The sequence below is a fragment of the Aquarana catesbeiana genome, linkage group LG01, assembly GCF_042186555.1.
Source record: "Aquarana catesbeiana isolate 2022-GZ linkage group LG01, ASM4218655v1, whole genome shotgun sequence".
NCBI classification, from domain to species: Eukaryota; Metazoa; Chordata; class Amphibia; order Anura; family Ranidae; genus Aquarana; species Aquarana catesbeiana.
The window spans coordinates 348,304,879-348,449,057 of NC_133324.1; the positions used below are offsets into that span (position 1 = coordinate 348,304,879).

At 44.4% G+C, this 144,179-nt stretch overlaps 2 protein-coding genes across 2 annotated transcripts; one reads left to right on the forward strand and one right to left on the reverse strand.

Annotated features, from left to right (window-relative positions):
• The first annotated feature begins 4,187 nt into the window (after positions 1-4,187).
• Positions 4,188-48,463, forward strand: CIROP (ciliated left-right organizer metallopeptidase). Its single transcript, XM_073632339.1, has 15 exons — positions 4,188-5,322; positions 8,785-8,878; positions 11,591-11,642; positions 11,731-11,877; positions 13,760-13,885; positions 27,034-27,118; positions 31,216-31,352; positions 33,873-34,047; positions 34,155-34,224; positions 34,699-34,798; positions 34,872-34,967; positions 37,055-37,177; positions 43,694-43,938; positions 46,997-47,170; positions 47,608-48,463. Exons 1-15 carry the CDS (start codon positions 4,983-4,985, stop codon positions 47,810-47,812), a joined length of 2,169 nt encoding a protein of 722 aa, XP_073488440.1. The 5' UTR covers positions 4,188-4,982; the 3' UTR covers positions 47,813-48,463.
• Positions 48,464-48,991: 528 nt separating this feature from the next.
• Positions 48,992-78,397, reverse strand: LG01H14orf119 (linkage group 01 C14orf119 homolog). Its single transcript, XM_073632324.1, has 2 exons — positions 77,862-78,397; positions 48,992-50,917 (listed from the first exon to the last, which is right to left on the reverse strand). Exon 2 carries the CDS (start codon positions 50,912-50,914, stop codon positions 50,567-50,569), a length of 348 nt encoding a protein of 115 aa, XP_073488425.1. The 5' UTR covers positions 50,915-50,917; positions 77,862-78,397; the 3' UTR covers positions 48,992-50,566.
• Positions 78,398-144,179: the final 65,782 nt, after the last annotated feature.

Below are 144,179 nucleotides of genomic sequence, written 5' to 3' on the forward strand. Positions count from 1 at the left end.
AAGATTTACAATGACCACCAATGTAAAGGGGATTTACACTGACCACTAATGTAATAGGAGCATTCACAGTAACCACCAATGTTAGGGGGCATTTGCACTGACCACTAATGTAAGGGGGACCTTCACACTGGCCACTAGTGTGAATGAAAGAATTCTACACCAAGCCCAAATGTAATGAGAAGATTTACACTGACCACCAATGTAACAGAGACATTTAGCCTGCATTCACATTTTGTGTGTGTCGGGAACGCATGCAAAATCGCTTTCCTGACACCACAGAAATGTGCTGCCCTTTAGCAGATACACATCAGTTGCTCTTAATTGTTAATGACACCCTCATGCATTTGCTGACATGTGACGTGGGATTTTGATAAAGGGTTAGGGACTTTCTTCCGAATTTCTAGGGCATAGAGCAACCCATTGAAATAATTGAGCTGCCCTACACGCGACCTACATCTTTATCCACCCTGTCAGTACACCTTTGCATCCTAAAACCCATGCTAACCTCTGCACCCCAAACCTCCCCCATCCTCTCCACTCCAACCCTCCACCCCTTTAACGCTACCTACCTCCTCTGCTCATCTTTGCACCCACCTTCCTTACCTCCATACATCCTGATCCCCTCCTTGCTCACCTGTGCACCCAAACTATAATTCCTTCTCTGCCTACCTCTGCACACCCCCCACTACCCCCCCCCCCCCACACCAATTTGCTTGCCTTTGCAGAACAGGCTGATGTTAGACTGAATGACCACAGTTGGAGGCAGGACTTTCAAGCATGCCCCTTTAAGTTAAGCTTCACCGAGTGGGCTCACTGTTTCTAACAGCATGTCAAACAACAAGTCCTGCACTCTTAACCCCCGTGGCGCTGCACACTGATAATGCTCCTCCCACTGATCATACCGACAAGCCGCTCCTTAACGCGGTGTGCTGACAGCTTTCCTCCATAGGTAGAGCACAGTTCTTGGCTTTGCCTTGCTAACACTGCCCTGTCCTGATCCTGTCTGACATACTAAGGCAGGCTGCATGATGGGCACTGGTAGGCTGCTGGGCACTGGTGAGGCACAGACAGGCTGCAAATGATGGGCACTGGTAGGCTGCTGGGCACTGGCAGGCTGCATTTGATGGACACTGGTGAGGCTGCATTGATCTCCTGTACCACGTCTGCAGTCTCTGACCATCTCCTGTACCACGTCTGCAGTCTCTGACCATCTCCTGTACCACGTCTGCAGTCTCTGACCATCTCCTGTACCACATCTGCAGTCTCTGACTATCTCCTGTACCACGTCTGCAGTCTCTGATCATCTCCTGTACCATGTCTGCAGTCTCTGACCATCTCCTGTACCATGTCTGCAGTCTTTGACCATCTCCTGTATCATGTCTGCAGTCTTTGACCATCTCCTGTATCATGTCTGCAGTCTCTGATCATATCCTGTACCATGTCTGCAGTCTTTGACCATCTCCTGTTGTATGTCTGCAGTCCCTGACCATCCCCTGTACTATGTCTGCAGTCTCTGACCATCTCCTATATCATATCTGCTAGAGGTGCACCGCATGGAAATTTTGCTAATACTATTAGCAATGTGTTATATAAAAATGTATACGTTTTATTTAAAATATAAAAATAAATTTTTATATAAAAATATGTTTTAAAAACAGTCATTTTCGGTTTCGGTCATTTTCGGTATTGGTTTTCGGCCTAGGGTATTTTTCATTTTCGGTATCGGTTTCTGCACCAAAAAACCCATTCAGTGCACCCCTAAAAATAATGGTGGCCACACAAAAAATTTACACTTTGGGCCCAATTCGGACATTTTCACTTAGGGGTGTACTCACTTTTGTTGCCAGCGGTTTAGACATTAATGGTTGAGTGTTGAGTTATTTTGAGGGGACAGCAAACTTACACTGTTATACAAGCTTTACACTCACTACTTTACATTGTAGCAAAGTGTCATTTCTTCAGTGTTGTCGCATGAAAAGATATAATAAAATATTTACAAAAATTTGAGGAATGTACTCACTTTTGTGAGATACTGTATATACTTACCTAATCTAAGGGCGCTCCTGTCTGGTCACATGATTGGCTCCCAGGCTTCAGAGAAGAGGAGGAACAGTGGACATCGGATGCTGCATAGTAAGTCTATGGGTGATGTCACCATCACCCATACCAGAAAGCCCGGTTCCCGATCACCTGAACGCTATGATAGCCTCTGATTTGCTATTACTGTGATTACTCACTGTAAAGCCCAGCCCTGTGTATGTTTTCTCCTCTGAATGGAAAGAAAAATACAATGAGGGAGAGTTACTAAAACTGCAGCACACAGAACCTGGTGCAGCTGTGCATAGTATTCAATCAACTTCTAGGTTTAGGCTACTTTTACACTAGTGCAACTTGGCATGCGACTTGGGACTGCAAAGTCACATGACAAGTCGTACCCCATGATTTACAATGAGTAGCGTTCATATCTGTTAATAAAAAAGAAATAACCGCGCTAAATATAAGTGAAACACGTGAAGCAATCTCAAAGACTTCCGTGAGGAAGTACATATATAAATACAAAAATGTTGAAAAATATTAAAAATTAAATTATGAAAAGTACATGGGTCAACACATGTATGTATAAATCAAACATGAGTGTCCATATGTAATATTTGCGAATAAAAATAAGTGTCCATATATAGTACCAGAAAATAAAAATGTGAAGTAATGATCTGAAAACAGTCCAAGAAAGACCCCTTGGATGAATCCAACCAGAGTCAATGGTGTAAAAAATATGAGTGACAACCCATACAGTATCCGCAAATACCCAATAATTGCGCTTACCGCAAGGCAAGCGAATACCAGCCTGTATCACGTCTTGGTGTGGAGAATCCAGATGGTGCTCTTAGACTGTATACATCGTAGCTGAAAGAATGTAATGAGGACACCAAACTTCCATCTCATGGACATGTAAATAAAAGGAAACTGGCCATAGTGTAATACTGCCAAACTAATTAAAGTTTAGAAAAGGTAGAAAATTTACACTAGTGCATAAAGATACAGCAGGAAAAAAGGGAACTTAGAGTGAACACTAGCAAACTCAGTAGTGAAGATGAGACCCCACACTCCGTGCAAATATTGCGCTTATCACGAGGCAAGCCAACAACAGCTTGTATTCAGTATTGGTTAACCACACTACGTGATCCACCACCAGGCAAATAATGCGCTTACCGCAAGGCAAGCCAACCACAGCTTATGTTCAATAGCAGTATGAGAGATCCATTGGCGTTCTGGACTGCTTGAGGCAGGAACCGGGGGATACAGCAGAGACTCCAAAATGACATCTCACAAGCATGTAAATAAAAAGGAACTGGCCATAGTGTAATACTGATAAAAACGATTTAATAGATAAAGGTAGAAAACTCATATGAGTATTTAAAAATACAGCAAACAGCCGGCCGGCATAGCGAGCACCCGTCCACACTGAAAATGGCGATGACGTCAGAGCGTCAACCTCCATATCTGTGCGACTTCAAAATAGTCCCTGCACTAATTTGGTCCCACTTTGATGCGACTTGAGGTCCATAGACCTCAAGAATACACAGACATTGCTTCAAGTCGCATCAAAATCACGTCAAAATACATGCGCTTTCCATGTCACAATAGGTGAAACCTAGTTTTTAGCCTGGGTTCAAACTTCAAAGCGGACATCCCTGCACAACTTCATTGCGGCTTGTATATGACTTCTTTACTAGACATGTGCATTCGTTTTCGTCCGAATTTCAGGTATTTCGTTATCATTTCAACAATGGAGATTTCATAATTTGCCACGTCACGAATGTTAATTCTCCATTACGAACGCTAGTTTACAAGACCGACTGCTTCTGGCTCGTCCTTGCTTCCGAGCATGCGTGTTTGTACTTTGGACTTTTGTCCGACGGACTTGTGTACACACGCTCGGAAAATCCGACAACAGACATTTGTCCGCGGAAAATTTTAAAACCTGCCATCCAACAATGGTCTGCGGAAAATCCGACAACAATTGTCAGATGGAGCATACAAACGGTCAGATTTTCCACCAACAGCCTGTCATCACACATTTCCCGTCGGAAAATCTGATCGTTTGTAAAAGGCTTTAATGAAAGCCCAATTTGTTCTGAAGAAGAAAACAAGATATAATCCACCTGGATACACAAACTAGTTGCGGTAATAAGTACAATTTTAAAAACACAGGTCAAAGTTGAAAAATTGTGTTCAGGTGTTGGCATTTGTTTTACCCTGAAGAGGTTATTTATGGTATGAAAACAGAACATTATACACTGTAACTGCCAAGAAGGTTCATTGTGTCCTGGATACTTTGGCATTACTGTAGTTGCCTTGTTGTATTGTTCTATGTGGATGAAACCTGCTGCTTTGAAAAAAAAAAATTAAAAAAGAAAAAAAAAACACAACAGAATATTGTAAAAACAACATTACAAATCTGATATGCATATATTTATAATTATTAATACATTTTCTTAGAATGTATTTAACCTAGGACCTTCACAACTGCCCCAGGGTTAAAAAAAACGAACAGGACAAATAAAGACAAGGAATACACAAATCTTTCTAAGTGAAGCCGGTTGTGTATTCCAGATACTCATCCCCCCCTCCATTGGTGTCTTTCAGTTTCATGCTCCATGTCCCTTCCATGGTGTCATCCTAGCTCCCCTCCTCTTTCACGCTCCCTGATCCGCTCTCATGCTCTTTAGATTATTAACTTCCTGAGCAACACAAACCAGTTCTACAACTTTCTGTCTGCCAGTCTCATCCAAAGCTCACAGATGATAGAGAGACAACAAGCAGGAAGGACAAGCTCATCACTAGATTTGAATCAGTGTACTTGGATGAAAGGATGGTGAGCCAGTATCTGCCTGAATGAAAGCATCTAGCAAAAAAAAAAAAAAATTGTCATAGCAATTGCAGTAAACAACATGAATCTCCATTAATGGTTTTTCAGACATATGTCTGTGTTAAGATCTTTATTACCATTTTTATCAGTATTTTTCCTGCCAATGTTCATTTTTGCATGTTTCCTGTGGTTTACTGTAATTTCAAGGCTGTGTTTTTCCCTGTGCATCCATGATGATGTACAAAGAGACACCCAAGTGGTGTCCCCCCAAGATGCCTCTACCAACGTTCGAAGGCTAGTTAGCCGTGCTGCAACATGGGCACCTCATTTGCCACTTAGGGTGACTCCCTGGTATTTACCAGGAGAAAGTGCCCTTCTTACCCCACTACAGATATCCCAACTGCAGACAGCCATAAAAGAAGTCACCAAGTCCATCGGCAGTATGTTATCAGGTGAGACACAGACTATGGTACAATGCTAAAATAGTTTTGGGACAATGTTTCCCAGCTTGTGGTTGCTTTCCCAATCTATTACCAAAACCAAAGATTAAAAAATGAGTCTGCTTCTTTTAAGCTGTTCTAATTACCAATTTAATAATTTTATTCAGCTTTTAACTAGAATTTTGGAAAACATGCCTCGCTGGCAAGCACTGAAGACTAAAGCCGCGTACACACGAGCGGAATGTCCGACAGAAAAAGTCAGACGGAAGCTTTTCATCGTCTATTCCGATCGTGTGTATGCCTCATCGGACTTTTTTTTTTTCGAAAACTCTGACGGACCTAGAAATGGAACATGTTCTAAATGTTTCCAACGGAACCAATTCCTATCGGGAAAACCGCTCGTCTGTATGCTGTTCCAACGGACCAAAAACGACGCATGCTCTGAAGCAAGTACGAGACGGAAGCTATTGGCTACTGGCTATTGAAATTCCTTTTTCTAGTCCCGTCGTACGTGTTGTACATCACTGCATTCTGGACAGTCGGACTTTGGTGTGACCGTGTGTAGGCAAGACAGTCCGTCGGAGTTCCGTCGGAGAAACCTTCAGAGTTTATTCCGACGGCAAAACCGGTCGTGTGTACGCCACATTTGGCTGGCCATACACTGGTAGATTGTCAAATAAGCATTTGTGCAAACATTCATACGAAAATTCTCAGTACATTTGACAGCTTGATGAATGCCATTTAAAAGTAGATCAAAATGTTGTTTGCTTTGAACTTTTTTGAGTGAATGGACTTTACTGAATGAAAACGACAATCAGCCCAGGTTCACACTGAGCTGCGGGAATGAAGCCGTTACGATTTCAGCTGAACTTGCACGATTTCACTCCCGCATATCAGTCCCGATTTTGGCTGCGATTTCACAGACATCTTTGCGGGTTTCTGCACAGATGTCACCCCGAAATCGCAAAAAGTAGTACAGAAACTACTTTTTGAAATCAGTGCGGCGCCGCAAATGCAGCGTCACACAGATAAGGACGGTGTTATTACCGGCAATTGCCGCCGATTTGACATGTCAAATCGCACCAATGTCAACCAGGGCTCACTGTTATGCCCCGTACACACGGTCGGACTTTATTTGGACATTCCGACGACAAAATCCTAGGATTTTTTCCGACGGATGTTGGCTCAAACTTGTCTTGCATACACGCGGTTGTTGTCGGAAAATCCGATCGTTCTGAACGTGCTGACGTAAAACACGTACGTCGGGACTATAAACGGGGCAGTAGCCAATAGCTTTCATCTCTTTATTTATTCTGAGCATGCGTGGCACTTTGTCCGTCAGATTTGTGTACACACGATCGGAATTTCCGACAACGGATTTTGTTGTTGGAAAATTTTATAGCCTGCTCTCCAACTTTGTGTGTCGGAAAATCCGATGGAAAATGTGTGATGGAGCCCATACACGGTCGGAATTTCTGACAACAAGGTCCTATCACACATTTTCCGTCGGAAAATCCGACCGTGTGTACGGGGCATTAGAAATCTGTTCTTTTAAGAGAAATTTTCCATTCTGCTCTTCTGGAATTTTTTGTCACCGCAGTCAAAAATGTACATGGATTTGACACCAGTAACGATTAGAAAATCAAACAAATGTTCTTAAAATTAGAACATTTTGAAAAAAAATCTACTAGTGCATGGCCAACTTTGAGCTGAGCTGTATGAAGTTCTTTATTCATTTGTAAATAGAATACGCAGCCTTGTTTAATAATATGAAGACAGGTTCACTCTTTTGGGCTCGGTTCACATTTGTGCGATGCGGGAACCAGTGCGATTCCTGTGCGGGTTCCCACATCGCACCTGAATTGCCGACGGTTCACACTGACATTTGCTGCGGGTGTCAATGTAAAGTTAATGACACCTCCAGATCGGTTCGCAGATCGCAGTGCAAACTGCGAAATGGTGCAGGAATCGGATCGCATGGGTGTGAACACCCATGCGATCCGATTCCAGTGTGGACCAAAAAAAGGGTCCTGCACCACTTTGGTGCAAATGCAATGCGATTTTAGCCATATAGTTTGTATGGCTGAATCTGCATTGCACAGACATCACATGTGATCTGCACAGCAATGCAGTGCGAATCACACGCGATGTCTGTGATCACACAAGTGTTAACCCAGCCTTAAACAGGATAAATTACGTTATCCTTTCCTACAGTAAATATGTATATCAGCAGCCCTATATAATTTGTTCTCCAACTGGTTCAAGGTCATTCTCCTGTGTGCAGTTTCTCAGAAATATATAAAACTGTAAAACATACTTACATATGCATATTTTAAGACAATGTAGCAAAATCTAAAGCAATGCACATTTTACAAATGGATTCATTTTCTAAGGTCCTATTGTGTGGTAAACCTGTGTCTGATAACATAAAAGAAATAGCTTTAGGAAAAAAAAAATGCAAATTTTGGGCATTTTTTGTACTAGGGTTTAGGCACGTTTAGCGTTCTTTTCTGCCAGAAAACTGCCATTAAAAACGCAAGACAGAAGGTTTTTTTTACTGCCTCTAAACGCTGAGCTTAAAATATGTCTCTAATGCCGTGTACACATGACCAGACTTTTCGTCGGACTGAACTCCGAAGACTTTTTGACGGAGTTCCAACGAAACGGACTTGCCTACACACGATCACACCAAAGTCCGATCGTTTGAACGTGATGACTTACGACCGGACTAGAATAAGGAAGTTCATAGTCAGTAGCCAATAGCTGCCCTTGCGTCCTTTTTTGTCTGTCGGACTAGCATACAGACAAACAGATTTTTTGATGGGACTGGAGTCTGTCGGAAACATTTGAAACATGTTCTATTTCTAAAGTCTGACAGATTTTTCGACAGAAAAGGTCCGATGAAGCCCTCACACGATCGAATTGTCCGACGGATTCGCTCCGTCGGACCAGTTCGGTCGAATAGTCCGGTCGCGTGTACACGGCATAAAAGTCCTATTTTGCATGAACACATAGGATGACATTAGCTGCTTCTACGGGCATAACGCTAAACTCCTCTAGAAGCAGTGTTTTTATTTTAAGCTACTGTGCATGGACCCCAAATATACAAATTGTAATATAAAATGAAAGCTTTAACCCTGGTTCACACCAAATGCAACATTGAAATCCTGCTACTTCAGCGCGATTTCAAAGCCGTCAGTCAGTGCGATGTCATGTGCGGCTTTCCTATATCTGTGCAAATGCATGCACAGATGTCTATGCAAGTCACACATGAAATCGCCAAAAATAGTGCAGGAACCTTTTTAAAATCGCTGCAAGTCGAATCGCACCGATTTGAAAGGTTCCATAGGCAGGGTACGTCTTGTCATGTGATTTTAAACTGTCAGATCACATGATAAGTTGCAGCGATGTGAACGGGGGCTTATTCTATAAACGGCAGGTAGCACATGTGAAGAATGTGTTTGTATCTTGCAGTTCGTAGACGGGAAGGACCATTACTCCTGAATCGTGATATGAATAGATATTGTCGCTCTGTCTGGGGTGATCCCTCGCTTTCCAATTATAAAAGGTGAGCCAAAGTTTCTGCTATTTTATTCTGCCTTTTTTGTCAAAGCAATGAATTACCATCCCTTTTAGCAACAAAAAAATAAATAAACATAAACAGGGCCCAGTTTATCATTGGGCACAGTACGTCTGTGCCCATAGGGGGCAGAAGCAAACAGTCATATTGTCCCTGTATCAATATTGACAAGACATTTTATTTAAATAGTCATCTCATGTAAGTTCACATACACATTATTATAATATTTTAAGCCAGGTTAGGACCAGAAAAACAGGTAACTGTTTTGCATGATGCGAGCAGAGGGAATGCCAAAATTTGTTTGTGCCTACAGGCTCTAGTAATGGAAATTTGGCCCTGACTGTACACATAAATTTTACACTTCAAATACAACATGTGTATACAAGGAAATTATTTTCAACTGCCGTTTTACTGCACCTAAAATGTTAATAATTATTCACATAATCCAATAATGCAGTGCCTTGAAAAAGTATTCATACCCCTTGACATTTTCCACATTTTCTCATGTTACAACCAAAAACGCAAATGTATATTATTGGGATTTTATGTGATAGACCAACACAAAGTGGCATATAATTGTGAAGTGGAAGGAAAATGATAAATGGTTTTCAAAATATTTTACAAATAAATATCTGAAAAGTGTGGCGTGCATTTGTATTCAGCCCCCTTTACTCTGATACCCCTAACTAAAATCTAGTGGAATAATTGTTTTCAGACATCACCTAATTAGTAAAAAGAGTTCACATGCGTGTAATTTAATCTCAGTATAAATACAACTGTTCTGTGAGGCCCTCAGAGGTTTGTTAGAAAACCTTAGTGAACAAACAGCATCACGAAGGCCAAATAACACACCAGACAGGTCAGGGATAAAGTTGTGGAGAAGTATAAAGCAGGATTAGGTTATAAAAAATTATCCCAAGCTTTGAACATCTCACGGAGCACTGTTCAATCCATCATCTGAAAATGGAAAGAGTATGTCACAACTGCAAACCTACCAAGACTTGGCCGTCCACCTAAACTGACAGGCTGGGCAAGGCATTAATCAGAGAAGCATCCAAGAGGCCCATGGTAACTCTGGAGGAGCTGCTCAGGTGGGAGAATCTGTCCACAGGACAACTATTAGTCGTGCACTCCACAAATCTGGCCCTTATGGAAGAGTGGCAAGAAGAAAGCCACTGTTGAAAGAAAGCCATAAAAAGTCCCATTTGCATTTTGCGAGAAGCCATGTGGGGGACACAGCAAAAATTGTGGAAGAAGGTGCTCTGGTCAGATGAGTCCAAAATTGAACTTTTTGGCCTAAAAGAAAAACGCTATGTGTGGCGGAAAACAAACACTGCACATTACCCTGAACACACCATCCCCACCGTGAAACATGGTGGTGGCAGCATGATGTTGTGTGGATGCTTTTCTTCAGCAGGGACAGGGAAGCTGGTCAGGGTTGATGGGAAGATGGATGGAGCCAAATACAGGGCAATCGTAGTAGAAAATCTGTTATGCCGCGTACACACGGTCGGACTTTTCGTCTACAAAAGTCCGACAGCCTGTCCGACAGACTTCCTGCGGACTTTCGGCGGACTTGCAGCAGACTTTCTAACGAACGGACTTGCCTACACACGACCACACAAAAGTCCGACGGATTCGTACGTGATGACGTACACCGGACTAAAATAAGGAAGTTCATAGCCAGTAGCCAATAGCTGCCCTAGCATGGGTTTTTGTCCGTCGGACTAGCACACAGACGAGCGGATTTCGGGGTCCGTCGTAGTTACGACGTAAAGATTTGAAGCATGTTTCAAATCTAAAGTCCGTCGGATTTGAGGCTGAAAAAGTCTGCTGAAAGTCCGGAGAAGCCCACACACGATCGGATTACCAGCCAGCTTTAGTCCGTCGGCGTCCGTTGGACTTTTGTAGACGAAAAGTCCGACCGTGTGTACGCGGCATTAGAGTCTGCAGAATACTTGAGACGGGGCGGAGGTTCACCTTCCAGAAGGATAACGACCCTAAACATACAGCCAGAGCTACAATGAAATGGTTTAGGTCAAAGCATATTCATGTGTTGGAATGGCTCAGTCAAAGTCCAGACCTAAATCCAATCAAGAATCTGTGGGAAGACTTGAAAATTGCTTTTCACAGATGATCTCCATCCAATCTGACAGAGCTTGTGCTATTTTGCGAAGAAGAATGGGCAAACATTTTACTCTCTAGATGTGCTTAAAGCTGTAATTGCAGAAAAAGGTGGTTCTACAAAGTATTGACTCGGGGGGGCTGAATACAAATGCACGCCACACTTTTCACATATTAGTTTGTAAAAAATCTTGAAAACCATTTATCATTTTCCTTCCACTTCACAATTATGTGCCACTTTGTGTTGGCCTATCACATAAAATCCCAATAAAAAACATTTACATTTTTGGTAGTAGCATGATAAAATGTGGAAAATTTCAAGGGATATGAATACTTTTTCAAGGTACTGTAAGTAAAGCTACATGCTGGATATGCAGCAAATATGTTCTATTTCTTGTATAAAGCTAGTACTTGCTCTTGTTTTGTACTATGGTCTAGACTAGACTGACAGTTGACATATAATCTGTTTCTACGGGCAACAAGCATTTCAATGTAATTTTTATATAAATAATAAACCTGATAACTAGAATGTCTCATTTAATGTGCTACTTCTGATTGTGTATGTTTCTTTCTCAGGTGTGGATCTCGAGACAGCTCTTACCATGGAGAAAGATGTCTAGATGTCTTGGTATGGGTGTTTGAGTGTTAATACTATAGCACTGATACTATCAGCTGGAATGTTAATATCACATGCCTTAATATATCTATGTTTTTAGATACCAGAATCCCATCTCTATGGATATGAAGTGTGGCCAATGAATGGGACAGAACCAATTTATAAAATACCAGATGGGTCTGGTGTTTCCGATACAGATTTCTTGCTGTATGTGAAGGTGGCCCAGACAGAAAAATGTGCGTTAAAGGTAAGAAATGCCGGGGTCAGGAGTGCATAATGCACATAGTGCAGGGGTCAGGAGTGCCTAACGCACAGATCGCCAGAGTTAGGAGTGTGTAATGCACAGAGTGCAAGGTTCAGGAGTACAAAACCAGTACATATCAAAACTCACCCCCTTCCCCAGTACACAGCTTTGCCCCCCAAGTATGGATCTCCTCATTACAGATTCCCCCTACCCCTTAGTACAGCTCCCTGCAATACTGATGCCCCCCCTCACCCAATACAGTCTCTCCCCTCCATGAAACACACTCACCAAGTTAAAGTGAGACGAAGTCCTCCCTCAGAGGTGTAATGTGACTGGAGCCAGAGGAGGAACTAAGGAAAGCTTCATTCTCTCTGAACTGCAGCTGCCTCTGTTTAGACCTGACCGGCAAAAGGTCCAGCAGTTGCAGTGCTTTGGTTGCACACAAACTTTCAGCACTAGATCCTGTACTACAGATGCTCTGGGGGGGAATGGACCCCCTTATCTACGCCCTTGTGAGTGTCAAATTCCTGGTGGAGAAATGCAGTTGCTACATCCCTTGCATGGATTTTCAGAAAGCCAGCCTTATCTCTGTTTTAACAAGACCTAGCAGGTATGGGGTCTTGTGTAGTCACCAGAAACACGGAGGGCCCATTCTCACACCACGTTCAAAACACACAGGGTGTGCAATCTGCTGCGGGTGTCAATGTGTTCCTAACGACACCCCAAATGCAGATCGCAAACATAGTACGTTTGCCTGCACAGGATCGCACGGTACCACAGTATCATGCAATCCTGTTGCAGAGCTTTTTAAAAGTAGTGCGTGCATCCAGTGCAATTTCATCCCATTCAAATGAATGGGTTGAAAATCGCACCGCACTGAATTACACAGAAACATGGTCTGCGTTCCTGTGCGATTCAAGTGTGAACTGACCCTGAGAGATGTAAAAATATAAACTTTTTTGTTGTTTCATTCTTCAGCATCTGTAAATATATATATATATATATATATATATATATATATATATATATATATATATATTAGTTTTGGGTGGACTGACCTTTAAAAAAATTTACAGCTTAATTACTATAATGGCATTGTTTAACAAGAAGGTCTTGTAATTACAAATTAAACTTGCATTTTTTTCAGACTTGTCACTTATAATGTACTGAATAAACTACAACAAATATATTTAAGGACATAACTGAAAAATCTTATTTGCTATAAGAGATCATACAAAATCCAACAACTTGCACTAAGTCACTGCTTGTCATAAAAACTCTGCACTAATAAGATGACAAATAATTATAGTTGCTTGGGGACTCCCAGACCTTCAAGTGCAGTAACACAAACCAACCAATTCCCCCAGCTATTTAAATTATGTGATAGAAAAAAGCAAATGCATCCTTGCTGATCACAAAACATCTTATATAGCTCCCTCTAGAGTGCATCTGTATTTACTGCCTCGGCACAGGTCTGATCTGTTTGGCTTGTGTACAACCTAATTCTGTTCTGTTGCCAATTTTAAAATGTGACAATGCAAAAACGTATTTTAACCCTGCTTTGTAAATGGGGTACATTAATAGAGCTCTTACTTATTTACTTAATACAGGTACTTATACAGCGCTGTCAATTTTTATGCAGTGCTTTACATATATATATTGTACATTCACATCAGTCTCTGCCCTCCCTCAAGGAGCTTACAATCTAAGGTCCCTAACTCACATTTATACATATACATACTAGGGCCAATTTAGACAGGAGCCAATTAACCTACCAGTATATCTTTGGAGTGTGGGAGGAAACCGGAGTACCCAGAGGAAACTACTTGATATAACTACTTCTACTTTGTTGTGAGCCATGTCATTTTTGTGTTCTATTTTCCAGCCCATAGTTATTGCTTATGCGTCGTACTGTCAGCTGGACCACATAGGTCGTCCTATTGCTGGAATCATTGTGTTCTGCCCAAAGCGCCTTCGAGAGGGAGTATTCCAGCATCATCACATTGTACAGGTATGGCAGCCACAGCCGACCACTTTCAAAAAGTTCTCAGTAAATTTCCACAGTTTGTATCTTAAAGCCTAAATTTACATACAAAAAAAAATCAGTAGAAATCATCCTCCTCTGGTGCGGCATCAAGTGTCCACCAGTTCCTACTTTCAGAGAAGTCATACTACAGCTTCTGTGAATGAAAGAGGATCTATGAATAGAGGAGACAGCTCTTTCAATCATCCACCCATCCTCTATTTAGATCTGGTTTCATTCACAGAAACTGCATCAAACACTTCTATGAATGGAGAAGCTGTGTGGACATAGTTGGGCACTCTTGATAAGTGCAAGTGACAGTTCCTCAGTTCCATTAACCATACGATGGAAGATTATGGTGGCTGGAGTATGGAAGGCATTATAGGGCGGAAGATTTCTACTGAACTAACACAAGGAAAACATCACACTGTATTATTGTCCCTTGTGCTTGTTTTGTATTTTTTCTTGTAGGTACACTAATGCCGCGTACACACAATCAGATTTTCCGACAACAAATGGTGGATGTGAGCTTGTTGGCGGAAAGTCCGACCATGTGTATGCTCCATCAAACATTTGTTTCCGCCAATGAATGTTGGCTAACAGGTTCTCAAATTTTCCACCAACAAATGTTTGTTGTCAGACCTTCCGATCGTGTGTACACAAGTCCGTCGGACAAAAGTCCACGCATGCTCGGAATGAAGTACGAGCTGGAAGCGCTCGATCTTGTAAAACTAGCGTTTGTAATGGAGATATCACATACATCTTGTACGTCACTACGTTCGTAATTGTTGGCCAACATTTGTGTGACCGTGCGTATGCAAGACAAGTTGAAGCCAACATCCTTCGAACAAAAATCCACGGTTTTGGTGTCGGAAAGTCCGATCGTGTGTACGGGGCATTAGGCTTTAAATGGCCACATAGCCCCAACCACAGCTACTTTATGTCTCTAACAGCCAAGCACAGATACTTAAATGATAAGCTCACCTTTTAAAAACATAAAAATAAATGCAAATTTTTTTGCTGGTAAAAAAAAAAATGTGCATTTACTACTTTTTTTTTTAGGAGCCTGGAAAGAATTGCACCCAGGATCAGAAGATTTCTGGTGCCATGCAGGTCTCCTACAGACTGTCAGTGTAAGCTGTGTGCTCGTACATCGTACGGGCAGGCAGTTTCACACTGACAGGAAGAATCAATGAACTACCACAACGCTCAACAGTGCCCCCGTAGTTTATTGAGAACTACAAACCGACAGCCGCAAAGGCTGTCAGTAGTTGTAGTCCATTTATTTACAGAACACTGTGAAGGAATGACGCAGCCTTGTGGGCGGAGCCCCGCACAGGCACTCTCTTTTCAGAAAGTGACAGCTAGTACGGGGAACTTCTCCCCATACTGCTGTCACAGCGAGAGCTCGGATTGCCAAGCCGCTTTGGGAACATGTTACAGGTTCCACCCTAAAAATGGGTGGAACCTGTAACATGTTCCCTAAGCTAAACTTATCCTTTAAAGTGGAACTGTACTCCCCTTCTATCCAGAGCTGCAGTCTCCCACATCTCTCCGCCAGCCACTGTTATCTCTGGTCAGATTGTCTTCCGGGCAGGGCTTTTTTTCAGTGGGAACGCGGGGGAACGCAGTTCCGGCACCTCCAGCACTGAATGTATGTAATAGCATGGGGTGTGCCAGAGGTTCTATTGACGTTGGCTGCTGGGCGATCTATTGTCACTGGTGGGGATCTGATTTTGTGTGAGGGTCTATTGTTGCTAATGGGAAATCTATTGTTGCTGGGGGGTCTTATGTTGCTGGAAGGGATCTACTGTTGAGGGAGAGGTCTATTTTTACTGGCTGCTGGATGATCTATTGATGCTGGCTGCTGGGAGATCTGTTGTTGCTGCTGGGGGCGCGTCTAATGTTGCTTGGGTGGATATTTTGTTACTGGGTGTGATATTTTGTTGTTGCTAGTTCAGTGTTGCTGCAGGGAATCTATTGTTGTTGGGGTGGAGTCCATTGTTATTGGGGTGGTCTTTTGTTGTGTGGGGATCTATTGCTGGGATTCTATTGTTGCTGGCTGCAGGGGATCTATATTACTGCTTTTCTTTTTATCCTTAACATGTTCCATACAAATGATTTAGCACCACAAAATGATACTTGGTTCTGTATTCTCTAAATGGGGCAGTACTGGTAAGTGGGTAGGGGGTGGAATCAAGGGACGTTGGTCAGAGGTGGGTAGGGGCAGAGACAAGTGCTGACTCAGACGGGGGGGAGTTCCTGCACCTATTCTCCGAGAAAAAAAGCCCTGCTTCCGGGTACCGATCTTCAGCCATTTCCATTGGCCTGGCTGGGATTATGTCATTCCGTGCATGCACTGGAGTTCATTCATCTTGGCACTGTTGAAATTTGTACCCTGAGCTGCGAGTGCATGGAACTTTAATGCATGGAGAGACATCATGTCTCTTCTGCATTAAAATCCTGCCTGTTTTTAATAAAGTTTCACTTTAAGTTTAACCACCTGCTGACCGTAGGACGTCCATGGATGTCCTGGGTTTGTGGGTGTATATCTGAATGATGCCTGCAGCTAGAGACATCATTCAGATGTCAGCCGCTTGATCGTTCTTACGGGCAGCGAGAGGGGATGTCCCCCCCTCCTGCCGCCCTCTGGTGCTTCCTCCGACTCACCTCTGCGATCGGTGAATCGGAGAGCGGATCTGCCGACCCCGGATGTTGATCATAGAGATTTCTCACACTTTTTTTTTTTCACACTTTATCCTATGGAGGAAAAAAAATCAGGTGGGAATGCCAGCAATTGACGCTGCTATATCCTCTGTGAATAAAAGTTTGACTTGTCCGGCAGACAATGCTCAAATGCTTAGGGATCCAATGGATAAAAAGTTGGAATTACTATTAAAAAACATTTTTTTCTCTGGTAGGTTGAGTGTTTCAGCCTGCGCTGACAGTAATTGGTCAATCCTTGAGAGACCAGTTTAAATGAACAATATCCAGTTCAGTACATCTCTGCATACATTTTTCCATGTTTAATTCCGTTAATAATGGTTCAATTACAGAAAAATACTTTTTGATCTCCCAAAAATCCATTAAAGTGGATGTAATCCCTCACATATACCCAGTGAAATGAACAGCCTCAGATGATACACAGAGATGAAACAAATCTCCCTACATAAGTTTTATATGTATATCTGTTGTCTTCGGCTTTATATACTGTTTAAAAAGTGCACATCCTGTTAGAATTTTCACTTCCTCATTCAGCAGTAGCAGTGTAGTGTTGGATTACACTGGGAGGCAGCTGATTGAAGGAAAGGCTTCTCCCCCCCCCCTCCACATAGGCAGAGACTTTCAGAGCTGTGCTGTGAGTAGAGCAGCTTTCTGCTAATCTATTTATAGCACCCACCCTGGCACAAAATTCAGGCTGGTTTTATCACGTGTCGGAGAACTTGTCAGAAGTTATCATGCTGATAATAGAAGAACAGAGCAGGAGACAGCTACGAGACATAGTGCTTTGAAGAGAGATAAGAAAACACTGCAGATATATGTGCCCAGCTCAAATTTCATGAATCAGGTTTACATCCACTTTAAGCTCCTTACTTCTTGTTTGAGCTGACAATAGGATGCTGATGCGACACTGAAATGCCATGAAGTGTTGTCAGCCTTACCTGAGTTCTCCCCTGTTGAACTACAGAGCACCTTCCCCTACCCTTATTTCCACAACATAAGGGGGAGGTGTCCTGTAGTTCAGCTGAGAAGAATTCAAGCAGGGCTGACTTTAGTGCAGCGGGGGCAACTTTTTGAGATGGGAAAGAGGGACATCTTTTAGCAAAGGTATGTGGGCATAGGACACACCCCTGCCATGCCCCTTAAAGGAAAATTGTACAAAAAAAAAGATTAATTAAACCCATGTGCATTTTTTTCCCACTACAATTCCTTTTGCTGGCTTTTGACATTTACAAATGCAGCAATTTAGAAATGGGATGAAAGGTTTAGCCCTGGGGAACAGTTTTTGAAAGTTAAATAGTGCATTTTATGCAGTGGTGTATTTAGGTTTTGTGCTGCCCTAGGCCTGACTAAATGCGGGCGCCCCCTAATTTAAATCACACACCTCTTCCTGTCAAGGCCACACCCCTTACTGTTTAAGACCCGCCCTGTCATCTGTAAACCATACCCCTTCAGTGCCTTTTATCAGTGCAGCTTAAGAATGTGGCCTCATTAGTGGCTGTCAGTGCCCATCAGTGCAGCACTGCCTCATCGGTGCCCAGCCCAATGGTGCAGCTTCTCAGTGGCCATCAGTGCAGCCTATCAGTGCCCATCAGTGTAGCATATATCATAAAGCGGAGTTCCACCCAAACATGGAAGCTCTGCTTATCTGCTTCCTCCCCCCTCCGGTGCCACATTTGGCACCTTTCAGGGGGGAGGGGGGGACCGGGTACCTGTTTTTGACAGGTACCCTTTCCCACTTCCAGGAGACCGTGCCATCCCTTGGAAGTTCGGCCCTCCTCCTCCTTCCTCTGCCGCCAGGCCATTCAGAAAGCGCAGCTTTCTTTGCACATGTGCAGTATGGAATCAACTATGTAGTTTCACTGCCGGTTTCCCTTAACATGTACGGTGGCGGCAGCACCCGAGAGCTGATCCAAAAATCAGCTGGGGTGCTGACATCACAGTCTCCCTGGACCAATAAGTGTCCTAATATTAAAAGTCAGCAACTACAGTATTTGTAGCTGCTGACTTTTAATTTTTTCATGGGGTTGGACCTCCTCTTTAATGAGTATGCATTGATTTCAGCATGCATTGAGAACTTTGCAAATGCTGAAATGAATGCAAACTCAGTAAACAGTCCTCATTCAGTGAAAGTTCATGTACTACAAAGTTTGCATTGATTTCAGCATGTGCAAAGTGCTCCATGCATGCTATAATCAATGCAAACTTTGCAATACATGAACTTTCACTGAATGAGGACTGTTTACTGAGTTTTCAGCACCAATCACTTTATTGCAACAAGATCTGTATATTAATTTCCATATTAAGCACTTATATGTGATTGGCTGCTTCGCACACATTACAAAAGTTTTGCAGTCAGGAGCTGTGTGGGGGATTTGTGACCACAAGGAGTGAGGGGAATCAGAGAGCAATGTATGACTGCATGGAGGGGGGTGGGGGTAATGTATGACTGCATGGAGGGGGTGGGGGTAATGTATGACTGCATGGAGGGGGGTGGGGGTAGTGTATGACTGCATGTAGGGGGTGGGGGTAATGTATGACTGCATGGAGGGGGGTGGTAATGTATGACTGCATGGAGGGGGGTGGGGGTAGTGTATGACTGCATGGAGGGGGGTGGGGGTAATGTATGACTGCATGGAGGGGGTGGTAATGTATGACTGCATGGAGGGGGGTGGGGGTAATGTATGACTGCATGGAGGGGGGTGGGGGTAATGTATGACTGCATGGAGGGGGGTGGGGGTAATGTATGACTGCATGGAGGGGGTGGGGGTAGTGTATGACTGCATGTAGGGGGGTAGGGGTAATGTATGACTGCATGGAGGGGGGTGGTAATGTATGACTGCATGGAGGGGGGTGGGGGTAGTGTATGACTGCATGGAGGGGGGTGGGGGTAATGTATGACTGCATAGAGGGGGTGGTAATGTATGACTGCATGGAGGGGGGTGGGGGTAATGTATGACTGCATGGAGGGGGGGTGGTAATGTATGACTGCATGGAGGGGGGTGGTGGTAATGTATGACTGCATGGAGGGGGGTGGTAATGTATGACTGCATGGAGGGGGTGGTAATGTATGACTGCATGGAGGGGGGTGGTAATGTATGACTGCATGAAGGGGGGTGGGGTTTAATGTATGACTGCATGAAGGTGGGTGGGGTTTAATGTATGACTGCATGAAGGTGGGTGGGGTTTAATGTATGACTGCATGGAGGGGGGTGGGGGTAATGTATGACTGCATGGAGGGGGGTGGGGGTAATGTATGACTGCATGGAGGGGGTGGGGATAATGTATGACTGCATGGAGGGGGGTGGGGGTAATGTATGACTGCATGGAGGGGGTGGGGGTAATGTATGACTGCATGGAGGGGGGTGGGGGTAATGTATGACTGCATGGAGGGGGTGGGGGTAATGTATGACTGCATGGAGGGGGTGGGGATAATGTATGACTGCATGGAGGGGGGTGGGGGTAATGTATGACTGCATGGAGGGGGTGGGGGTAATGTATGACTGCATGGAGGGGGGTGGGGGTAATGTATGACTGCATGGAGGGGGGTGGGGGTAATGTATGACTGCATGGAGGGGGTGGGGGTAATGTATGACTGCATGGAGGGGGTGGGGTAATGTATGACTGCATGAAGGGGGGTGGAGTTTAATGTATGACTGCATGGAGGGGGAACACTGACTACTTGGAGAGCATTCTATGTATGGGGGAGGATGGATATACATTTACCTGATCAGAGGAGTATCCTGAGAGCTCAGCATTGTCCTACCTGCAGTGGGATGAGCCATCTCTGGATCTCTTCCTCGATTCTGGGCCATCCCGATCCTTCCAGTGATAATTAGGGAGGTGAGGATATTCTCCGCCTCCTCTTCGATAGACCCCGCCTCGGACCCGGGAGACGATGCAGAGTAGAACGCTGCACGGAGGAGGGTGGGCGGAGCATAAGGTTCCGCCTCCGCCAGTCAGGTTGCGCCCCCCCCGCCCCCTCTCGGCCAAGCACGGCATATACTTACTGCCCATACTAGTTACACGTGCCCCACTATAGCAAGCCGGCCGCTGTATTTGTGCGGGACGCGGCCGCGGGAGCCGAGGCTCGGAAAGACGGGTCGGGGGGGGGGGGGGGGCGGTTTTTGCCGCCCCCCTCAAAGTGCCGCCCTAGGCCTGGGCCTTGTCGGCCTAGGCCAAGAAACAGCACTGATTTTATGTACAACTATATAGATCAGACCAAAATGAGGGACAAATGAGGAGGAAAAAAGGACAGAGGGACTTTGTTCCAAATCAGGGACAGTCCCTTGAAATCAGGCACAGTTGGGACCCAGGAGCAATTAAGGGCACACGGGCGCTGCCCCCTTTATCCACGCCACCCGCGTATATGGGTAATTGATAGATTAATGCATGAATCTATCCACGGCCACTGTGGCCACCCCCTATTCATGCATCCGGCCCCTTTCAAGACACCAGGCGCTTGAATTACAGTGGTGGAGGTGTATTTTTGAAGCACCTGATTAGAGCCATAGGCTCTAATAGGCTTCAAAATAGGGTGGACTCGGAGCCAGTGGTGTATTTAAGTTTTGTGCTGCCCTAGGCCTGACTAAACCCATGCACCCCTAATTTAAATATGACCCGCCCCTTCTTGTCAAGGCCACACCCCTTTGAGTTTAAGTCCCGCCCTGTCATCCGTAAACCACATACCTTTCCATTTTAGGCTCCATCTTTTCATCTTAGAGCTCCACCTCTTCCTCTCTCTACATTAAAAGTGGGTACCAAGTGTAGCCTCATCACTGCCCTTCAATGCAGCCTCATCAGTGCCCATCAATGCAGCCTCACCGGTCCCCATCAATGCAGCCTCACCAGTGCCCATCAATGCAGCTTTACCGGTGCCCATCAATGCAGTCTTACTGGTGCCCATCAATGCAGCCTCACCGGTGCCCATCAATGCAGTCTTACTGGTGCCCATCAATGCAGCCTCACCAGTGCCCATCAATGCAGCCTCGCCGATGCCCACCAATGCAGTTTCACTGGTGCCCATCAGCGCAGCCTCACCGGTGCCCATCAATGCAGCCTCACTGGTGCCCATCAATGCAGCCTTACCAGTGCCCATCAGGGCAGTCTCGCCAGTACACATCAGCACAGCCTCACCAGTGCCCATCAGCGCAGCTTCAACAGTACCCGTCAATGCAGCCTCATCAGTGCCTGTCAATGCAGCCTCATCAGTGCCTATCAATGCAGCCTCATCAGTGCAGGTTATCAGTGGCCATCAGTGCGGCCTCATCAGTGCCCATCACTGTAGCAAACCAGTGCAGCTTAAGAGTGCCGCCTAATCAGTGGGAATCAGTGCAGCCTTAACCTCTTTAGAGCCCTTTAACACTGAAAGCGCCCGGGCATCATCGGTAAAGTGGCGCTATTTTTAGCACAGCTTTACCGTCGTTTTAGCGGTGCTATTCAGCCAATAGCGGGACAGTTTTAACCCTCGCTAGCGGCTGAAAAGGGGTTAAATCCGCCAGCAAAGCGGCACTGTGAGTCGTTTTAACCCTTTTTTCGGCCGCTAGTGGGAGTTAAATGCGCCCTGCTAACGGCCAAAATCCCCTGCAAAAATGACGGTAGATCGCTGATAAAAATATCGGCGTTTTAACAGCGATGGCGCCAACACCCCAGTGTGAAAGGGATCTTAGTGAAAGTTCATGTACTGCAAAGTTTGCAGTACATGAACTTTCACTGAAGGTGGACTGTTTAATGAGTTTGTAGCAAAGGCAAAGGCAGGGGCGGACTGACCATCGGGCAGTTCGGACGCTGACCGAGGGCCCGTGGCCAGTAGGGGGCCCCATGGCAGCTTCCACTTCGGGACCCGATCTACCCGTCAGCTAGCTGTGATTGACGGGCTGATCGGGTCTCTGCTCACTGCTAAGAGACTGCAGTGTATACACACACCTCGTGATGCGCTCCTCCTCCTCCCCGCCGGCCCCTCCTTCCCTCCCGTCCACCCCAGGTGCTTGTATCTGTCATCACCTCGGACGGACAGAAAAGAGGAGGGGCCGGCGAGGAGGAGGAGGAGCGCATCACGAGAGGTCTGTATACAGCCGCTTCCCGCGCTACTCTGCATGTAGGAAGGAAAGTGCAGCAGCTTGTACCACGTGCTGCTATTAGAAAGTTGCTGCACAGCTTCCCACCCACAGTGTCCCCCTGTGCCCCCCACCTCCCCACAGTGTCCCACAGTGTCCCCCTGTGCCCCCCACCTCCCCACAGTGTCCTCCTGTGCCCCCCACCTCCCCACAGTGTCCCCCTGTGCCCCCCACCTCCCCACAGTGTCCCCCTGTGCCTCCCCACAGTGTCCTCCTGTGCCCCCCACCTCCCCACAGTGTCCTCCTGTGCCCCCCACCTCCCCACAGTGCCCCCCTGTGTGCCCTCCACCCCCACAGTGACCCCCTGTGCCCCCCACCTCCCCACAGTGACCCCCACCTCCCCACAGTGTCTCCCTGTGCCCCCCACCTCCCCACAGTGACCCCCACCTCCCCACAGTGTCCCCCTGTGCCCCCACAGTGTCCCCCTGTGCCCCCCACCTCCCCACAGTGTCCTCCTGTGCCCCCCACCTCCCCACAGTGCCCCCTGTGCCCTCCACCCCCCACAGTGACCCCCTGTGCCCCCCACCTCCCCACAGTGACCCCCACCTCCCCACAGTGTCCCCCTGTGCCCCACAGTGCCCCCCACCTCCCCACAGTGCCCCCCTGTGTGCCCTCCACCCCCACAGTGACCCCCTGTGCCCCCCACCTCCCCACAGTGACCCCCACCTCCCCACAGTGTCCCCCTGTGCCCCCCCACCTCCCCACAGTGACCCCCACCTCCCCACAGTGTCCCCCTGTGCCCCCACAGTGTCCCCCTGTGCCCCCCACCTCCCCACAGTGACCCCCTGTGCCCCCACCTCCCCACAGTTCCCCCCTGTGCTCCCCACAGTGCCCTCCACCTCCCCACAGTGTCCCCCTGTACCCCCCACCTCCCCACAGTGTCCTCCTGTGCCCCCCACCTCCCCACAGTGCCCCCCTGTGTGCCCTCCACCCCCACAGTGACCCCCTGTGCCCCCCACCTCCCCACAGTGTCCCCCTGTGTCCCCCACCTCCCCAGAGTGACCCCCACCTCCCCACAGTGTCCCCCTGTGCCCCCCACCTCCCCACAGTGATCCCCTGTGCCCCCCCACCTCCCCACAGTGTCCCCATGTGCCCCCCACCTCCCCACAGTGCCCCCTTGTGCCCCCCACCTCCCCCCTCTCCACAGTGCCCCCCTGTGCCCCCCACCTCCCCACAGTGTCCCCCTGTGCCCCCCCACCTCCCCACAGTGCCCCCCTGTGCCCTCACCTCCCCACAGTGCCCCCCTGTGCCCCCCCACCTCCCCACAGTGTCCCCATGTGCCCCCCACAGTGCCCCCTTGTGCCCCCCACCTCCCCCCTCTCCACAGTGCCCCCCTGTGCCCTCCACCTCCCCACAGTGTCCCCCTGTGCCCCCCCACCTTCCCACAGTGTCCCCCTGTGCCCTCCACCTCCCCACAGTGTCCCCCTGTGCACTCCACCTCCCCACAGTGCCCCCCTGTGCCCTCCACACCCCCACAGTGTCCCCCTGTGCCCTCCACCTCCCCACAGTGTCCCCCTGTGCCCCCACCTCCCCACAGTGCCCCCCTGTGCCCCCCACAGTGCCCCCCTGTGCCCTCCACCTCCCCCCTCCCCCACAGTGCCCCCCCTGTGCCCTCCACCCCCCCCCACAGTGCCCCCCTGTGCCCTCACCTCCCCACAGTGCCCCCTTGTGCCCTCCACCCCCCCAGTGTCCCCCTGTGCCCTCCACCTCCCCACAGTGTCCCCCTGTGCCCCCACCTCCCCACAGTGTCCCCCTGTGCCCCCCACCTCCCCACAGTGCCCCCCTGTGCCCTCCACCTCCCCCCCACAGTGCCCTCCACCCCCCCACAGTGTCCCCCTGTGCCCCCCACCTCCCCACAGTGTCCCCCTGTGCCCTCCACCTCCCCACAGTATCTCCCTGTGCCCTTCACCCCCCACAGTGTCCCCCTGTGTTTTCCATCCCCCCCCCCATGGTGTCTCCCTGTGCCACTCACACACAGTGTCCCCCTGTGCCCTCCACCCACCTACAGTGTCCCCCTGTGCCCTCCAACCCCCCCCCATGGTGTCTCCCTGTGTCCTCCACCCCCACTGTGTCGCCTTCCCCCCTGATGGCTACCCTGAAAGACACTGTGTTAAGTCTGGAGGATCCCAGTGCTCTACTGTGTGCCCTGTGTTTTGGTTTGTGCCCTGCTATTTGCCCTACTGCGTGCCCCATGGCCTGTGATGTGCCCTGCTAGTGTACCCCCTTATGTGCCCTACTCTGTGCCCCTTGCCCTGTGATGTGCCTTGTGATGTGCCCTGCTGTGTACCGCCTGTTGTGCTCTACTGTGTGCCCTGTAATGTGCTCTGTGTGCCCCATGCCCTGGGATGTGTGCCCTGATGTGTACCGCCTGTGTCCTGTTCCCAAGGATGTGCCCTACTGTGTGCCCTGCTGTGTGCCCTACTATTTGCCACATGCCCTGTGATGTGCAGCACGCTCCCTGCTGTGTATCTCCTGATGTGCTCTGTGATGTGCCCCGCTGTGTACCCACTGATGTGCCCTGTACCCTCTGTGATGCACCATGCTGTGCTCAATAATGTGCCCTGATGTGTACAGCATAATAAACCCTGCTGGGTGCCCCATTATGTGTCCTGTGATGTGCCCTACTGTGTGCCCCATGCCCTGTGCCCCATGATGTGCCCCGTGCTCTGCAGTGTGCCATGTGATGTGCCTTACTGTGTGCCCCATGTAAGTGGGGCTTTGTGTAGGTGCGGCTTGCATGTGGGCGGAGACACAGGGGGCCCCATGATCTTCTATTGCCCGGGGGCCCCATGAGTTGTCAGTCCGCCCCTGGGCAAAGGATCACTTTATTGCAGCATCATGATCTGTAAATTCATTTCCATATTGAGCACAGATTAGCTGCAATAAAGTGATCCCATGCATGTGCTAAATAGAAGAGTAATAGAAATGTACTTTACTTTACCTGCTGTCCTGGCTAGAGGGTAGGGGGTTCCCCTCCGTGCTTCTCTCTCTCTCCTCCTCCTCCTCCTGGTCCTGTCATCAGACAGACCCCGCCCCTGGCTGGGGAGACGAGCGGAGCAAAAGAGGGCCGAACAGAGGAGGGTAGAGGGCGGAGCTTTAGGCTCCACCCCCGCCCGTCCGAATGACATGCAGCCAGACACCGGCCGCTTATGGGGACACGAGCAGCTTCCCCCACGGCCAAGCACGCCATCACACCACAGCAAACCCTGCATTTGTGCGGGAGAAGGCCGCGGGATACGGGAGGCGGGTGGGGGGGCGGCTGTTTCGCCGCCCCCCCGCAAAGTGCCACCCTAGGCCTGGGCCTTGTTGGCCTAGGCCTAAATACAGCACTGCTCGGAGCACAGAGCATTGCGTTTGGAGCCCACCCAGGTGTGTTAAAAAAGCAAATGAATATTCCCTTTTCCAACAATAAATGGCCTCTCCCCCAATCAGGAAGCGCAGGTCTGTTACACGTTTCCCGATTGGCTGAAAGGTCAGGTGATCCTAATGGACGCCTAGGAGGAGTGGAGGAGACGCAAGAGAAGAGGACACAGGAGACGCTGCCAGATGATCCCCTCCGATCCCCGATGTGCCCGCCAATCCCCAATGTGCCCGCCGATTCCAGCCGCTGATGGGGTAAGTGCTGGTGAACCGGCAGACAACGGGGGGGGTGTGGTTGTTTGCCGCCCCTTCCCAAACAAAAAACCACCAGCCGCCACTGTTGGGAGCTATGGTACTGTAAGTGGGCACTACAACTTTAATTTGACGAACCCAGTCAACGGTTATTTTCCACTACTTGAATCGTTTTCACGCAACAAAACCCAGGGAAATGCGTGTGTATTGCAGAGATGTACTGAATGTGTTTTTTTTCGCCCGGATCTGCTCTTTAAAAATTTAGTTCCAGGTGAATGACTTCCTTTCTTCAGCAACAAGTCAGTGCTAAGCAGGACTAAACCAGGTAAAAAAAAAAAGTTAAGCTTCCATGATCCTACATGAGCTGTGCCTTCAATCAGCATGATGCATAGACGATGGGGGATGGGAGGGTTGTACTTGTACTGTAGCAGTTTTCCAATTACAAGGAAAGTAGGTAACATATTAACTGATTGTATTAAGTGATTTGCTCACTTCAAAACACTATCCTGCTCTTTAATTAGTCTGGCGCTCCTCCACTTAAGGGACTGCACAGCAAAATGTAATACGTTTATCATGTAAAATAAGCAGGATAATTACTGGTGTATGTGATAGCTTTTGTGGGTTTTATGCATTTTGTCTTCCATGTGGTATCCTTGCAGCTAAATCTTACTGTGTATCCCACATCAGGTGTCTCTGCATGAGATCCTTCATGCTCTGGGATTCTCCAGCAGCCTCTTCGAGAAATGGATAGACTGCAGTTTTTCACAATATGGTAATGTTGATCCTCTGTCATTTCTATTCCATACATGTCCTGCAAACAGATACATTGTATAATGAAAGCATAACTCCACTTTTATGTTCACTGGGTTTGTCATTCTGTACAGCCAATGTTGTGAAGTACACCATTCAGCCAGGCAGGGAACACAGGTAGGCTAGGTTTAGAAGGTTGTCTGCAGTCGGATTACTTTTTACAAGCGTTTGACAGAAAAAATTTGTACCGCCCTTCAACTGGAAATCTAAAAGAGCTCATATTTCCTGAATAAACAATTCATCTTATATATTCAGATTCCTGCGTTGCTTATAAACTCTTCATTGAACAATGAATCATCATTATCCCTATCCAGCAAGCAGGTAGTTGACCTGTGAAGTAGTAATGCTAAACTAGCAGAGTGATCTCAAACATGGATGGACAAATGACCGATCCTTTGGTAGATAAGCTAAGTGGTTAGCACTAGGGCTGTTGGTTCAAATCCCAACCATAGCACTACCTACCTGGAGTTTACATGTTCTCCCTGTGCCTGCGTGGGTTTCCTCTGGATACTCCTCCCCCCACCCCCAAGACATACTGGTAGGTTAATTGAATCCTGTCTAAATTGGCCCTAGTATGTGTATGTATAAATGTGAGTTAGGGACCTTACATTGTAAGCTCCTTGAGAGCAGGGACTGATGTGAATGTACAATATACACTCACCAGCCATTTTATTAGGTGCACCTTGCTAGTACTAGGTTGGATCCCCTTTTGCCTTCAGAACTGCCTTAATTCTTCGTGGCATAGATTCAACAAGGTATTGAAAAAATAGAATTTGGTCAATATTGACATGGCATCACCCTGTTGCTGCAGATTTGTCGACTGCACATCCATGATGCGAGTCTCCCATTCCATCACATCCCAAAGGTGCTCTATTGAACTGAGATCTGGTGACTGTGGAGGCCATTGGAGTACAGTGAACTCAATGTCATGTTCGAGAAACCAATTTGAGATGATTTTTGAGCTTTGTGACATTGTGCATGGAAGTAGCCTTTAGAAGATTGGTAAACTGTAGTCATAGGGTTGGGCGCATCAGCAACAATACTCAGGCAGGCCGCAGCATTTAAACAATGCTCAATTGGTACTCAGGGGCCCAAAGTGTGGCAAGAAAATATCCCCCACACCATTATACCAGTAGTGTATTTAGGTTTTGTGCTGCCCTAGGCCTGGCTAAACGCGTGCACCCCTAATTTAAATATGACCCACCCCTTCCTGTCAAGGCCACACTCCTTGCTGTTTAAGACCCGCCCTGAAATTTTTGAATGGAGACACTAGTTCAGAGGGCCTCGGGGGGGGGCAATGGATTCCCTTAATTTGCATAGATTTCCTCTCACTTCCTGTTTGGCTATGGGGCAGGAAGTGAACAGAAATCTCTGCAAAGGGACAGGGATGGTAAAAAATAAACTGACAGCGGCTATAACACTCCCTTACTCTATCCAAAATGAAGTGTTGCCTATAGTTCTATTCTAAGCACAAATTTCTGATAATTTTATGGAGAAGACTAAGAAGATATAACCATGGCAATGGTGCAGCAGAAAACATATAGCACAGTGAGCAAGGTTTGTGGTCCAGGATGATAGGACAGTCAAAATTAGAAGCGGTGCCCCCCCAGTTGCGGAATCCTGGCCGCCCGCATACCGGTAGCAGCGCGGCCGCTTTATGGGGCGCTAGACTAAATTTGCCTCTCAGCCCAGTCCACCCCATAAGACTGGCGCTACACTAACAGCGTAGCTCAAGCTGGCAGGGACTCTTTCCGTGCTGCCCCCCTGCAAAGTGCTGCCCTAGGCCTGGGCCTTGTCGGCCTATGCCAGGATACAGCGTTGCCACCAGCCCAAACAGTTGATACAAGGCAAGATGGATCTATGCTTTCATGTTGTTTACACCAAGTTCTGACCCTACCATCTGAATGTCTCAGCTAAATCCAAGACTCATTAGAGCAGGCAACGTTTTTCCAATCTTCTTTCCAATTTTGGTGAGCCTGTGCGAATTGTAGTTTCCTGTTCTTAGCTGAAAGGAGTGGCACCCAGTGTGGTCTTCTGCTGCTGTAGCCCAATTGCTTCAAGGTTCGATGTATTGTGCTTTCAGAGATGGTATTCTGCATACCTTGGTTGTAACGAGTGGTTATTTGAGTTACTGTTGCCTTTCTATATCTCAAACTCTGCCTATTCTCCTCTAACCTCTGACATCAACAAGGCATTTTCGTCCAAACAACTGCCGCTCACTGGATACTTTCTCTTTTTCAAACCATTCTCTGTAAACCCTAGAGATGGTTGTGCATGAAAATTCCAGTAGATCAGCAGTTTTTGAAATACTCAGGCCAGCTTGTCTGGCACCAACAACCATGCCATGTTCAAAGTCACTTAAATCCCCTTTCTTCCCCATTCTGATGCTTGGTTTGAACTTCAGCAAGTCATTTTCACCACGTCTAGATGCCTAAATGCATTGAGGTGCTGCCATGTGATCGGCTGATTAGCAATTTGGTTGTGCCTGAAAATTCCAGTAGATCAGCAGTTTTTAAAATACTCAGACCAGCTTGTCTGGCACCAACAACCATGCCACATTCAAAGTCAATTAAATCCCCTTTTTTCCTCATTCTCATGCTTGGTTTGAACTTCAGCAAGTCATCTTCACCACATCTAGATGCCTAAATGCCTAAAAGTGGCCGGTAAGTCTATATGTAAAGTGCTGGGTAAATTGACAGCTCTATATAAGTACCTGTAATAATAGAAATTTAGCAGTTTGCCTGGAGTTCCATTATTGGTTATTTGTGTACACATAATTGCTAGTAAAACATATGCAATCATAGACTTTTATTTTGGTAATGTGAAGGAAGCACAAGGCATTTGATAAGAACCAGTCAGTAGTAAATTATCTAACCAAAAAAAAACCCATGTGTATACCAAACGTATAAGCAATCTATGGGGCATATTTGTTTCCATGAGGGGAACAGGCTATCTGTTTAATGACTTTGGGTTATGCACTGAATGTCTCCAGCCTAACCAGTGGATTTTTTATCTGGCTTCTTTGTTGTACTGAATTTCTCTGTAGCAACTACAACATATGCACAGCCGAGTTCGGATAACAAACTGAAGTTGGCACTTTGGACAACTGCCTCTAAATGTTTACAGGTCTTAATATTTGTAGACTTCAGATTTAATTTCCCAGTATTAACTGCTTAAAAAACACTGTTGAACTTCCACCACACTCATAGTTGGGGGCTCTCTGTATTTGGGCCGGAGACTCCTGCTAATCGGTTTGGTTACTAGGCCAAGCTGGAATTCACTCAAGCTCAGCAGCCAATTGGCTGATTGAAGTAGTGCTTCACAACGGCCAGATTGCTAAGTCAATGCTGGAGAGGAGGAGAGAGGTGGGGGAGGCGTAGGTTGTAGCTAGAAGCCTTGAATAAGGGTAAGTGGAGGTGGGTGTTGGGATGAGTAGGCAGATGGGGTGCTGTAATGTCACCCTGCCTGTTTCGTTGTCACAGTTTAGTACTATGGTGCTGTGTAGGTGACAAAGTTGAGTAGACTATAATTTAATCCCCTGTATGCCTGTCATCATGCCCCTAAATCTCCTAGATTTTGGCAAACCCCCAAATTTATCCAATTTATGGTCTACTGTTAATCTCTACAATGGGCTTTGCAATACTAAGCACACTGCTATAGATGCCTCCCAACCCAACAGAATCTCAGGCTCTAGTTGTTTCTAAAAAAACACAGTTACAACCCTACTATTCAGTGGACTGGACAGCACAGAAAATTGCAAAAGATTTCAGGTATTTTAACCAAAAGGACTTTTGCTCTTCTGTAATAACATATTCTAAGAACTGAAGCTACTCCCCCCCACTAAATAGATTGAAAATGTCAAGGCTGGTCTGATGCTGATTGGTGGCTGAAGAAAACAAACTCAAATTCTTGGTACAAATTTACTAATTCATAAGGCCATTTGCTGTTTGATCGAATACAATAGCTGAAGATTACAAACATTGCCTAGGAGACTTGTTTGCTAAATGTAACTGGTTGTTCTGCCATTTAGCCTTTAAGTTCTCTTTTTTTTATTTTCAGGAGATGTGTGCTCGTCGCGATCCCGTGTGACAAATACAGATGAAAATGGTCAACTCCGCATTTATACTCCAACTGTAATGCAGAGAATGGGGGAACACCTAGGTGTAGGCAGCACTGGGGCACCCCTTGAGAATCAGGTAACAGCCTGGCATATAAAAATCATAATAGTATACATATAATGCCGCGTACACACGACCGGACTTTCCGGCAGAAAAGGTCAGACGGAATCATTCCATCGGACATTCCGATCGTGTGTAGGCTTCATCAGACTTTCCCTTTCGAAAATTCTGACGGACCTAGAAATAGAACATGTTTTAAATCTTTCCGACGGAATCAATTCCTATCGGGAAAACCGTTCGTCTGTATGCTATTCCGACGGACCAAAAACGACGCAAAGGCAGCTATTGGCAACTGGCTATTGAATTTCCTTTTTCTAGTCCCGTCGTACATCATACGTCATCGCGTTCTAAACAATCAGACTTTGGTGTAGGCAAGTCCGTTTCAGCAGGACTCCATCGGAACTCCATTGAAAAAAACGCCAGAGTTCATTCCGACGGAAAAAACGGTCGTGTGTACGCGGCCTTAGATGTTATTGTAGCATCTACATGCAGCAAATTATGGGCTTGGTAAACTATTTTCTACAGATTTGTAGGTTTATAAGGTATTACAACCCTAATACCATAGGAATAAAAGTAAATGAATTTACAAGAAAAAAAATATGGGAAATGTCCTATATCATTTTTAGGTCTCTTTGTTCAGCTTACAGTACCTCATACTGTGAAACCTGAAAAACATTTAAACATGCTGCATCAAGGGTGCTAAGCAGGGCTTTTTTTCAGCAGGAACGTGGGGGAACGCAGTTCCGGCACCTCCTGGACTGACCGTATGTAATAGTAGGGTGTGCTGGGGTGTTCTGCATGGTATTGATGCACACTGCTGGGGGATATATTCTAGCTGGAGGGGATATATTGTTGCAGGGGGGGTCTATTGTTGCTAAGGAGGTCTATTGTTGCTGGGGGGTCAGTTGTTGCTGAAAGAGATCTACTGTTGGGGGGAGGGGTCTATTGTTGATGGCTGCCAGAGAGTCTATTGATGCTGGCTGTGCAGGGACTTGTTGATGCTGCTGGGAGTCTATTGTTGCTGGGGGGGGGGATTTTGTTGTGAGTTGCTCCATTGCTTTTAGGGGGATCTATTGTTGCTGGCTGCAGGGGATCTTTTTTTACTGTTTTTCTTGATATCATTACCAAATTCCATACAAATTACTTAGCAACACAAAATTATACTTGGTTCTGTATTGTCTAAAAGGGGCAGTACTGGGAGGTGGGTAGGGGATGGAAAGAAGGGATGGTGCTCGGAGGTGGGTAGGGGATGGAAAGAAGGGATGGTGCTCGGAGGTGGGTAGGGGATGGAAAGAAGGAATGGTGCTCGGAGGTGGGTAGGGGCGGAGAAAAGGGGAGACTAAGAAAGGGGGAGTTCCTGCACCTATTGTCTGAGAAAAAAAGCCCTGGTGCTAAGTAAAAGCAGAAATATGTACAGGCTACACAAATAAATAAAAGTATTTAGTAGTAAAGTAAAGCCACCCAAAGTATCCAATCAAATCTTAAAAAAAAAAAAAACCTAGAAAGAGTAAATATGTATTCTGAAAATTCTGGTTCCCTGGATACCATACACGACTTCAGTACTTTCTGGGTCACTGACCTGGCCCAACAAGATCAAGAATTACAGACTTCACTCTGGCTGTGCTTGCTGCATTAGAACCCAATTGAACCCTCAGGCTGTATATACAATGATGGATATGCCACTTTTTTTCCTACTAAATGATACAACAAGGGTTAAAACTTTCAGTTGGCAGCATTATTAAAGTTAGACTGTAATAAACAAGCAGTAATCTAAGGCCCCTTGCATAGGGGGAGTTTATTTCCTGTGCCTCCCCCTCACCCTCAGCATTTTAGTGCATTATGGACATTTGTTCTTGAACCGATAGGGATACTGAAAATAAATACTATGTGGACTTTTTAGGCACTGATATGCACAAAAGAAGTTGTATTAACAATTACACATCTTTATTACAAAAAAGCTACTAAAAACATATACACATTGATAAACTCTCACAATATACATATTGCCTGTAAACGTTTATCACACCACTAAATAACATCATGTCACTCCTGAATAATCGCAGGAACGCCTGGTGTGGCGACTATTAGTATCCCATCAGGCTTGGTGTAGATAGATGTGGTGTGATGCAGCTCTACATGTTACTTGCATAAGCACTTCCTCAGGAACTAGGCAATTAGTTCCTGAGGTAAGGGCACCAATGTTCAACGTACCATCCACTTAGATAAAACTAAGTCAAGACTAACAATTGGGTAGTAAATTGCGCAGGTCCAAAAATAAAGGTCCTTTAAGGTGTCCAATCCCCCACATCATTATCTAATATGTATCCACAGTACCACCCTGGTAAGAAAAAGAAAAACAAGGTATATTCATTATTGTATATGCAGTCTGACTCAATTAGAGTATTAAATTATTATTAATTATTAAATTAATTGGGCTACAATTAGAACAATGACAGACAAGTACTGTCTGTACCCATATGTTTATTTTTTCATCCAGGTGAATAAAATAATTTACCACAAACCTCTTTATTTCTACAGGAAAAATCAACTTCCTCCCATTGGGAGTCAAGAATCATGCAGGGATCAATTTTGACAGCCTCTATCAACCCTCCTCACCTTACGTTCTTGGACCCCATCACACTGGCAGCCTTCCAAGATATGGGATGGTATGAGGTGAATTCAAGCATCAGCTATCAGCTAGTGTGGGGAAAAGGTGAGAATGTAAGATGTTGAATTTAGTGACATTAGGATTTTTATTGGTAAAAAAGCGGTGCTGCTGATTTGGATGCTCTATATAATAATCTATGAATTGTGTCATAGGTGCTGGGAATTCTTTTGGCCTTCCTTTCACTTGCCACAACACATCCAATTTTTTCTGCACAAATAAGAGGTAAATACCATTAATCATAATGCTGTTTCTCAATTCTACATTAATGTGGAACTCCAGCCAAAACATTTTGGTTAGCATGGGGAAGGGTCACAAACACCATCTTTATCCACATAAAAAAAAAAAGATTTGACCTCTCTGAAAAGGTGATTAATACCACCTAAACAGGAAGTGAGGGGAAATACCTCCAGTGGGACCACAGACAATGATGACAACAAAACATTTTAAAACACAAAGAAGGGTTACAGTTTTTGTCAAGCATTTGCTACGGTTGGTGTCCCTACTGTGGATAGTTCCCCATTTTCATTCCCAATACTTGGTGCCACCAAGACAAGAATTAATAAAAATCTCCTAAACAAGAATCCAGTCAGCAATAAAAAAAAAAAACCCGCCTAAACTTTCCCCACACTATCCATAACTGAAAAAGGCTTGGCTGGAGTTTTGCTTTAAAATGCATTTATAAAAATTGTATTTCAGTAGTGACATTGGCTGCCACCATTTGCATCTGGATAAGGGAAACTGCTCCACTGACACATTTCTGGATGGATGTTACATTTATAAGCCACTCCAACATGGGGTAAGTTTTGAAATCTAGAACTCTTAAGACAATGTACTACTATGGCCTAATAATGTTATTCACATTTTGGCAGGGTGAATGCTGGCTGGAGAATGACTATAAGGGATCAGAAGAAATTTACCATCACCAGAGTCGTTGCTTCTATTCAAACCTCACAAAGTTTCCAGAGGTAGCTACTTCCATTTACTGGATGCATACTGCTTTTTCTACAACCCAATATATAGGCATGTTCCTAAGGAGCATCGCTAAGGCTAGGTTTAGACCTGCGTCTACATTGCTGCTCCACTCACTGCCTGTTTAATCCCATAATTCCTGCACAAATGTGAAGAATTTGCAAGGGCTTCCTCAGTCGCTTGAATGAGTCACAAATGGAAGCACAACACGTCGGATTAGTCTTTTTTTGTTTTAAATATTGTTACAAAGCTACAGTATATTTTTAGCCATGGATCTGCTAGATGAAGATGTCTTGTGCATGGCCTAAACGACCTAATTACCACAAGCAACCGTGACATGTATTGCATCTTTTATGTTCAGAATTTCGATCCATATGTGGCCGTCAATGCCCAACATCATTTGATGGACTTCTGTCAAAGGGACAAATGGGAAAGTTCTCAGCTGATTGGCTGCAGCCGCTGATCAGTGTATTCTGACTGTTGGCTGAACAAAACAAAAAAAAGAACTAAGTGTAGCACCCTCTAGTGCACTAGAATGGAAGTGCACATAGTTGTTTAGTGTAGGTAAATTTGGCTTGGGTCAATTTGGCTTCGGTCAGGGTTTAAATGACTCAGGGAGGCTGGAATGACTCATCAGGCAGCATCTCTGTTTCCTCCCCCTACTTCCTGAAACTTTGAGAAACTTCCAGAAGAATGGGAGGGAAGTTAGGACCCCAACCAATCCCTGGCCAAATGGGCTGGCAGGGGGAGGGACCTCTTAAATACTCAGAAGGAGCAGTGGAGTTCGGGTGGAAGATTGGAGATAGAGTGCTGAGGAGGCTGTCGGAGGCCCTTGAGGAAGCCCCCTAGTCTGAGGGGGGTGACTTTGAGCCTGGGGCTTGGGTTCTGGAGGGATCCTCTACAACAAACGAGGAATCCTGTCCCGGATGCACGCGAGCAGGTGTGAGGACAGCGGGAGAGAGTCAGCACGGCCAGAAGATCTCCAGGAGGAGACAGTCGGGTGGCTGGTGAGTGAGACAGTCGGGGAGGACTGAGAGGCAGCCTGAGAGGACTGAGGAGAGGCAGTCTGAGATGTTTATAGAGTCAGTCTAGGAGGACTGTGGAAGATTAGCCAGCAGGGCTAGTGAAAGGGGCAGCTGCTGCCAGGTGGGCTGGCAGTGCCTGAAAGGGTGGTGCTGGGATCAGTAGCCACAGGAGGGCAGCTGGGAACTGGGACTTTCCTACACACCAAAGGTTTGCAGGTCCCTGCCTGTAATGGGCCTTTGCTTTATCTGACTGAGCCCTTTTTGTCACATCATATAAAGTTGTCCCTGAGGATTTTTACTAAAGTCAAGTAGGCTTTCCATAATACCCCTAACCCCATTCAAGTTTATTAGCCCCTAAATAGAACAAAAAAACCCCCAAAGAGTGTTGTGGGAATTCTGTGTGCCTGGCTGTGCAGGGTGGGGGATCCCATTTCACCAGCGGCTCCTAAGGGGGTAGCACTACATAAGGCTGACTCATTTTTTTTTGTTGTTCAACCAGCGGGTTGAACAAGTTCATTTGCCCCATCCACACATTCGAGGTGAATGGGAGAATCCTCCCTGCTGAGCCTGTCTTCTGGCAGAGGGGAGGTTCCCTTGCAGTAAGAATACACTGATCAGCACTGCTGGCTATAGCTGGCGGCACTGATTTAGCAGAAGATGAGAATGGAGAACGGTTGTGGAAAAGTGGATTGGTAGACAAACTTTTGTACAACCAACCTGCACATACATGAATCAGATTTCGGCTGGTTCAGCAGGGACTGGCTGCATTTCAATAGATGTTTGTATTTTGACCCATGTATTTATTTTGATCCATGTATGGCGGGCTTAACAGTGTATGGCCAGGTTTACCCTGGATGGTGCCTGAGAAAAAATGGCTTCCTGGAGAGAAAGAAAAAATGAAGGCATTGTTAGGGGGGACTACTATTATCTCTTCAGAGGTACTAAATACCGCTGTTACACTAACATATTATGCAGCATTGAGATGCATAACCTGAAAAATGTAAATCTGATGCTAGTTCACTTTAATAACTTTTATGTTTTTCCTGTACCTTGCTCAGGCACTGAAAAAAGAAAAGGTGAAAGGTCGTTGTTATCTTCATCGTTGCTTTGGTCCAAACACATTTCAAGTCAAGGTTCAAGGATCAGAATGGACAGACTGCCCTGCTGGAGAATGGATCAATGTAATTTTACAGAATCTTCCATTTCTATCTTTATATATATTTAACAACATTTAACTGTATACTAAAGCTGACCACCTTCCTATCACTGTTTCCTTACTTCAGTGAATACATTTTAGGTGGAAATGGCTAAACTTACTGTTTGCTTTTTTTTGGCACAGTATTATGATCCTTTGGCAAATGTGTAATGATGTAGCAATCATCCTCAATTCATTCATTTTGATTTAAAAAATCCCCAATTTGACCTCGTGAATTCTGATTTGATCACAATCATATACTTTTGGTTGTGTAGTTTTAAACTACTAAAATAGACTTATCAGATTGTGAGCATGTTATCAAGAGGAGAGCTTTCATCAATATCTTGTCTGACATATGAAAAAGCTGTAATTGAAAGTTTACCTCTCGGTTCACAGTGCCGTGACCTGAAAGTCCCACAACTTATGGTGAGACTTTGCCAGGAGACTTCCTGGCAACTTGAGTACTTCTTTGAGGCACAAGTCAGATAGAAATCGCCTTCAAGTAGTACAGGAACCTTTTCTAAAGTCAAAACGACTTCAGTAGTGCTAATTAAGCTCTCATTGACTAAAATGAGATTTCACATGTCACGCGACTTGGGGTCTCACAAGTCGGATCCCAAGTCGCGGGCATTGTGAACCGAGCCTAAGGCCTCATGCATTCTGGGTGTTTAGTTCTTGAGATCCCAGTGTTTTGGTTCGGGCAGAAGGCAAAGGCACATTGTTCAGCCCTGCTGCCAGGAGCTGTTAAACTCTATGAGAGGTTCACAGCTGCTGCACCAAGCAGTATCAACATTTAGGGCGGTATGTGCCCAGGTATGAATACTCGGAGTGCAGACTACTTGCGTTCAGGTACATAGATTGCTGGGAGTGAGGCTGGATGGTGCACTTGCGACTTCCGCCTGCTAAATGCCCAGTCTGCATGGGGTCTTAAGCTGAGGAAAGTATGCTGTGAGAATGAGCTGAGTGGCCCTGCCATGTCAAGTAGGTGTGCCAGAGTGAAAGGGCCAAGGATCCCACAGACCTACAACAGCAGCACATTCTTATGCCCCGTACACACGGTCGGATTTTCCGACGGAAAATGTGTGATAGGACCTTGTTGTCGGAAATTCCGAACCGTGTGTAGGCTCCATCACACATTTTCCATCGGATTTTCCGACCCACAAAGTTTGAGAGCAGGATATAACATTTTCCGACAACAAAATCCATTGTCGGAAATTCCGATCGTGTGTACACAAATCCGACGGACAAAGTGCCACGCGTGCTCAGAATAAATAAAGAGATGAAAGCTATTGGCCACTGCCCCGTTTATAGTCCCGACGTACGTGTTTTACGTCACCGCGTTTAGAATGATCGGATTTTCCGACAACTTTGTGTGACCGTGTGTATGGAAGACAAGTTTGAGCCAACATCCGTCGGAAAAAATCCTAGGATTTTGTTGTCGGAATGTCCGAACAAAGTCCGACCGTGTGTACGGGGCAATAGTGTAGGAAATGCTAAATTACTGCATTTAGCAGTATCAGTAAAGTAAGCAGCAGACATGATCATTTGACAGCACATCTGTAGATTATTTAGCAAATGTGTAGATATATTTGTTATCCTAAAAGGTATTGTGCACTTTCAGATGTTTTTGTGGTTTTAACTACTGTATATTGCCTGTGCTGTTTGTTTTCCTTACCTTGTAATGATGGGCTCACATGTTGTGGCTGCAGTTTGCAGTGTCATGGCTCATTGATTCTCGTATATCCATGTAGTCGTTTACCTTACTTATCCCTAGTCACCATAGGGACAGACGACTTCTTGTTTCAGGTTACATAGCTTCCAGTCCATGCCCAGCCATTTCCTCAGTGTTGCATCAAAAAAGTGGAGTATTAATGTAATGAAAACACATCTCTTCCAGCACGGTGATTTCTCTGTTAATTGCCCTGCCTGATTGTGTCTGTATAAGAACTAATTACTTCTACCTGAAGAACACTAGATCAACAAATCCAGAGATTGTGGGATATATTGTTTCTTCACAGGAAATGTCAGTTCTTATGCCGTGTACACACGGTCGGACTTGTCTGACGGACGCCGACAGACCAAATCCGGCAGACAATCCGATCGTGTGTGGGCTTTACCAGACCTTCAGCGGACTTTTCCAGTCGCAAATCTGACGTACTTTAGATTTGGAACATGCTTCAAATCTTTACGTCGTAACTCCGCCGGACCCAGAAATCCGCTCGTCTGTATGCTAGTCCGACGGACAAAAACCGACGCTAGGGCAGCTATTGGCTACTGGCTATCAACTTCCTTATTTTAGTCCGGTGTACGTCATCACGTAAGAATCCGTCAGGCTTTGGTCTGATCGTGTGTAGGCAAGTCCGTTCGTTAGAAAGTCCGCCAAAAGTCTGCTGAAAGTCTGTCGGACTTTTGTAGCTGAAAAGTCCGACCGTCTGTACGCGGCATTAGAGTATAGACAGTGGTCGTAAACCTTTTTTTTAATAATAAGCACGGTTTTGCACAGAGCAGCCCCTATTCTCCTCTTCTGGGGTCCCCCACCGGCACTCCTGGCTCCACCTCTTCAGGTAATGTCCCCCTTCCTATGGGGGCACTCATGTGGGCTCAATCTCGAGCCGCTCTGCCTGCATCTATAGACACAGACACCGCAGCTCGGCCCTGCCCCCCCACGTCACAGAATTTTATTAACAGCAGCAGGAGCCAATGGCTCCCACTGCTGCCTCTCTGTCCTGTAAGGAGGGAGGGGAGCAGATAGAGCCACTGCTCTTGGGCACAGTGCTGCATTAAGATCAGGTGTTTAGAAGTATAAGAGAGGGCAGGGGGGATCCTGTGCATAGGCAGAGAATGCATTAAAGGTGAAAAAAACCTTAAGCCTTTAGAACCACTTTAAAGTGTAAGTTCACCGTTACAGGAAAATCTGTGAGGTGAACTTACACAGGATCCCCACCTCACCCCCCCCCCCCCCCCCATCTCGCTGACCAGCATGGCGGCAATCGCCCATTCTGAGCCCCGGTATAGCCGCCTCATGGCTCCGGCGCTTAGAAATCCTCTCAGCTTTCTCTCTTGTTCCCTGCTGAGAGGATGGGCTACGCGGCTTCTGATTGGTCCACATCGCCCATGTGATGCCGCCGACCAATTAGAATGCTCCTAAATGTACCTCCTTACTGGGTACATCTAGGAGATTAAGCTCCGGGGATTTCTAAGTCCCGGAGATGTGAGGCAGCTATACTGGGGCTCAGTATGGGCAATGGCCGCCATGCAGCTCAGCAGGACTGGGGTGGCAAGGTGGGGGTCCTGTGTAAGTGCACCTTACAGATGTTTCTGTAAAGTTGAACTTACCCTTTAACCGCTTAAGGACCACCCACCGCATATATACTGCGGTAGGGCGACCCTATTGTGCAAAACGACATACCTGTACATCTTTTTGTGCAGGAGACACTGCAGGTGCACACCCGCTGCACGGCGAGGGAGCCAATGCGAGGGTTCTCTGGCCGCAAAGTCCTCCAGCCACCCGCGATCACTCCTCAGAGAGGCAGAACGGGGATCTGCACAAACAAAGCAGATCCCCATTCTGTCAGGGGAGTAGAGAGAGATCGTCTGTTCCTAGTGATCAGTAAGTGATCTGTACTCCCAGTCAGTCCACTCCCCCGGGTAAGAAGCACATCCCTAGGACACACTTAACCCCTTGATCGCCCCCTAGTGTTAACCCCTTCCCGGCCAGTGTCATTTATACAGGGATCAGTGGATATTTTTAGCTATGATTACTGTAATGTCTCTGGTCCCAAAAAAGTGTCAAAAATGTCCGATCTGTCCGCCGCAATGTCGCAGTCCTGCTAAAAATCGCAGATCGCCACCATTACGAGTAAAAAAAAAAAAAATGCTATAAATATATCCCTATTTTGTAGACGCTATTACTTTTGCACAAACCATTTTTTTTTATTGGATATGTATTATAGCAAAAAGTAAAAAAAAAATTGTCTGCCTTTTTTTTGTTTATAGCGCAAAAAATAAAAACCGCAGAGGTGATCAAATGCCACCAAAAGAAAGCTCTATTTGTGGGGAATTTTTTTTTTGGTTTCAGTGTCGTCATACGGCCGCGCCATTGTCAGTTAAAGTAACGCAGTGCCATATAGCAAAAAATGGCCTGGTCATTAAGGGGGTAAATCCTTCTGGGGCTGAAGTAGTTAACCTGCGTAATGCTCATGTTTGAAGAGGAACAGAAATTGCTAAAACAAGAATGTGAATTTTTACTCTACTCTAAGCTATTTATAGCTATGTACTGTATATACTGCATGCACCAAAAAAATGACACCATGAAACCATAGATCAATGTACATCTTATGCAATGAAAAACATAAGGGCAGGTAGGAGGGTTTATATTGCATTTAAATACTTAGGGATCTATTTAAAAACAAATAGAGCTTTCTTTTGGTGGTATTTAATCACCGCTGGGTTTTTTATTTTTTGCGCTATAAATCAAAAAAGACGGAAAATTCGGTAATAGAAAAAAAAAAATTCTTTGTTTCTGTTAAAATTTATTGCAGAGTATTGGCAAGTATTGGCAGAGTATTGGCGAGTATTACATACTATTGCCAGAGTATTGATTAGTATTGGCAGAATATGGGCACTGAGCAGCGCTGTGGGCTGGATCTGTAGTGCCCACAGCACTACAAATGATCTCTCCCCCTCTCCCACTGTACTGATCGGTACAGAGATGGGAGGGAGGAAGCCGTGTCAGAGGGGAGGGAAGGAAGCGGCGTCAGAGGGGAGGGAGGAACTGGCGTCAGAAGGGAGGGAAGGAATCGGCGTCAGAGAGGGGAGGGAGGAAACGGCGTTGTGACATGACGCCGGTTTGTTTACAAGTGATGCTCCGTCATTTGACGGAGCGATCACGTGGTAAACAGCCGCTATCAGCGGCTGTTTACCGTGATGCCCGGCGGTCACGGATGTTCCCGGTTGCGTGCCCCAGGGGGCGTGCGTGGGAGCGCGATTCTGTGAGGACATCCCACGGACGTGCACCGAGAATAAGCCGACCGCGCTGTAGCCGTCTCTCGGCTATGGCCCGGTCGGCATGTGGTTAATTATGTAGATCTCACCCAAGACTGACACACTTTTCTAATTGGATTCAACTATGTGTGGATCTTGGATAAAAGTTGTGTGAAAAATGTATAGTTTGTGTCAGGTTTTTGCTGCTGTCTGGGTCCCTATTGGGAAGATTTACCCCAGGACAGGAATGAAGGGAAATCTCTCCAACAGGAACAGAGCCAATAAGAAAACCATATATTGGTAAAGTGAGGAGGGGTTAGAGCTTCTGGCAATGTTTTCTATTGTGGCTTATTACCTTATACAACCCACTTCCTGTTTCCTGTCTGGTAAAAAGCCTAGGCTTATGACATCATGCACAGCTCTCTCTATCACACTTGTGAGAGTTTGCCAGGAAGGGAGGGAGGATGAGTCATAAGAGGGCCAATGAGAGCTGCAGAGCTGGAGGTGTGCCTCTGTGTAAATCCAGGAAGTGAACAGGCAGCAGCTTCAGCTGCTCACAGTTAAAATGGTTGCAGCCAGACTCAGTAGAGGGAGATTTCTGCAGCATATTTGGCAAGTACAGAATCACAGTATATATAAACTAATATGCATAGTGGTTGGAGGGAAGCTTCAGAATGGCAAAGATGTTTTTATTACAAATTATGTGAGCAGACTGCAGTTCCGCTTTAAGGTTTTTTACTTTAAAAAAGAAGTAAAAGGATTTTTTTTTTCGGAATCATACTTCCCCCAGCACCTCTAACACTGAGAACTGAGCGATCGAACACCGCCGATCGCTCACTTTTCAGAGCTCTGTGAGCAGAGAGCTGTAGACTGTCAGCTCTCTGCTCTACCCCCTCCTCACTCACTGGAGCGCTGAGCTTTGGAGGGGGCGTAGGCGAGCCGCTGAAAGCCTGAGCCGGGTGTCAGTCCAGGCACCTGGCGGATCCATACTTTATTGTTGCGATGACGCGGCGCCTGGACTGACATACATGACGTCAGCAGAGGGTGGACTTCAGTCTGCTCACTGCTGAAAACGGGTCACAGGAGTGCAAAATAATTTGCACTCCTGTGACCCATAGGAGAAGTACAGCTTGTATGCGTTTATGGATGCAGGCAGTGCAGCTCAGGATCGAGCCCGCATAAGCGCACACAATAAGAAGCGGCTTCCTACGGGGGGCACTTGACAAAGAGGAGGAGCCAGGAGAACTGGCAGGGGACCCAAGAAGAAGAGGATCGGCACTGCTCTGTGCAAACCCAAAGCAGGTGAGTATACCATGTTTGTTATTTAAAAAAAAAAAAAGTAAGGTTTAGAAGAACTTAAAATTCACTGCCAGTGGCAGCCTTGGTAACCTAGTATATAATTAAAAAAAAAAATGCATGTGTTGCCTTTTTTTTCTACTTCTAAATGTGATAAAGTAGTAAATGTGTATTACTTATATTCACAATGATTCAAGCCTTAACTGCCTGCTTTATCACACAGGTGGCAGGTTTTGATGGCATGCTATTGTGCCCAGATGGACGACTGTGCTTGGGGCTTGAAAGCCTTCTCCTCCCAACCTCTAGATCTACCGTCACCCCAACCTTTAGCATACCTAAGCCTGCAACACATCAGGACATGACAGTGCAAGTGACACTTGTTCCTGGCCTTAAATGGACGTCTGAAAAGAAAATACTTCTAATAGAAGAAGTCCTTGGAGTTATTGCACACCATGCAGGAGTGCAAAGGTGAAAAAAAAAATCACATAAATTATAGATGCACACCCATGCAGGTAGATGAAATACATAGGGGGAATTTATCAGAACTGGAGCATGTGCATTATAACCAATCAGCTTCTATCTTTCATTTTCAAAGTGTAAAAGTCAAAACTTTTTTAAAATTTTGCATAAAGTAAGGGTTATAACTCTTCTCAAATTTTTTGCCAGCTGGATTCCATTGGTGGCGGGATTTCCCTTCCCTTCCTGTCCCATAGCTAAAACAGGAAGTGAGAGGAAATCCCTCCAAATTGAGTTCTATATGTTCTATAGAGCATACACACGGTCGGACTTTCTGACAACAAGCTCACATCCAACATTTACACTGCAAAACAGAAAGGGTACAAGTAGTATCAATTATATGAATATACAAAGAATAACATTGGTTACAGTTTGTTGTATGAAATATGGAATAACACGTGCCACAGCTTGTTCTCTTTGAGGCGGTAAAACTGTGAGGATGACACACAAGTCTGAAGGGTTCCAATTTTTATACAAACTATGGGTCAAAATTAGGTGGGAATCCACTAAATTGGTAAAAGTGTAAAAAAAGAGGTTATTAAGGCAGGAAGAGGAGAAAGAGGGGGAAAGGGGAAAGGTGGGAAAAGGAGGAAGAGGACAAGAAGAAAATAGCTGGACAGACAGACGGTGTCCAAAGAAGAGTCACCAGGAACTAGTGGACATGTTAACAGATGGGGCTATTTAGGATTGCAAGTATTCAGATGACATTCAGAACTGTTCCCAACAGAACCATCAAGTCTTATTTGCTTCAGTTTAGTCTTCAAGGCTGAAGTTAATTGCTCGCTCCATTCTATATCATTAACCGCGGCAAACCACTATGATACTGTAGGGGGAGTCTGTTGTTTCCACATACTCAGGATGCAGACCCTTGCCAAGTTCAAAAGGTGAACAAGTAATGACTTGCGATAACGTTTCCTAGATAGAGGGATATGCCTGCAAATTGTTGTATTAGATGCAAAACTTGTTGCCAGAACGGGAGGATGGAAGGGTAATTACAAAAAACGTGTAATGCCGCGTACACACGACCGGTTTTGCAGTCGGAATAAACTCCGTAGGTTTCTTCGACAGAATTCCGCTCAAGCGGTCTTGCATACACATGGTCACGACCGTCCAGAATGTGATCGTGCAGAGACTCACCAGCTTTTCACCCCCTTCAGGGGTAATGTGCAGTCACAGTATGTGCCGTAGACGTCCTCTGACGAAACGCGCGTAGGGCATGGCCTATTCTGACGCCTTGCAGACATCTCCTCGTATCTGACGCTTTTGGATAACATACTGCTTACTGTGTATTTGAATCCACCACAATGTGAGTACCACCTGTAATCTGACCTAATAAAAGTGTTAAACGGTTTTACACTATGGAACTCTTCTTTCTCCTTCATGTTCCAATGACATCTTGAACCTGATCCTGCCAAGTACTGCCGCACAGTGGCACATACTGTGACTGCACGTTACCCCTGAAGGGGATAAAAAGCTGGTGAGTCTCTGCACGATCACAGCGCGAGACACCAGCACTCGGAATACACCTGTTTTTGTTTAAAGGGATACGCCAGGGAAATTCACAGTGACTGTTGTTTTTCACTTTATGGTGCACTGGGCACATACCACGGCTGGTCCATACAGCAAATTTATCACAAAGTGACACCATTCCTACGGATTGTTTGACTACCAACTATATAATATTTTAGTGTGATCACATAATATTTTTATCATTTTTAAGGTTTATGATATTATTTTCACAAGCTGCATGTCACGTGTGATATATTTTATCTTGTTTACTTATTTATATATATTATTTTCTTCTTCTTTTTTTCTCTACGGATTATAGCACAGGTCACTTTAATATATTTCTGACTTTAATATATATTTTTTTGTGTTTATAATTTACTGGAGAAGTTTGGTTCTAATAATAGGATTTAGGACGGCGCCACATTCACCCCCCTTTTTTTCACATTTTATTTTTTCGCTCACTTCACTTCGGTGGAGATAGCATGCGTGAGGGCAGCAGTCCATCATTTAGTTTCTCATCCAATTCTGTTGCGCGGATTTCCCATTTTTTGTCAAGTTTTTCCCATTATTCCAAACCTAACCAAAAACTGCTAAATGGTAAAGCATTGGCATCTTCTGCCAAAAACTTTTTACCCTTGCTGCTAGCATTTTTTACATTGTATACAATGCCTGCAGTGCATGTTAACTGTACACTCCCAGCCCATTCCTGGGTGTTGTACAATGTAAGTCCAGCATGCATGAGCAGATTAAGCCATCAATGGCTATGCAAAGAATAAAGAGAGACGTTCTACCCTAAAGAAGCAGACTTGCAAATTATGGCAAGAGCGGTCTACCCTAAGCCATGGTACAGTTCTGTTTAAGTCCACTTTCATTTTACAAACAATTACCTGCAAACACTGGTTAAAAAAAAAAAAAAAATCTACAAAAAGGTTTGGGCCTCATTCACATGTGCGATGATGCTCGTACATCATGAACGGGCTGTTTGTTTAGAAATCCCTACCACCAGGTGCTGCATGATGACAGCCCATTCAAGTCTATTAGGAGGAAGTGGCTGCATGGACCCAGTTTTTTGTTCGGCTGTGACAGCTAGGCATGCATAAACAAACGGCCTGTTCACAGTGTACAGACATCAGTGCCCATGTGACAAAGGCCTAAAACATTAAGCCATAATATTCGGACTATAAGACACGAATCTATGAACCAGAGCTTTTTTTTTTTTTTATATATATATATATATATATATATATATATATATATAAAAATATGAGGTTAAAGAGCCTGAATCATATTTAAACCAGTTCATATTTCAAAAACGTCTCAAATTAGAAGGTACCATCAGCTGTGCACCAGAAGTATACAAATAATACACATACATTTTTAGCAGTTTCTAATAAAAATCATATTTTGTGTGTGTGTGTGTATATATATATATATATATATATATATATATATATTCATTCATTTTTAAATTATAATCATTTACTGTGCTCTTTTTGTGTAGGTGCTTATTGCACATATCCACAGTGCCAAATAAGTTCTTAACATTTACTATTAAACCTGAGGAGCCCAGTAATTGCCCTCCACCTGCTCCAGAAACTCCACTTCATCAACTTCTGATGAACCTCACAGATCCGATCACGTATGAATCTCCTCAGTTTTCTTTTGTCCTCATCAGGTAAGAACATTTAAGATGACTATACATGGTTCAGTTTTTTTTTCGTTCAACTAGTGGGCTGAATGAAATATAAGTGTCCCAAATCCCCCATCCTCACATTTGAGGTTGATGGTGGAATCCTCCCCCTATGTCATTTTCTGACAACAGGGAGACTTCCCCACTATCAGAATACACAGATCAGTGCTGCAGTCTATAGCCTGCAGCCCTGATCAAGCTATTTTTTCCCAACAGGATGGTGAACAGAAGTAGTCAATCAACAGATTGAATTCTGTTGAACCACAGTGGCTATACATGGTTCAAAATTCAGTCAGTCCCTGCTGGACTGGTTCAATTTTCATCCATGTATGGCTAGCTTTATATCTTCTTAAAATGTAACTGTTTCAGCATAATACTTTTGAAAAATCCTAATCATTCATAATGTGTTTCCTTTGCTACAGGTTGCTGGCCTCTGACTCCCATCATTACCTGGTGAATCAAGATGCTATTATAGGAAGCTGTGCCTGTGCCCTTTTCTGTGTATTGCTAATCATCTCCCTCCTCTGGTGCAGACACAGGGTACGGACTCGGAGTATGCAAGTGAGGGATATTTATAATGTTGAAAACAAAAATCTACAAGGTGAGCATGTGCCAGCTGTCATCTGAAAGAGGAAAACAGCTGACTTATGCACAAGACTCACAAGATACATCAAAGGCTTTGCTTCAACATTAAAACACCAGAATTTCTAAGAATAAATATTTGTTACAATTTTGTTTTATCGCGTGAACTATCAAGATGAAAACGACAGCCTGCTCTAATGTTTTTGAAGTGTTTGTGTAGCTAAAACTTTTTTCTAGTTTTAAATACAGTAAGGAAGTATTAAAATCCCTATCAGCTGGTCTTTTACTGTCTGCGTCCTGCTGGAAAGATATCAATTTCCTCCCTGGCCTGGAAAACTAAAAAAAAAAACCAAGGGCCCATAGCCAAGCATTCCAGGGTTGTGAAAGTGGAGTTCTGTCTGGGTGTAAAAAAAAATTAAAAAAAAGGTCAGCAGCTACAAATACTGCAGCTGCTGACTTTTAACATAAAGGACACTTTACCTGTGCTGGAAGCCCGCAATGCCAGCACCCCGAAGCCAACCTGTCCCTCGGCTCTGGGTGCAGGCGCCGGCATTATTACTAAGGGAAAAAGGAAGTGAAGCCTAACGGCTTCACAGCCTGTTTCCTTCTGCGCATGCGCGAGTAGCGCTGCGCTTTCTGAATGGTCCCTGCTGTCTTCTGGGAACTGTGTGTCTCGCAGAAGGCAGGAAGTGGGAGCAGATACCTGTATTTGACGGGTATCTGCTCCCCCCTGAAAGGTGCCAAAATGTGGCACCGGGGGGGAATCCAATCAGCAGAAGTTCCATTTATGGGTTGAACTCTGCTTTAACACATCCCTGAGCAGCATGATGATGTAGATTCTGTGGGGTTATTTACTAAAGGAAAATCCACTTTGCACTGAAAGTGCACTTGGAAGTGCAGTCGCTGTAGATCCGAGGGGGACACGCAAGGAAAATAAATAACAGCATTTTAGCTTGCACATGATTGGATGATAAAATCAGAAGTTTCCACTCATTTCAGATCTAACCTTATAGATTTAGAGTGACTGCACTTCCAAGTGCACTTGCAGTGCAAAGTGGATTTGCTTTTCATAAATAACCCCCTGTGTGTCTAAAGCCATATCTGTACGAACGTGACAAACCGCCTGAGCCAGGGACAGATCCAAGCAACTAAAGAACCCAAGAGAGGTTTTAACATCCCCACATTCTATCCAAATCTTAAACAAAGTGTTTGCATTTATGTACATTTTATGTATTTTTTTTTATTCTAGTTTTTCAAGCTTTAGAAATGGTAGAGAAAAGTGAAAAACAAATAGTTAGGATACAATGACACAAACAGCACAGTATATTTTAATCTGCTACACAAAGTAAGGTAAAAGGTGAAGAGATGGCACTGCAAAGCAGTAAAGAAGGTATTGCACTTTTACTTTGGACCAGAATGGCACCGTTCTTTTTCAGTGACTAAGAAAAGCTTCAATTGCTGGAAAGTAAGATTAAAACGGTATTAAATCCAACAACAAAATTGTACTAATATAATTTTTCATTTATTTTCCCCTGATGATCCAGTTAGTAAGTCTGCTATTTTTCAACTTACTATAACAGGCCCAGCAGTCCAGCTAAAAAATAGCAGTTGGAGGCATTAGAGACAAATCATTTAAAGGATAAATTCACCTAAAAAAAAAAAAAAAATTAAATACACATCTTTTTGCAGGTAAAAAGATGTGCATTTATTTAATTTTTTTACTAGGAGCCTGGAAAGCATTGCACCTGCGATCAGCAGATCGCAGGTGTCATGCAGAACTCCTGCAGACTTGTCAGTGTATCTACCATCCATATTCCCATTGTACCCATTCCTGGAATGAGCTCTTAAGGTACTGGTTGCTGTAGCGACCGCCAGCTGGATACTGGAACCTGTACAATATGTAGCTAGTAGCCACCACACCAAGGATCATCAATTTCATCCAAACATATTTTATTTAAGAAAGAGCACATCGCAAAACGGTGTAGTGTAAAGTTTCAACGCAGGACCCCCCCTTGTCAGGCATATGATGTATCACACACCTGACGAAGGGGCACTGCGTAGCTCCAAAACATTGCACTACACTGTTTTGTGATGTGATCTTTCTTTGTTAAAAACGGTTTGGATGAAATTGATCCTTGGTGTGCTGGCAAATATCTACATATTGTCAGTTCATCTGTCTGCTCATACCTCATAAGGGCAGGCAGATACAAACTGACAAGAAGAGACAATGAACTACCTAGAGCACTCAACAGCACTACAAGCAGACAACCGCAAAGGCTGTCGGTACTTATAAGCTTCCCATTCACAGAATTCTTTTTTAAAATAGTGACAGTGAGCAGGGGGAGAAGATCCCCCACTTGCTGTCCCTAGATGCAGTGGATCGGGGAGACGCTACAGAACCGGGAACAGGTTACATGCTACACCCTAAAAACAGATGGAACATGTTCCCGAAGGTGAACTTATCCTTTAAAACACTGACCAGGGTGCTTAAAATAATCAGCATTTATGTAGAACCTTTATTCCAAAAGGAAATTTAAAAACTATTACGGTAACTAATTTAAAAGGATGTTATCTGGAGTTCAGCTTTAATTTGAATTTAGAATGCAGACACCCAAAGACTTGAAGTGTGTTACTGGTATGATCACCAGGGGACATAAAAGCCTAAAGATATAAAAAAACGAATGCAGCCACCACATCTAAGAATTGGTAAGCTGCAATATATTACATTTTTGCCTTTAGGTTTAATACCACTTTGACTTTTTGACACCCATTCCTGCTTGTTTATCTCCACAGTGGGGATCAGTCCTTGCTTGCTGCTCCAGTCATCTCCTTATAGAACAGTGCAACAAAATCTGGGTCTAGCTGCTGCAAACGGCGTATAAATTCATTCCTTTCATCCTCATCCCAGCTCTGGAACCACTGATCCCAAAGTCTTATCTGGCACTGAAACAAGTTGGGAGGTGGAGCAGAGAGGTTCAGGGAGCCCAGTCCATCAAGGAGAAGACACAATTTGCCAGGCACAGCCTTGCACAGCAAGTCCTGTAGAAAGTGATCGCGCTGTGTTTCTGTCCATTGTGCAAACCAGTGTAAAATGCATCGCATCTCCTGTGCAGGGACATAGGAGATAGGGACAGCCTCTTCTGTCATTTCCTAGAAGACAAGGTGACACAATCAGGCATCTTTTCAAGATGAAAGAATATATTTTAGGTAGTGAAAAGTAGTATTTTAAGTACAGTTGAATTGTTTAATGCGGTCTAAAGCTGGACATGCACTGACCGAAATTTGTCTGGTTCAGCAGTGACTGGAAATATTTTGATCGGTGTGTGGTATCAATCGTTTGATCAACTGCTGTTGAAGGGACATGTTGAAAAATGTTCCTCCATCAGCGGCTGCAGCCACTAATAAATGTATTCTGAAAGCAGCAAGTGCCACTGTCAGAATACAATGTCCCAGTGGAGGGGATTGATCCATGCACCTTGTTTGTGTGGACGGAGGAATTTGTTAATTTTTTTTTTTTTCCATTCAGCCTACTGGCTGAAAGAAAAAAAAAAAACTGAGTTAGACTTACCGGTAACTTTTTCTAGGAATCTTCCAAGACATAGGAAGACATAGGGCTCCTCCCTCTGGGACAGGAAACACATACACCCACAAATGTTTAAAAGGTGGTCCCTCCAGGACTCCCTCTTCAGTTTACACAAGAACTACCGGAAGGCTCTACAAGACATAACACACTGTCAGTAATTACTTCCAACACCAGTCAAGGGAAAAAACACCGGGTGGGAACCAGGCTGTCCTGGAAGACTCTTAGAAAAAGAGCTACTGGCAAGTCTAACTCCGGTTTTCTCCTTTCGTCTTCCAGGACAGCCTGAGATAAGCAAGAAACTTACTTTGTCAGGGCGGGACCACTGCCTGGAGGACCTTTCATCCGAATATCTGCTCCTTATCGGACAATAAATCCAGATGGTAATGCCTTGCAAACGTGGAGAAGTTGGACCACGTTGCTGCTTTGCATTTATCTTTCAGAGAGGCGCTGGCCCTCTCTGCCCATGACCCAGTGACTGCCCTGGTCGAATGTGCCTTAACTAGGGGTGCTTGCTTCCCTTCTAATGCATATGCCTCCATAATCGCCATTCTAATCCATCTTGCAATGGAAGACTTAAAACGCCTTACATCCTTTGCAAGCCCCCGCAAAGTTAACAAATAGAGAATCTGACATCCTGAAGCTCACAGTGACCTCCAGATTTCTCCAGGGGTTTGAAGGGACTACCTGTAAGCACCCTGAGAACCAAGGTCAGATCCCATCTGGGGCAGACTCTAATGCCACATACACACCTTTGGACTTTCCGACGGGGTAATGTTCGATGTGAGCTCGTTGTTGGAAAGTCCAACCGTGTGTATGCTCCATCGAACATTTGCTGTGGGAATTTCCGCCCACAAATGTTTGAGAGCAGGTTCTCAAATTTTCAGCCAACTTCACTTTGTTGTCAGAAAGTCCGATCGTGTGTACACAAGTCCGTCGCACAAAAGTTCACGCATGCTCGGAATTAAGCAGAAGGAGCCGCACTGGCTATTGAACTTCCTTTTTCTCGGCTCGTCGTACGTCTTGTACATCACCACGTTCTCATGTTAGGAATTTTGGGCCAACATTTGTGTGACCGTGTGTATGCAAGACAAGTTTGAGCCAACATCCTTTGGAAAAAAATCCACGGTTTTGTTGGTGGAAAGTCCGATCGTGTGTACGCGGCAATACTCTTACCGGCCTGGATCTAGAGAAGGCCTTGAAGAAATTATTAAATCGATCCTGCTGTAGTGAGATTTGAAGAAAAACACTCAGAGCGGCGGCCTGCACTTTTAATGTGCTAATGGAAAGGCCTAGCTCTGCTCCTGCCTGAAAAAAGTCCAGGACTGCCGGAATCCCAGGTTGTTCCAGCCCCTGTTCTTCCAACCAGGAATTGACTTGGTAAAAAATTGCCCTGCTTACTGGCTTGCGGCAGTTTATAAAAGAGTCTTAATAACTCTCTCTGAAAACCCCTGAGCCCTCAACTGTTCCTCAGATACCAGGCTGTTAGTCTGAGGTTCTCCACCTGAGGATGCAGGATAGGACCCTGGGAGACCAGATCCTACCTGACTGGAAGAGGTAACGGAGGATATATAGCAAGCCTCCTTAGGTTGGCAAAGCAGGGTCTCTTTGGCCAAAACTGAGCTATTAGAATGAGGTCCATCGTTTCGGTCAAAAACTTCTGGAGAACTGCAGCTATTAGTCTCACTGGGGAAAGGCATAGCAAAGGCTGAACTGCCACGCATTGGCAAATGCATGTATCCCTCTGGCTTGATCCCGCGGATGGAGGGAGAAGAATCGTGTGACCTTCTTGTTGCCCTCTGAGGCACAGAGTTCCACCTCTGGCCGTCCCCAACATTGCACAATCTCCTTGAACACGTCCATGTTGAGGGACCATTAGTCCCGTCTTATTCGTTGGCGGCTGAGAAAATATGCCAGCGAATTCTGAGACCCTTTCAGATGAATGGCCGTCAACGAAGTCAAGTTTAACTTGGCCCAACAAAAAATCTTGTTGGCTATAAACTGCAGAGCTGGACTCCTGGTCCCCCCCTGCTTGTTTACATAAGCGACAGCCGCCGCATTGTCTGTCCACACCTGTAGGTGCTGTCCCTTTACCTGAGACTGGAAGGTATCTATAGCCCTCTGAATCGCTAAGAGCTCTCTCCGATTTGAGGATCGTCTAGCCTCCACTGGAGACCAAGTTCCCTGAGCGGCTCCCTCCAGGTGGGCACCCCAGCCAAAAGCACTGGCATCTGTCGGCCCATAAAAGACCTCTGTCTAAATTGTGATGGGCCCACCACCACCACAGCGCCCTCTTGACCTTGGATGACAGGGGCATAGGCTGATCTAAGCTCTGCTTACTGCCATCCAAGCAATTTAGCATGAGACCTTGCAGCAGAGGCGGATGATGTCTTGCCCAAGGGACCACTGGGAAACAGAATGTCATCAGACCTAACACCCTCATGACCTCTCTGATCTGGGCTTCTTGAATGGTCTGAAGCTGTGCCACTGCTTGTCCAATTTTCTCAATCTTTTCCATAGGGAGAAAGATCTTCATCTCTACTGAAGAGATTCTGTACCCCAAATACTGGATTTCCTGTGTAGGGGTCAGTTGAGACTTGTCCCAGTTGATCAGCCAACCGAGGGACTGCAGGAAATCCTGTGCTTCCCGCAAGTCCTTTGCCAGCTGGAAGGAATGGGCGACAAATAGCAGATCGTCCAAGTAGGGGATCACTGTAATTGCCCTGATTCTTAACGGGGCTAAGGCCTCTGCCAGGACCTTCATAAAGAACTTTGGAGAGAAAGACAGTCCAAAAGGTAGTGCTCGGAACTGAAAGTGAAGAACCTCCGAATTCACTCTGACTGCCAGCCAGAGAAATTTTTTTAAAGTCTCAATGTATCGGGATATGCAGGTAGGCATCCCTGAGATCAATCCTTGCCATGTGGCAACCTGGAAACAGGAGATTTGTCACTGTGAAAATAAAATAAATTCTGAAGCGTTTGTATTTCACAAACCTGTTTAGGGGGCGGAGATATAGGATCAACCTGAATTTTCCCGATGGCTTATTTAGCACGAACACGTGGGAATATAGTCCCTGACAGCGTTCCTTCTGAGGCACCTGCATAAGGACCTTCTGATCCACCAATTCCCCTAACAAAAGACTCAGAGCTTCTGCCTTCTCCCGATCCCTGGGTAACTGGGTGATCTGAAAACTGGGAGGAGGAATAGAACTGAACTCCAACTTTTAGCTGTTCTCTATGATGTCTAATATGAACAGGCTTGAAGTTGTAGCAGTCCATTGTGAGAGTTCCCCAGTCTCCCTCCCACCGTGACACAGGAGTCACTGGGGCTTTGTGGTGGCTTGAGGAGGATTAAATAAGATTCCTCCTCTTCCAAGACCCTTGTGCCCTGTCCAATGCTTTTTGGGGCAGCCACCTCTCTCCTGCTGGGCCTGCTGCCCGTGGCCTCAAAAAAACGGTTTACCCTCCATACTTTTCTTCTTTTCAGGAAATGCTTTTTTCTTATCCCGAGTATGGTCCAGAGCCTCCTGGAGGCCGAGTCCAAACAGGTGATCACCTGAAAAAGGTAACGTCACCGGTCCAGGCTTTCAGCCACACAACCCTTCTAGCGGCATTCACTAGTGCTACCGACCTAGCCGACAACTTTACTGATTCTGCCGAAGCATCCGCCAAAAAGCCAACAGCTTTAAATAGCAACTGGAAAGATTTAAGAAACTGCTGCCTGCACGTGCCTGCCGAAATGTGGGACTGCAACTGCGTTAGCCAACACTCCAGATTTCTGGCCATGCAAGTAGCTGCTAGGGCTGGCTTTAAAGCAATAGATGAGGTATCCCAAGCCCTCTTTAACACGTCCCCTCTTTTGTCCATGGGGTCTCTAAAAGCCAAATCAGTCTTTCTAGAGACCTTGGCTAATGGTGCATCCAATTTGGGAATCTTAGTCCAAGGGTAGGAAGCATCCTTCTCAAAAAGGTAACCTACGCTTAAGGCTTCCCCAGAAGTATGGTCTTTTTTCCGGCTGCTCCCACTCCAGCAAGATGGACTCCATCAAAGATTTATGCACGGGGAATACCCTGGCCTTCTGCGCACTAGACCCCTGGTACATAAGGTCGTGCTTAGAAAGTTGAACCTGCTTCTCACGGATTTCCAAGGTGTCATAGATCACCTTGAGCAAGTCCCCCACGTTGTCCAAAGACAGCTTGTACGTGGACCCCCTGGAGGAATCTTCCTCTCCCTCAGAGTCAGACGCCGAGCCTGCTTGAGAGGAGACGAGCGACTTAAGTTCCCTCTCCCTATTCCCCTCATCTTCCTGACTAGGTTCAGAAAGGGAAGGCATACTCACTGCCCTGGATAGGGATGACAAGGGACACTGCATCCTATTCATCATCCCCTTGAAATATTGAAACGTGGATGCAATCTCGTCTTTAACAGATGCCAGGATCTTATGACATGCTGTCACAGAATCATCCTTGACCAGACTACTGACATATTCAGGGCAAAGCAGCTTTTCACAACTGGAACCTAACTGACCCACATACGATACATTTTTCTAGGAGGCTGCATCTGGGTCCTGTCCTGGGTTTTAACCTGAAAGCCAAACAAAGAGGAAGGACACCTTAAGTGCATGTTCCTGCCCCTCACCACCACTGTGCTTGGGGTCAGCCTAGAAGTGCCCAGCCCATCACCTGTGGTTACCCACACAGGGAGGGATCTTTTGGTCAAAGGACCCTAACCCCCCCAGGGTAAGCCATAGCCTCCCCTTACCACGCTTACCTTGGAGGTGCCAGTGCCTGAAGAACCAGAGTCTACCACCTGTGCTGCCATGCCCTCCATGGTTCTTGCTGTGTGCTTAGCCCCTGCTGAGCCTTTTCACTGGCCCCCGGATGCCTGTCCGTCCACCGCCGCACCCAAGAGACCGGAACCTTGTCTTGTGGCACACCCTGATGACGCAGTTCCGCCGGAAGTACTAGTCGCTTCCTCATTGGAACGCAGAAGCCCCGCCTCCGACGCCACACGCTTCTACCTAGAACAACCAGAAGCAGTGGCCAGCATGTGCATCTCACCCGCCGGCCACCCTGATCAAAGAGGCTACAATCAGGTAACCTGCATAGCGTGGCATGGGTGGCGGGGTGCGCAGTTCACAGGAGTCCTACTCTCCCCGAGCAAACGGCAGCGGTGGGGACAGCAACCCTACTCTTCCCCAGCAGGACAGAGGGGTGCTTACAGGCAGAGGAGAGTCAAACGCCAGGTGCTTGCTTCAGGACAGCCCTGAGACATGGTGCTTCCTAGATTCCTAACGTGCTCCTTCCCGTCCGGCAGGAAACAAAAACTGAATAGGGAGGCCTGGAGGACCACCTTTAACCACTTCAATACCGGGCCATAGTCAAAAGAAAGCGATATTTGTATGAAAAAAAAAAAAAAAAATGATAAAAATTGTGTTTGGGTACAGTGTTGCATAACTGAGTAATTGGTATTCAAAGTGTGAGAGCGCTGAAAGCTAAAAATTGGTCTGGGCAGGAAGGGTGTATAAATGCCCTGTATTGAAGTGGTTAAACAATTGTGGGTGTACGCGTTTCCTGTCCCGGAAGGAGGAGCCCTATGTCTCAGAGGCTGTCCTGGAAGACGAAAGGAGAAAAAAAAAAAAAACTAACAGTGTATGGCCAGCTTTAGAGAAGTTTTCCCTCACTTTAGAGATCATATTTTTCACTTCCTATTGAGTCTCTAGGACAGAAAGTGGTGAAAAATCTCCCAAACGGAACACCGATAGCACAAATATGAAATAAAATATTAAAACAAAATTGTACTCAAATCTTTTTTCTCCAGTAGTTTACTAAGAAACTGCATCTAAGAGCTTGGACACTAGGGAAAGCAAAAGGCACATTGCCATCTTGGCCATCTACCTGCATGAGCAGCTTAACCTCCCTGGCGGTATGATTATTTCAGATTTTAGGTGCTGAAAGCGGTACCATTATTTTGCACAGAAATTTGGCGTTTTATATTGTAGGCCTGTAATTCTTAGGAATAGTTCTCTTAAATCTGTCCAAACAAGAGTCTAGTAGACATCCCGGGTATGATAAAGTTTGAAAAACGAAATAAAAAATTATAATATAATAAATAACTATAAATAATTAAAACACATAATATAATAATAATAAAAATTATATAATAAATGTAATCAAATCAAAAACACTGAAATTTGCTCAGTTCCAGAATTTTAGCTTTTATTACTTTTAGTGTTTGATGACGGATCTCCCCACAAATCACTATCGCTCAATTCTGCAAGTGATTATAATTTGTTATCGCTTTTTTCTAGCTGGTCTAAAACCACTTTTGATGTAAAGAGACAGTTTTGGTTGCTATGGACAATCTCCAGTTTCCAGGCAGAAAGAACAGTTTTATATATATAAAACTGCATGCAGGACACTGGGCAGACCACTAGGGACAAAGGGGATGTGTAGTTATTTGATACAGTACTGTAATCTGTAAGATTACAGTATGCTGTATCTATACTGTGTGTTTCACTTTTGAATTTGCCGCCGAACTCCGTCCCCGTGCGTCGCAACGCTCGCAGGGAACGGAGCTCGGCACTGTGAATCGAGCGAGACACAGCGGCTCGCCGATCACAGCGGAGAGACATCGCAGGAACCAGGGGACAAGGTAAGTAACCTCTTCCTGGATCCTGCGATGCAAGCCCGAGTCTGGCTCGGGGATACCGCTTTTGGTATGTAAAATCCACCCCGAGCCAGACTCGGGAATACCGCCAGGGGGGTTAAAGGAGAACCCCACTCTTGCTTAGGTGAGTTTTTAACGCTGATTTTCTCCTGTTAGGAGAAACAGCGTGCATGAGGCCTGAAAGTGCACTAGATGGTTATAATGGACACTGACTATCCCACTTAGGAATCAGTCTGGAAAAGACATGGTGAAACAGCCATTTCTTGTTTGGGACATCAAAAAAAAAAAAAAAAAAAAAGGAAACTGCAACAGCATTTGTTAAAATCCTTGCAATGTATACCAGGTTCAGGAGTAGCAACCAGTAAGAAAACAGTAGTAATGGTAGGATAACTAAGAAACAACATGCTTTATAAAGAAAAGAACATTTCCCCATATGCTCTAAAGAAAGGGGAACTGGGGATATTTGATGTGCCCAAAATTAAAGCGGGGGTCCACCTACATCAACCAAAAAAAAAAAAAAAAAAATATATTAAAAGCCAGCAGCTACAAATACTGCAGCTGCTGACTTTTAATACATGGCCACTTACCTGTCCCAGGGTCCAGCGATGTCGGCAGGCGACGCCGAGAACCCGCTCGGTTCTTGGCAGCTGCCGCCGCCATCCTAGGTGAGGGAATCAGGAAGTGAAGCGCTGTGGCTTCACTTCCCGGTTCCCTACTGCGCATGCGCGAGTCGCGCTGCGCATCGTAACTGGTCCCCGCTATCTCCTGGGAGCTGTGCGTTTCCCAGGAGACAGCGCGGAGGGACAGGAAGAGGCATAGATTCCCATGGGAGTCTATGCCGGAAGTGGGTGCAAATACCTGTCTTAGACAGGTATCTGCACCCCCCTCCCCCCTGAAAGGTGACAAATGTGACACCGGAGGGGGGAGGGTTCCGAAAAGAGGAAGTTCCATTTTTGTGTGGAACTCCGCTTTAAACTAAACCCCCTCCCCACAAAAAAAATAAATTTATATATATACACATACATACACACACACACACTAAAAACTATTGTTTCCCCCTCCATAAAAACAGTTAACGTAAAAACAAAAGAATCTGTATATAGATATATTTATGGATTGACGGGTTTTGCCCAAGAGACGGGGTTTCTTCAGGATCCACTTGATTATTCACTCCTAAGAGCAATGCAGCTGTTGAAGAACATAATGCTTATTATTGCAAACATACACAGCGCTCCACTTTTTCCACATTTTGTTAGGTTACAGCCTTATTCCAAAATTTATTAAATTCATTATTTTCCTCAAAATTCTACAAACAATACTCCATAATGACAACATGAAAGAAGTTTGTTTGAAATCTTTGCAAATTTATAAAAACAAAAAAAAAATAAAATGACATGTACACAAGTATTCACAGCCTTTGCTCAATAGTTTGTTGACGCACCTTTGGCACCAATTACAGCCTCAAGTCTTTTTGAGTATGATGCTACAAGCTTGGTACACCTATTTTTGGGCAGTTTCTCCCATTCTTCTTTACACGACCTCTCAAGCTCCATCAGCTTGGATGGGGAGCATTGTGCACAGCCATTTTCAGATCTCTCCAGAGATGTTCAATGGGGTTCAAGGCTGGGCCACTCAAGGACATTCAGAGTTGTCCCTTAGCCACTCCTTTGTTATCTTGGCTGTGGTGCTTAGGGTCGATGTCCTGTTGGAAGATAACCCTTTATCCCAGACTGAGGTCCAGAGCGCTCTAGAGCAGGTTTTTATCAAGGATGTCTCTGCATTGCTGCATTCATTTTTCTCCTTAATCCTGACTAGTCTCCCAGTTCCTGCTGCTGAAAAACATCCCCACAGCAGGATGCTGCCACCACTATGCTTCACTGAAGGGACTGGCCAGGTGATGAACAGTGCCTGGTTTCCTTCAGACATGACGCTTGCCATTCAGGCTAAAGAGTTCAATCTTTGTTTCATCAGACTAAAGAATTTTGTTTCTCATGGTCCGAGAGTCCTTCAGGTGCCTTTCTGCAAACTCCAGGTAGACTGTTGTGCCTTTTACCGAGGAGTGGCTTCCGTCTGGCCACTCTACCATACAGGCTTTATTGGTGGAGTGCTACAGAAACGGTTGTTCTTCTGGAAGGTTCTCTTCACAGAGAAACGCTCGAGCTCTGTCAGAGTGACCATTGGGTTCTTGATCACCTCCCTGACTAAGGCCCTTCTCCCTAAAATCGCTCAGTTTGGAAGGGGGGCCCGCTCTAGAAAAAGAGTCCTGGTGGCTCTAAACTTCATTGATGGATGATGGAGACCACTGTGCTCATTGGGACCTTCAATGCTGCAGAAATTTTTTGTACCCTTCCCCAGATCTGTGCCTAGATACAATCCTGGTCTCGGAGGTCTACAGACAATTCCTTGGACTTCACTGCTTAGCTTGTGCTCTGGCACGCACTGTTAATTGTGGGACCTTCTGTAGACAGGTGTGTGCCTTTCCAAGCAACTTAATTTACCACAGGTGGACTCCAATCAAGTTGTAGAAACATCTCAAGGATGATCAGTGGAAACAGGATGCACCTGAGCTCAATTTTGAGTGTCATGGTAAAGACTTAATACATATGTATATGTGATTTGTTTTCACTTTTTATTTTTAATACGTTTGCAAAGATTTCAAACAAACTTCTTTCATGTTGTCATTATGGGGTGTTGGTTATAGAATTTTGAGGACAATAAATGAATTTATTCCATTTTGGAATAAGGCTATAACAAAATGTGGAAAAAGTGAAGCACTGTGAATACCTTCCGAATGCACTGTAAATTTGATAATATCACAACATATGATATTAGATATACACAGAAATAAAGAGTAAATCAAAAACAAATACACCCAGCATATCTGTCACACAGTGAGGAGGGGAAAAAAAAAAAAGGCTGTGCCAATGTATCACTCCTGAAGATAGGGAAAAAAAAAAAAAAAAAAACATTAAATCACTACTGGTTTTACTCACCTAAGTGAGGACAGAACTAGGTGCCTACAGTAATTCTTAAGCAAAATGCCTCCTTATGAAGGTGACTTGCAAGACTTTCAGCTTGAAGACTCTCCAAAGACCAAAGTGGTGTCAACTAGAAAAGCCACCTTCTGTAGAGTAGGCAGGACTGTGTTATGGGTACATGGAGTTGGGGGGGGGGGGGGCCTGAATGAGGAAGATGTGTGTGACTCCATTAACAAAAGTACAATCCAAAGAGTGCAAGGCAATGACCATTGAAAACCACTGAAACAAGATCACCGTGGGTGATACATGTACCTTAATGACCCGTACACACGATCTGAATATCGTACGACAGATCGTACAACCTTTTTCGCTTAATAGTCGCAAGTAGAAATTGAATTGAATAAATACAGTCACGAAAATTCTCGTACGACAGGAAAAAAAAAAAAAAAAAAAAAAAAAAATCAGAAGTGATGTCATGTGTTGTAATGTATTTGTATTGTATTTTCGGACGACAACTACAACTATACTGACTAAATGAAAATCGTACGATCTGATATCGTACGAGGAAAATTTTCATGCGTGTCCAATTGAATAATATCGGATGAACAGTCGTTAACGGCTGTCGAAAGTAGTGTACACACGATCCGAAAATCGTGCGATTCTTCCTCGGACGACAGTTTTCGTACGATATTCGGATCATGTGTAGGGGCCATAAGGGTACTCGGCGCCAGGTGTCTACTCACATCCAGCTGTACAATATCTCAGAACCCAAGCGTCAGAAAAGATCCTAAGGGTCCTTTTTCACGCTGGCGGTCCGCCCGCCGGACTCAGCTTGCTCAGTGGGGGATCGCTCCGCCGATCCCCGCTGAACAGGCGGATGACAGGTCCATCTTTGCTCACTGAACAGAGACAGATCTCTCAGAGCCACACTCTACTCTATGGGGAGATCGGATGAAAACAGACCGCCTGTCCGTTATCATTTGATCCCATCCGTTCTGCCAGAAGGATGGAAAATAGGGTCACCATTCCTTTTGATTTCACAGACAGGATCAGATCAGATAGCAGCTGGTGTCAGCAAACATGTCACCACTGGCATCCGCCGCTCTATAAGAGTGAATGGAGCGTCTGATCAGGTCCTCCGGAAAAACTGAGAGGCGGACCTGGTTGGAAAGCCCATGTGAAAGGGGCCTATGGTTGAGAGACTAACATTCAGCTTGTAGGCCCACAGCATGGTAGTGATGAGTATCTTCAGAGAGACTTTACTTCGTACCTGGGCTTCAATAGTTATGCCATTAAACCTACTGGCTAACCAACAAGATCTTGGGAAAGAATGTCCAGTAGAGCTGGTAGTAGGCATGAAGCGTCTGCTTCCAGACAAACTAGGTAAAGTACCAGGCTACTTAGTCCAGAGCTCTCCAAACAGAGGTAATGCATTCTGATTTTATCCACCACAGGAGTAGCTGGAGAATAATCAGTGGAAACTGATTTGGGAAAATTGCAAAGAGCTACCAGAGCATCAACCAAGTCTGCCAGTCGGTATTTTGCTCTGGCTATAAACCAGTTTAGCTAAAGATTTGGTCAGTATTTCATCAGATCCACATTCTGTGTCGCCCACAGTTGTCAGATCTGAGGGAACACTGGTTAAAGGAGTGACCATTCCCCAGGATTGGCGAGTTTGTTGACTCAAAGTCCTAAGTCAGTTCTCCCACTAAGGGTAAGGATAAAAGAATTGGTGACACAGCTGGGACCTGACTCCCCCCCCCCCCCCCCCCCCACCCATTAAAAGATTTATTCTACTTCTCAATCTGTGGCCTACTTCTTGCACTGCCTGATGGTTTACCGTGCCTTAAAGTATTCATACCCCTTGAAATTTTACACATTGTCATGTTACAACCAAAAACGTATATGTAATTTATTGGGATTTTATGTGATGGACCAACACAAAGTGACACATAATAGTGGAAGGAAAATGATAAATGGTTTTCAACATTTCTTACAAATAAATATATGAAAAGTGTGGCGTGTATTTGTATTCGGCCCCCCTGGGTCAATACTTTGTAGAACCACCTTTCGCTGCATTTACAGCTGCAAGTCTGTTTGGGGATGTCTCTACCAGCTTTGCACATCTAGAGAGTGAAATTTTTGCCCATTCTTCTTTGCAAAATAGCTCAAGCTCTGTCAGATTGGATGGAGAGCGTCTGAACAGCAATTTTCAAGTCTTGCCACAGATTCTCAATTGGATTTAGGTCTGGACTTTGACTGGGCCATTCTAACACATGAATATGCTTTAATCTAAACCATTCCATCATAGCTCTGGCTGTATGTTTGGGGTCGTTGTCCTGCTGAAAGGTGAACCTCCGCACCAGTCTCAAGTCTTCTGCAAACTCTAACAAGTTTTCCTCTAAGATGTTCCTGTATTTGGCTCCCTCCATCTTTATATCCACTCTGACCAGCTTCCCTGTCCCTGCTGAAAAAAATAAATAAATAAAAAAAAAATAAAAAAAAGGGAGCATCCCCACAACATGATGCTGCCACCACCACCATTTTTCACGATGTGTTCAGGGTGATGTGTAGTGTTAGTTTTCTGCCACACATAGCGTTTTGCTTTTAGGCCAAAAAGTTCAGTTTTGGTCTCATCTGACCAGAACACCTTCTTCCACATGTTTGCTGTGTCCCCCACATATCTTCTCGCAAACTGCAAATGGGGCTCCTTGCCCCTCTTCTATAAAGGCCAGATTTGTGGAGTGCATGACTAATAGTTGTCCTGTGGACAGATTCTCCCACCTGGGCTGTGGGGGCCTCTTGGTTGCTTCTCTGATTAATGCTCTCCTTTCCCGACCTGTCAGTTTAGGTGTACGGCCATGTCTTGGTAGGTCTGCAGCTGTGCCATACGCTTTGCATTTTCGGATGATGGATTGAACAGTGCTTCGTGAGATGTTCAAAGCTTGGGATAGAGATTATATATATATATATATATATATATATATATTTATTAGAGGTCGACCGATATATCGGCCGTTTTTTTCTTAATCGGCATCGGCAGATTGTGCTGATAAAAAAGGCAGATATAACTCAGCACAACTTGTAAATGACTTCTGAAGTCAATACAAGTTGCCTGTAGTCTTCTGTGAAGCACTTCTCTCCCCTCTCTGGGCAGCCTGCCAAATCTGATAAAAAGAACCTGAATTGATACAATGTTTACACTTCTGAATGAGCTGAACTCTGTGTGTAGGAGTTCTCAGTTTAACCATTTAAAGACTAAATCTTTTCTGACATTTGTTGCTTACAAGTAAAAATCCTGTATTTTCTGCTAGAAATTCACTTAGAACCCCCAAACATTATATATATTTTTTTAGCAGAGACCCTAGGGAATAAAATAGCGGTTGTTGCAATATTTTATGTCACACGGTATTTGCGCAGCGGTCTTTCAAACGCAATTAAAAAAAAAAAAAATACACTAATAAATTTTTTAAAAAACTAAGCAGTAAAGTTAGCCCATTTTTTTTCGTCCAAAAGTTTTGATTACCTGTTTTTGTGTATTTATTTTTAAGATATAGTTTTTTTTAATATTTTTTTTAATCTAAATTCTACATACAAGTGAACTGATTGGAGGTTTGTTTTGTTTAATAAATGTTTAAATGTAAAAAAATTTCTGTATCACTTTAGGTTGCTTTCACACTGCAGGGGGCATGCGTTGACGGTAAAAACGCTTTACAGTCATTTTAGCGGCGCTATTCGGCTGCTAGCGGGCAGCTTATAACCCAGCTAGCAGCCGAGGAAGGGGTTAAATGCGCCCCTGAAGCACCGCTGCCGAAACGCTTTGCAGGCGCTTTGGCAGCGGTGCGCATTCATTTCAATGGGCAGGAGTGGTGGTATACACCGCTCCAAAGATGCTGCTTGCAGGACTTTTTTTTAACATCTTGCCAGCGCATCGCCTCAGTGTGAAAGCACTCAAGCTTTCACACTGAGACTGCAGGGGAGCCGTTTTACAGGCACTTTACAGGCGCTATTTTTAGCCCAAAAGCGCCTGAAAAACGCCCCAGTGTGAAAGGGGTCTAACTGTTAAATTTTATGAGATGAAGGAAAAAAAAAAAAAAAAAAAAAAAAAAAAAAAAAAAAATCGGCCTAATATATCGGCCCAAAAAAATCGGCATCACATATCGGCCACCGAGATTTCTAAATATCGGCATGAGAAAAACCCATATCGGTCGACCTCTAAATTTTATATATATATATATATATATATATCACACATATATACACACACACAATTTTTTTTAAATTTATTTATAACCTAACCCTCTTTTAAACTTCCCCACAACGTTATCCCTGACATGTCTGGTGTGTGCCTTGGCCTTCATGATTCTGTTTGTTCACTAATGTTTTCTAACAAACCTCTGAGGGCTTCACAGAACAGCTGTATTTATACCAAGAATAAAATTACATACAGGCGGAATTTATTTACTAATTAGGTGACTTCTGAAGGCAATTGGTTCCACTAGATTTTAGTTAGGGGTTTTAGAGTAAAGGGGGCTGAATACAAATGTACTCCACACTCTTCAGATATTTATTTGTAACAAATTTTTTTACCAGATGAGGGAGCCGGTTCCATGGCAAATGTAAGCCTTGTAAGGGTAATGACCACAGTCAAGAAAGTGAGCGCTGTATCGCACTCTAGCAGGCTGAAAAAGCATGGCCTCGAATACTGGACAGTCTTGGTGGCCTGGTGTTTGTCCAGCCCTGTCCCCCTATTGTAAGATCCTGGTATCAGACGGGGCAAAGAGAACTGCTTCAAAAGATGACACATGAGACCCAGAATTTCAATGCATCTGCAGAGATTCTGGACCTGTACTTTGAGTATTTTTTTTCCTTTGTGCAAGAAGACTCTTGGCAATCTAGTTTTCAGGATCTTTCCCAGATACTTGCTTTTGAATTGTGACCAAGAAAGACCCTTAGAGGTTTACCAGACAGCGAGAAAATCCTCAGGGAGTGTAGGGTGAGCTGCAGGCTGGTCTGCAAGTCCTAAACTGAAGCTGCCTCGATGATCAAGACTTCAAGATAGGAAATCACCAATATGCCCCCCCTAGTTTTCAGATTAACCAGGACTGGGCCCAGAACCTTGGTAAGTACTGGAGATGCTGCCTGCTTGAAGGACAGTGCTACTACTGTGTGGAAGTGCTTATCAGATGTGGCAAATTGCAGGAAGCATTGGTGCCCCAAGGGTGGCCTGGGTTAAAGTGTTACCAAACCAACAGTAAAATCAGTCTGTATATGCAGTAAAGCATGCTTGTTATACTCACTGTGGAACCTAAGGGGTTATTCCTGCGCATTGTGTAAAAAGGGCGTTTTATCCTGTCTTCTCTGATCCTCCCCTTCTTCCACAGTCTCCAATCCATCTCCTAATAGAACAGAGCCTTGGAGGTACTCTGCACATGCTTAATTTGGTGTGTATTGCTAGACAGCTTTTTTTTTTTTTTTTTGGGAGGATGCATGTGATCAGCACAGGGCCAATGAGCACTGTCCAGACAGAGGGTCAGGGTTCCTGCAGCCTCAGAGGGCAGTCAGGGGAGAATGAAAATTTCTCCTGCAAACTTTAACCAGACACTGATATAAGTCACAAGACTGCTATATACTGTTGATGAGAAAAGGTATTTAGCAGTTTATATTTACTGAAATAATTGCATTTTCATGTTCTGTGTGAGACCAAATATAGTGAATGCAGGGTCCTGGGTTTAGTAACACGACGTTGTTAAAAAGGCAGTACTAAGGACTGTGATGACTTGCTATTCACCCATCTTGTTTTAGCATTTGTATGAGTGTTTATGCTCAGTCTGGTGCAGTGCAGCAAAGATATAAAAGCATTAAAGCCTAGCTCTGGGTGCTGGCAATGCAAGGGTTAACTACTTGCTTTGTCTAGAGGAGAGAAGTGCCTTTATTTACCTTTTACCTTTTCTCAGTGCCCTTGAAAATGCCTCCTCCCCACCCCACACACACACACTCCAACAGTTGACTGTCCCCTGGCTTCATCATGTCCAGTGGGGGGCTATGGTCCCTACATTGGTCCTGAATAAATCAGGACCTCAGACCCCTGAAACATGGAGGAGAAGACGCTGCGGGACTGGTCTAGAACTGCAGAGGAGTGAAGGATCAGGTAAATTATTGTTCTTTTCTGTTTCCCTCTAGACCTAAATGAGCAATTAACCCTTGTGTGTGCACAGCCCCACTGCAAGTGAGAAGACAGAAATGAGGGCAGAAACAGTCAAAGAAAGCACCACATCCCATAAAAATTGTAAACAAAAGTAAAAAACGGGGTTGAAAAAACCCCTGGGACTTTTAAAGTTGCTGATATATTGGTAATGGATAAGGTGAATAGACATGTATGATTTATCCATGAAAAAGATTTTATTACAATTGATATAATTTACACAACATTTAAAAAAAAAAAAAAAAAAAAAAAAAAAAAAGAAGTATCAATATCTACATCTCAAAAAAGGGCAAGCAGTCAGAGAAATACCACTCAACGGAATACCATGCTACATGTTTCGCTCATTGGGAGCTTAATAGGGAGTTTTGGTATATATTAAGGAGTACTAAAGATAAGAGAACATGGATGAGATATCATAAAGAAGTTATTACACAACATAAAAATGAGTTTACATGGATACTATATCATACATGAGTTTATAACAAAAACGATCAAGAAAAATCAAATGTCACATCACTTGATCTAGTTTCATAATCTTACCAGGCTGCCAAAGGTTAAATGTGAATTGTATTGGATAAAAATATTGCCAATGAATAATATCAGAAATACACAGACATCACGTAGGTCTCTCAAATAAAAGCATCTGTCCAAGAATGGACAAAAGAATATATGTAAGAAACAGGATAAATAAAACAGAGGGGGACAAAGTCTGACACACTGTTTGTGCAGAGATTACCTTCAATAGAATCAAGGGGCTTTTTGCTAAAGGTGAAAAATCCTCTTTGCAAAAATAAAAACGTTAAATCAGTGTGCCAAACTGAATCCATAATCAGCAATCAGGTGACCATAAATGGCAAAGCTGAAATCCGAAGATGTGTATATATAAAAGATATGGCTGAAGAACAAAACACAACAAAAGTCCCCAGTCAGATAAATCAATGTAAGTAACCCATCAGGGAGTCATATAGAGCCATAAATGAGACACTTACCAATAAAGTAAATTCAAACAGGCTTGTAGGTGGGAGGGAGATAATCTCTCCCTAGGACAGACAGCCTACGACAGAGGGGATGGCGGCATCATGCCTAATTCTTATAGTGCTTTATTCCCGGTGGCATCTGCGGTCACCGCCGGGATGCGAACGTACAATAAGGAAGCCCTAATGGGCGTGTGGACAAACAGAGGCGGAGAATCGCAGAAAGAAGCTCACTGCGTCACAATCTACAATGCGCATGCACCAAAGATTAAATCAAGCCGGGCACGTCATTGAGACGGCGGAAGCTGAAATCGCCATCTTAGAAAATGGAAAAAGAAAAAACACACAAAAGCCAAAACAAAGAAAAGACAGATTTCCGATATAGGGCCACCGGTACCGGCCTGTACAAGGAAAGGGAAATAAATGAATGATGTTAATAATTATAAAGATGGTGCATCGCATAATGTTATAGAAGTATTCATGTTGTCCACAAATTGGCCATATCAGGGACTGACACCTAAAGGGCAACCGGAGACAAGGCGATTGATTATTCGCCCCTTTCTCCAGGTTCCCCTGGCATCCGTGTGAGCCAATAATAAAAGGACGGGGAAGCAGATAAATGAGGGTCCCCTGATTAGTAGTGTCGTTTAACAAGAATTAGTTATTTAAATCCATTTGGAATAAAACAACTGAGCCAAATTGAGAGAGAGCCTGTAAGAAAATAAAGTCCAGTACAGCGGGAAGGGCATATAAACATATAAATATACAAAGAAATTTTTATTTGTTTACAATACTCAAAAACAAATATATTTGAAAGAAAGGGAAAGGGAGAAATAATAAAACACAAAGCAAAAAGTGAAAAATCCATTTTGATAAATAAACAGACTTGACAGCCTAAAAATCAATCTAACCTTAAATTTACATATGAACTCAGTCAACAGAAGTTGACTTTTTTGGCTGTTCAAATCTTGGTCAACAAAGATGGGAGCATAGGCACAACTCTATATCGAAAACACTCTGCAGGCAATTCCCTGCTCCACGCGACCATCTCCCACCCTGCGCCCCTTATAGCCAATGTGCCCTATGGGCAATATTTGAGAGTCAGGCGAAACTGCAGTTCAGACCTGGACTTTGAGAGGGAAGCCAGGTTGCTACAGTCTCATTTGCAAAAGCGAGGCTACAGCAACAAATGTTTAAAGAAGGCCTATTTGAAGGCCAACAACCAAAACAGAGCCTCTTATACATGATCCTAAACCCAAAAAGGCTAATTCGGGTGTTCGACTCATTACTAAATTTTCGGGTCAGCATCGACAGGTGCGAGATATCATGAGCAAATGCTGGTACTTGTTGATGGGGGACCCAAAAGTCTCCATACATTTGAAACCCTACCCCGAGATCACATTCAGGCGATCTAGATCCCTTAGGGACACTCTGGTACATAGCCACTATTATACTCAAACCAAAATTTCTGGCGAACCAAATAAAGGCAGTAAACCCTGTCACAAATGCATTTTTTGCAGGTTTATTTATGCAGCATGTAGCATTTTGCTCCCTAATGGCCGTCTATTTAAACCCAACTTTTCGGTAAGATGCCAGTCTATAGGCATTGTATACATTATGCAGTGCAAATGCCAAAATGTTCTATATTGGCAAAACAACCTTTCTTTTTGTCGAATAAGGGACCATGTTTCTTTGATACACAAAAAAATAATGGAAACTCTGATTAGTCGGCATATTGGGTTACATCACAACTTTGACAGTAGTAAAATGCACTTTTTTGCCTTAGAACATATCCCTCCTGACAGAGGAGGAGATTATGATAAGTTACTTTCTTTACCATCTTTATCATTAATAACATCATTCATTTATTTCCCTTTTTCCTTGTACAGGCCGGTACCGGTGGCCCTATATCAGAAAATCGGTCTTTTCTTGTTTGGCTTTTGTGTGTTTTTTCTTTTTCCCTTTTCCAAGATCGCGATTTCAGCTTCCGCCGTCTCAATGACATGCCCGGCTTGATTTAATCTTCAGCGCATGCGCATTGTAGATTGTGATGCAGTGCGATTGCCTCCGCCTCTGTTTGTCCACACGCCCATCAGGGCTTCCTTATTGTACGGCCGCATCCCGGCGGTGACTTCAGACGCCGCCGAGATGGAAGCACTATAAGAATGCGGCATGATTCCACCATCCCCTCTGTCGTAGGCTGTCTGTCCTAGGGAGAGATGATCTCCTTCCCACCTACAAGCCTGTTTGAATTTACTTTATTGGTAAGTGTCTCATTTATGGCTCTATACGACTCCCTGATGGGTTACTTACATTGATTTATCTGACTGGGGACTTTTGTTGTGTTTTGTCCTTCAGTCATATCTTTATATATATATACACATCTTCGGATTTCAACTTTGCCATCTATGGTCACCTGATTGCTGATTATGGATTCTGTTTGGCCCCCTGATTCATCATTTATATTTTTGCAATGAGGATTTTTCACCTTTAGCAAAAAGACCCTTGATTCTATTGAAGGTAATCTCTATACAAACAGGGTGTCAGACTTTATGTCCCCCTCTGTGTTTTAATTATCTATGCTGTTTCTCACATATATTATTTTGTCCTTTCTATCAAGGATATACCTTATTCTATGCTCTTCTGTGGCCATTCTTGGACGGATGCTTTTATTTGAGAGACCTACGTGATGCCTGTGTATTTCTGATGTTATTCAATCGGCAATATTTTTATCCAATACAATTCACATTCAACCTTTGGCAGCCTGGTAAGATTATGAAACTTGATCAAGTGATGTGATGTTTGATTGATTTTTCTTGATCGTTTTTGTTATAAACTCATGTATGATATAGTATACATGTAAACTAATTTTTATGTTGTGTAATAACTTCTTTATGATATCTCATCCATGTTCTCTTATTATCTTTAGTACTCCTTAATATATACCAAAAATCCTGAAGAAGCTCCCAATGAGCGAAACATGTAGAGTGGTATTCCGTTGAGTGGTATTTCTCTGACTGCTTGCCCTTTTTGAGATGTGGATATGGATACATTTAAAAAAAAAAATATGTTGTGTAAATTATATCAATTGTAATAATATCTTTTTTATGGATAAATCATACATGTCTATTCACCTTATCCATTACCAATATACCAGCACCTTAAAAGTCCCGGGGGTTTTTTCAAACCTCTTTTCCCCCCTTTTTTTCTTTTGTTTACTGCAAGTGAGAAGTTTAAAAAGTTTCCTGGAAGTCAGCTTTAAAGTGATCCTAAACACACACAGTTTAATTTACATTGTCCCTTTTTCTGTATATGGAGGATGGCACTGTAATTATTTTAATAAAAAAAAAAAAAAACAAAAAAAAAAAAAACAAACATCAAGTTTTTCCTAACCGATATACAGCTGTCACATGACCCAGCTCTTCCCAGTCTTTCTGCAGGGAAACATAAGCAGGAGGAGCTTCTAGCCCTTTGCTGCTGGTCACGTGTTAAAAAAAAAAAAAAAAATTCTTTGGAATATAGAGTAAAAATAAATGATTAATATATTAATAAATGGTTTTAAATTGTCATACAAATAAGTATTTTGAATCAAATCTTGGCAATAACATGATGTGGGTGGATTTCTGCCAGTCACAGGCTGTGTCACGCCCCTCCAGCTGTGCCTTAGAATAAGAGGGAAAAAGGAATACCCTCCAATGGTGTAGAGACCATTATGGGCACACCAGACAAAAGGATAAATTAACATTTTACATATCAGAATAAAACTGTAAAAATGTTCGAAAGAATAAGGCTTGTATACATGTGTATTGTAGCAGCTCAGAAAGGTGGTTACCCAAACCTTAATCAACAATGATGGAATGAGACATCATTAAAGTTTATATTGTTTTATAATTTTGTTTCCGGAGTTCTTTGGTATGCCCATATTAGTCCCTACTCCATTGAAGGGTATTCCTTTTTCTGTCTAGACTGGGATGATGGCATTCTCACAGCTCTTTGCCATATGTTCTTTAAAATAAGAGGGGGTGAAGCCTCCATCAATCAAGATGTAATATCCCAAACCCCATTGTATTTAGCTGGTTAGTGGACATGGATAAGGGAGGGAGGGAGCTGTCGTTTACCACTGTGTATACACTCACATTTGTGCATCTATAGTCACATGTGCTGCTCAGGTGTGATAGGGAAGTAATGCTTAGGGTAGAAATTAACTGAAAACTGAGCATGTGCAGAGCTGCCAACACTGCTCTGCAAAATCCCTAGCTGAACTGGGAACATGAACAGAAGGTGGAGATAGAGAGCAACAGGATCCATCAGATTTTTTGCAGAATACTGAAAACGAATCTCATAGTGACTGAGTGAGTATGAACAGCATGTAATACACCATTCATTGATAGTTTTTATGTGTGTTTTGTGACATTTTAAAGCATAATTATTCAACAAACAAAGTAAATAAATATATAAAAAATGGGCTCCAGGAGCTTTTAGCCATAAATCGCTAACATGCACAGCATATTAACATATTATGACAGACTAACCTGGCAACTGATCCCCTCCAGCACTGCGGTGTCAGCGATCCAGTCTGTCAAGTACGCTTCCAACTTCTCTTGGTCTGTCTTTTGGGTTTGGAATCTTTTGCTGCTTGATTGGCCAGGCTGCGATGATGTCACGGCACAAAGAAGTGCCAATAGGGTATGCTGAGCTGCACATAGGTAGCTCAGTGGCCATAAACACTGGGTAGAGAGGAAAGTTTATGACAGCAAAGACCAATAGGATCTCTTCTATTTTAAAATTTTTACCCGAAAGTGCCTTTTTACTTTAAGGCCGAGTTTACACTGCTCCAACACAGAAGTCGCACAATTTCCGATCAAATTTTGCCCTGCGACTTCAGGTCCGATATCTATGCAACTTCAACGAACATGATTGCTACTTGTCCTTCGAGCAATCAAAACAATTCCTTTGCTTCTGATGGAGGAAACCACACGCCAAATTTATAAAAACCCCAAAAATCCATAACAGACCCTTATCCGAGCATTGAGCCCAGCAGGTCAGAAAAGAGAAGGGGAGCCGAGCGAGCACCCCTCCCCCCCCGGACCATACCAGGACTTGAGGGGGGTGGGTACTTTGGGGCGGGGGGGGGGCTCTGCGTCCCCCCCCCACCCCACAGCACCTTGTCGTGGTTGTGCGGGTCTGCAGGCTTAACTGAATCTGGAAGCACCCTTTACCAAGGAGGCCCCCAGATCCTGTCCCCCTCCATGTGAATGAGTATAGGGTACCCCTACCCATTCACAAAAAAAAAAAAAAAAAAAAAAAAAAAAGGAAGACATGTAATTTTCAAAAAAAAACAAGAGACGGTTTTTGACAAGTCCCCCGTCGTAGCTTTGTGTCTTCTTTCTCCGGTAAGGTCTTCTTCCTCCTCCTCCGCCCTACTTAAAGTAAAAAACAGTCCTCCTCTGATGCTGGCTCCCGCCACTGTGTCAGCTGCCGGTCCTAATATAACTATGGGCGTGGCCATCCGGTGACGTCACCCAGAGACCCCACCCCTTGTGACGACACTGTCTCGAGGGGTGGGGTCTCCAGGTGATGTCACCTGCTGGCCACGCCCCATAGCTACATGAAAACCGTCAGACAACGCAGCTTTTATTTTTATCGTGTCGGAAGAAATCACATCGCTGGAGGGAGAAGACACACTGGGGCTACAACGGGGGACAGTCCTCATTTTTAATAAATGACTTGTCGAAACCTGTCTCTTGTTTTTCGTAACACTACACTTATCTTTTTTGGTGAATGGGTAGAGGTACAATGTGCCCCATACTCATTCACATGGGGGGGGTGCGCAAAATCATGGGGCCTTCTTTGTTAAAGGGGCTTTCAGATTCCGATAAGTCTCCTGCCTGCAGGCCCCCACAACCACCACCCAGGGTTGTCGGGAAGAGGCCCTTGTCCCCAACATCAGCACAGAGCCCCCATTGCCCCAAAGCACGCACCCACCCCCCATGTTGAGGGCATGGTCCAGGAGGGAGGGGGGTGTGGGGCACTCACCCCCTCCCCCTTTCCTGACCTGCCAGGCTGCATGCTCGGATAAGGGTCTGCTATGGATCATTGGGGGGAGGGCCCCACACACTTTTTTTTTTTTTTTTTTTTTACACATTTTGGTGTGGGGTTTGCCCTTATCCATACCAGACCCTTTTCATACAAGACGGCTCTCATGGGGAAACATTTTTGACATGTCAAGCAACATGTGCCCTCGAAGTCGGAGTGTATGTCGGACAAGTGTGAACTGGCTCTGATACTGGCATCTGTGTAATTCCCCTATTTTGTTTCCTTATAACAAACATATGAGCCTAGAACTGGATACACACTATGCAACTTTTGTTGTTAGATTTCCCTTCAACTATGTGCAAGGGCCTGCCTGATTGCATAAAGTATTTAGGTTTGACCTCGAATTAGATAGATTTGGTAAATCTAAAGGAAAAAAAATCTAAAAGAAAATTGTTTAGTGTGTATCCAGCTTTAGACTCAACATACTCAAAGCACATTCATACTATCTCATAATGTGTTTTGTTTTGATGGTTCCCACTACCTCCAGGTACAGGGCGTTGCGATGGGGACATGTTGTGCCCCATCGTACGCCAATCTGTACCTGGGGGAGTGGGAACATTCCTTGATTACCAACGATTCGCTGTCTGTCCATATGTGCCACGTCCTAACGTGGCGTAGGTATATAGACGACGTATTTCTTATATGGGACGGCTCAGATAAACTTTTGCATGAATTTCTGGCTGCAATCAATTGTAATGAATTTAACCTTGCTTTCACTATGGTATATAGTGAGACAGAGATCACCTTTTTGGACGTGTCGGTCAAAAAACAGCCCGACGGCAGCCTCTCAAGTCAGTTGTACCGCAAGCCCACAGCAGGAAACTCCCTTCTACACGCAGCCAGTTTCCATCCTAAACCCCTGCTGTCCTCCATACCTTACACACAATAACTCAGGACACGTAGAAACTGTTCGGACGATTCCACATTTAAAGACGAGGCTGACAAATTAAGGACTAGATTACTCGAAAGAGGTTACTCTCGGTCTTCCCTTAAAAAAGCTTATAAAAGAACATTAGCCCTGTCACGACAGGATCTATTGGATACACCGAAACAATCATCTACCGACAATACTATCAGAATTATTACCACATATACCACACAGCATCGACAGTTAAAACGAATCCTGAATAGGTATTGGCACTTGGTTAAAATGGACCCGCTTCTATCTCCCTTTGTCCCAGACACGCTGGCTGTGACCTACAGGAGAGCCCCGTCTGTTGGTGACCGAATAGTTAAAAGTGAGTACAAATCACAGAGGGGATGCCTGTAAAACCCTAGGTACCTTTTCTTGTGGTGGATGTTCCTACTGTCAGTATATGGACAGGCGTAGGGACATTCACCTACCCAATGGACGGTTATTCCATCCAAGACAGACTGTAAGACCCCGGGTGTAGTGTACTTACTTACATGCAAATGTGGGTGCTATTACATCAGAAAGACTATCAATCCTCTATGGAAGAGAATATATCAACACGTTTCAACCATTTTAAAACGTGACCCCGATGTAACCACTGGCCGACACATGGCCCTCGTACACCCCACCCCGATCCCTAAAATTCATTTTCTGGGACTTGATCGCATTCACTTCAATTCACGAGGTGTTGATTTCAACAAAAGCCTCCTTCAATGTGAACTTAGGTGGATTCACAGTTTACGAGCCACCTTGCCACCAGGATTGAACGAGGCATTCAACTTTAGACCCTTCCTCCCAGGCTTCTCCTCTGGGGTTTGTGAACTTAATATGTAGGAAACCAAATTGGTCAAAAAAATCTTTTCTTCCTTTCTCTCTTTAAAGACTTAGATTCTCTTTCCTACCATCATCATCTTTACTATACTTCTAAACCACTCCAACTATATGTAATAACATATTCTGGTATACATTGTTGGTTCGGCTCTCCCTATTGTTTTTCATCATTTTATTTTATTATTTTTAATTTTTATTCACTTTATTTTTTCTGATGTATTTTTTTGTTTTCTTTTGTCAAACATGCTGGCTGTCTTTTCTATCATCCATCCACTAGATGGCAGGGCTGGATTCCGTGTTTCCGCAATGTCGCTTGTGCGCTGACACCCGGCGGGCTCTTCCTGTTGCAGCCTAGGTCAGTGAGGGTTTCCTCCCCCGTCTCTGATGGGCTGCGGGGGGTGGAGCGTCTATACGCTCTCACCGTCGTCTCCATGACGATCGGTGAAGCCTTCCCGCCGATGGCGCGCTGACGCCGTCACGCCACCTGTGGGCGTGGCTGCGCACCCTTGTGCCTGAGGTACGCCCCTTGAGACACATCCCTGCGCGCCGTGCGTGCCGACACGGCGGCAGGGATGGTCTCTCTGTTTGCCCCTGATTGGCCGTTTTTAACACACCTTTTGTTTAGCTTCTCTCAGCTGTGTTTTAACACAGCTGAATTGCTTTGATTACTTTTGCTGAATTGGCCTTTTGCCTCTATACATAGGCTACCATAATGCTCACATCCGGATGTCTTGTGCCAATGTCAGCATTAGGGGGAAAGATGGCAGACACCGGACTGTTAGCAACAGATGCCTTTGATTTACCACCTAGGTAAGAACCAGGCTTTATATGGACCTGGTACCTTACACGGCCAGCTACCATACACTCTACAATTTTTAAACTTACCTCTCTCTATGTGCAATCTTTCCCCCTAATGCTGACATTGTTCGCTACAGGGAGGATTGGGCATCCCTTGTGAAAGTGCCCCTTCGATTTTGCGTGTTGTCACGGGCACCCCCTCTGTCATCTGTGGACTTTCACAGCCAGCATGTGATCCCTTTATCTGTTTTTTTATTTATGACATGAGCTTGACTAAGTACTATGATTTTGGTTACTCTATATAATAATGGCCTGAAAACAGACCATTTATATGGTCTTTCTTTGCTATGTTATTTATTTATTTCTATATTTATGTTCTAGAGACGAGAAATATTTTCTCACCTGTCTGTATGTAAAATAATTCCCCTGAAGAAGGATTATACAAATTTGACTACGGTCTTCTCCGAAACATGTCGGGATACATTTACTAGCCACCTACCCCCACTATACCCACTTTGACTGGGTTGGTTTCCTGGGGTCGTTGGCACTGGGTGATATTACCTATTAATGCTCTATATGTCTTATATTCAACTATTTGCAAAGATATTGATTATCCACTGTATATGTCTGTCTTGTCTTTTAGACATTTTTATTCTTGCACATTAATAAAGTTGGCACTGCTTTTGCCTTTTACCGCTATTTACTTTCTCTACCTTTTTTCCTGCCTTTAAAATCCAAAGGGGCGTCCCCTATATGCACTTTGCTGCAGACAGTTTTTCAATATTATCTAGGATGATGGCAGTCCCTGCACACCAGTATATTTTCTCATAATTTGATTTTTTTCATACTCCAAGCACAGAGCAGCATTATTGTAATAACTCATTGATCTACATACGAAAGAACTGCATTCGAGCGCTTTTTCATATTGCCAGAGCACAACAGGTGCTGTACACGGGACAAGAGCTTGTAGATATTACCTTACCAAAAACCACAACTAGATGTCGCTGCTGCACTACAGTTTCTATTACGTCCAAAACAAACACTACTTACCACGAAAGCGAGGCTGGTGTGGGCGGAACCTCACGTCTGAACGAACGTGAGGTAACAGGAAGGAGGGGGAAAGAAAAAAAAAAAGAGAATCTCCGAGTGGATCCGAGCGAGGAGGCGGAAGTGCCCGAGGCTGACGTCACGCAGCGGGATCGGCCGAACTCGGTCGTATAGCGCCCCTCAGCCGGTGCTCCTTGTCCCTTCTAGGTTTTGCAACGACTGAACACGTCCAAAATGGCAGAACTAGAAGACGTGACGCTAGACGGGAGGCCGCTGGACAGCCTTCGGGTAACTGATTTAAGAGCAGCACTTGAAGAACGGGGACTAGCTAAGAGCGGCCAGAAGAGCACACTTCTGAAGCGTTTAAAAGGGGTAAGTAGTTTCACAGCATCCCGCTCGTTACTACGGTATAACGGCACCTCTCGCGGAAACGCGCACTCCCCACAACAGTGTATCTGCGCGCTCCCGCCGCCCCCTCCTCTTCCTATCGGCAGACCCAGTACGCTCGCGCAGACCAGTAGGCCGTGCTGGACATGCGCAGTGGCGTTCGACGCGTGCGCACTCGGCCGAGTGAGGCCGTCTTCCCGCCCTTTGCCGCTAAGCGTCGGGTATGGGTGCGCGCTCGGTCTGCCAAGCGCCGCCCATTATCCCTCCGCGTGCTCGCGCACCTGTGGCCTGAGCAGAGAGAAATGTATATAAACACTAATGAGTGTGAGATGATGATCTGTAACCGAGGACGGTGCAGAGCAGGAGACACTGTAGTGAAAAGGCGTAGCTTGACAGTGTTGTGCCTTATAGCTGACTTGTGTACTTCGATTGACATATGTTTATGTGATCTGGATTGGGTTTGCACTCTTGTGGATATATAAGCATTGAAAACCCAGCAGTGGGGATGTGTACAGTCTCTCTACCTGTACATATAAACACATACACATATATATATATATATATTTTTTATCATCGTTCTCTGATGAACAATGCTATGCAGTGTTATGATCTGTAAATTTGCGCTACACCAACAGGTCCAGGTGTATGGCAATGACCCCCCCAGTCTACAGTAAACCATTTCCCATTCCAGCCCCCCTCTGGGGAGATGAACTCTTCTGGCTATTTCAGTTTCTAATAAGGTGATCCTGGTTAATCTTATTCACGCATTAGCGTCATGTTAAGCATATGTTGGCTTGTTAGGGGTGGCCCGATCGTACGTTTTAAAAATGCAATTATACTTTTAAACAAGCGGATGCATATTACATATATGATTAAAGTTGGTCAGGATATCTTATGTATATAACCGTTTAAAAGCTGAATTCTTGTTATGGATATTTTTGCATTGTTACATTGGTTCAAGCCATAATCATACACTATACCTGTGGCAGTGGAGTGAAGTCTGATCAGTGACTGCCTTGTAGCACAGCCTTCTGTTTAATTTTAAAACCAGTTTGTGAGCTTCTTTTAGACCCTATGACTTGGCATGTAGGGCAGCATCTCTGGAGTTGTGCTTTGCGGTTAGCTGCTAGATGACTTCTGTTGTCCAGGTTGGATGACACTGGTGCAGCTGTGCATACTAACCAACCAGCTTCTAACTTCAGCTTGTTCAATTCAAGTGATAGTAAAGGTAAATGTAAAAAAAAAAACATATAATACATGCTCTGTGCAATGGTTTTGCACAGAGCAGCCCCAATCCTCTTTTCGGGTCCCCCACCAGTGCTCCTGGCTCGTCCTCTTCTCTGAGTGCCCCATAACAAGCACACTTGTTGCTGAGCCCCGCTCTGTGTGTCCATAAGACACACAGAACGGGGCCCAGGCCTGCACCCTCCTCACTGGCTGTGATTGACAGCAGTGGGAGCCAATAAAGAGGCAGAGACCTGGGAGAGTAGCTACATTCGTGCTTATCACTGGATCACGATCAGGCTCAGGCTAGTATTAGGGGAGACTGTGGGGGGTGCCATATACTGAAGGTTTTTTACCTTCATGCATAGAATGCATGAAGATAAAAAACCTTAAGCCTGTAGAACCACTTTAAGCTTTGACAATTAAACCTGGAAGCTGATTGGTTACTATGCACAGCTGGACCAGTTTTAGGGCTCATTTACACTTGCTTCGGACACGCTTTGTTAAAGCTCTCTGAATCCCAGTCCAAGCTCCTGTCACTAAATAAAATGGTTAGCTTACAGTCCTGTTTACACCTTGCGTTTGCTTTGCTTAAAAAAATTATACCCCCATGTAGCTTCAGTGGTGCTTCAAAGCCTCCATAGAAGTCTATGGCACAGCTCGCTTGAAGCCCCACCGAAGCATCATCGAAGCACCAAGCAAAAGCAGTTGTAAACAGGACTGTAACCTAACCATTTTATTTAGTGACAGGAGCTTTGACTGGCATTCAGAGAGCTTTAACAAAGCGTGTCTGAAGCCATGTTTTGAAGCAAGTGTAAACTAGCCCTTAGTAAATCTCCCCCCTTGGTGTCATTGAACCAGAAGACTTAAAGCGTTTGTAACCCTATAAAAAAAAAAAAAATTGGATCATGTCGTGCTGTGTCATTTGGCCCCCTGTATCACCTGAAATGCCGGTCTCATCCTGCCTGGTTCTGCCCTCCCCCTATAAACTGACCATGCTTTATCAGCGTGGTCAGTTTATGTGCCTCCGTCATCCACAGCTCTTCTTTGTCCTCTCCCCCCTCCCTGCCTGCCTGTCAGCTCTTACCAGTGCCCGCCTCTCCCCTCCTGCTGCTGAAATAACTGTAAAGTACACACAATCCCCTGTTAGACCCCTTTCACACTGGGGTGCTAAAAATAGCGCCTGCAAAGCACCCTGAAAGAGCCGCTGCTGTGTCTCCAATGTGAAAGCCCCGAGGGCCTACACACTGGAGCAGTGCGCTGGCAGGACGGTAAAAAAAAGTCCTGCTAGCAGCGGTGAGGGAGCGGTGGTTTTAACACCTTCTCGGTTGCTAGCAGGGGGGTATAACCGCCCCGCTAGCGGCCGAATACCACCTCTAAAACGACGGTAAAGCTGTGCTAAAAATAGTGCCGTTTTACCGCCGACGCTGCTCCTGCCCCAGTGTAAAAGGGGCCTCAGAAAACGTCCTATGCTGCAGTGTGTGTTCTTTGTAAAAAATATGCCCATTTCTACCATATTTCAGAGCGCTGCTCGGCGCTCACATGATTCCTCACTGCTCTTTGACATCAGCGGGGGATTCTCGTCCCCTCCCGCTGTAGCTGCCAGATCGGGAGAGGGAGCAGTCACGTGAGCGGCGCACTGAAATAAGGTAGAAATGGGCATAATTTTTACAAAGAACATACACTGCAGCATAGAACGTATTCTAACAGGGGATTGTGTGTACTTTACAAAGTGGCTTTACAACCACTTTAAGGATGTATTGTGAGTGCAGAGTGTCATAACCCTGTTTCTTTAGGGTAGGGGTGGGCAAAGAATTTTCCCACGGGGCCACTGTCGTGGAGTGCCGAGCCAAAGTTTAGTGTATAGTTAAAAAATCTTTTGATTAAACCAGCTGGTGGGCAGCATAGGTGAACAACGCTGGGCTGGGAAGGTACATAATCGTATAGAAAACAAACACCTGGTGCTAGGAGTAGTAGGTACAACTGCTCGTGAAATAGTGTGCACACATGACTATTAGAATCAGTAATGAAGAAATGCTTTCCCTGATCTGGTCATAATGTTGGTGAAGGGCAGGCTGATAAAAGCAGTGAGGGGACTGGCAGGCACAGGGGTTAATTAACTGATGTGTCAATATGTTACTGACAGGCTTATGGAGATAATGGGCAGAACTGCAAGCACTGGAATTGGAGAGACGGAGATCGCAGTACAGCTGGGATTTCTGCAGATCCTGACCTGGAGTGAAGAACACGTGCACAGCTCCTAGAGTTTGCAGCATGCAGGTACTGACACAGGAAGAACCTGGCCGGGTGGCAGAAGAGCGTTATTGTATCTCTTAGGCAATGCTCTACTGTCAGAACTGAGCCTCCCTGCTGTACCAATCGGCTCCTCGGGATCTCTTTCTAGTTCTTGCAGCTCTTCACATGGTCAGTGAGGAAACTGACAGGCTCAGAGAAGCATGGTGATGTGGAGGCATTGTGGCCCTGGGGCTGCAATTTGCCCAGGGCTGCTTTAGAGAGCATCACCATAGCACCCTGCACTCTGTTTAATGATGCATAGTGTGGTGCTTACTACCCTGCTTCGTTAAAGCTGAAATCCAGGTATGAATTCTATTGCTTAGTTATATTGGTCCAGCTTGGATTAATGTAGGTATGCTTGAGCCATACCTGTGGGATCCCTGTGGAAACTGGAAATTACTTTAGTAATCGTCGCTGTCCTCCTGGTCCAATGCTGAGTGACTGCCCTGCTTCATAGTAACCAAGGGGAACACAGTACTATGCTTTACAAACCATACCTGGAATTCAGCTTTAAAGAGATCCTTCATCCACATCATACCATAACTAAACATACGCTGGCATGTACTTACAGAAGCACTTCTGCAGTAGTAATTTGGGAATTCTAAACAGGAATATCATAGCTGCTGTTTGACTGAAAACCAACATTTCCACATGTGTCAGATTCTCAGATTTCTGGGCCCCTACACCATCATGGTGGTTATGCAGCAAGTACAAAAATCTTTCAAGAATGCCACTGAAAGCACGTGGCAAGGATGACGTGGATGTCTAAAGATCCACCACTTACAGAATTTAGTTTTTATGTTAGAATAGGGGAGCTGATATCTCTAGTTGCACTCGCAAATTGTGGTGGTAGAGAGGGCTTCTGTAAGTACATTTAACAAATTCCAGCCTGTCGCCAGCATTAAAGTGGAAGCAAAGGCAAGATATAAGTCTGCTTAAAACCACTGCTTTCCCCCTTCGTCCTACTTATGCTCTATAATGCTGGTAAAAAAAGATCTGTGTAAATACCTTATTTCAATCTGCTTCAGTCTGGTCGTGTGAAGCAAAAGCTCTGGCTCCCCTGTGTCATGGATTACTCGACAACAGGGCTGAATTCTGGGAGCCATGACGTCACCCACTGGCTTCTATTGCCCATCCATTGTTGGCGCTCCCTCCTCTCTCTTACAATAACACTGCACTTTTTGTTTTCCTCAGTCCCCCCTGTAACCTAGTTTTATTACCCAATGATCCTACCAGTAAGTAGATCCATCATATTTCTAAATTGTTTAGGACCCAAATACACCTGCTCATCTACAGTGTGTCTTTTTGCTGGTAGGATCACAAGGTGAAAATAAACATAGGCCTCATTCACACTCTCCGTTGATCTTCGCTGAGCCAGCGGATGACAGGTCCCTCTCTGCTCACTGAGCGGGGAGGGGCTTGTCAGGCGCCACTGCTGCCTATAGAGGGATCGGATGAAAACAGACAGCATGTCCATTTTCATCAGATCTCATCCGATCCGCCAGAGACGGATCTGGACGTAGGGCCATCCGTCTGCCTTCAGCGGATCGGACCGGGTCGGATGTCGGCGTACATGTCTCCGCTGACATCTGTCGCTCCATAGGCTAACATGGAGCGCCCGTTCAGGTCCGCCGTTAAAACTGACAGGCCGACCTGAACGTCCGATCGTGTGAAAGGGGCCTAACAAAAAGCCAAAAAAACAAATGCATCTACAGTGTGTCTTTTTGCTGGTAGGATCACAAGGTGAAAATAAACAAACAAAAAGCCAAAAAAAACAATTGCAGCTGCAATATGGAAGAATAAGTAAACTACAAAATGTACCTGTTCTGACTTACAAACAGATTCAACTTAAGAACAAACTTACAGACCCTATCTTGTTTTGTAACTCGGGAACCGCCTGTACTATACATTTTGATTAATTTTTTGCATATGCTATACTTCAGTAATGGAGAACTGAGGTTTAGTATTCTGTGTTTAACCACTTGCCTACTGGGCACTTTTACCCCTCTTCCTGCCCAGGCCAATTTTCAACTTTCAGCGCTGTCACACTTTGAATGACAATTGACGGTCATGCAACACTGTACCCAAATGATATTTTTATAATTTTTTTCACAGAAATAGACCTTTCTTTTGGTGGTATTTAATCACCACTGAGTTTTTTTATCTTCTGCTAAACAAACAAATACCAAAAATTTTGAAAAGAAAACCCCATTGCAAATGGTAATTTTTCTCCTTCACTCATGTGCGCTGATGAGGCGGCCCTGATTGGCAGCACTGGTGGGCACTGTTGGGACTGCACTAATGATCAGTGACCTAATTATCAGTGTCGATGTCCCTTTAACAAAAGCTGGTTATCGGCTCTTCTCCTCTCCTCACACTGTCAGCGTGAGGAAAGAAAAGCTGATAACCGGCTTGTGTTTACATCTGTGATCAGCTGTCATTGGACACAGGGGGCGCACAGGCAGCACGATCGCGGGAGGACGTCAAAGTAAGTCCGCTTTGTAGCCGTCTTTCGGCTATAGCGTGGGCGGAAAGCAGTTAACAAAGTTTCTTGTCTGTAACTTAAATGCTCTATTTACAGTGGGTATTAAAAAGAATCACCCCTTTAGAATCACATTTTGTTGCTTTACAGCCTGAAATGAAGACACACAGATTTTGTTTTATCCAGCTGTATTTACTCAGTGCAACTTATCACATCCAAGTGAAACCAACATGTCAGAAAAAAAAAATCAAAAACAGAATCACTGAGTCGGAGAAAGGATCACCCCTTTGTGTCAGTATTTTGTTGAACCACATTTTGCTTTAATTACAGCCATATGTCTCTACTAACTTTGCACATCTAGACTTTGCAATATTTGCCCACTCTTCTTTGCAGAAACTGCTCAAGTTCAGGTTAATTTGATGGTGGCTATTTGTGGACTGCAGTCTTCTTGTCATTCCACATATTTTCAATGGGGTTTAAGTCTGGGCTCTGACTGGGCCATGCAAGAACGTTCGCCTTTTTCTCCTTCAACCACTATGTGGTAATTTTTGCTGTGTGCTTTGGGCCATTATCATGTTGGAAAGTAAACCTTCTTCCCAATGACAACTTTTTGGCAGAGGGCAGCAGATTTTCCTCAACAGTATTTTGCCCCATTCAGTTTTCCCTCTATCCTGAGAAGTGCTCCAGTCCCTGCTGCAGAGAAACACCCCCATAACAGGATATTACCACCTTCATACTTTACTGTAGGACTGGTGCCTCAGAATCTTCAAGATGCGTTTTGGCAAAGCTCAGTCGTGACTGCATGTGGCCTTTCTTGAGGGGTGGCTTTTTTCTTGCAACCTTCTTCTACAAGCCACTTTTGTGGGGAATTTAAGATGTTGTTGTCACACGCACACAATGGCCACTCTTTTTTTAATAAATTCCTGCAACTGCTTCAGAGTTGCTGTAGGCCTCTTGGTAGCCTCTCTGACCAGTTTCCTCCTGGCTCTTTCCTCCAATTTGGAGCGATGTCCTGATCCAGGGAGGGTCTGTGTTGTACCAAATACCTTAATACTTCACTGTGCTTCTAGGCATTGATAAAGCCTTTGAAATTTTGTTGTATCCATCTCCTGACTTGTGCCTATCCACAACTTTATCCCAGAGATCTTTTGACAGTGCCTTGCCACCCATAGTTGATTGTTTGCTTCAGGTGCACTACCAGGGACTGAAATGCTCCAGGAAAACTCTTTTTAATGCTGAGCTAATAAAATTGAATGGCTCTGTGTGCCATTGAGAAGGTGATTAGCTACACGTCATTTTTAGGAGGGGGGGGGTGATCCTTTTTCCAACTCTGTGAGTGACTGTTTTTTGAGGTGATTTTTTTTTTTTTTTTTTGTTTTTTGTTTTGTTCGTTTATATGACATGTTGGTGCTACATCGTTCACTTGGATGTTATAAGTTGCACTGAGTAAATACAACTGGGTAAAACAAAATGTGATTATTTTAGGAGGGGGGGGGATTCTTTTCTATACCCCACTGTATTTTATGACGCTTGGGTACCATATATAAATATCTGGAAAAAGCTTGATTTTTCATGGCACCCCTCCTGATTGCCTTGCAGCAAGCCGTTTTTTAGTGACCGCTTTAAGTTTCAATGCCGTTCAGAGGGTTTGCATGCTATAAACAGATCCAGTGTAATCTTTTTATATCTTAGTACAGAAATAATTGTGTATTGGGAATTACCACTAAATCCCTTGATATCAGTATAACATACTCAGAACTTCCTCCAGCCAAGGAGCAATTCCCATTAACGAAAAAAGATCTGTCCCCCTAAATTCTAACAGTAGCTTTGTATTTACATACTAGTGATATCTGTTATTAATCTGCTAGTGTAGAAGGCTGTCATGGTTGCTTTTTTGGGCTTCTAAATTTTTCAACTTGGGCCACTATCCCCTGCATAAAGGCAAATAAAAATATGGAGCAAGATGTGTTAAAAAAAAATACTTGCCTTGCACACACTTCCTATAGACTGTGAGCTTGCGAAAAGATGCCTTCGTGCTTTCAAGGAATTTTGGAGTCTATCGTTTGCCATTTGTGAAAGGAGCGCATATGTGAAAATTGGTACAGAGTTGGATCTGTTTTTTGCGCATCATTCATTTTCCAACAAGCAAGGAATTAGTTCCCACCAATAATGGCTCCAAAGTTCCCTGTTCCTAGTCATTAGCTGACCAAGTCCTATTCTAAACGACTGCATAAACATTTGTAATGTATGTGCAAATCACCACTGACCTTGTGTTACAGAAGTAATAAAGTATACTTCTAAAACAACTGGAAAGGGGTGTGCTTGAGCAAAGTTTATTATGGCAAGTATGATGAATGGGGTTCAGTTAGACCTTATGCTAGGCCCAAGAAATCTTGCAGAGATCTATTAGCCAGCTAAAAACCAGAACCAATCCTGGTTGCTATTGCCCTGTTTTGTTTTGTCATTTCTTCACAGACAGTACCGATTTACATTTGCAAGTACAATCAATACTGACCCATATGTTTTCTCACACTCAGTACTGATTTGTTTGCTCACTTCATTGTGCAGTGCTGACCAATATGCTTTCTCAGTGTCCCAGCACTGACCCATATGCTCTTTCCACCTCACAATACTGATCCATATGCCCACTCAATCTCACATTACTACTGACCCTGCTCTTGATGCCATAGAACTATTCATATAACTCTCACTGTGACTGCAAGCTCTTTCCTGTCATTCACAGGGAGCATGATGAAAGAAACAAGATGTAAGTGCCAAGAAGTTTCTTACAGCCACCAATTCTTTATCCTTTTATGTGACTGGAAATGGAGAGACAAACTGGAAACAAATATTGATCTTCTGTGTGTGGTTTGACCTCCTCCATTATCTCTGTCCAGGGTAGCAGGGGGACCAGGCTTTCCCAGATCATCAGAGCTCTATCCCATTCTTTCTCTCCACGTTAACCCTGGGTCCTGATACTTAAAAGCAGCGTTTTCCCGTTTGCCATGGCTGCTCCCAACCAACACTTAGTTCTGGATCAAAACCACGTAGTGCCATTGGGTTGCTGAATAGCCAGCTGTATCTGCGTAGGTGGGTCCATTAAAGAAAGTGTAATTGGGTAGAGCAATACCTCAGACGCATGCAAAGAACCCACAATCAGCAGGGCAAGAGTTGGTGTTCTGCCTGGAGCAGAGAGAGAGAGACATAGCTACAGGAGAAGAAAAGGTTTAGAATGCATCCTCACTGGCTACCTCACATTGCCCCCCACTGAAAACACTTGCAACTGATTATGGATATCCCATTTTTTACTAAGCACCCCCCTAGTGGTATCTTGTGAAACTATAGTAAAATAAACTGCTTGCAAAAAATGCTCAGATACACATGCCCGAAAGCTTTTTTTTTTTTCCATCCCCAAGGCATCTGGGATTTGTCCAGCCCTGCCCTGTGCTGATGGTGCTTAGCACTGCACAAGACTGATACAATACAGGTGTAGCCAGTATTTGTATGTCATCCTATAAAGGAAACTTTGTTGGTGCAGAGACTGCCTTTCTCAGATCTTTCAAAAAATTATTTCTTGGCTGTCTTACTGACACTCTAGTTTCAATGATTTCTGAGTCACTGACCTGCAATAAGTATACAGATCTCACTAAAGTTGGTGAATATTTCTGCCAGGTTTAGATGACTGCAAAAAAAAATGTGATGCCACTGGATCAGAAGAATACACATGCAGTTAGAACTTTCCAAATTAAGCTGTGGCAACCTTTGCATTCTTCTGAGCACAGTTTCTTTTACATGCATTATGACCTAGATCAGCTTTTCCAACCTTTTCAGCACAGAGGAACCCTTAAAAAACTTTCCGGTCTTAGGGAACCCCTACTAAAAATGACTATATCTACAACTCAAAATACATTAGCGCAGGGGTAGGCAACCTTAGAGTGGTGGAGATCTACCTGAACAACATGGGAGAAATCAAAGATCACCTGGCACAACACACTATTTTTGGGAGCTAACCTAGCAAGGCCATTAAAAAGTAAGGCAGTTTTGAAGAAAACTTGGGGCCAAATCACTCCTAGATCACACAGCAATGTGGCACAAACTCCTGTGCATTTCCCACATTTTCCCCATGTGGTGCATTTTGACAGCCCATTAATTTTAATGGGCTGCAAATCACACTGGAATGCAGAAAAAGTAATGCATGCATTACTTTTAAAAGCCCGCTGCATCAAACAGCATGGTACTGTGGAACCGTGCGATATGGTGCCCACAAACGCACTGCGTTTGCGATCTGCATTTGGGGTCCTGTTACCAATACATTGGCACCTGCATGCAGATCGCAAAGGCAGTGTGCTCACCTGCAGTGCGGGAAACGTGCATGGAATGCACGTTTCCTGCACCACGTTCTTTTGTGAACTGGCCCTTAGAAAAATATAATACAAATGTCAATGTAAAAATATGAACTTATTCAGGTCAGGAGTATATAGCCCAGCGTTCAGTTAAAGCGGAGCTCCACCCTATTTTATAACATTAGCTCATTCAGATTGCAGTAATGTAATGACATAAAAACGGACCTTTTTATTTATTTATTTATTTTTTTCAACAGTACCTGTGTTTTGCAGATGTTCCTCTCTGCTTCCTGTCTGTCTATTCTGCGGATATGGGCGGGTATTGTGCGGCTATTTCGTCAATTCCTTTCAGCTGCACTGGCTTATGGGAGCTTGTGTCATTGTTCCCAGGATTCTATGCGGAGCAAAGAATGCTGGTAGCTCAGCATCAAAGGAACAAGGAAGTAAATGCTTGTGGGCTTCACATGCCCACAAGCAAGATGAAAACGGCCAGACAGATTTGATATAAGTTGATCTTTTCAAGGAAAGCGGACATCCGGCAAGTTCAATCTCCAAAACAGTGAGTTTGCAAGTGTCAATGTTTGATTGTGTTAATGTTTGCAAAAAAAAAAAGAAAAAACCCAGTGGAGCTCCGCTTTAAGGAGTATATAGCCCAGTGTTCACAGGTCAGGGGTATACAGCTCAGCATCAACAGATCGGGAGTATACAGGCCACTACTGTTTGCCTTTGCCTAACGATCAGTTCCTTACCTGCTTCTTCAGACATGCTGCTTTCCGTCCCCTCCCCACACATCTACACAGAGTGCCTGTGTGAGCTGTAGAAAATGGACAGGGCGTATGTGAGGAGGATCACACAGGAGTACTGTCTAGCCATGCTGCAGAGCGGCTGCTTGTGTGTGCCGCTTTGCTCGGGATTCAGGAAGGAATTGTTTTGACAGCGGGGTCGGCATTGCAGACACGAGATCTACCCGTGATGCTCTCGCGATCAACGGGTTGCCGACCCCCGCATTAGTGTGATAGTCATTGGGAAGAATACTCCTTACACTTGTGCTCATTGGGAAGAATTTCCCTCTTACAGATGGCTAAAAAAATAAAGTGATTGTAAAGCTTCATGTTCTCTTCTTCTTTTTTTTTTTTTTTTTAATAACAAACTAGTTGCAGTTCGTTTTGCACAGTGTGGCCCTCGATCATCCTCTTCTGGGTCCCTTGGCAGCGCTGTCAGCTCCTCCTCGCATCATTTAACCCCCTAGGAGAAGCGCTCTCCCGGGGGGTAACCTTGCGGGAGCCCTCCAGAGTCCAGCATTTGTGTCCATAGACGCAAAATGTAGGACTCGGCCCCGCCCCCTACCCCTGGCGCCCACGTCATTGGATTTGATGGACACCAGGGGGATGGAGGGGGGTCAGGTGAGTAAAACTGGGGGGCTAGGGGGCCGGTTACTGTCAAGAGTTTAGGATGCATTAAGGTGAAATACACAAGGGTTTACAACCCCTTTAATGGTGGCAGTGGGAACTTATCTGAGAGGCAGACATTGCTCATTGCTCAAGGAACCCCTAGCAACCCCTGGAGGAACCCTAAGGTTCCATGTAACCCTGGTTGAGAAACCCTGATCTATATGCTTGTCTGCTGCCTGTGGAATAATGCCAGTGTACCTTTTTATAATCATACCATATGGCCAACATGACACAATATTTATCCTCTTAATTTGGTAAGCTGTGTATTTACAGAAGCTTCAATATTGAATCGTGCAATATAAAATGACGTGAATTTAAGTGATGTGCATTTGTACTCTTAATGTACTTTGTATACATAAGCATACCCTTGATTTATTTTAATGCATATATAATAATAATTATGCATCAGAAAAAGTTATGCAACAGCAAGACAGCATGAATCACAAACCACATTTATTTGACCTTGTGTGTTGTAACTGATGTCTGCTCTCAGAATCCGTGAGTAGTCCTTAGTACATGCTGTTGGGGAACATCTAATAGTGTACCCAAACATATCAACTGAAAGAGACATAGTAGGTACTGCATAAAGCTGAATTCCATGCATATGTAAAATTTTGGTTCACATTGTACACAAACAAAGACGTTTGAAATCAGGCTTTATATGAGCTTTATGTAATGGCGTATAGATCAATACTGAGATTGGGAGGGTCAGCAGTGTCCCCCAACCAGAGCTCTATTGCTTGCTTAGAGCTCAGTTCTGCCAGTCATCTCTGGCATTGCAGATGCAGGCCACCTGCAATGGAGAATTTTCAGGTTTTCTGGAGTTCAGCTTTGATGAGGAAGCTGCAGTGTGAAGAATCAAAAATTTGGAGTAAAGATTGGGGGAATGAACATTAATCTTTGATACACTGATGACACAACCCTCCTCTCAAAAACCAAGGTCTGAAACATTTGACCTAAAGGATCAAAGAAGGGGAGAAATATGGTCTCTTTTTGAACAGCAAAAGACTAAAAAAACGACCACTGCAAGGAATGTCAAAATAACAATAGATTGACCTGGCCAAAAACCACAAACAGGAGTGGTTTTTCTCCAGGTACAGGGATCCTCTAACAGGAGCAATGAAAGCTCAGGTAGGATCAGTACACCCTGATCTATGCCTTTCCTGCCCTGAGATGTCTTCCTTGTCTAATGCCCTATACACACGAGTGGATTTTCCGTCTGAAAAAACTAGGATGGTTTTTCCAACAGAATTCCGCTCAAGCTTGCCTTGCATACACACGGTCACACAAAAGTTCTCTGAACTTTCAACTGTCAAGAACGTGGTGACGTACAACACTATGACGAGCCGAGAAAATGAAGTTCAATGCTTCCGAGCATGCGTCGAATTGTTTCCGAGCATGTGTAGGAATTTTGCGTGTCGGAATTTGTACAGTCGCATTTTCGGATAGGAACTTTTCCTGACTGAAAAATAGAGAACATGCTCTCAATCTTTTGCTGGCTGGAATTCCGCCAGCAAAAGACCGATGGAGCATACACACGGTCGCGTTCTCTGACAAAAAGCTCTCATCAGAGTTTTTTGCTGACGGAATTTCCAATCGTGTGTATGCGGCATAACTCTGATTCATGATGGAAGCATTCTAGTGATCCTCATTGCTCTGGACTGGAGTGGGCAGATGTGGTATGCTGATCTGGTAAGACTCCTGGCAGATGCTATGTGGGTTCTGCTAGATCATCAGGATTTTCTGTCCCAGGGACTGTGGCTGTTGAAGCCCAATTTCCAAGTCTGGCCATACATTATAAAATTTAAGGGGAATAAAAAACAGATTCCCCGATCCACACACTCTGGATGGGGGAATCCTTCCCGCTGAGCCTTTGTATTCTGGCAGAGACTTCCCCGCCATCAGAATACAATGGTCAGTGTTGCTAGTTCTAGCCGGTGGCACTGGTCGATCAGGAAAAACCTGACAGGCTGGTTATACAAAAGTTGATCGATCGACTTCTGTACAACCAGCCTGACCATACAATGCTGTTTTTAATTTTTTTGCATATTTGTCATCCTTTTAAATGATTCAGATCATCATATTACACAAAGATAACCCGAGTAAATTCAAAATATAATTTTTAAGCAATGATTTAATTTTTTAAGGGAAAAAAGCTGTTCAAATCTGCCTGGCCCTATGTGAAAAAGTAATTGCCCCTAAACCTAATAACTGGTTGTGCCAGTCTTTCACATCCACTGTGGAGTGTTTTTTGGCCCACTCTTTGGAGAATTGTTTTAATTCAGCCACGTTGGAGGGTTTTCGAGCATGAACGGCCCGTTTAACCGCTTGCCGCCCGCCCACCGTCATATGACGGCTGGGCGGTGCGGCTCTCGTTCTGGGCAGGCGTCATATGACGTCCATCCATTTAAACAGTTTATGTACGTTTACTGCCGGTGGCGCCGTGTCACCGAGACACCGCTCGTCGCCGTCAGGGGTGAACAGCCATTGGGCATGGCTGTTTAGCACGTGATCGGCTGTGATTAAGTCACGGCCGATCACAGATGGTACCTCCCCACTTTACACGGCGCATGCGCGCCAGCACGTCGGTGGCAGTGTGTTCACGGGAACACTGTTTGTCACCGACGCTGGTAAACGGCCATTGGCCATTCACAACCGATCAAATGTAAACACAGACCGGTAACTATCTGTTACCGACTCTTCCCTCCTCACACAATGTTTCCAGTGTGAGGAGAGAAGAGCCAGGAGCAGTGAGTTACAGATCTGTGTTCTGTAGTGTCTGCACCAACACCACACTTGTCCCATCGCCCCCCCCCCCCCCATTGTCATCTGTCACCCAAAAGTCATCACAGTCACCCCAGTCACCCCATAAAGTGCACCTGTCACATAAGAGACTGCCATCAGTGACCATGGCCCGTCACCCATCAGTGGCCGTCAGCGGTGCACCCGTCACCCATCAGTGACCGTCATGCTTCACCCATCAGTGACCGTAGCCTGTCGCCCATCAGTGACCATCAGCGGTGCACCCGTCGCCCATCAGTGACCATTGCCTGTCATCCATCACCCGTCACCCATCAGTGACCGTGGCCTGTCACCCACCAGTGATCATCACCGTCCGTGGCCTGTCACCCATCGGTGACCATCGCCCGTCACACCGTCATCACCTATCAGTGAACGTCACCTGCCACCCGTCACACAGTCATCAGCGTCATGTCCAAAAGAGTATATACCAGTGAGGAAGCATTCCAGATCCTCTCCATGACTGATGAGAGCAGCGGGGAGTTCTCATCAGATTCCAATTCTGATCAAATTCGGCATTTGAACTGATTGAGAGTAGTGGATCGGCAAATGATTCGGATGAAGAATGAGTCCCTCCTAAAAGGGCACGGCGCTCTGGAAACCAGGCAGCTGCCAGCAACCAGGATTATATTCTCAGGCCCAGTACCAGCGCTGCCGCCAGCAATAGGCCCCAAGAACAAATTCCCAAGCCCAGTACCAGCGCTGCCGCCAGCGATAGGTACAGGAGAAAAATGCCCAGTACCAGTGCTGCCGTCGGTGATAGGCCCCGGGAACAAATGCCCAGGCCCAGTACCAGTGCTGCCACATCACGCCTGAGTACCAGCACAGGAGATTCAAATCCCCCAACTACTGGAGTGTCATGTCCCCCAAGAGCCAGGGCCTCTACATACATGCCAGATGGTCTTGCCAACCCAACATGGCTGCCTTCTGACTCGGGATCACCAGTTATTACCCCTTTCACAGCACAGCCAGGTGTGCAGGCCAGCACCCAAAATTTCACAGAGATCGATTTGTTTTTATCTGTTTTTGCTCAACACTTCGTTGCAATTCATTGTTTACCAGATCAATTTATATGCCCAGCAGTATATTGCCAACAACCCCCAATCATCATATGCCCATCCGTTTGAGTGGAGAGATCTGAATTTTTGGAGGAGTTCAAATTGTTTATGGGCCTCACCATAAACATGGGGCTTACAAAAAAAATGAAGGATATGCCTATTGGTCCACCAACCCCATCCACCACATGCCCATTTATTGTGCCGTAATGTCCAGGTCCTAATACGAGATGATTATGCGATTCCTTCATTTTAGCGACAACACCTAGTGCCCTCCCCGCAATCATCCAAATTACGATAACCTATATAAAATTCGCCCACTGATGCATTTCTTTTCCCAACAATTTGCAGAACTCTATGTCCCTGAACAGCATATATGTGTAGACGAGTCCCTGGTACCCTTTTCAGGCCGGCTAGGAATAAAGCAATGCATTCCTAGCAAATAGGCCAGATACGGAGTCAAATTTTACAAGCTCTGTGAGAGAGTCACGGGATATCTGTATGCGTTCCGCATATATGAAAGAAGAGATTCCCAGCTCCAGCCCCCTGAGTGCCCGGCCTACATGGGCACAACTGGAAAAACTCTAAAGCCTGGCATACCCACTTCTGAAAAAAGGATATCACATATACCTTGACAACTTCTACACCAGCCTGCGCCTTTTCAAACACTTATACATCTCAAAAACCCTGGCCTACGGAACCTCCAGAAAGAATAGGAAGGGCTTTCCGCAATATCTAGTGAACAAAAAGCTGCAGAGGGGGGAAAGAGCAACATTGAGATGCAACGAAGTGCTGGCCTTGAGGTGGAAGGATAACAGGAACGTGCACATGATGTCCACCATCCATGATGACACTACAATTGAGGTTCAAAGAAGACGAGGTCCCATTGAAAAGCCAACATGTGTCCAAGATTACAATCTCATGGGGGGGGGGATTTCAATGATTAAATGATTCAGCCCTATTTGTCAATAAGGAGGTCCCGATTCTGGTACAAGAAGGTAGCAATTTATCTCATCCATTTGGACATTTATGATTCCTACGTAGTCTACACCAAATCCACGGAAAGCCCCTTCCTAAAATTCATAGAAGTCACGTCCCTCATCTATCAACAAAGACCCCCCCAGAAGACCTTGGTTCTGAAGCTGTTTGCCGAATTCATGAACGCCACTTCCTGTACAACATTCCACCATCTGAAGCAGGCAAAAAAAATGTCCCATGTGCAGCAAAAGAGGATTTCGAAGAGATACCAGCTACCATTGTCCCCAGTATCCCTCCCAACCTGGCCTTTGCATTGGTGAAGGCTTCCAACTTTAACATACATCCCTAAAATATTAGCCCATATTTTTAAATATTTCCCCATTTTCATCACCTCTGCTGACCATTTTCCATGCATCCCAAATAACCATGCCACTATCTTTCACGTGAATTGACCCTGGCCTGTTTTTTGACTATGCCTTTGCCTACTGTTTGGACTGCTTCCACTTGAACTGACCCTGGCCTGATTTCTGACTATGCCTCTGCCTACCGTTTGGACTGCTTCCACATGAACTGACCCTCCTCCACCACTCCTGCCCATTGAAATGAATACGCACCGCTGCCGAAGCGCCTGCAAAGCGTTTCAGCAGCAACGCTTCAGGGGCGCATTTAACCCCTTCTTCGGCCGCTAGCTGGGTTATAAGCGCCCTGCTAGCTGCCGAATAGCGCCGCTAAAATGACGGTAAAGCGCCGCTAAAACTAACAGCGTTTTACCGTCAACGCATGCCCGCTCCAGTGTGAAAGCAGCCTTAAGTAATAAGTGATACAGAAAATTTTTTATATTTAAACATTTATTAAACAAAACAAACCTCCAATCGGTTCACTTGTATGTATAATTTAGATTAAAAAAAAAATAACTATCTTAAATATTAAATACTCAAAACTTTTGGACGAAAAAAAATGGGCTAACTTTACTGCTTTTTTTTTTTTTTTTCATTAGTGTATTTTTTCAAAAAAAATTGCGTTTGAAAGACCGCTGCGCAAATACCGTGTGAGATAAAATATTGCAACAACCGCTAATTTTATTCCCTAGGGTCTCTGCTAGAAAAAATATATATAATGTTTGGGGGTTCTAAGTGATTTTCTAGCAGAAAATACAGGATTTTTACTTGTAAGCAATAAGTGTCAGAAAAGATTTAGTCTTTAAATGGTTAAAGGGGTTGTAAAGGTATTTTTTTTTTTCTTTAAAAATAACAAACATGTTATACTTACCTTCACTGTGCAGCTCGTTCTGCACAGAGTGGCCCCGAACCTACTTTTCTGGGGTCCCTCGGCGGCTGTCTCGGCTCCTCCCCGCAATAACTAGCCACCTTAATGCGAGCTCCCTCGCATGGTGGATAGTTATTGCGGGCGCGCTCCCGTGATACAGCCGGCAGCTATAGCCGCTCGATGTATCACTTGGCCCCGCCCCCCGGCACGCCGCGTCATTGGATGTGATTGACAGCAGCGCGAGCCAATGGCTGCGCTGCTTTCAATCCATCCACTATAGCCAATCAGCGACCAGGCTGATCGGCTGAATGGAGGTCGGGAACGCGCAGGCGAGTTTTTGAGGTGTCAGGTAAGTAAAACGGGGGGGCTGGGGGCGGCGGTATTATCAAAAGTTTTTTCACCTTAATGCATAGAATGCATTAAGGTGAAAAAATGTATACCTTTACAACCCCTTTTAAACTGAGAACTTCTCCACGGAGTTCAGTCTATTGATAAAAGAACCTGAAAGAGATACAATGTATCTTCTTATCAGACTTGGCAGGCTGCCCAGAGGAGGAGAGAAGAAAACTTCAGAAAACTTGCATTGACTTCTATTACAGAAGTCATTTGCAAGTCCCGCTGAAGGTATAATCGGCTTTTTTTATCAGCACAATCGGCCGATGCCGATTAAGTAAAAAAAGCCAAATATCGGCCGATATATCGGTCGACCTCTAATTGCCATGCTCAGGAAGAGTAGCAGAATGTATTTTGGAGTGTAATTTCTTGTATGCATATGCTCTGTGAGAAAAATAACCTGTTAATATGACAATTTTTTTTTTTTTTTTTTTTTTTTTACAATCGTCAAAGAATTGTGGGAAAAAATTACAACTTAACCACTTACCGACCGGCTCATGTACATATTCGTCGGCAGTTTGAAGATGAATATCTCGGTAACGGCAGCAGCTGCTGCCACAACAGAAGTATCCATCTTTAGAGCCGACGGCCCTGTTTACGATAATGGTGGTCTCTGCGGCGGATTCGCCGCGAGATCACCGTTATTGGCGGCGGGAAGGGTGCTCCCACCGCTCTCCCGTGCCCTCCGCCGCTTACCAGAGCCGTCGGCAGAGGCGATCGGGACCTGTCCGTGGCTGTGTTTGGAGTGAGTGAGGGGAAGATGGCCCCCACCCATCCCCATACGTCAAAACGTCACTTCCGCCCATATGTCTTAAAGGCACATTTTTCTGTTGTCATTTTTTCAAATGACAAATTTTTTTTTTTTTTTTTTTATTGCATTTAAGTCCAAATAAATCTGAGGTCTTTTTGACCTCAGATCTCATCTTTAAGAGGACCTGTCATGCTTTTTTTTTCTATTACAAGGGATGTTTACAATTACAATTACAATTTTTTTTTTTTAAACAGTGAAAAAATAAATCAAATCAAGTAAAATAAGAAAAAAAAAACAAAGATTTTTTTAAAACGCCCCGACGACCTCGCGCGCAGAAGCGAACGCATACGTGAGTAGCGCCCGCATATGAAAACGGTGGTCAAACCACACATGTCAGGTATCGCCGCAATCGTTAGTGAGAGCAATAATTCTAGACCTCCTCTGTAACTCAAAACATGCAACCTGTAGAATTTTTTTTAAAGCGGTTGTATACCCGCTGTTTTTTTTTTTTTTTTTTTCTCTACACCTGCAAGGGAAAAGGCATAATGAGCTAGTATGCACTGCATACTAGCTCATTATGAGATACTTACCTTAGAACGAGGCGCCGGCATCTCACCCGGTCCACGCCGAGGGAGCTGACATTTCCCCTCGGCGTGCCTTCGGAGTTTGCCGGGCTGTCTGCCGAGAATCCCCTGTGCGCATGCGCCGCTGCAGTCAGCGGCTCATTGCGAGGGGAATATCTCCTAAACCGTAAAGGTTTAGGAGATTTTTTTTTACCTACAGGTAAGCCTTATTATAGGCTTACCTGTAGGTAAAAGTTAAAAAAAAAGGTATACAACCGCTTTAAATGTCGTCTATGGAGATTTTTAAGGGTAAAAGTTTGACGCCATTCTACCAGCGGGCGCAATTTTGAAGCGTGACATGTTGGGTATCAATTTACTTGGCGTAACATTATCTTTCACAATATAAAAAAAATTGGACTAACTTTACTGTTGTCTTAATTTTTGATTCAAAAAAGTGAATTTTTTCCAAAAAAAGTGCACTTGTAAGACCGCTGCGCAAATGCGGTGTGAAAAAAATATTGCAATGACCGCCATTTTATTCTCTAGGGTGTTAGAACCCCCAAACATTATATATTGTTTTTTTCTAAGTAATTTTCTAGTAAAAAAAACTGTTTTAAACTTGTAAACCCCAAAATCTCAAAACGAGGCTAGTCCTTAAGTGGTTAAAAAAACTCACCATGCTACTTAATACCTTGGAATGTCTATTTTCTAAAAAGGGGTAATTTGGGAGGTATTTGTACTTTCCTGACTTGTTAGTGTCTCAAGAAATGAGATAGGCCTTCAGTACATCAGATGTGATCAATTTTCAGTGATTGGCACCATAGTTTGTAGACTCTATAATAGAGCTGCACAATTAATCGTTAAAAAATCGTGATCTCGATTCACCTCCCCTGACGATCTCTCCTGCTGAGTTTGACGATTCTTTCATATAAACAAGTGGAGAGATTATCTGCTCACTCAGCTGTCAAAAGAAAACATCCAGGCATTCTGCCAAGTTTAGAACTTGAAACATTGTATCTAACTTCCTTCTTAGATCAAAGGGATAAACTTCTCTGTGTAAACAAATAACCTGGGCAATCTGCCAAGCTTTAAACAACGTGTAAATGCAGGAAGTTTAACCACTTCAAGTCTAAATCTTTTTCTGACACTTCTTTCTTAAGTTAAAATCAATATTTTTTGCTAAAAAAAATTACTTGGAACCCCCAAACATTAGAGATAAATAAATAATAAATCTATATATATTCTAATATTTTATAATATGGAATAAAATGGCAATTGCTGCAATATTTTATGTCGCACTGTATTTGCTCAGCGGTCTTTCAAATGCAATTTTTTGGGAAAAAATACACTTCAATAAATAAAAAAAAAGAAACAGTAAAGTTAGCGCAATTTTTTTTTGTTTTAATGTGAAAGATGATGTTACGCCGCGAGAATCGTGAGAGAATCGTGATCTATCCTCTAAGCAAAAAAATCGTGATTCTCATTTTAGCCAGAATCGTGCAGCTCTACTCTATAACTTTCACAAAGACCAAATAATATACACCGATTTGAGTTATTTTTTTTACCAAAGATATGTAGCAGTAAACATTTTGGCCAAAATGTATGAAGAAAAATTACTAATTTGCTAAATTTTTTGACAACAAAGAAAAGGACATTTTATTCACAAAATGTATGGTGTTTTTTTATTTATAGCACAAAAAATTAAAAACCCACTAGTGATTAAATACCACCAAAAGAAAGCTCTATTTGTGTGAAAAAAAGGATGCAAATTTCATATCGGTACAGTGTTGCATGACTGAGTAATTGTCATTCAAAGTGTGGGAGCACTGAAAGCCAAAAATTGGTCTGGGCGGGAAGTGGGTATAAGTGCCCTGTATTGAAGTGGTTAAGGATTTAGACCTGTAAAGAATGGTGGACCAAAATCCCTCCTGAGATGTGTGAAAACCTGGTAACCAGCTGCAAGAAACGTCTTACCTCCTGTGCCTGCCAACGAGGGTTTCTCCACCAACTACTGTCATGTTTTGCTTGGGGATCAGAAACGTATTTTACTCACTGAACTGCAACTTAATTTATAACATTTGTATCGTGTGTTTTTTCTGGATTTTTGGTTGATATTCTGTCTCTATCTTACTTACAAAACTGCAGGAGATCAAATATTAATTTTCCCTACTATACGTCTGCACATTATATGATGTCAGTTGACACCCTTGTTCATGTTTAGCACCAAAATACTCATAAGAAATTATGCCTGTTTTTATAAAGAAGCTGACCATTTAGATGAGTGTTGTGTAAATTCATACTGAAGTAATAGTTATTAAAAGTATGATATATAACGTACACAAAATTGTCAAAAGTATTGTGACTCCTGCCTTTACACGCACATGAACTTTAATGGCATCCCAGTCTTAGTCTGTAGGGTTCAATATTGCATTGGCCCACCCTTTGCAGCTATAACAGCTTCTGGGAGGGCTGTCCACAAGGTTTAAGAGTGTATCTATGGGAATGTTTTGACCATTCTTCCAGAAGCGCATTTGTGAGGTCAGGCACTGATGTTGGACGAGAAGGCCTGACTCGCAGTCTCTACTCTAATTCATCCCAAAGGTGTTCTGTCGGGTTGAGGTCAGAACTCTGTGCAGGCCAGTCAAGTTCCTCCACCCCACACTCGGTCATCCATGTCTTTATGGACCTTGCTTTGTGCACTGGTGCACAGTCATGATGAAACAGGAAGGGGCCATCCCCAAACTGTTCCCATAAAGTTGGGAGCATGAAATAGTCCAAAATGTCTTGGTATGCTGACGCCTTAAGTTCCCTTCACTAGAATTAGGGGCCAAGCCAAACCCCTGAAAAACAACCCCACATCATAATCTCCCCTCCACCAAATGATTTGGACCAGTGCACAAAGCAAGATCCAGAAAGACATGGATGAGCGAGTGTGGGGTGGAGGAATTTGACTGGCCTTCAGAGTCCTGACCTCAACCCAGTAGAACACCTTTGGGATGAATTAGAGCGGAGACTGCGAGCCAGACCTTCTTGTCCACATCAGTGCCTGACCTCGCAAATGCTTTTCTGGAAACATCCCTTATACACACTCCTAAACCTTGTGAAAAACCTTCCCATAAGAGTTGAAGCTGTTATAGATGCAAAGGGTGGGCCAACTAAATATTTAAACCCTGCAGACTAAGACTGGGATGCCATTAAAGTTCATGTGCGTGTAAAGGCAGGTGTCCCAATACTCTTGACACTATAGTGTACTTCCACTGTGATTGATGGATTTATTTATTTGGTAGTTACAAAAATTCCAAATTTTACAGCAGTCACTTTAACCGAAAACAAAAGGAAAGCTTTTAAACAGGGCAAGTGTTCTGGTGAGAACAGTCTCAGAAGTGACTTTCTCTCTTCCTGTTAAAGTCGTTTCTCTCAAATGGGACACATACAGGTGGTGGTATCACCCTGCCCTATGCCATCCAAAAAAAGTTTCCTATTACTTTTTTGTGTTTGTTTGTTTTTTTTTTTATGTTGTTGTTATTATTCAAAATAAGTAGCGCCACAATGTACTGGAGTGTACATGGGGTGTGTGTGTGTGTGTGCACACAAGCTGCATCCCATAGGTGTGACTAGGCCTTCATAAATTCATATAGAATGTCAAATTTACAATTCAATTGTAATTTTTGTTCTTGATAATTTATTTTCAGGCACTGATGCTGGAAAACCTCCAGAAACATTCTACTCCTCATACTGGGTACCAGCCAAATTCTCAGGTATGTGTTGTGTGTTGTAGTACTTCTCTTTTTTTTTTTTTTTTTTTCGAAACCCAAGCAGACAAATTTTAATATTACAAGTCAGAACAGTGAGGTAATTGGCTGTAGTGCTGTCACTGCTTTTTATCTAATTTTTGAAGCGTGGGGGAAGGGTTAGATCCTATGCATGATTTCTACTTCTGCCTGTGTCCCTATTGGGAGATTTCTACTTACTACTTATCAGGACAGGAAGACATTAGAAAATCCCTCCAAGGTGGACACAGACATAATACAAATACATTTTTGGTGCAGTTGAGAAAGTAAAAATTTCTAAAGTTTTCATTGTTATCTGCATGTTTTCATGCAGGGAGCAGGAAACGCCGTGGAAGAACATGCATAAAAACAGTCACGAAAACCTGTCATGCTGTTCAGTTTTATATCACCACATCAAAATACTTGCAAAAAGCATATGCATTTTTTTTAAACACACATCCTGTGACACCTGCACTCCCTCCAGGAAGTAAGGGTCTCTTGAATGGGATTGCAAGCAGAAACTTTGGCCCCTTTCACACTGGGGCGGTTTGCAGGCATTATTGCGCTAAAAATACTGCCTGCAAACCGCCCCAAAACAGCCTCCGCTGTTTGTTCAGTGTGAAAGCCCAAGGCTATACGAGTGGTTTTAACCCTTTTTCGGCCGCCAGCGGGGGGGTTAAAACCGCACCGCTAGCGGCCGAATACCGCGGTAAAACAGCGCAAAAATAGCGCTGTTTTACTGCCGACGCCCCCTACCGCCCCAGTGTGAAAGCGGCCTTTCTCTTCCTGATGTTATCCACAACTAGGCTGGAGTTAACCCCAGAGTTTGTAAAATATCTATTGTGCTTTTGTGAGAATTGTTCGAATTTTATATATATATATATATATATATATATATATATATATATATATATATATATATATATATATAATATTCTTCCCACTGAAAATCAAAAATCCTATCTAGATACAAGAGAACATCCCTTTATTAAAAGAGAAAATATCCGCATCGAGTCATCTTGCATTGTATTTAGATACCATTTAGAGCTAATTGTGTTGATGAGGAAGGTAGTATCTTAAACTGAAACCCATGGCAAATTCATACATGTAAAATGTATTTTTAACTATGTTTTTTGAGCGCAGATTAAATAGGATTTGTCACTCCTCTTTACAAAATAATCTCCAGGGTTACAATTACTGGAGGCTGTTGACTTCTAAAAAAACACATACCTACCAGTCCATGGGATCTTGACTTTATCAGTGGTTAAAATAGAACTATAGCCAAAACCTTCTTCTTCCTTTTTTTTTTTTCATTTTGGATATAGTATGGAAGGGTTATAATCCCTGTCAAATTTATTTCGCCATCTGTGTCCCTTTTTGGAGATTTACCATCACTTCCTGTCCCACAGCCAAAACAGGAAGTGCAAGGAAATGTCTGCATATTGAGGGAAGTCCTTGGGGACCCCCAGGTTAACAGAACTAGTGTCCCCATTGAAAGATTTCCCCTCTTACTTTTCTGGGGATAAGCCAAAATTTGTGATTTTCTTTTACTTTCACTTTCCACGATAATGGTAAACAAGACGAATGGAGAAGGGAAATCTCCTTAATGGGGGCACAGATGGGAATAAAAACTGACAGGAGTTCTAACCCCTCTCCACTCCCAAAAAAAACCCAAAACCAATTCCTTTTAGTTATACTTTAATTTCCTGTTCTGCCATTTTGGATCTGGGAGGGGACTGTCACTTCCTAATGATTAACAGATGGCCCCTTGTTGCGCATGTTCAAGACCAGGGATCTTCAAACTATGGCCCTCCAGCTGTTGTGGAACTACACATCCCATGAGGCATTGTAAAACTCTGACATTCACAGACATGACTAGGCATGATGGGAATTGTAGTTCCTGAACAACTGGAGGGCCATAGTTTGAAGACCCCTGTTCAAGACAGTAGACTCCTTTAGTACCAGTCCTGTAGCCTTCTGGGATGTGTGACATAAGGTGTGGAAGCTGCATTCAGAGGAGCAAACCAAACGTGTCATCATTGGTGATGGGCTCGGGCGTGTTTGGATCGAACCTGCCAGGAAACCTTCACTGCACACCGCCAATCATAGGCAGTGAGGCATTTCCCGACTGGCAGCTGCACATACACATGCTGCCTATGATTGGCGGTGTGAGGTGACGGCTTCCTGGCGGGTTCGATCCGAACACGCCCGAGCTCATTCCTAGTCATCATCCTCACCTAGGTGAAGAATTAGGTGGTAGGAGCAAGTACCTGCTGAAAAAGCACCCCCCTCCCTCAAAAAAACAAACAAAAAAACACTTCCAAATGTGTAACATTGTCCGTTTAAGTTCCACCTTAATCTGCCATGTTTTATCACTATAAAAGACCTACTAAATTGATCATAATCATGGATGTACAGTATATGTAAATGTTATAGGAGCTTTATGGAAGCAAAAAAAACGTAAATTAGGGTTTGCTATGGTAAGTACTTTATTTTCCCCAGGTTTCTTATAAGTAACTCTATAAGAAAACCTCACAAGAGCACAACAGTGCACACTAGTTATACTCTCAAAACCACCTCAGTCCACTTGCTCTTGGAGCTTCTCTTGTACGGTGACTGCATTCACCATGAAAAACTCTTTTCCACTCCAACACTTTTTAATCGGCAATATCCTACTGAAGGGGGCTTCCTTGCAATACATCAGTAGTCCCTGTTGAGGATAAAAAGCCTGCGTTCACTTATTTACTTTATTGTTATCTCCGTGCAGCTCTGTCTTATGATATGCGATCAAACGAGCTCAAAACATAACATATGTGACAAAACCTACATCAAAATAACAAATTCCATCAATATAATATTCACTTAAAGTGTTACTAAACCCACAACAGTAAAATCAGTCTGTGCATTAAAGCATGCTTGGTATACTCGGTGGAACCTAAGGGGTTAATTCTGTGCGTTGCGTAAAAAGACTGTCTTCTCTGATCCTCCCCTGCTTTCACAGTCCTCAATCCATCTCTTCATAGTACAGAGCCTTGTGGGCACACTACACGTACTCAGTTTGATGTGTATTGCTAGAGGTTTTTATTTTTTAAAATTTTTTTGGGGAGGGTGCTTGTAATCGGCACAGGGTCAATCAGCACTGTCCAGACAGAAAGCCAGGAGTCATGCAGCCTCATAGGACAGTCAGGGGAGAATGAAAACTCCTCCCACAAGCTTTAACCAGTGCTCGGCCATACACTGATAGAAGTCACAAGACTTCTATATACTGCTGATGATGTTTTAATGTTAGGTCAAATAACGTTTTTCCCTTTAAATCGGTTGGGTGTAAGTTCAGATGTTTCTCCAAATCCAATTATCCCAGGGATTCAGGTCATCTTCATCCTCCTTAGCCACTTCAGCCCCAGAAGGATTTGCCTCCTTCCTGACCAGGCCATTTTTTGCGATACGGCACTGCGTCGCTTTTACTGACAATTGGGCGGTCATGCGATGTTGTACCCAAACAACATTTATGTCCCTTTTTCCCCTCAAAGATATGTTTGGCGCAAAAACAACACTGCACATCACCAAAAGAACACCATACCCACAGTGAAGCATGGTGGTGGCAGCATCAGGGGCCTAAGTCAAGGTAGAGGGAATTATGAACAGTTCCAAATACCAGTCAATATTGGCACAAAACTCCCTCCCCGAGAGAACCGGGATATTTGTGTTTACACACACACACACATCCCCGCTCTCCTTCTGTCACAAGCGATCGCGGGTGCCTGGCGGACATCGTGCTATGATGTCTTAAAGGAGTGAGACATAGCTACGGGCGATTTGCGCAGCCCTGCCAACCTGCCACAGTATAACTGCAGCGGCTGGTCGGCTAGCGGTTAAGCATATACTATTTTTTTCCACCAAAACTCAAATGAAGATGGAGTATCATAGTGTAAATCATTTTCCAATAGTATTAATATATTAATATAAAAAAAAATATAATAAAAAAAAAATATAATATTCTTCATATGTCTGGGCTATGGGATAGAGTGGCAAATCAGAAGCCTTTTGTTATGAAGAAAAACATCCACGCTCGGTTAAATTTTGCAAAAACACGTCTGAAGTCTCCCAAAAGCATGTGGGAAAATGTGTTATGGTCTGATGAAACCAAGGTTGAACTTTTTGGCCATAATTCCAAAAGATATATGTTTGGCGCAAAAACAACACTGCACATCACCAAAAGAACACCATACCCACAGTGAATCATGGTGGTGGCAGCATCAGGGGCCTAAGTCAAGGTAGAGGGAATTATGAACAGTTCCAAATACCAGTCAATATTGGTACAAAACCTTCAGGCTTCTGCTAGAAAGCTGAACACGAAGAGGAATTCATCTTTCAGCAAGAGGAATTCATCTTTCAGCATGACAACCCAACCCAAAGCATACATCCAAATCAACAAAGGAATGGCTTCACCAGAAGAAGATTAAAGTTTTGGAATGGCCCAGCCAGAGCCCAGACCTGAATCAGATCAGAAAATCTGTGGGGTGATCTAAATAGGGCTGTGCACAGGAGATGCCCTCGCAATCTGACAGATTTGGAGTGTTTTTGCAAAGAAGAGTGGGCAAATATTGCCAAGTCAAGATGTGCCATGGTGATAGACTCATACCCAAAAAGACTGAGTGCTGTAATAAAATCAAAAGATGCTTCAGCAAAGTATTTGTTTAGTCACTTAAAAGACCGGGCCTATTTTTCAGACTTGGTGTTTACAAGTTAAAAAAATCAATATTTTTTTTTTTTTTTTTTTTTATAGAAAATTACTTAGAACCCCCAAACATGATATATATTTTTTTCTAACACCCTAGAGAATAAAATGGTGGTCGTTGCAATGCTTTCTGTCGCACAGTATTTGCGCAGCGGTCTTACAAGCATACTTTTTTTGGAAAAAATACACTTTTTTGAATGAAAAAATGAGACAACAGTAAAGTTAGCCCTTTATTTTTTATACTGTGAAAGATAATGCTACGATGAGTAAATTGATACCAAACATGTCCCCCTTCAAAATGGCGCCCACTCGTGGAATGGCGACAAGCTTTTACCCTCAAATCTCCATAGGCGACGTTTAAAAATTTCTACAGGTTACCAGTTTTGAGTTAGAGGAGGTCCAGGGCTAGAATTTGATCTCGCTCTAACAATTACGGTGATACCTCACATATGTGGTTTGAACACAGTTTTCATATGCGGGTAAGCGGTGGAGACCCCCGGAGCGTGGCAGGAGGCGGGTGGGCACCTCTCCCGCTACCAATAAGTTATCTTGCGGCGAATCTTCCGCAGAGACCACTTTTATCTGAAAGCGGACCGCCCACTTAAGAAGAAAATACCGGGGTTAAGCCATAACAACGATATCCCTCTTCAAAGAGCCACCGTATAATGCAACGGGCGGTCTGTAAGTGGTTAAGGGTGTGCACACTTATGCAACCATATTATTATTATATTTTTTTTATTTTTACTTTCCTCCACCTAAAAGATTTCAGTTTGTTGTTCAATTGAGTTGTACAGTTTATAAGTCACATTAAAGGTGGGAAAAGTTCTGAAATCATTTTATCATTGTCTCATTTTTTTACGTCACAGAAACCTGACATTTTAACAGGGGTGTTTAGACTTTTTATATCCACTGTATATACGCGCGTGTGTGTGTGTGTGTGTGTGTGTGTGTGTGTGTGTGTGTGTGTGTGTGTGTGTATGTATGTACACACACACACACACACACACACACACATATAATATTTGATTGGAAAACGTTTTACGCTATTATACTCTGTCTTCATTTGAGTGTGGCGGAAGAAATAGATGGAGATGGATTGAATCCTGAGAACCATCTGAACTTACATCTACCCGATTTAAGGGGAAAAGCATTATTTGACCAAACCTTAATTTGGGTCAAATACTGGAGGGTGAGGGTAAACATATTTGTCAGTGAAGGGAAGAGCACTACAGTTGGCAGAACAATCACAAGTGAAATATATGGATTGCACAATAAATTGATCAATTTGCATGAATTATGATATTAATCACCTCTTTGGCACGTTTTATATATCGGCACTGATTATTTGAGCCATACAGACTACATAGGTGGATTACACAGCACTTATTAATTATTGACATTGGTTTATAAAGAAGGACATGACGCATGTTATTTAAGTGAATATTTTATTGATGGAATTTGTTATTTTGATTAGGCTAGGTTTTGTCACGTGTGTTATGTTTTGAGCACTTTTGATCACATATCACAAGACAGTGCTGCACTGAGATAACAACAATATAGTGTGATGCATATGTGGGAATACATATAGTGCTGGCTGCAGTCTAAACACATTTCAGTTACAAGATAGTACATAATTGCGCTGAAGCAATTATTTACTTTGGTTCCTGCCATGCAACCCGGATGGCTTCATGGCTGTTTGGTGCTGGCCCAAGACCCTAGCTCCATTTTAACGGATCCCTCAGATCACCACCTGGAGCTTTTTACCTGTGGCCTTATGCTACTGCGTGAATGGCTTGATAGATATCCTTTGCCAAACCTCCAGGATAAGCCCCCTTTCCATCTATATGAGAAGGTTACTTTGGCTCAAATGCTATTTGGCAGAAGTTTCATGCCAGGACCACCTTGAGAGAATTCCCTTTGAGGAGAGCACCTGTTTGGTACTTCTTTGACGAAACCATCAAAGAAGGCCACGGAAGGAAAAAGTTCTCTTCTCTCCCAGAAAAAGAAGGTTTGGGCCCATTCAAATAGGCCTTTGACTCCCGAGACTAAAAAAAAGTCCATGTTCCAATTCTAAGTCTGGAGCACACCTTCATCAGAAGACGCGGACCTTCAAGCCAACCAGGTCTGACTCCCAAGCCATCTTCCCGCTGACAAGTTAGGAGACGTCTTTCAGCCTTCTTGTCCCAAGAAATCCCAGAAGTTTGAATCCAGACTGTAATTTAAAGAAACTACTAGCAAGAGTTTGTCTTCTCCCACACTTATGCTCTTTAAATTTGATTCCTTGATCACAAAGATTGCCAGATCTCTTTGCTGCTCAGCTCCTCTCTCAGGATTTCATTACCCCAGTTCCGAACAAGGAACGATTTCAGGGTTTCTATTCAAACCTGTTCCGCTCACATGCCTGGGTCATTTGATACCAGGGTCAGCCCTTGATATGTACCTGCATAAGGGTCGTGTGTCTGGTAGTCTCCTTTTGAGGCAGTGCCCTACACTCAGTTTCACTCTAGACCATTGCAATTCAACATTTCAGCATGAGTCAAACTTGCTTGGTCCTTGGACCACCTCATGCTTCTTACTTGGTGTTATGGATTTCCAACCCTAAACTGGAGCCAGGGAAACCCTTTTCTTCAAAAACATAGAAAGTTCTCATGGCACATGCCAGCCTATCGTGCTTTTGGAGGAATCCTGGATTTCCTGTCAGTGCAGGGACTTTGTTGTCACAGGAAGCTCATCTTTCCATCAAGATTGTGGGACTCAGGGCAATTCGGTTGTCCCTTCAACGCTGGCCCTCTCAGCTGTGAGGTCACCTGACCAGAATCTAGTCACAACTCTAAGAGAAACAGACTTGATTATCAATCATGAGTAAGTTTTATAAAGCATAAATGCAGCTCTATTCATCACATAAAGTATAAAAGATAAAATGTTTCCATGAACCCTGAAATCAGTCCATTTTAAACAGTCCTCATATGGTGACCAGTGGATGATCAAACATGGTCAGCCTGAAAGGGTGCTTCAAGAGTGTGACCGAAACCAAAACGAGATCCTCCATCATTTAGCCCACACAACCTCTTGCCACATAGCCATGACCAGGAGACGGCGGTCAAATATCACAATAAGATGCTAAAGGGTAATGGCCAAACCTCCAGGAAACTCACTCCACCAGTTCACAGCAATTGCGACCCTCTCCCAACCACAAAGATCGTTCCACTGAGCATCTGACTTCAGTAATGCCTCACGTTTCGCTATAGATCTGAATAACCCTTCAGTATACTTCATAGGAACAAGGAGGTTTTGAGGCCAAAAGCCACCTTTCTATCCAAGGTGGTTTCTCTCTTCCGTCTCAACCAGGACATTGTTATGCCTTTTTGTTTATCCTGGTCCTCTCCATCCAAGGTCTCCTTCTACTATCCAGCTGTAGAGCACGCTTTCAGAGTTTACCTCTCGGCTTCAGCTTCTTTTAGCTGTACATACTCGACCACTAAGAGATGACCCCTGGTCTCTTCCCAGCAGGTCAGACCTGCTGTCTCAGGGCCCTCTACTCCACCCTGATTCTCAGTCACTGACTTTAACAGCATGGTTGTTGAAACCAAGGTCTTAAGGGATGAGAGGAAGAGGAATAGTCTGAGTCATTCTTACTTTTACTAGAAGCAAGAAACGTTGCTTCAAGAAGGATCTATTGTATCTGGAAATCTTGGTGTGAACACAGGCACTTCAAACACAGAGATTACTTTTTGGATTCTTGCCTTCCTAGAAACAGAAACCACTGTTTGAACCCATCAGGGAAATCGCCTTAAATGATTTCTCCTTAAAAGTGGTCTTCTTGGTTGCTTTCATGTCTCTCAGATGTGTCTGAGCTAGCATCTTTCTTGTAAGGAACCATTCCTCACTTCCTAAGGTTGTATCAGTCTTCCACCTCAGTGAATGCATAGTCCTTTCCATTTTGTACCCTGCTTCAAAGCACCCAAAGAAAATCTCTTTCCACTGCCTGGACATAGTTAAAGCCATTCGTCCTACCTACAGGACCTTGCAAGGGACATCCTGCTTCCAAGTCCACCATCGTTAGAAAGAAAACTCATTGTCGGAGCTTACACTCTAAAGGATAAAACTCCTCTTGCACTTTTACCTACTCACGCTACCAGATTGGTTGGTGTTCCGACATCAAGCCTCTATTGCCCAAATTTTTAAGGCTGCCACCTGGTCTTCTGTTCATATCTCTCAAAGTGGTGGATGTCCAGTCTTCTGTGGATGCAGCTTTCAGCAGAAAGGTTCTTGCGGCAGCACTCTGAAGTTAGGTCTGTTGACCCTTGTTGAGCCTGTTGGCAACAGTTATGTTTGCCTAGTTGTTGCCCACCTTTCTCATATATTGCTTGGGCATTGCTTGCTACAAAACTGAGGACTCATGGAACTTGGCAGTGTCCAATCATCTGAAGGCACCAGCCTTTAAACCATGGTCTATAAATATTTAGTCTGTCCTGTATGTTAAGATATGGAGTTTACAGGTAAGTCAATTTTTTTTCTTTTGCCAGGTTTTTGTTCTTAACTTTTTGACTTGTTCAGAACTGCCTGGCATACTTTGTTTTGTTTTACTGTGCCTCCTTAAACCCTCTGAACCTCCTCTAATTTGTGGGTGTAAGCTCTTTGACTTCTAGGTGTATTTGTTAGAGGTCGACCGATATGGGTTTTTCTCTGGCCGATGCCGATATTTAGAAATCGCGGTGGCCGAGGGGCGATATGAGGCCGATTTTTTTTTTTTTTTTTTTTTTTTTTTTTACCCTTCATCTCATAAAATCTAACAGTTAACCCCTTTCACACTGAGGCGCTTTTGGGCTAAAAATAGCGCCTGCAAAACGGCTCCCCTGCCATCTCAGTGTGAAAGCCCGAGTGCTTTCACACTGAGGCGATGCGCTGGCAGGATGTAAAAAAAAAAGTCCTGCAAGCAGCATCTTTGGAGCGGTGTATACCGCTCCTCCACTACTCCTGCCCATTGAAATGAATGGGCACCGCTGCTGAAGCGCCTGCAAAGGGCTTCGGCAGCGGCGCTACACGGGTGCATTTAACCCCTTCATCGGCCGCTAGCCGGGTTATAAGCGGCTGAATAGGGCCACTAAAATGACGGTAAAGCGTCGCTAAAAGTAGCAGCGTTTTACCTTCAACACCTGCCCGCTCCAGTGTGAAAGCAGCCTTAAGTAATAAGTGATACAGAAAATGTCTTACATTTATTAAACAAAACAAACCTCCAATCGGTTCACTTGTATGTATAATTTAGATGAAAAAAAAACCTATATCTTAAATATTAAATAAACAAAACCAGGTACAAAAACATAAAATATTGCAACAACAGCTATTTTATTCCCTAGGGTCTCTGCTAAAAAAAATATGTTTGGGGGTTCTAAGTGATTTTCTTGCAGAAAATACAGAATTTTTACTTGTAAGCAACAAGTGTCAGAAAATATTTTAGTCTTTAAATGGTTTAACTGAAAACTCCTACACAGGAGTTCAGTCCATTGATAAGTATAAACATTGTATCTCTTTGCTTCTTTTCTCAGACTTGACAGGCTGCCCAGATAAGAGAGACAAGTCTCCACAGGAAGACTTCAGGCAACTTCCATTGACTTCTATTACAGAAGTTATTTGCAAGTCACATCGGCCATTTTTATCAGCACAATTGGCCGATGCCGATTAATTAAAGAATGCCAAAAATCGGCCGGCCGATATATCCGTCGACCTCTAGTATGTGTGCATATCCATTGTGCCTCTTTTATATTACAGAGATGATTCAAGCAGTGTTAAACCCCCAGTGTTTTTCAGCCTAAAGTGTTGCTAAACCCACAACAGTAAAATCAGTCTGTAAATGCAGTTAAGCATGCTTGTTATACTCCCTGTAAAACCTAAGGGGTTAATCCTCTGCATTGTGTATAAGGGCTGTGTGATCCTATCTTCTCTGATCCTCCTCTTCCTTAACTGACTCCAACCCATCTCTCAATAGAACATTTGGAGTCAGGCTGCACATGCTCAGTTTGGTGTGTATTGCTAGAGACTTGGGTTTTTTTTTTTTTCTTGGCATGTGATCAGCACTGTCCAGACTGAGGATCAGGGGAGAATGAAAACTCCTCCTACAAGCTTTAAGCAGGGACTGATACCAGTCACAAGACTGCTATATATTGCTGATGAGAAAAGGTATTTATCAGTTTATATTTTACTAAAATAATTGCATTTCCATGTTTTGTGTACTGTGGGAGAACAGATATAGTGACTGCAGCTTCTGGGTTTAGTAACATGGACATCTTTTATGGCACCAGCTTAAACTGGAACTTAGGCAAGTGTTAAAAGATAAAGAAGCTGCATACTCAGGTCTTTTTATGTTGTGCTTAACGATCGTTATGAGCAGAGCAGAGGAAACATCCTTTTAGAGTAGTTCACTGCAATGGAAGATCCAGCCATTTTGTATAACTTTAAGGTCTCGTCAGTAAACTTCAATCAATCATGATGCAAAGATTCGGAATGAATAGATAAGTGCTCAAATAAAGTTTCATATAACTTCATGATTTTATTAATGTATGTTGTCAACTTTGGATGCCTTGACCATTATCGTGCAGATAAAATGATTGTGTAATTATTTTGCCTTACAGATGGGGGAGGAAATGGGACAAAACAGCTTTATAAAGCAGTACCTAGAAAAGCAGCAGGAACTGCTACGACAACGGTTGCAGAAAGAAGCACGAGAGGCACAAGAAACCGAAGGTATAATTGTAGAGTATTTGTGAAAGACCCTTGCATCGGCCTAAAATTACATAGCATTAAGTGTTCATTAAAAATCACGTAAAACCTTTCCTTACAAGTTCCTCTGTGGCTAATTTTGATTTGTACACAAAGGGCTGTGAATTTTCATTTCAGCGACTGCTGCACTGAGCGATATACATGGGCCAAACCTGCTTAAACATGCATGGTACCCGTCGTGCTGATCTTCCGGCTTTAACTGCTTGCCGACCAGCGCATGACTATGTACGGCACAATGGCACGGCTGGTCAAATGGGGGGTACTTGTACGTCCCCTTTAAAACGCAGCTTAGTGGGTACGCATGCGTGCCCGCCGTGTACTCAGAGAGCGTGCCCGCAGGTCCCATGGTCGTGACGCGGAGCAGCAGAACGAGGAGATGCCTTTGTAAACAAGGCATTTCCCTGTTCTGTCTAGCAACATGACAGGGATCTTCTGCTCCCTGTCATCAGGAGCAGTGATCTCTGTCATGTTGTAGTGAGCTCATCCTCCCCACAGTTAGAATCACTCCCTGGGACACACTTAACCCCTTGATCGCCGCCTAGTGTTTAACCCCTTCCCTTTGCATTTTTATAGCACTGATCGCTGTATAAATGTCACTAGTCCCAAAATAGTGTCAAAAGTGTCCGATGTCCGCCGCAATGTCGCAGTCACGATAAAAATCGCAGATTGCCGCCATTACTAATAGAAAAAAAAAAGAATAATAAAAATGCCATAAATCTATCCCCTATTTTGTAGCCGCTATACCTTTTGCGCAAACCAATCAATATACGCTTATTGCAATTTTTTTTTTTTTTCAAAAAATATGTAGAAGAATACATATCGGCCTAAAGTAAGAAAGAAATTAGTTTTTTATATATTTTTTGGGGATATTTATTATAGTAAAATATTGCTTTTTATTTTTCAAAATTGTCGCTCCTTTTTTTTTTTTGTTTATAGCGCAAAAAAATAAAAACCGCAGAGGTGATCAAATACCACCAAAAGTAAGCTCTATTTGTTGGAAAAAAAGGACGTCAATTTTGTTTGGGTGCAACGTCACACGACCGCGCAATTGTCAGTTAAAGCGACGCAGTGCCAAATCGCAAAAAGTGCTCTGGTCTGGAAGGGGGTAAATTCTTCCAGGGCTGAAGTGGTTAAAGTGGGTGTAAACCCTCACATATACACAGTGAAGTGAACAGCCTCAAATGATACACAGAGATGAAACAAATCTCACTGCATAAGTTTTACATGTATATCTGTCTTCAGCTTTCTACAATCTTCTTGGAAAGTGCACATTGTGTTAGACATTTTTCTTCCTGTTTCAGCAGTGGGAGGGGAGTCTGGGCCTACACTGTGTGTGAGCTGATTGGAGGAAAGGCACACGCCCCTTCCACTTAGGCAGAGAAACAAAGAAACTTGCAGAGCTCTACTGTGAATAGACCAGCTCTCTGCTTATCTGTCTAACACTATCTCCTGTGTCGGAGAGCTTGTGAGAAGTTATCACGCTGATAATAGAGGAACGGGACTTATGCCGGCCATACATGGTTCGAATTTTGAAAGATTTTTCTTCCGAAAATCGTATCAAAGAATTTTCGTACGAATTTCGCATCATTAGTGGGCTGCAGCAAGCCGATTTTCGTGCGGCAATCAAATTTGAGGAATCGGACATGTTGGAAATTTTTTGAAAATCGAACGATTTTCTAATCAATGATGGGAGAATCGTGCGAGAAATGTAATAAGAAAAGAAAATTTACGGAGAGAAAAGAAGATTCCCGGCCATGAAAATTCTTTTCTGTAACAACATGCCGTGAAATTGAAGGCTTGGTCTGCCAAATTTCGAAAATCAATGGTGGCATCATCGGATCACAAAAAAAACTAACTTTCTGATTTTGAAAAGAAAATTTGTTCAAAATTCGACTGTGTATGGCCTGCTTTAGGGCTGTGGAGAGAGATAAGTAAACACTACAGATATATGTGCCCAGGTTTAGATTTCATGAATGGGGTTTACATCCACTTTAAAGTTTAGCTAAAAAAAAAAAAATTCTCTACAGCTTTAGTTATATTATTTTCCTGTAATGAAATTTACCCCACTATGTTCAGGCTAAACTTCCAGCCCTATGTTAATAGCTTTGGGTCTCTGGGCTCAGCTGCAATAAAGATGATCTGATGGGGACCCACCCCCTCCTGCCCTCTCCTCCATTGAAAAAAGTTCAATGGAGGTGGTTAAAGAAAATGACTACCACAGTCAGGAAACCAGCCTTTTAAAGGGTCAGTAATAGCACATCATAGAGCACTCCCCATGCAGTCAATATAAACTGCTTCAGAACTGCCTGCCTGCATTGTACTGCAGGCAGGCGGCCCCTACAGGCACAGTGATGCACTTATACGGCGCTGCCTTCTTCCAGGTACATTGCACGCATCCCCCCACAATTCGCGCTGTGATTAGACACAGCTGGATTTTGGCAACTGGTCCCAGCCAGTGATTCATGGCTGGGACCTGCTGATCAGCTGTGTCCTATCAGAGTCCTGTTTTGACTTTTTAGTAAAAATCAGCACATAATACACACATTAACACTTGTTAGACACGCACTTAACCCTTTACGCTTGTGGACATTGAGAATAATTATCTCCTTAGAGATAGCTAAAAAGATCAGTGGTGTCAGTGGGAACTTGTTTAAGAGGCAGAAATTGCCTCACAGGATTTCTGATGCCCTTTTGCAGACAACTTGTCAGAAAGCATATCGAATGCTTGGGTAAGAGAAGGGTTCCAGTGGCTACAAGCTAGAGTTTGGCTTTCTGCTCCCTCCCCGTTTTATACTATCCAGTTTACCTACTGGATGTCCCCAGATTAGCAGATCTTCAAGCTGCTCTTGCACATCTCCTGAGCCATTGTTCAGTGGCAAAAAGGTTTTACTTCAACCTTTCCAACGTTCCAAATCCAAAAGGGGGGCATCCCCTGCCTCATGTTTGACCTCAGGGCTTTAAAGGTCTTCTTTCAAGTACAGAAATTTCTCAGTCCTCCAGGTCTGTCATAGCCTTCCTCCTCCTACTTTCTCGTCTGTGTGGACATCGGGGAGACATACTTGCATGTCTCTATTTCTAGCACATGAACACTACCTCCATTTTTCTGTGGGGGAACTCTACCAGTTTGTAGCCCTATAGTTCGGTCTATCTTTTGTACCCTAAGTGTTCACCGTATTTGTACCCATGCTGGCCTTCCTACACTCCCAGTGTGTTCCCATTGTGTGAATAATGGATAATCTCTTACCAAAGAAAAAGTAATCACAAATACTGACAACATGCTGTGGACTGTAAGAACCTTTAAAAAGGCTTGGTTGGATCCTAAACCTCCAGAAGTCATTGCTGGAATTAACAAATTGCTTAGATAATCCTAGACACCAGCCAAACATAAGATTTTCTTACTCAAGAAAAACTTCTGACTCTCTGCTTCCAGTGTTTGAATTTACAGTCCAGGCGCCATCTGTTTCTGCATTCGTTCTGAGCTTGATAGTAACCTCCTTCAAGGCAGTACTGTTGTTCAGTTCCACCCCTATATAGCAACATTCTCTTTTTCATAAGTTTCTTGAACTATGGCTGATTTACCTCCTATTTATGGGTGACTGCATAGTTCTGAAGCCAAAGCAACTTAGCAGAGCTAGCTGTATGACACCTATAATCTTTTTGGCTGTCTGTAAGGGAGGCATTCTGGCTACCACTGTAAGAGGTGCATTTTTCCTACTGGCTACAAATATAAGGGACATTTGTTTTCGCTGACCAGAGAAATATTGTCTCACAATTGGCATTATGCAGCTCTGAGTGATTTGCAGTTGGTATAAAAAAAATCACCCCTCTTTTTAAAACAATGACATTTTGTTGCTTTGCAGCCTGTATTTACGCGAGTGCAACTTATATCATCCAAATAAAAGATATAACACCAACATGCCATAAAAAATTTCAAAAAAAGAATCCCTGAGTAAGAAAAGATCACCCCCTTGTGTCAGTATTTTGTTGAACCACCTTTTGCTTTAATTACAGCCTTTGTTCTGTTGGGATATGTCTCTACTAATATTGCACATCTAGACTTTGCAATATTTGCCCACTCCTTTCTTTTTTGCATAACTGCTCAAGTTCAGATAAATTTAATGGTGACTGTTTGTGGACTGCAGGCATCAAGTCATTCCACAGATTTTCATCAGGTTTAAACCAGTTAAGGAATAGCCTCGTTTTGAGATTTTGGTGTTTACAAGTTTAAAAAAAGGGTTTTTTTTTGCTAGAAAATTACTTACAACCCCCAAACGTTATATATTGTTTTTTTCCTAACACCCTAGAGAATAAAATGGCAGTCATTGCAATACTTTTTTTTCACACCATATTTGCACAGCGGTCTTACAAGCGCACTTTTTTTGCACTTGTAAGACTGCATTTTTTTTTTGGAAAAAAATTCACTTTTTTGAATTAAAAAAAAAACGACAACAGTAAAGTTAGCCCAATTTTTTTATATTGTGAAAGTAATGTTACGCCAAGTAAATTGATACCCAACATGTCACGCTTCAAAATTGCGCCCACTCGTGGAATGGCGTCAAACTTTTACCCTTAAAAATCTCCATAGGTGACGTTTAAAAAATTCTACATGTTTTGAGTTACAGAGTAGGTCTAGGGCTAGAATTATTGCTCTCGCTCTAACGATTGAGGCGATACCTCATGTGTGTGGTTTGACCACCGTTTTAATATGCGGGAGCTACTCACGTATGCGTTTGTTTCTGCACGCGAGCCCGTCATGGCGGGGCGCTTTAAAAAAAAACATTTTTTTCTTATTTATTTTACTTGATTTTATTTATTCACTGTTTAAAAAAAAAAAAAAAAATTGGGTCACTTTTATTCCTATTACAAGGAATGTAAACATCTCTTGTAATAGAAAAAAGCATGACGGGTCCTCTTAAATATGACATTTGGGGTCAAAAAGTCCTCAGATCTCATATTTCGACAAAAATGCAATAATAAAAAAAAAATTGTCCTTTGAAAAAATGGCCCTTTACCACTTGCCGACCGGGCCATAGCTGAAAGACAGCTACAGCGCGGTCGGCTTATTCTGGGTGGGTGTCCGTGGGACGTCCTTCCAGAATGTTGCTCTGGGGCGCGCTCCCGCAAACATCCGTGATCGCCGGGTCCAAAAGACCCGGCGCATCACGGATCGCAGTAAGGTGATGGTTCCGTCAAATGACGGAGCGATCACTTGTAAACAAACCGGCGATATGTCATGACGCCGGTTCCTCCCTCCCCTTTCTGTACCGATCTGTACAGTGTGAGGGGAGAGGGGGAGAGATTGTTTTTAGCAGTGCTGTCGGCTGGATCTGTAATGCCCACAGCGCTGCTATGTGCCAATACTCTGCAATAATGTGCAATACTCTGCCGATACCCTGAAATACTCTACAATACTTACTCTGCCAATACTCGCCAATACTCTGCAATAAATTTTAACAGAAACAAGGTTTTTTGGGGGGTTTTTTACTGAAGTTTCAGTCTTTTTTTTAAATTATAGCGCAAAAAATAAAAAACCCAGCAGTGATTAAATACCACCAAAAGAAAGCTCTTTTTGTATGAAAAAAAAGGACAAAAATTTCATATGGGTACAGTGTTGCATGACTGAGAAATTGTCATTGAAAAAGTGAGAGTACCGAAAGCTGAAAATTGGTCTGGTTAGGAAGGGGATTTAAGTGCCCGGTGGTCAAGTGGAGGAAGTGACGTTATGACGTCGCTTCCGCCCTGCTATAGTATGGAGACAGGTGGGGGCCATCTTCCCCTCACTCTTCTCCATACCTGGCCACGGACAGGTCCTGATTGCCTCCGCCGCTGCCGACGGCTCCGGTAAGCGGCGGAGGGCGCGGGAGATCGGCGAGAGGGGAGTGGCACCTCTCCCGCCGCCGATAACGGTGATCTCGCGGCAAATCCGCCGCAGAGACCACCTTTATCGTAAACATGACCAGCTCCTGAAGAGATGGATACCTCGGTTGTGGCAGCAGCTGCTACCGTTACCGAGATATCCATTTGCAAAGTGCCGACTTATATGTACAGGAGCCGGTCGGCAAGTAGTTAAGTCTGGGCTCTGACTAGGCCATGCTAGAACATTCACTTTTTTCACCTTCAAGCACTGTGTGGTCATTTTTGCTGTGTGCTTTGGGTCATTGTCATGTTGGAGGGTATAAACCTTCTTCCCATTGACAACTTTCCGGGAAAGGGCAGCAGATTTTCCTTAAGAATTTGATGGTATTTTGCCCCCATTGTCCTACTATCCTGTCATGTGCTCCAGTCCCTGCTGCAGAGAAACACCCCCATAACATATTACCACCTCCATACTTTACTGTAGGAATTGTGTTATTTGGATGGTGAGCTTTATTGGATTTCCACCAGACATATTGTTTGGTGTTGAAGCCAAATAATTCAATTTTAGACTCATCTGACCAGAACAACCTTTTCCATGTGGCCTCAGAATCTTCATTTTGCTAAAGCTCAGTTGTGACTGCATGTGGCCTTTTCTTGCAACCCTCCCATACAAGCCACATTTGTGGCAAATTTGTTATATTTTTGTCATATGCACACAATGACCACTTTTTGTCATAAATTCCTGCAACTGCCTCAGAGTTGCTGTAGGCCTCTCGGTAGCCTCTCTGACCAGTTTCCCCTTGGCTCTTTCATCCAGTTTGGAGTGACATCCTGATCCAGAGTGGGTCTGTGTTGTACCAAATACCTTCCACTTCCTAATAATAGACTTCACTGTGCTTCTAGGCATTGATAAAGCCTTAGACATTTTTTTCTATCCATCTCCTGACTTGTGCCTGTTCACAACTTTATCCCAGAGATCTTTTGACAGTGCCTTGCCACCCATATAGGATTGTTTGCTTCATTTGAACTACCAGGGACTGTAATGCTCCAGGAAAACTCTTTTCATGCTGAGCTAATCAAAATGACCACAGCTGATCACAGTTAAAAGTCAAATGGCTTTGTATGCCATTGAGAAGGTGATTAGCTACAACTGATTGAGTTTACAAGTCATTTTTGGGAGCGGGCGATCCTTTTTTCCAACTCGGTAAATCTGTTTTTTGAAAACATTTTATGACCTGTTTTCTATCTTTTACTTGCATGTTATAAGTTGCAGTGAGTAAATACAGCTGGATAAAACAAACCTTGGCTGTCTTCATTTCAGGCTGCAAAGAAACAATATGTGATTACTTTAAAGGGGGGGGGTGATTGTTTTCTATACTAATTGTAGTTGCCCCTGCAATGCTGGACACCTCTACTGAAGGATTTTCTGATCAGGATCTAGTCAGACAGTGCCGCTGTTGTGGTATACATCGCCCACCATAGAAAAACCAGAAGCCTAGCCAGGGCAAGACTAGATATTCCAGTCTTGTTTGCAGTTCACATTCCAGGTGTTGACAGTTGGCAGACTACCTCAGCCAGCAGTCTCTGAACATGGGGAAATTAAACACCCAAAAGTGTTTCGGGACCTTTTATTTCAACTGGGGGATACTAAATGTGAACCTCCTAGCCTCAAGATTTAACAACCACAAACTGGACAGGTTTGTCTTCAGATGCAGAGATCTGCTATATGCTCTGGTGTCTCCATCAACCAATCATCCATCTCTGTACAAACTGATCTACTTCTTTTGTCCGCTTATGCTCCTCAGGATCAAATGGAGGGCAGTCTGGTGATCTTCCTAATTTTGGACTGGCCCAGATGGATGTGGTATTCTATTCTTTTCAAACCTCAAGTGGAAACCCCATGGGCTTTTCAGATCGACTGGATTTCCTATCTTTAGGACGAGTTTTTCATTCTGCTTCAAGGTCACTGGCTTTAATAACGTGTCTGTTGAAGTCAAGGTCTTAAGAAACCGGCATCACTCTGATTTGGCTATTCCCATGCTGTTAAAAACTAGTTAATCTTCCCCCTGCCAGGCCTACCATCGCACATGAAAAGCTTACTTGCTAGGTTCAAAGAAGAAACCGTTAACCTTAGGACATTCTCCATGGGACAGATCCAGACCTACTGGCAATCCGGTGTGGATCAACATTTAGCCTTCAGTATTCTAAAGACTGTTAGCCTCCCATTTATTGGTCGATACTTTTGTACAGGGGGGTCTCATGTGGTCCCTCTTGTAACCCTGTGGAATATCAATTTGATTCTGTTGGCTCTCAAAGACCCTCTAACATTAACTGATAAGGGATATTTCCCTTTCCACTCTAACAAGGCTAATTTCTTTGTTGCCATCAGCCTCTGTAAGGCTGTTATCTGAACTGGCAGCCTTGTCCTCCTAAGGGTTTGTTCAGACAGGTGTGGATGCCCATCCTGCTTGCAGGCTGCTTTTGTTATTTTACCTGCATCCGCCCCAAACTGCCCGCAGGCAGTCTTTAGAAGCGGATACAGATGCAATGGCTGCCTTGGCACAACTACATGTCAAAACTTGTATACACCGCTCCTTAAGCGCCCCCTGCCCATTGAAATCGATGGGCAGCATCGCCAAAGCGCCTTGGCAGCAGCGATTTGCGTGTGCTTTTAACCCTTTATTTGGACACTAGCGGGGGTTAAAAGCGCCCTGCTAGCGTCCCTAAAGCACCTCTAAAACGGTGGTAAACTGCCGCTAAAACTAGCGACGCTTTACCGCCGACGCCCCCGCGCTGACAGTGTGATAGGGCTCTAATGCACACTGTCTGAGTCTGTGCAACTGTTCATCTGCATCCACTACTGTAGGCTGTCTGTACACAGCTCAGGGCAGATGCAAGTGCAACAAAGGCAGCCTGCACACAGAACAGATGTCAGTGCCGTCTGATTGAAAACTAAAGCAGTGTTTCTCAATTTTTTTTTTTTTTTTTTTCAGTTGCGGCACCCTTTTAAAAGTATGCAAAATTTCGAGGCGTCCCAGTATACAATTAAAAAACTTAAATGATACTTATCAATGGGAAACCAAAGCATGGGATAATGCACACAACAGCCTTGATGAAATTAACTTCATAGCAGAAGCCCTCTTTCACGTCAGATGTCCCTTCATGTACAAGCTCCCCATTGTATTGGAGTCACCTCCTATACGAGTCCCGTCCATCACATCAAAGGCCCCCCAATTACACAGAGCCTCCAATCGCACAGTCTCCTCTTCACATCAGAGCCCTACCTTTTGGACTCAGCAGAGCGGCAGAGGGAGGGAGAGGATGTCTGGAGGAGGCAGACCTCATCTTTTGAATGCTGGGGGCATGCCCTAGATGAAAATCATGTGTTGCCATGGTGCTGGCAAGACATAGCAACGAATGATGCCATGTGTCCTTGCCCTAGTGAGTCACTGGTTGTTTTGGTTCTGGCTTCCTGGCAGTCTCCTAACGTTGATCTGGGGCAAACTGGGTGCCATGCTTATGGCACCCTGGGGGATCCCAGAGAGCAGCTCAGAGTGTTGCAGCACCTTAGTAGCCCTCTTTGATACTACACGACAACCCGTTAGTATTAGTATCAAGCCTAGAGCCTCCTTCCTAAGGTGGTTTTGGCCGTTCACCTCCACCAGGACATTGTTATTCTGTCTTACTTTCTGGCTCCAGTACTTCAAAAGGAAATTTTTACTTGTATGATCCATATTGTTCCTATTAAAGTAAGTAGAGATGAACATGTAGATTTTGGACACTGTTTAAAAAAAATAAAACCCAACTTTTAGAAGTTTTCACGTTTAGCAATTTTTCCGAGCCGAAGGTATCACACTTGTTTCTTCTTCCTCCACCTAACTCTGTATACATTGTTTAAAATATTCCAACTTTGCCTTGAAATAAGAGCGTTAAACATGGAGCGTTCCAAGGAATCATTTTAATAAGAGAGTGAGGCGTGTCCTTTTTGAAGTAGAATAGTAAAGTATCGAACCAGGCAGGACCTCAGTGATGCAGGTTTATTAACAGCTAGGAACATACAGGATTATGTTCAAAGTTTTACAAGATGCAGGTCTAATTTATACAGTTTCTTACAATGCAGACATATTAGGTACAACGTGATTGGTTGCTACGATCTACGTCAATGTAACTAACCATAAATCTGACACCTATTCTACAACCAGATAAACTTAATTATTCCCAGAAATCCTATATGTTCATTAAAGTGATTTATAGCTGGTTTTGTCCAATTACAAACACCTGTGTAGAGACAGTCTGGCACCCAGCTGTGTTAAATCAAACCCTCCTCATCTTGATAAGATTTAACTAACTTCAAGAATTACAGATTTACGACTTTGAGAGAATGAACTTTCAATAACCCCACCAGATGTGTTATATGTGTTACTATATAATCCTATGTGTAAAAGTACTGTATCACTTACAATATATACAGTGGGGATGGAAAGCATTCAGACCCCCTTAAATTTTTTACTCTGTTATATTGCAGCCATTTGCTAAAATCATTTAAGTTCATTTTTTTCCTCATTAATGTACACACAGCACCCCATATTGACAGAAAAACACACAATTGTTGACATTTTTGCAGATTTATTAAAATAGAAAAACTGAAATATCACATGCTCACATCCTAAGTATTCAGACCCTTTACTCAGTATTTAGTAGAAGCACCCTTTTGATCTAACACAGCCATGAGTCTTGCAACAAGTTTTTCATACCCGGATTTGGTGATCCTCTGCCATTCCTCCTTGCAGATCCTCTCCAGTTCTGTCAGGTTGGATGGTAAACGTTGGTGGACAGCCATTTCTGGGTCTCTCCAGAGATGCTCAATTGGGTTTAAGTCAGGGCTCTGGCTGGGCCATTCAAGAACAGTCACGGAGTTGTTGTGAAGCCACTCCTTTGTTATTTTAGCTGTGTGCTTAGGGTCATTGTCTTGTTGGAAGGTAAACCTTCGGCCCAGTCTGAGGTCCTGAGCACTCTGGAGAAGGTTATCATCCAGGATATCCCTGTACTTGTCCACATTCATCTTTCCCTCGATTGCGACCATTCATCCTGTCCCTGCAGCTGAAAAACACCCCCACAGCATGATGCTGCCACCAGCATGCTTCACTGTTGGGACTGTATTAGACAGGTGATGAGCAGTGCCTGGCTTTCTCCACACATACTGCTTAGAATTAAGGCCAAAAAGTTCTATATTGGTCTCATCAGACCAGAGAATCGTATTTCTCACCATCTTGGAGTCCTTCAGGTGTTTTTTTTAGCAAACTCCATGCGGGCTTTCATGTGTCTTGCACTGAGGAGAGGTTTCTGTCAGGCCACTCTGCCATAAAGCCCCGACTGGTGGAGGGCTGCAGTGATGGTTGACTTTCTACAACTTTCTCCCATCTCCCGACTATCTCTGGAGCTCAGCCACAGTGATCTTTGGGTTCTTCTTTACCTCGCTCACCAGGGCTCTTCTCCCCCAATAGCTCAGTTTGGCCGGACAGCCAGCTCTAGGAAGGGTTCTTGTCGTCCTAAACGTCTTCCATTTAAGGATTATGGAGGCCACTGTGCTCTTAGGAACCTTAAGTGCAGCAGAAATTTTTATGTAACCTTGGCCAGATCTTTGCCTTGCCACTATTCTATCTTTGAGCTCTTCAGGCAGTTATTCAATATTGTCTAATTATTAACATTAAAAATTAAGCCTTTCTCTATATCTATGGAAAACATAGTATAAAGATTAATAACTATTGCTTTACTTATTGAATAATAATATTGATAAACCACTACTATATAATAATAATATGAATAATAATATTTATATTATCAATAAAACATATGCAAATCAATGTGAATAATATGAAATACATTGGCTAATATGAGATTCTACAACACCTTGCAATGGAACTTTGCAGCTTTGTATTTTGGACATTTGAATCTAGGGCACTTAATGCTTGCTTACTGTTCTGTAAGGTTAGTATATTGTGAACAATGTATTCATCTTAATTGTACAGGACACAGGCAGAGTATTCATACACTATGGGTTATAGGTGTGTACCTTGAAGGTAATGTACACTTTAAGGTAATGTAATGTTGCTTCGGGCACTGGATTGTGCATGTGCCTGTGCGCTCACCTTTGCACTTTGTGGAATGCGTTGTCAGCCATTGGGTGCTATACAGGTCCAGGACCATAGTCTATCATTTTATGCTTGTGATAGGTGAAAGCTGGACTGTATACAATATACAGTCCAGTGTCGTGGACAGTCTTTTTTTTTTTTTTTTTTTGCCGTAATGCTTAGCCCACGAAGGTCTCCAAGGCTTCCCTAAAGCCAAAGTGCTCTCACTGCTGAGAATGGGGGGGGGGGGGGGGGGGGCGTCTGTTAGTCTGTCTATCTCTGGGTCACAGATGCCCCGGACCCGTGCATTCAATCAATGATTTCAGAGGGGTACAAAATAGAGTTCAAAAGTCTACCACCCCAACACTTTCTTCTTTCAAATCAACCAAAAACTGCCACAGGACAGTTAGATTTGCAGAATGCCCTGAATCGCCTTTTGTCCTAGGAAGACGAGGAGTAAGTGCTGCCACAAGACTCTACTCAAATCTGTTTAACTACTTCATATCCAGGCCAATTTGGACACTTCCCTCCTACATGTAAAAATAAATATATATATATATATATATATATATATATATATATATATATATATATATATATATATATATATATATATATATATTCTATAATCTATCTCTATTATAAATATTTTTAGCAGAGGCCCTATAGAATTGAAAATAATGGGTGTTGCAATTTTTTATGTCACACTGTATTTGCGCAGCGTTTTTTTCTAATGACATTTAAAAAAAAAAAAAAAATTACACTTTTTAATAAATAAAAAAAAAATATATTTATAGATATATCTAGATATAGATATTTGGCCCAATTTTTTCTATAATGTGAAAGATGATGTTACGCTGAGTAAATCAATATCTAACATGTCACACTTTAAAATGTGTCCCTGCCAGTGGAATGGCGGCAAACCACAGTGCTTAAAATTAGCTTTAAATGCCTTTACGGGTTACCATTTTAGAGTTACACAGGAGGTCTGGTTCTAGAATGATTACTCTCGATTTGACATTCGCGACAATACCTCACGTCATGTAATCACCGTTTACATATGCATGAAGGAGTAACGTATGCGTTCGCATTTGTGCATAAGCACGGGGACGGGGGTGCTTTTTTATTGTTTTTATTTTATACAACATTTTTTACACTTTTTTTTTTTTATTAATTTTGTTGCTATCATAAGGGATGATGTGACAGCATGGACCGTGACAGGTCCTCTTTATGAAGAGATCTGGACCCCAAATCTCTCATCTGGCCTACAATGCAGCTGGTAAGACACAGATTGGTATGATCAGCTGCTTTAGCGGCCAGGTAAACCGAGGCAGAACTGGAAGTGATGATTTACTTGTTGCTCCCGGTTTTCGGGGTCCCAGAGAAAGAAGAACAACGTCAGTTCCTCTATTTCTGTTTTGTGCAGCTGATGCCGCTGGTTGCATCGCTCCTGGACTCCGCAAAACGGACGTTAGAGCCTGGGAATGGTGGCGGTGGTAATGGCGGCATTCTGCCACCCACAGAACTGATTACTTCTGCTACAAAGGGAATCGCCAGCTGAAAATTTTCATACCGGGATGATGCCTGTAGATGCAGGCATCATCACGGTATAACCACTGCAACCCATGGATGTCCTACGGGCGGCAAGTAGTTAAGGTACCAAAGCCCAATGAGGGTATTCTGGACTTAAAATATCTCAACTAATTCCCTCAAATTCCAGAAACCCCTTTTCTTCATTGAGGATGTTCCATGGTGTAACATAACCCATGCTGTATAAATACTGTGTCCTGTACTGTACTTTAAAAAAAAAAATGAATTGTACAGGTAAGTCAAAAATCCTATTAACTTCTTTGTCCTGTTATTATGAAATTTTGTGTTTGAATTAAATTAGGGGTTGTTCACAATTTTTTTTTTTTTTACTACTAAATACAAGCTCTTTTTGGTTCACAGAACCTTTAGCGGAGTCCGAGGAAGAAAATACGAATCCTGACATTGTGCCAGAGCCTCCTGATATTATCTGTTCTGTTTTGAAGGTGCCGGATGTTGAGCTGGGAAAACGCACTTCGAGTATGTATTTTTAAATAATAATAATTACATAATATACAGTATATAGATTTTTAATTTTTAAACAGATTGGCACACACGCCATTTATTCACCCTTTTTTTTTAGCCATTGATTGTAAACTGTTCTAGAAAAGGCAAATAATCAAAGCTTAGTTTTTATTTTCTGGCCTTCATGTTGAAGATTTCAGGTAGGTGGTCGTGGCTTCATGTGTGCTGTTTTTCAGCGTACTTTGTAATTTGACAGTCCATGGAGTTTGGCACAACTTAGCAGATCTCTTTATGTAAAAAAACATTGCATTCAAAAATTAATAAATTGTATTTTTTCCTTCAAACTTATAATGGAAATTATACATTATCAGGTCAGAATATGATTCAGGTAATGCATTAGCCGTACCAAGTTTCAGTCTAAAGAAAAAATAAAGCTGAAACTCCTGCAACATTTTCATTTATGTATTCATTGTAAATATATTTAAATACAGCTTGAAAAATAAATACTGTATCTCAAGCTGTATTTGTATTGGCTCCCTGCTGTCATCTGTGTAATAGTCCCCACACTGTAGCGTTTTTTTATCGGGCTGATTTTCTGCCCAGCAAACAAAGTGGGGGAGGAGAGGTAACCAAAGAGGCAGAACTCTTGCAGAAAAATGTTGTGCACATTGTGGATGTTTGAAGCTATAGTAGTAATGTAGAATATGTATATATGGGACATTAAGATTCTGAGATTATGATTTTTGCCTGAAGATCTGCTTTAAGAAATGCTGTTGTAGATGTGAATCGAGAGGCCTTCTATTTAATCCATTATCTAAAATGAGCAAGGTGTTAAAAACCATTTATATCAAATCTGTGTATGGTGTCACAGCTGGATGTCTAACTATTAATGAAAACCAGAAAAAAATATTACATTTTCTGTGCATGCAGTAATAGCAAGATAAAACCAGGACCAGATGCCATTATAATTTTTTCCTTTTTTTTTTCTTTATCAATATATCATTAAAGAAAAAAGCCTTTCTGTCTTGGAAGACCCAGATGATTCTGAGGAAGAGATTCCCAAAAAAAGGGAGAGGAGGTCATCCCGAGTAAAACAGGTCAGATTTACACCCATACTGATCATAAAAATGTACATGTCTTAAGACTGGTGCAGGCATTAAAGAATATACCTTAATTTGCAGGCTAAAACTTCAAAACCTCCAGTTTTAACACCGCCAACTCAGGAGCAAGATCTACGTAGATCATCCATCCGTGCCCGACGGTCTAAAGGAGACTTTGCCAAGGAAGAAGCAGAAGATGTGGGTGAGGAAGAGGAGGAAACAATGGAAGAAAAGGAGCTACCCATTGAGAAGGAAGAAGAAGAAACCCCTAAAAGAAGACGATCGTCAAGATCAGCTACTGTCCAGCAGAAAAAGTCTCCAAAAGTCAAGCGTTCACCTTCTCCTCCTGAATTATCAGAAACTGTTTCCAAATCAACTTGTGCTGACTCAGAAGAAACAGCAGAGGAACGTGTTCCACCATTGCTTTCTCTGGAAGGGTTCCAACATCGGGTCTCTGAAAAGCAGATGACCACAGCAACTGAGAAAGCAGTTTCCCCACAATTTCTTCACAAGGAGTGTTCAAAGAGTCATAGATCTCCTCAAAAGTGGGGGCGTCATGTGAGAGCGCGCAATGAGAGCAATTCAAATACTTCACAACAGCCTCCAGCTGCTACTTGTATTATCCAACAGACTCCTAACTCGTGTCAAGAAGCTGAAAAAGCTAGAACAAAAATACAGGATTCACATATGACGGAAGAGGCTGTGAGGAGTTCCACAAGAGGTTCCACAACAAAAGATGTCAAAGTGAAATCATCACTTGTTCTTCTAAAGCCTCCAGTTCGCTCAAAATCTGCGGGTAAAGCATATGTGAGTGAACAGAGCCTGCATATAGTGGAGAAGTCATCATCAAGGGGGGTTCAAACTATGTCGATTTTAGAGAAGCAAGAACCAGAATCTCATGAAAATAAAGAGAGTACCATTACATTGTCAAGCTGTCCTGAAGTGGGAAGGTCAAATGTTAAGACCATGTCTATTTCAGAGAAGGTAAACAAGGACAAATTGAATGCAAATTCAACAGTGTGCGGTGGTGATGCTTTTGAATCTGACAAAGCAGAAGTCGTTTCCTCAGTTTGTGTTTCCAGCTTACCTAAAACAAGAAAACTAAGAGTCCGATCATCCTCTTCAAATCGGAATCAACCGGAAACTAACATTTTACAAACAGTAAATCGCCCTGACATTCAGGAAAAACATAAAACACAGGTGCTTAATGTGGAGCAAACGCCTGTACCTGCGTGGACTATGTTAGACAAGCCAAAGCTGCGGTCATGTGCACTAAAACAGACAAAGGCAGAAGCAACTGATTTGCTTAAGGGACAGGATAAAAGTGTAACAGAAGATGAGCTTACTAAGAAATCAGAATTAGGTGTTTCCCATGTGTCTGGTTCTGACATATTAGGAGGGACCACCAGCAGCACTGACCATTCACTGGGTGAAGAAGTCTCACATTCTGGCTCAGTAGAAGTACAACTACCCTTTTTAGGAAATCAGAGCTCTGAAAAGGAAGAACCTATGCATATAAATGAAATTTCAGAAATCAAACAAACAGAAGTCAAACCATCTGCTGAAGATGATTTGAATATGTTTGAAAATACTGTGCAATTAGAGGAATCTAAGCAACCAAATAAAGTTACCTCTGAAACGGTTCAAGGCGAGATTCCTTTAAAGAAATTTGCTGAAATAAGTGTATTAGAATATGAAGCTACAACAGGGACATGTGAATCATCTGTGATTGTGACAGAAAGGTGTGAAGATTCCAAAATATCAGAGGGGGCTTCTGCAATCATATCAGATGCTAATGAAGAATCTCTGGCTGTCCATGAAGCTATGATGTGTGACCCAGATTTACAAGAAACGTCTGACATTTCTTTGACACATGTGGAATCTCCACAAATAACATCACAGAAAGACACAATCACTGAGCCAATTTTTTTCAAACAATCAACATTTCTACCAAGCACATCAAAATATTCTAATAAATCTTCTGAATTAGATGCACAGGTGGAAGATGTTGCAGGTGTTCAAATAAATCCTGAAGCCATGGTCAAAAATCAAGCTGCACTTGAGGCACCAGAAGAAGCCATCTCTGTTGATGAAATCAAAACAAAACTTGCCCAGGAATTTTTTACAGTTGTACCAAAAATGACAGAGAAGTTGCCGGCCGAGGAGCGTGCCGAGGCAGAGTTGCCCACAAAATTGCCCACTGAGGCTGAGTTGCCCACAGAGGAGTATGCCAAGGCTGAGTTGCCCAGCAAGGCTGAGGAGCATGCCAAGGCTGAGTTGCCCAGCAAGGCCGAGGAGCGCGCCGAGGCCGAGTTGCCCAGCGAGGCCGAGGAGCGCGCCGAGGCCGAGTTGCCCAGCGAGGCCGAGGAGCGCGCCGAGGCCGAGTTGCCCAGCGAGGCCGAGGAGCGCGCCGAGGCCGAGTTGCCCAGCGAGGCCGAGGAGCGCGCCGAGGCCGAGTTGCCCAGCGAGGCCGAGGAGCGCGCCGAGGCCGAGTTGCCCAGCGAGGCCGAGGAGCGCGCCGAGGCCGAGTTGCCCAGCGAGGCCGAGGAGCGCGCCGTGGCCGAGTTGCCCAGCGAGGCCGAGGAGCGCGCCGTGGCCGAGTTGCCCAGCGAGGCCGAGGAGCGCGCCGTGGCCGAGTTGCCCAGCGAGGCCGAGGAGCGCGCCGTGGCCGAGTTGCCCAGCGAGGCCGAGGAGCGCGCCGAGGCCGAGTTGCCCAGCGAGGCCGAGGAGCGCGCCGAGGCCGAGGAGCGCGCCGAGGCCGAGGAGCGCGCCGAGGCCGAGTTGCCCAGCGAGGCCGAGTTGCCCAGCGAGGCCGAGGAGCGCGCCGAGGCCGAGGAGCGCGCCGAGGCCGAGTTGCCCAGCGAGGCCGAGGAGCGCGCCGAGGAGCGCACCGAGGCCGAGTTGCCCAGCGAGGCCGAGGAGCGCACCGAGGCCGAGTTGCCCAGCGAGGCCGAGGAGCGCGCCGAGGCCGAGTTGCCCAGCGAGGCCGAGGAGCGCGCCGAGGCCGAGTTGCCCAGCGAGGCCGAGGAGCGCGTCGAGGCCGAGTTGCCCAGCGAGGCCGAGGAGCGCGTCGAGGCCGAGTTGCCCAGCGAGGCCGAGGAGCGCGTCGAGGCCGAGTTGCCCAGCGAGGCCGAGGCGCGCGCCGAGGCCGAGTTGCCCAGCGAGGCCGAGGAGCGCGCCGAGGCCGAGTTGCCCAGCGAGGCCGAGGAGCGCGCCGAGGCCGAGTTGCCCAGCGAGGCCGAGGAGCGCGCCGAGTTGCCCAGCGAGGCCGAGGAGCGCGCCGAGTTGCCCAGCGAGGCCGAGGAGCGCGCCGAGGCGCCCAGCGAGGCCGAGGAGCGCGCCGAGGCGCCCAGTGAGGCCGAGGAGCGTGCCGCGGCTGAGTTGCCCAGTGAGGCCGAGGAGCGCGCCGCGGCCGAGTTGCCCAGCGAGGCCGAGGAGCGCGCCGCGGCCGAGTTGCCCAGCGAGGCCGCGGCCGAGTTGCCCAGCGAGGCCGAGGTGCGCGCCGCAGCCGAGTTGCCCAGCGAGGCCGAGGGGCGTGCCGTGGCTGAGTTGCCCGTCGAGGCGCGTGCCACGGCTGAGTTGCCCAGCGAGGCCGAGGCGCGTGCCGCGGCTGAGTTGCCCAGCGAGGCCGCGGCTGAGTTGCCCAGCAAGGCCGAGCCGCGTGCCACGACTGAGTTGCCCAGCGAGGCTGAGTTGCTGGCCGAGGAGCGTACCGAGGTGCCCACCGAGGCTGAGTTGCCCACCGAGGCAAAGTTGCCGGACAAGGAGCATACCAAGGTGCTCACCAAGGCTGAGTTGCCGAACGAGGAGCATACTGAGGCGCCCACCGAGGCCGAGTTGCCGGCTGAGGTGCCCACCGAGGCCGAGTTGCCGGCTGAGGTGCCCACCGAGGCCGAGTTGCCGGCTGAGGTGCCCACCGAGGTCGAGTTGCCGGCTGAGGTGCCCGCCAAGGCCGAGTTGCCGGCTCAGGGGCCCGCCGAGTTGCCGGCTGAGGCGCAGGCCGAGTTGCGGGCTGAGGCGTCCGCCGAGGCCGAGTTGCGGGCTGAGGCGCCCGCCGAGGCCGAGTTGCCGGCTGAGGCGCCCGCCGAGGCCGAGTTGCCGGCTGAGGCGCCCGCCGAGGCCGAGTTGCCCAGCGAGGCCGAGGAGCGTGCCGAGGCCGAGTTGCCCAGCGAGGCCGAGGAGCGTGCCGAGGCCGAGTTGCCCAGCGAGGCCGAGGAGCGTGCCGAGGCCGAGTTGCCCAGCGAGGCCGCGGTGCGTGCCGAGTTACCCAGCGAGGCCGAGTTGCGTGCCGAGGCCGAGGTGCGTGCCGAGGCCGAGCTGCCCAGCGAGGCCGAGGAGCCTGCCGCGGCCGAGCTGCCCAGCGAGGCCGAGGAGCGTGCCGCGGCCGAGCTGCCCAGCGAGGCCCAGGAGCGTGCCGCGGCCGAGCTGCCCAGCGAGGCCCAGGAGCTTGCCGCGGCCGAGCTGCCCAGCGAGGCCCAGGAGCGTGCCGCGGCCGAGCTGCCCAGCGAGGCCGAGGAGCGTGCCGCGGCCGAGCTGCCCAGCGAGGCCGAGGAGCGTGCCGAGGCCGAGCTGCCCAGCGAGGCCGAGGAGCGTGCCGAGGCCGAGCTGCCCAGCGAGGCCGAGGAGCGTGCCGAGGCCGAGCTGCCCAGCGAGGCCGAGGAGCGTGCCGAGGCCGAGCTGCCCAGCGAGGCCGAGGAGCGTGCCGAGGCCGAGCTGCCCAGCGAGGCCCAGGAGCGTGCCGAGGCCGAGCTGCCCAGCGAGGCCCAGGAGCGTGCCGAGGCTGAGTTGCCTGCCGAGGATATTGTAGCAAAAGACCATGAGCTGGTGGACCACAAAATCACTGAGCCAAAAGGTGATGAAGAGTTTCTTGCTGTACAAAAAGAATCTGAAATAATGCCATCAGAGTATTCCACAGACTGTCAGAATGCTGATGCGAAGATGACAGATGTGCATGGGCCCAGGGAAGTGAAAATGACAGAGGTAAATGTTCCATCTTCTGATGTGGAGATAACTGAGGGGACTGTTCTGTCTACCCATGTGGAGATGACTAATGCAAATGTCCAAAGTGCTGCCCAGGTACTGTCTGAAGGTGAAAATGTTGATAGTGTTCGAGAAACAATTATGACCGAAAAATCAGTAGATTTAAAAAAAACCCTTGTGGATGAATCCAAGGAAGTTCCATTTCATACTACATCAAACCCTTTATCCATCCAGGATGCACCTAAACAGTGTCCTGTGGAGGCTATTAACTCTTCGTATCCTGAAAGGGAAAATGCCAATTATGCATGTTCAAGATCCTCTACAAGCGAAATTTTGCATACAGTAGAGCAAAATCCAACAGAGCTACATGCAGATATAAAAGTTTATAATGAACAGATCTTATCGCCTAACAATAGCAGTAGCAAAATCCACAAGACCATAGAGCTAACAGAGAGAGTCGAATTGCATATGGAAAATGTGTCGGTTATTAAGCAAGATGAATTCCTTCCAGGCAATATGTCTCCAGAACATCATACTACAGATAAATTACAGCCTGTTAAAGAGGAGGAAGGCGGTTTAAGAAAAGTGGAGTTGCCTGAAGGTGCTGAAGAAAGTGAAAATGTTGCCTTGGTACGATCCCGACGAAGAAGATCCTCTTCATCCTCCTCCTCATCATCCTCTTCCTCCTCTTCTTCCTCCTCTTCCTCGTCATCTTCCTCATCCTCTTCTCATTCATCGCGTTCCTCATCAGATAGATCCTCCCCCTCCAGACATAGCTCCCATTCTAAATCAACCTCACCAGAAAGGCCGAATCGTATGTCGCGGTCGTCAAGGTCATCATCATCATCGTTTTCATCCTCTTCTAGTGATAAGGTGAGATTTTTTTCCTGAACTGAAATTTGCCAGTCACTTTAAATTATGTTGAATTTTAACCACTTGTGCTCCGGAGCAATTTTTTTTCACTTTTTGCACACGTTAAAAATCTGCATTTATGGCCATAAAATTACATAAAGCCCACAGAACATTATAGATTTTCTGAAAGCAGAGGCCTCGTAGAGTAAAAAGGATAGCAATATTTTATGTTGCACGATATTTGCTCAACAGTTTATCAAACGCAATTTTTCCGGAAAAAATAAAAAAATAAATAGAATTTTAGTGCATACAAACACAATATAATATCCAATTTTTGGTAAAATATAAAGGATGAGGTTTTGTCGAATGAATAGATACCAAATGTGCCAAGTCTTAAAATTTCCTTTGCCTGTAATATCATGAAAAACAATGTTAACCCAAAATATCCATAGGTGCTTTAAAAGCATTTTCTACTCATCAGTTTAGAGTTAAACGAGACCTGTGGCACTAGAATTGTTGGTCTCACTCGGACATTTGTGATGATAACTTGCGTGTGTGGTGCAATCACCATTTACATACACCTGTGCACCTTGTGCCATGTTTGCATTTGTGGGTATGTGCGGGGCAATGGGGGGTTATGTTTATTTATTTATTTTTTTTTTTAATTACATTTTATTAGACATTTGTCTCCTAAATATCTCTTCTGCCCTCCAAAGCTACTAACTAAGCACAGATTTGCTCGGTTAGCTGCTTTCGTAGCTGTATCGGAGAGGGAATGACAGCTGTGAAACCAAAAGTGAACAAAATTATTGTTGCTTCCAGTTTCATGCAGAGGATATCGGGGAACGGCTGTGCCTCAGTCTCCTCCCGCTTGGCATCCTGAAGCTGGTTAATGCAGCCCTGGGCTCCCTGGTAAGATCAGAAGAGCCCAAGAATCACGCGGGGTGATACTGCACCGCCTACACTGTGAAAGCTGCCTGAATTTTCACTTTTACATCTTTTTACTTTTTCAACAGATTTTACATCCGTTTTATTAAGCGTATTGGGGTCAGTTCACAGGCACATTCAAAACGGGGTGTTAGGCAAATGTTTTCAACACATGCCAGTTCTAAAAGGCATACTGAGACTAATGGCTCAACACACGCTACTTGTGTTAATCAAAAATTGCCAGGAGAGTGTTCACCGCACAGGCAAAATGGAGCCTGTGCAGCCCAGGCACTAGATGCTCTTTTTTTATCCAGTGCCCTTGTACATTTATTCTTTTACAATATAGGATACAGGATCATGGTCATCCGGGTTTTGCAGCTACCTTCAGGTGATTGGTCACTGGCAAACAAAGTTATAAGAACAGTCCCACTGCCTGCAAACCTCTTCTTTTTTTTTTTTTTTCTAGTGCTCTTAGGTAGGGATCGACCGTTTTTTCGATGCCGATACAATACCTCACCTCTCCCGCCGATATTATGTTCCGATATTCTGTACATTTACCACTTTTATTTGTACACTTTTTCCTTTTTTTTGTTAGTGTTATTGCTGTCACAAGGAATGTAAATATCCCTTGTGACAGAAATAGGCAGTGACAGGTACTCTTTATGGAGGGATCGGGGGCCTATAAGACCCCAAACCCCTCCTCTGCACTTGAAAGTATTCAAAACGTCAAGATCTGCGTTTTGGAATACTTTTTTTTTTTTTTTTTTTTTAACTGGCGCCTTTAAGATGTCAGTAATCCGGGAAGTGATGTTATGCCATCGCTTCCAGGTTACTAGATCCGAGACCCCAACAAAGCATCGGCTTTGTTCGGGTCTTTGGCCAGCCAGCGGACTTGCTGGCTGTTTGCTCGGGCCAACCGGTGGGACGGGAGAGCTGGGGGGGGGGGGAGTTTCCCTCCCGCTGCTTGTAATAACAGCTGAGCTGCTGCTGAGCCACATAGGTTAATAAAGCTGACCGTCCGCTCTAAAGAACGGTACCAGGGTGATGCCTGCAGCTGCAGGCATCACCGTGGTAAAACCCCTTGAAACAATATTGGTCTAGCTTGCGACCGATTTTTTGGAAAATGCTGATATCGGCCTTACCGATAATCGGCCGATCCCTACTCTTGGGTGTACAAACGTGTCTTCCTTCTCTCCTCCAAGTGAATCCTTTTTTTATTTTAGTTTTTCTTTGCTAACATTATCAAAAATTATTGTTCGATGAGGTCTGTAGCTACTTATTACCATGGCAACTTCTGTTTAGCAGCTTTCTGGATCAGTTGACTCCCAAGTTGTTGGGAGTATACCCACATGGAGGGGGAAGACCTGAAGGTGTCTTATCTCTATCTCCTACTGGCTGCTGGGACCGCAGAAGTTTGCTGAAAATCAGAGCTGTGACTCTTTCTAGGATGCCCGGGTTACTGGTGCCCCAGGCTTGGGGCACTTTCACACTGGGGCGGGGGGGCGTCAGCGGTAAAGTGCCGCTATTTTTAGCGGCGCTTTACTGTTTTAGTGGCGATTTTCGTTCTTGTAGGGGTGCGCTTTCAACCCCCGCTAGCGGCCGATGAAGGGGTTAATAGCACCCACAAAGCGCCACTGCCGAAGCAATGCCCATTGCTAATGTCCACCTTACCACCTGCCCTTTGGATCCTGTTCCCTCACAAATGCTATGTTCACCCTCTGGCTCTATGCTACACTCTCTAACCCACATCTTCAATCTCTCCCTCTCTTCTGGCATCTTCCCCAACTCTCTAAAATATGCACTTGTCAGACCCATACTTAAAAAGCCCTCACAGGACCCATCCAATCTTAACAACCTACGCCCCATCTCCTTACTCCCCTTCTTATCCAAACTCCTCGAACGTCTGGTCTACAACCGACTGAGCGTCCACCTCGCTGATAATAGCCTTCTTGATCCCCTTCAGTCTGGATTTCGTCCTCAACACTCCACAGAAACTGTTCTCTTCCTAAAACTAACAAACGATCTACTAACGGCCAAAACCAATCAATACTATCCTGTACTCCTACTCCTGGACCTCTCTGCTGCCTTTGATACGGTTGACCACCCCCTCCTCCTCAAAAAACTCCACGCCTTTGGTCTCTGTGACTGTACTCTTCGCTGGTTCTCTTCCTACTTATCCAACCGCACCTTTAGCATTTCCTACAACTCTACTTCCTCTTCTCTTCCTTTCTCAGTTGGGGTCCCCCAAGGTTCTGTTCTTGGTCCTCTCCTTTTTTCAATCTACACCTCCTCCCTGGGTCAGCTGATAGCATCCCATGGCTTCTGATACCACCTCTACGCTGACGACACCCAAATCTGTTTCTCTACCCCTGAGCTCACTCCCTCTGTCTCCTCACGTATCACTAATTTACTATCAGATATATCAGTCTGGATGTCACACCACTTCCTCAAACTCAATCTATCCAAAACCAAACTTATAATGTTTCCTCCCCCATATGCCCCTTCCCCTGATCTCTCGGTCAAAATCGATGGCACAACTATAAGCCCATCCCCACATGCCAAGGTTCTAGGTGTCGTCCTGAACTCTGAACTTTCCTGCAAGCACCACGTCCAATCGCTGTCCAGATCCTGCAACCTCCACCTCCGCAACATCTCCAAAATACGCCCTTTCTAACCAATGACACAACAAAGCTCTTAATTCACTCGCTGGTCATCTCTCGCCTCGACTACTGCAACTCCCTTCTCATGGGCTTACCTCTACATAGTCTATCACCTCTTCAGTCCATCATGAATGCTGCTGCCAGACTCATCCACCTTACCAGTCGCTCTGTCTCTGCTACCCCTCTCTGTCAATCCCTCCACTGGCTTCCGGTCGGCCAAAGAATTAAATTCAAAATACTAACAACTACGTACAAAGCCATCCACAATTTAGCCCCCAGCTACATCACTAGCCTAGTCTCTAAATACCAACCTACTCGTTCTCTTCGTTCCTCTCAACACCTTCTGCTCTCTAGCTCCCTCATCGCCTCCTCCCATGCTCGCCTCCAGGTCTTTTCCAAAGCCTCTCCAATCCTATGGAATGCCTTACCCCAATCTGTCCGTTTATCTCCTACTCTATTAGCTTTTAGACGATCCCTGAAAACCCTTCTCTTCAGAGAAGCCTACCCTATCCACACCTAACAACTACATAGTTACATAGTTACATAGTAGGTGAGGTTGAAAAAAGACACAAGTCCATCAAGTCCAACCTATGTGTGTGATTATGTGTCAGTATTACATTACATATCCCTGTATATTGCATTCATTCAGGTGATTATCTAATAGTTTCTTGAAGCTATCAATGCTCCCCGCTGAGACCACCGCCTGTGGAAGGGAATTCCACATCCTTGCCGCTCTTACAGTAAAGAACCCTCTACGTAGTTTAAGGTTAAACCTCTTTTCTTCTAATTGTAATGAGTGGCCACGAGTCTTATTAAACTTTCTTCTGCGAAAAAGTTTTATCCCTATTGTGGGGTCACCAGTACAGTATTTGTAAATTGAAATCATATCCCCTCTCAAGCGTCTCTTCTCCAGAGAGAATAAGTTCAGTGCTCGCAACCTTTCCTCATAACTAAGATCCTCCAGACCCTTTATTAGCTTTATTGCCCTTCTTTGTACTCACTCCATTTCCAGTACGTCCCTCCTGAGGACTGGTGCCCAGAACTGGACAGCATACTCCAGGTGCGGGCGGACCAGAGTCTTGTAGAGCGGGAGAATTATCGTTTTATCTCTGCAGTTGATCCCCCTTTTAATGCATGCCAATATTCTGTTTGCTTTATTAGCAGCAGCTTGGCATTGCATGCCATTGCTGAGCCTATCATCCACTAGGACCCCCAGGTCCTTTTCCATCCTAGATTCCCCCAGAGGTTCTCCACCCAGTGTATAGATTGCATTCATATTTTTGCCACCCAAATGCATTATTTTACATTTTTCTACATTGAACCTCATTTGCCATGTAGTCGCCCACCCCATTAATTTGTTCAGGTCTTTTTGCAAGATTTCCACATCCTGCGGAGAAGTTATTGCCCTGCTTAGCTTAGTATCGTCTGCAAATACAGAGATTGAACTGTTTATCCCATCCTCCAGGTCGTTTATGAACAAATTAAATAGGATTGGTCCCAGCACAGAACCCTGGGGAACCCCACTACCCACCCCTGACCATTCTGAGTACTCCCCATTTATCACCACCCTCTGAACACGCCCTTGTAGCCAGTTTTCAGTCCATGTACTCACCCTATGGTCCATGCCAACGCACCTTATTTTGTACAGTAAACGTTTATGGGGAACTGTGTCAAATGCTTTTGCAAAATCCAGATACACCACGTCTACGGGCCTTCCTTTATCTAGATGGCAACTCACCTCCTCATAGAAGGTTAATAGATTGGTTTGGCAAGAACGATTCTTCATGAATCCATGCTGATTACTGCTAATGATATCATTCTTATTACTAAAATCTTGTATATAGTCCCTTATCATCCCCTCCAAGAGTTTACATACTATTGATGTTAGGCTAACTGGTCTGTAATTCCCAGGGATGTTTTTTGGGCCCTTTTTAAATATTGGTGCTACATTGGCTTTTCTCCAATCAGCTGGTACCATTCCAGTCAATAGACTGTCTGTAAAAATTAGGAACAACGGTCTGGCAATCACCTGACTGAGTTCCCTAAGTACCCTCGGATGCAAGCCATCTGGTCCCGGTGATTTATTAATGTTAAGTTTCTCAAGTCTAATTTTAATTCCGTCCTCTGTTAACCATGTAGGTGCTTCCTGTGTTGTGTCATGAGGATAAACACTGCAGTTTTGGTTACTGAAGCCCCCCGATTCACTCGTCAAGACTGAGGAGAAGAATAAATTCAATACCTTTGCCATCTCCCCATCCTTTGTAACCAGATGTCCTTCCTCATTCTTTATGGGGCCAATATGGTCTGTCCTCCCTTGTTTACTGTTTACATACTTAAAGAATTTCTTGGGATTTTTTTTGCTCTCCTCCGCTATGTGTCTTTCATGTTCTATCTTAGCCATCCTAATTGCACCCTTACATTTCTTATTGCATTCTTTATAAATTCTGAATGCTGTGGATGATCCCTCAACCTTGTATTTTTTGAAGGCCTTCTCCTTTGCTTTTATATGCGTTTTTACATTGGAGTTAAGCCATCCAGGATGTTTGTTCGCTCTTTTAAATTTATTACCCAATGGGATACATTGGCTAATGCCCTTATTTAATATGCTCTTAAAGCAAACCCATCTCTCCTCCGTATTCTTTGTTCCTAATATTTTATCCCAATTTATGCCTTTTAGCAAGGTTTGTAGTTTAGGGAAGTTGGCTCTTTTGAAATTCAGTGTCTTTGTGTTCCCTTCATGTCTCCTATTTGTGTGATTTATACTGAAACTAATTGACCTGTGATCGCTGTTACCTAAATTGCCCCGTATTTCCACATCTGTTATCAGGTCTGTATTGTTGGTAATCAGTAGATCTAGTAATGTTTTATTTCTAGTTGGTGCGTCTACCATCTGACCCATAAAATTGTCCTGCAAGACACTAAGGAACTGGCGAGCCTTAAATGAATGCGCGGTTCCCTCCGCCCAGTCTATGTCTGGATAATTAAAATCCCCCATTATGATAACACTTCCCATCCTTGCTGCTAATCCAATTTGTGATAGGAGATCCGTCTCCACTTCCTCCCTCAGGTTAGGGGGCCTATAGCATACTCCCAGTATTATTTTCCCCTTAGCTTCATCCCTTTGGAGCTCTACCCATAAAGATTCCACCTCCTCCCTAGCCCCCTCAGTGATGTCATCTCTCACATTCACTTGTACATTATTCTTGATATATAGGCATACCCCTCCCCCTTTTTTACCCTCTCTATCCTTGCGGTATAGGGTATACCCTTGAATGTTTGCCAGCCAATCATGAGAGCTGTTGAACCAGGTCTCTGAAATTCCCACAATTTCCAAATCCTCCTTGTACAACAGTATCTCTAGTTCACCCATCTTGTCCGCCAGGCTCCTGGCATTGGTGAACATGCCACATAGTTTAGACCGGTCGCATATTGTCCTCGTATTGGGTGTTTCAAGATTGCAACTTGGACTTGCTACTATACTCACCTTGTGTTACCCTCTGGAATATCTTCCGCGCTGGCTATCACTGTCTCTGGACCCTCCCCCCCATCGCCTAGTTTAAAAACCCCTCTAACTTTTTGGCCATCTTCATTCCCAGCAGATCTGCACCCTCATTTAGGTGCAGTCCGTCCCTTCTATAGTACCGGTTACCGACTGAGAAGTCGGCCCAGTCCTCCAGGAACCCAAACCCCTCCTTACTACACCAGCTCTTCAGCCACTTGTTTACTTCCCTAATCTCCCTCTGCCTCTCTGGTGTGGCTCGATGTACCGGTAGTATTCCTGAGAACACTACCTTGGAGGTCCTTTTCCTCAATTTAGCTCCTAAGTCCCTAAAATCGTTCTTTAGGACACTCCATCTGCCTCTGACTTTGTCATTGGTGCCAACGTGCACCATGACAGCCGGGTCTTCCCCAGCCCCTCCCAGTAATCTGTCCACAAGATCCGTGATGTGCCGAACCCGAGCGCCCGGTAGACAACATACTGTTCGGCTCTTCAGGTCTTGGTTACAGATTGCCCTCTCTGTCCTTCTAAGAATTGAGTCCCCTACCACCAGAATCTGTCTTTCTTTTCCCTTTGCTGCCCCCCCACTCTCACTGGAGGAGTTCTTCCCCTGGCAGCTAGGATTTCCCCTGGCAGCTGTTTTTTAATTTTCTCCATCAGCTCACCCCCCGCAGTTATTACCTTTTTGTTTCCACTTGACCCTCCCTTCTAGATTGTAAGCTTTAATGAGCAGGGCCCTCTGATTCCTCCTGTATTGATTTGTATTGTAAGTGTACTGTCTGCCCTCATGTTGTAAAGCGCTGCGTAAACTAATAAAACCAGGCTTGCCCAGCGCTGAAATCAGTCATTTCTCCCCATGTCATGGAAGGTGCTCACGAAAGACGCTAGTTTTTTGGGTTGAGGCAAAGTCCTAGAAACCTTCTCAGTATAGGGAACTTGGTTGGCATTGATAGCCTAGTAGCTCCCAATCGAAATCCTGAAAATCTGGGTGATTTGGTTGTCCCTCCAATGCTTGCACCTCTCGTCTAAGAGTCCTATTCGGAATTCAATTGGACAATGCCGTGACTGTCGGCTTACGTCAGTTATCAAGGGGGTACAAGAAGTTTCTATGTTTAAATTAAAGAGAAGCAGATCTAATTTTAGCTTGATATAGCTTTGTTTGCAGTGCACATTTCCAGTGTGGAAAATAGTCTAGTGCCAGGGGAATCTTCCCTTCACACAGAGTTGTTTCAACACCCCTTTAGCAGGTGGGGGACACCAGACATGGATCTTCTGGTGTCCAGGTTTAACAACAAGCCGGACAGGTGTGTTGCCAGAACCAGGGATCCTCAGGCCTTTGCCACGAATGCCCTGGTTACTCCGTAAGATCAGACATGATCTATGCTTTTCCCCCACTATCTTATTCTTTGTCTGCTTCATAGGATCAAGAGGGGAGCATTCCTGTAATCTTGATCACACTGAAGTTACCCAGAAGAACGTGGTACTTAGCCTTTGTCAGATTCCTGGCGGACTCTCCATTGGCCCTACCAGATCTTCTAGTCTTTTGTCAGATGGGTCCATTCAGCTTCTTGGTTCTCTGGCTTTAATGGCTTGGCTGTTTGGGGCTTATTGAACTCTGTCCTCCCTATGCTTCCAAAAGATAGGAAATAAAATTCTCAGTGTCTGCTTTCCTCCTTGTGTCCTGTTCCGAAGTGTTTAAAAGGAGAATTATTTCCGATGTCATTCCTGAGGGTCCCCATAGGAGACATCCTGCTTCTTGTTCCATCATTACCAGCTGAATTAGACAAGCTATCCCCTGAACCTACAGTTTAAAGGGTAAGATTCCCCCCCCCCCCCCCTTTCCAGTTAAGGCACACACCATCAGATCTGTCAGTGTTTCGTGGGCTTTTCAGCTTTAGACATTTGTTAACTAGATTTGCAGGCTGACACCCGGTCTTCTGTTCACACATTTGCTTAAGAATAAGTGCATATTTACCAAGATTTGTCACCCTCAGCCTTTGGGGATTGTTTACATCCTGTGCCCCAAGACTCCTTCAGGCTGCACCTGTGCATTACACTCCTATTGACTTCTATGGGACTGTCAACCTGGCGAGAAGAGGGGGACTTATGGCATGTAAATAATGACCGAAGGTTGTGGGTGACGGATCTAGGTAATTACGGATCTATGGAGGAAGAGGGTGGGATGGTTTAGGTTTGGGCACAGGGGCAAAAGTGCATTTTTTTTGTTTTACAGATGGATGTTCAGGCTACTAATGCCAGTTTTGGGTGTAAGGTGCTTCAGGCTGCTCTGACTTATCAACCCTCCGTTTTTCCTTTTTATACCATGGGTCTGTTAGCATTTTGCTGTGTTGCTTTGTTTTTGCACATCCCAATTATTTAAAGCTAAGATCCTGTGTCCAGTAATGTGCAACTAAGAAAATGGGATATATGTATACATACTGTACCTGTAAAATCTCTTTCTTGGTGTATATTGCAGGACACAGGAACCCCCCCCCCCCTGTTATTATGATCCACTGTTTTTTATTGTGTGCTACTAAACTGAGGCTTGCTCTGAGTGGGAGGGTTTTTTCTGGGCTTGTCCTTGCACTTTTGCCATTGTCCAGTCACCTGAAGGTAGCTGCATAAACTATTTGACTAAAGGCTTGTACACACTAAGAAAATCGGGCGAACATTTTTGTCCAGAGCATTTTCGTACAGTGTGTACATAACTTTCAAAAGCCAATTCTGAATTTTCGTACAAAAATTTCCGAAGGGAGAAACTCCAAAATTTTTCTCGTACGGGAACAGAACGAACGCTTTTCGTTTTTAATGTGTACCGTTTTCGTACAAGAAAAATTAAACAATAAACAGCCTTTGTAGCGCAAGAATTTTTCGTACGAATTTTCGTTCATCGGTTCCCAATTTCTATAAAACAACAAGGAAAATCGGATGAACATTCATCCGATTTTCTTATAGTGTGTACCCCAATTAAGATCCTGTGTCCTGTAAAGTA

What these genes read in the sequence shown, in the direction of transcription:
- CIROP (XM_073632339.1), top strand. Translation starts at nt 4,983, where the DNA reads ATGTCTGTGTTAAGATCTTTATTACCATTTTTATCAGTATTTTTCCTG. An exon ending in CACCATGCAGGAGTGCAAAG is followed by an intron (nt 43,939 to 46,996) that starts GTGAAAAAAAAA and finishes CTTTTTGTGTAG; the next exon opens with GTGCTTATTGCACATATCCA. An exon ending in TTTTCTTTTGTCCTCATCAG is followed by an intron (nt 47,171 to 47,607) that starts GTAAGAACATTT and finishes CCTTTGCTACAG; the next exon opens with GTTGCTGGCCTCTGACTCCC.
- LG01H14orf119 (XM_073632324.1), bottom strand. Translation starts at nt 50,914, where the DNA reads ATGACAGAAGAGGCTGTCCCTATCTCCTATGTCCCTGCACAGGAGATG.